Genomic DNA, 144,179 nt, shown 5'->3' on the forward strand with positions numbered 1-144,179 from the left:
AGACCATTCTCTCTATCACCAAATGTATGTTTAGCACCGTGAAGAAGAAGGTACCTGCTTCAGCTGCTGGCCCAAGTAACAAGTGAAGGTCTCGCTCCAAATGTCGCAAAGGGGGAGATTGTTGGGCTGAAGATTATTTTGAAGATTGCGTCTTTTGGGCTCGATAGTTTAGTTATTTTGTATTCCGGTTTGGGCCTGTCCAACCGAGAGCCTTTTATGTTTTATATATAAGAATATGCTTGCATGCATATTAGGTTAACGATTTTAGCGATTCATCTAGAGAATAACGATAGCATTACAGGTTTCTTTAATCGTTCTTGTAACCTACCAATCCTCTACAGTTGATGTTCTTAATCGAGCTCTTCTGAGGATTTTGTTTAAATCATTCGACACGTTTGATTCAATCTTGTTTCGTTCTTATTTTCGTGTTCTTATAATTTTATATTTACATACTTGTTCAAGATCTAATCGATCTTCATAGATTAAAGGTTATTTTAATCTCATCACTACTAGGACTTCTTCCACGAGTATCTTCAATCATCAGTTCTACTTCAACTTGGTTGGTGATGGAAATTCCAGACAATGGGACAACTTCAAGAATTACACCAATCGTTCCATCGTCCTGCCAATCAAAGGTGTACTTCAGACGTAATGTACCCCTCTAAACGTTTCGTTATTTTATTAGACATATTCTAAAGGCAAGATACCACTCTTACGATATCTTATGATAGGTGTCATTCACTATCATAAGCCTTTCATTTTCACCATTTACTCAATTCTCTACGAGTCTGGACCATAACGTTTTGTACACCCAAGCAGACATTCAGTGTACCAGGAGAGAATTTAAGATAAGAAAGCCTGATAGATGTATAAATCTCCTTATCACTCATAAACGTTTATATGCTAGTTCTAATATCGTAGTTGCACGCTTAGAATCCTACACATATAAGGTTTCCAGATCCGGTCGGCAACAGACCATAGATCCGAACAAATAATAGCATCATTATAGCTATAACACAAAACATTTAGCACATAGAAGCATTTTAGGCATCCTTCCTAAAATAAACTAGTGCTCATGTCTAAATTATGGTAGACACTCATCTCACAATCATCACTTAGCATTTTAAGTTTAAGACTAGAAATTATACAATTTCTTAGTTCGCTTAAACTAATGCTCTGATACCAACTGTGACATCCCCAATTTCACGGCCAGAAAAGACCGATTTCGTTTATGCTTTTTAAAATAAAATCAGAGTAATCATTTCATTAAAAGTGTTGCGGAATTTGTTCCCAAAGTCAAACATGATAAAAATTTATCAAAACCTTGCTTTAAGAAATATATATTTTTATTTCATAACAAAACCTCGGGATGTCATGTTCCGATACAGATCAAAAGCATAAACAAGACATTATAAGCCTTACAACAGTTATTTATAACTAATGGCCTATAATCCAAAATCACTCATCATCATCATCCGACTATGCTCGGGGTCCACTACCAGTAATCATAAAAAGCTAAGTGGGTCAGGCTTGGAAGCCTGGTGAGCATATAGGGTTTTCAACCCACAATACATAAATTTATTATGTTTAAACATCAATCAGTCAACCAAATTACCCCAATTACCCATTCCCGTTATCCTCACGTTACATCCCTAAAACAACTATCACAAGGAACCTAGCCTAAGGATTTTCATTAGGGGTGACAACATTGCTTTCCTCAACAATTTATGTCAAAGGGTGACAACATTGCTTTCTCAGCAATTTATGTCAAATAAAACAAACACCGGGGTGACAACATTGTTTTCCTTCAACAATTTATGTCAAATAGGCACGAAGTCACATTGTCGCCAAGATTTATCTAATCGGAACGACGTCACATCGTCACCAAGATTTACTCAACAGGAACTAACAACATCGATCCCCACATACTAACTTTATACAGTGATCTTACTAGATCTAGCCTAAAGAATCGATATGAACAACTAACTAACTAAACTACTTCAGAAATCCTCTAGCAGTAAACAAGGATCGATAAAGATATTGAATGAATGGACTAAGTTTAACTACGAACCTTTGTTCGTAAAAGAAAGAACCACAAGACAATTAAGTCAGGGGTAGTTATCAATGCCTAGGTTGTGGTCTGAATATCGTGAGGTATATAACCCCCAGACGCACCCTATCCAGCATCGAACTCTGCCTAGGCTGTGGTCTGAATATCGTGAGGTATATAACCCCCAGACGCACCCAATCCGGCAATGGAAACACTAACTGATGCCTAGGTTTTGGTCTGAATATCGTGAGGTATATAACCCCCAGACTCACCCCTATCCGGCATCGGAAAGGAAAACACTGACTCATGAAGCTCGTCCGATCACTTCACAAAAGAAACGAAGACTCCAAATCTCTTCAAAATAAAAGCATAAGGAAAATACTAATAAAGTACTCCCGTACGCTCCCGTACCCCGACACGTAATAGTGTCAAAAAGAAGAATTAATGGATGAACACATAGTTCAAAAACACCTAAGGAACATATAGCTCAAGAACACTTTATGAACATATAGTTCAAACATATGTACCGATTACGAGTCTACTAACGTTCCACTGGACTATCTAAAATAGTCTGTGGCCGTTGTCTATACTCTGTTAGATGACTAGATCATCTTAAACATCGATACCTCTCATCACTTTATTTTATCACACACCAACTAACTACCCATGTTCTACCCAACATATTTGTAGATAAAAATATATATACAGTTTAAAACTTGTATAGAATATCAACACAACAGTCACCTCAAATAAACAATTAATATATTTACACGTAACACGTATTTTCAGGTAAATACTTCATATCTATGTGTAAATTAAAAGTGAATATACACTCACTTGATTTGATGATAATCGGGCAGCAATTCGTTTCCTAAAACGATCGTTTTTAATAAAACCGGGAGTTTTATTAAGAAACCGGACTCTGCGAAAGGTCGGGCTTTGAAACCGAAAAGATAGATTTTCCGGGCTTCTCGGGCACTTCGTGGAGTATTCCGGGCTTTACAATCGATATCGGGGCTTTGTGGGATGTTAAGGTGAAGAAAATATGAAGAAAGGGGTGAAAATGGCAAATTTCCATAGTTACCCGGGAAGGCTCGCAGCCTTCTATTTATAGGGAAGACCTTCTGATCGGACGGCTGAGAAGGACCCACACGTCGCAGATCTGAGGGCTCGCAGGCGAAGGCTCGCATATGGTCTGCGCATGTGAGGGCTCGCTGGCAGTCTGTGATTGGTCCGAGGCGTGTGTCCGATGCGCAGGTGGTCAACAGGTGCGAGGGTCTCGATGGCACTCGCTGATTGGACCGCGGAGTCGTCTTACACGTGCGAGGCTTGGAGCTAGGCTGCACACGCGTCGCTCCTCGGATGTGCCACGGCTTCGGATGACTCAGCAGCTCGGTGACTCAGCAGGTTGGTGACTCAACAGCTCGGATGACTCAGCAGGACACGTGGCACTTTTTCAGCGAAGGTGACGTGGCAACTCGTGACTATGCGAATTTTCTCGATTTTCGCGCCAAAACTTCTAAAATCCATAACTTTCGCATACGAGCTCCGTTTTTGACGTTCTTTATATGCACGCGTAGCTAAAATTACGCTCTACAAATTCCGTTTCGAATTCGTCGGCTAATTTTGATTTAAATTTTATATTATTATTTTTAACAGACCGGGACAGGAAATCTGTTAAAAATTCATAACTTCTTCATCCGACGTCCGTTTTCGTCAGACTTTTTACCGTTGTGCTCCTAATAACGAGACCTTCAATTCTCGTTTAGGTTGTGTTGGCTAAAAACCGCTCGATCTAAAATTCGAGTTTTTAGCTGTCTACTACTAAGCTGAAACTTCGAAAAATCATAACTTCCTCATACGAAGTCAGATTTGGGTGTTCTTTTTATCGAACTTCTCGGTTTAACGAATACTATGACTTTCGTAAAGATTACTAAGGCTAAAAAGTAGTTTATCAAAAACTCACTTTTTACGACACTCGGCACCGTGCCGGTTTTGTCGCGAAACTTCGACAAGTCATAACTTCTTTGTTATAACTCGGATTTCGGCATTCCTTATATCCCCGAAATCCTTGTTTCGACCACTACAACTTTATGTAAAGATATCAGGCTTATCTCACACTTTAATTTTGACGCTTATTTTTATTTTTAATTAATTAAACCCTAATAATTAAGCATAAAACACATAATTCACATAAAATTCACATAATTCCTTTTCATTTCTTCTAAATGAGTTACAAAGGTTAACCTAGACCATTATGTCAATATTAATGTCTAGCCTAGAAACACGGGCGTTACAAAATCCATTAACTAACTCTTTTAAGTTCCTATTCTAGATTCTTAATACATGATGTGATAAGATTACATTTTAATGTTTTGTAGGATCGAAGAAAAGATAGGAAGCTTAAGGGAAGAAGTGAGCGGAATCTAATCGTGAAGAAATGGATTTCGATCACATTACTTGAAGATTAGATTCTTGAGCTACTATTTGAAGTTAGAATAAGATTGCTAAGAAATGTGTATTAACATAGTTTTTCAATTGAATTGCATTGTAAGGACAAATTTTTCCGCAATAAAATAAATTTTGATTTTATATTATTTATTTATCCTTGCAATGGCGTGTATGAAAAATTGATGTTTGAAGGTTTCTATTATTAGCAATAATGGATTTGATTCTTAATTATGTTATTTGTGGAAATTTCAAGAGTTTACCAAATAGGGAAAGTTTCTCATCGCCCAAGTTTCAATTGGACAGAAACTTGGAATCATACAACTTGGTTGCATGATGAATGAGAAATTTCATATTTAGAAATTAGACTAATTCGTTGACAAAGTGTCAAGTGCAGGACTAGGAGATCGAGTACACAAAGTTGTGTGTTGATCAAGTCCACCACAAGAGTGACAAAGATATTCGTCATGATTTACTAAAGGTTTAGTAAATATTATTATACTTATAAGATTAAGTGTAATTCTGAGTTGATTGAAAGAGTTTCAATCAATAGCAGAACGAATAAGAAGAATCAAGTAGGCAGAAAAATAAAAGTTTCTCTATTCTAAGAAGAAGGGATAGTACTTTTTTTTATGTTTTATGATAGGTCTTAATGATTAAGAACCATATCTCAATTGATCCTATAAGTGAGTCTTAGTGCAATTATATGTCTGAGAAGAGGAATCAAGAATTGAAGAAATGGTTAAATCAAAAAGTCAATCATACTTCGTTCCAAAAACAAGTCTTAGTGTTAAGATTGTGAATTGAGTGACAAGTCTTAAGAAGGTTTATAACATTCATCAAATGTGGAATTTGAAAAAGGTTTTCTTATTCTTGCAAATTTGAAATTGGAAAGTTGTGATCTCTTGGATAAGACAAAGACCAACTAGGACCAATTTTGTGAATATTTGTTTATCGAGAAATGTTTGTTTATCGAGAAATGTTTATTGAAAAAAGAATATTATATGAGTCAGTGGGAGTCTTAATGGTCTTGAAAAGTTTCAAGAACTAATCAAGAATAAACCTTATCGATCATCACTAGCACACGACTTGAGGTTTACAAACTATCGTGTTGACATTATTTTGTTTCTGTGCCATTCTAATTGAGTTAATTATGCATGTGAGTTCTATAAGTTCTCATTTAAATGCATAAAAGGCAAGCACCTTCATCAATGAAAAGTACATTGATAGGAAAGGGTGAGCTGCTTAACTACTTGGAAGACATGGTGGGCACTCGTGTTACCATAAGGCAAGAAATCAAGACTGAGAAAGTTCAGTCCATATGAGTTTGGATTTGTCGTAAACTTTGGTTTTGACAAATTCACATGGATAGGAACACATACACCATAAAATCTAAGTGTCATAAGATTCCCTCCTTCATGAAAATGACTGTGAGGAAATACTTTCACTAAGAGAGATTTTAAGAAATAGTGATTGTGAAAATTGTATTCTCGAATTCAATTATGGTAACTGTATCCCTTTCCATAATTCGAATTGTGAGATTTGGCAATTAGACTGAATTGTTTAGACACACATATGAGCTATCTAAGGCAAAGGTGTATAAGTTTAAGAAGCTTAGATAAAGGATTATCAAAGCATTAGGTATTAGAAATATGAACTTCGGAAATTCAATAAGTATTGTTTTCTGGAAGTTCAGTTGTTTTCTAAAACATGTCAAAGCTAGTGGGAGCATAAGTGTTATGCTTATATGATAATAATCATCATGATAGTGGGAGCATAAATGTTGTGCTTGTATGATTATTAAGGCAAGTATTGCAAGTTAGCAATATTAATTATAGAAAACAATAGTTATACTTTGCAAAGTCGTAAGGGTTGAAAAGTTGTTTTTGATGGGTTTTAGCCATAAGAACTTTCCTATGTGCGCATGCAAAACCCTAATGCTTGGATCTAGGTTTCTCTAATTAAACATGCTTTCAATCCAAGACTTCTATTGACAAATTAGGTATAAGAACAATACAAAATTAGATCTAGAAGTTTACCTTTGAATCTCTTGTTTGATCTTGTTGTCTTGGAGCTCTAGAGTCACAATTGTCACTCCTCTAATGGCTTACAAACACCAAGTAGCAAGGAGGATGATTTGAGAGAGAGGAGAGAGGAGGAAATCGGCCAGGGTTTCCTTGCTTTAGCAGAGGTGCCGATTTCCCTTGCCCATGGGGTCTATTTATACTTGTAAGGCTCCTAGGGTTTCACCCTTAAACCCTAATTGGATAACTTAAGCTGTAAGTAATCCTAATCCTTACCTTAGATAGCCTTGGACGAATTTGAGGCTTATCCTAGCCCTAGAAATCGTCCAAACCATATCCCATAAGGATTTACAGCCCAAAGTGTAACTATCAAACAATTGACAGTTTATACCCTCTTATTTAATTAATCTCTTTAAGTCACCAAATTAATACTAATAAATTTATGACTTATATTAATCAAATAGCAATATTATTATTCCTTATATTATTCTCATAATATATTAATAATATCTATTCTCTCATAAATCATCCTGTCAAGTTGCTATGGTGAAGGCAACCCAAAAGGACCATGCACAATCGGGTCAAATACGTGCCTAATATAGTTGCAGCCTTAGACATTATTCCAACAATCTCCCACTTGGATAAGTCTAGTAACTATATGCACAAGTACAATCCGATTTGCAATCGTAGCTCTCAAAGACACTGTCAAACTCTGATCTAATCAATCTTGTCCTTTAGATAAGGGATCGTACAGTCCTCTGTTATATATCATGCTGACAATTCTATGGAATGATTAGTCTAGCATTTTGGTTTCTCGGTCTCCGATTTATTTGACATAGAACTTAATCGAACACATCAATTCAGTTCTGACCGGGCCCGACACATAAGTCAAACCAAATCATCGAGCGGCCGAGATATCGCTTTTACCCTCTTGGGATAAAAGTCACAGATAAACTTCAACTTATATGCATTTACTTATTCATTAATCAACTATACACAACAATGTTTTTTATAACACCGAGTTACTGATGCGTTTTCGCATTATCAATGTACAACCAATTAACAAATAACAAACCATATATCTAGGTTTTAAGACTATATGATATTATCGTCTTGCGATCACCCTTTTGTGTCATATTCCATAAGGTGATTCCAGCAAGCGCGGGTTTGTTCCAATTAACAAATAACGAAAGCCTCGCAACCCCAAACCTTGACATGTGCCAACGAGGGAGCTTTCCCTGTCCACATCTCGTGAGGTGTTTTGGCAACCTTCTTAGTAGGGACTCGGTTAAGGATATGGGCGGCAGTCTCTAAGGCATACCCCCAAAAAGAGATTGATAGTGAAGCACGACTCATCATAGAGTGAACCATATCCTATAAGGTTCGATTAAGCCTTTCTGCCACACCATTCAATTGTGGTGTCCTAGGTGGCGTCAATTGTGAAACTATTCCACACTCCTTGAGATAATCGTGGAATTCAAGACTTAGGTACTCTCCTCCTCGATCGGATCGAAGCATCTTGATTTTCCTGCCCAATTGATTCTCTACTTCATTCTTGAATTCTTTGAACTTTTCAAAAGTTTCTGACTTTTGCTTGATTAAATAGATATACCCATATTTACTATAGTCATCGGTAAAAGTCATGTAGAAGCGGTTCCCATCCTTAGTGGTTGATCTAAACGGTCCACATACATCGGTATGTATTAGGTCCAATAGACCCTCACCCCTTTCGCAAGAACCAGCGAAGGGTGACTTAGTCATCTTTCCAAGCAAACAAGATTCACATGTATCATCTTCCCTAAGGTCGAATGACTCCAACACTCCATCCTTTTGGAGTTGGGCTATGCGTTTCTTGTTGACATGTCCAAGGCGACAATGCCACAAGGATGCTTTATCCATACTATTGGAAGAATCTATGTTTAAAACATCATTTCCTAAGTTATCAACAATCATAATAGTTTCATAAATTCCATTACATTGTATAGCTTCAAAATAAAAGACACCATTTAGATAAGCCAAAATAGAACCATTCTCATTATTAAAAGAAAATCTAAAACCTTGTCTAAACAAACCATGAAATGAAATGATGTTTCTAGCCATTTCTGGCGAATAGCAACAATTCTTCAAATCTAAAGATAAACCATTCCTAAGAACTAAAGAATACAGTCCAATCTTGGTCACAGGCGACGATCTTCTATTCCCCATGATTAGATTTATCCTTCCATGCTCCACGTCTCTATTTCTTCTTAGTCCTTGCACATTAGAACAAATGTGGTAACCACAACCGGTATCAAGAACCCAATAAATATCGTGAGATGAATCGTTAGATTTAATTGTGTATATACCTGCGAAAGACGGCTTGATCTTTCCTTCCTTGATGGCTTGCAGGTACTCTGGGCAGCTTTTCTTCCAATGTCCTATCTTGTGGCAGTGGTGGCACTCTGCCTCCTTTGGGTTAGGACAGGGTTTAGTAGGATCAACTTTGGTCCCACTAGAAGAGGTACCATCTCGGGCTTTAACCTTGCGATAGTTCTTAGACGAGGCCTTCCTCTTCTTTCCCTTTCCTTGTCCAATGGCCAAGACAGGAGCAGCGGGCGGATTGGGAGTTGGTGCAACAGACTTGTCCTTGAAGTTGCTCTCAGCGACCCTCAAGAGACCTTGGAGTTTACTTAGGGTGACCTCCTCTTTGTTCATGTGGTAGGTCATCCTAAATTGATTGTAGCTTGGAGGTAAAGAGTGAAGCACCATGTCGATTGCCAAGTCTTCCCTAAAGTCAACATTCAACTTGCGAAGACGGTCGACATACCTTTGCATCTTTTGCAGGTGCACGGTAAGAGACTCTCCATGACCCATCTTAGCGGAAATCATGTTAGTGAAAATCTCATAACACTCTTGTCTCGCGTTTTGATGGTATCTTTCCAATAAGTCTTGATGCATCTCGTACGGGTACATGTCCTCATAGGACTTTTGGAATTCGGAGTTCATAGTGGCTATCATGATGCAATGTACCTTCGTTGCATCACGCTCATGGGTTTCAAAAGTGGTCATTTCAGCCGGAGTAGCGATTTCAGGGTTGATTTTCTCGAGCTTCTCATCGAGGACATACTTCTTATCCTCATAGCGAGCAATAGTGCGAATGTATCTTATCCATTCGCTAAAGTTCGTCCCATCGAAAGTGACCTTTTGACAAAGGCTCATCAATGTGAAAGAACTAGCAGCAACGTTGTTTGCGTTCGACATCTACAAATAGAAAGGACAAAGATAGATTAGAATATGAATCCCTAATTATCACCCAATAAGAAAAATTAGGGCTAGGATCCAACAACAATATCCACCATAAAACATAACTTTAAGTCCTAAATGTATTGAGAATTCATAGGTTTGGATGAGATTCATTGATACTATTCAATGGCATGTTTAAATCTCAATATGCCCCTCTTGTTTGTGACTGGGATACCGAGGATCACAAAGCGGGTGTGAATTACCATGCAAATTCACATGGTGCCTTCATTGTAACGATCACTTATTCGATGTGCCGGTAAACCACACACGCTCCATCGAACTATGATAAACAATTAATCACCCTTTGCCACCTTCGCTTAGAACCAATTAGTGTGCCGGTAAACCACACACGCTCCACTAACTTCTTTGCAAGGTGCAAAGTGTAATTTCATGGGATTGCATCAATTCACTTTTCCTAAAGTAACTATGATTGGGAAATTTTTAAAAAAAATGTAGTTACTCTATATTTCTTATTATACTTTTAATGAGAGGATGAGGTTGCCCTATCCTACCCGTTCGGCTAACGACCCTCCACCAATCAAGCAAGCGGTGGGTGTGAGTGTACACCCATTAAGCGCCATTTTATAGGCCGCAACCTTATACCCACCTTATAGATCAGCTTCGTGAATGAGGTCTACTAACGGTAAGACTAGCATTTTAGTTATATATATATATATATATATATATATATATATATATATATATATATATATATATATATTAATCTTGTAATATTATATTAGTATAGGGTAGTATTTTAAACTTGTAAAATTCTAGGGTTTGAAATTTAAACTGTCTAAATTAAAACTTTTAATCACAAAACATAAATTTCAAAACTTGAGGACAAGTTTTAAACGTTTAAAACATGGAGGATCAAATAACAAATAATTTTAATTAACAATTAATTCCATAATTATCCATATTTGATTTATTTAAGATTTCTTGCAAGATAATTACCAATTTAATCAAAATAATCAATTAATTATCACATAAGGAAATTAAATATTTTATTAATTGATAAACATCTTTAATTAGATCAAGATTATAGTCATATATATCAAAAAATCGGATTATGGTTGATCTAATATAATTAAGGCAAGTTTCCATAAGATAAATATCAAAAAATCCCGAATCTGGCCCTTCCTGACGCTTGGACTCGCCGAGTGCACCAACGGACTCGCCGAGTCCATGAATCAGAATCATAAAAATCGAATTTTGCAGGTAAGATTCAAACAAACAAGCAACAATTTAATAGAAACCAATCTAGGCTCTGATACCACTGATGGGTTTTAGCCATAAGAACTTTCCTATGTGCGCATGCAAAACCCTAATGCCTGGATCTAGGTTTCTCTAATTAAACATGCTTTCAATCCAAGACTTCTATTGACTAATTAGGTATAAGAACAATACAAAATCAGATCTAGAAGTTTACCTTTGAATCTCTTGTTTGATCTTGTTGTCTTGGAGCTCTAGAGTCACAATTGTCACTCCTCTAATGGCTTACAAGCACCAACTAGCAAGGAGGATGATTTGAGAGAGAGGAGAGAGGAGGAAACCGGCCAGGGTTTCCTTGCTTTAGCAGAGGTGCCGATTTCCCTTGCCCATGGGGTCTATTTATACTTGTAAGGCTCCTAGGGTTTCACCTTTAAACCCTAATTGGATAACTTAAGCTGTAAGTAATCCTAATCCTTACCTTAGATAGCCTTGGACGAATTTGAGGCTTATCCTAGCCCTAGAAATCGTCCAAACCATATCCCATAAGGATTTACAGCCCAAAGTGTAACTATCAAACAATTGACAATTTATACCCTCTTATTTAATTAATCTCTTTAAGTCACCAAATTAATACTAATAAATTTATGACTTATATTAATCAAATAGCAATATTATTATTCCTTATATTATTCTCATAATATATTAATAATATCTATTCTCTCATAAATCATCCTGTCAAGTTGCTATGGTGAAGGCAACCTAAAAGGACCATGCACAATCGGGTCAAATACTTGCCTAATATAGTTGCAGCCTTAGACACTATTCCAATAGTTTTGATATAATTAAGGGAGATAATATTGTACTTCGTTTCAAAATCTAAAGCTTAGATTGAGAAATTTTAATAAATTTAGTCAAAGGATACATAGTGTGCTCTTAAATTTCGATTATGATTACGATATCCCTCTTCATAGTTCGAATTATAAGAACGAGACACATAAAATATTATGGCAGAAGATTGATAAAGTATCATATCTTTATGTAAGACATTATGCATCGTGTCCCATACGCTTCGGGTATAGGATTGATTGTCAGTGCTATTATATTTGACCATTCTAAAATTTTCCAAATGTCTGGCGCATTTACTGGGAAAAAGGACTAGAATCGGTTTTGACTAAAATAATTAAACAACTATCAAAGGACGATCCAAAGCTCGCTGAGGATTGGTCGCTTGTGAGTAGTTGGAAGTATGGTATTGGATGACATTATTATGAATAGGTAAGATTCTATTAAGAATGAATTGTCATATGGCAAATATGGAAATGTTTCCATATTGGGAGTTGGATATTGATAATCTATGTCTAGATTAGAAACTTTTATGCAAGAAGGATGTTCAAAGGTAACAGGGAGCCGGAGGAGTGTGACAAATGAACCAGCAAGGGTAACAGGGAACCATATTAGGACTTTTGTAATGTTTCCAACGATAAAAATGTTTAAGCCATATGTTTGTAATGAATTTGGTATGCTTGCTAAAATCACCGTCTTTCTAAAAGTAGTTAAAATACTCTCTCATTCAAATCAAACCAAAGACACTCATATATGACCTTAGGATCATTACCTGTAAGCTGTGATGACTTTGTACATACATTGTGGTTAATTATAATCAAAGTACTAAAGTCTTGAAATAAATAATTCCATCCTGACTCATATTCCATGTCTAGTAGTAGGAATTTAGTGGGGCCACCCACTCGACGATTTCACCAACATCAAATTACATACGACATGCATATACCGCTCGATCATGGAGTGACCGTCAGGGGTTATGATATCAAGTGTCATTACTAGCTATCGGAACACACCCACTACCAGTGTCAGGCACTAGGGATGAGCATCGGAACCGGGTACCCGCTTTTGGAACCGGAACCACCTCGGAACTGCCGGTTTTGGAACTGGAACCGCCTTAGGCGGTTCCGGTTCCGGTTCCGGTTCCTAAAGTTATGGAGCCGCCTTAAGCGGTTCCGGTTCCGATTCTCGTTTTTTCAGAACCGCTACCCGCTGGATACTCGCTGGAACCGGTTTATATATATATATATATATATATATATATATATATATATATATATATATATATATAATTTCATATAAAGGTGTGTTACTTAGACCAGTTTAGAATATATTGGTTCGATTTTGTCCGTCTTTGGTCCGAATTGATTTGATTTGGATCGAACTAAATTATGGTTTTGTCGAAAAAAGTTAACAAAATTAATGCGACCGGGTTACCCGCTCCCGGAACCAGAACCGCCGGTTCCGGGACTGGTTCCAAACATTTAAGAACCGCCTAGAGCGGTTCCGGTTCCGGTTCTAACTTTCTAGGAACCGCCGGTTCCGGTTCCGGTTCCAGTTCTCGCCAAATGAGGTGGGTACCCGCCTACGCTCATCCCTACCAGGCACTGTGGTATGAATCATCTACAGTAATAATAATATCGAACAAAACGGAACACACTGAAAAGAAACACAAGATACCCTATCACTCTAATGAGCACTTCTTACGAATACAACTTAACACATGTTTTACCTAAAGAGATATTGTTGTCACTATTCAATTTCGATTGGTATAGTCCTCATCTTCCCGGTTTAACGACTACGAAAGGACCCTTCACCTAACCCACCGAATATCAAAACCTTTGTCTCCCATAAACACATCCAACACGGACCTTCGGGTCATCTCTCGTTGTGAAACCCCAAAACACGAACAAGAGGAGTGTTATACTTCCCGAAACCTTATCACAAGTATTTTCAGGAGACCCTTCGGGAATGTCACGCATACAGCAGACAAGGTTCAAGCACAGAAGCATGGTACGGATACGGTTAGTCTACCACTACTACGTGTATACGCGAGGATAATGTATAATTAAGATTATGCGGACATTGGATGTGTGCTTCCGCCCTATTTCCTGTTCCATGTCTAGTTGTGGACTTAGGGCAGAGTCACCCATCCAACTGTCTTGCCAACCTTAAGTACATACGACTTATATGCGCAAGTTAATGATAGATGGACCAGGTACGAGTCCTGCCATGAACTTCGGGCCAAGGTTGCCCAGGAGGATGAGTGAATGTCCTACCATCCGAATAAGTCTAGTCATGTAAACCAAACCCACATGCTTCCTAACGATCTAAGCAATCGAGGAACACTACAGTAGGACCTATGCAGGGCTCCGAGGAAAAGTTATTACTTATGACTTAAGACAGCTAAAGACGTACAAGGTCGACTAGATAACGCATGACCTCGAACTAGGAGCGGTAGTATTCGCCCTAGAGGTCTAGAGGCACCATCTCTACGACACGAAGCATACAATCTTCACCGATCATAAGAACCTAGAAGGTACGGATGGCGGGGCATGTTATCCCATGAACCAGATCTAGACACCGAGGTTGATGGATTCAGAAAAAATCTCACGAACGAAGCACATGAAAACTCGCTACTCCCCTTCATCCAGGCTCGGACAAGATGTGTTCGGACCTCAAAAAGTACCATCAGTGGGAGAGTAGGAAAGTAGACATCGTTACACATGTGGGCAAGTATCGAACTTGTGCCAATGTCAAGAGAGAATAAAGGAAGCCTTCGCGTCTCCTATAACAACCAGTGATACCTAAAAGGAAGTGGGAGCGGCTAACCATGGGCTTCATAACCAAGCTACCCAAGGCAATGGATGGTCTCGATACCATTTAGGTAACCGTCGGCAGACTGGCCGAATCCGCACACTTCCTATTAATCAAAGAAATCGACAGGATGGAGGAATCGACTGGAATGTACATCAAAGATATTATGCGACCACGGGGTCTGTTAATATCTGTTATCTTTAACAGAGATAGTAGATTCATTTCGCGACCCTGGAAACCCTTACAGGGAACTAGGTTAGACTTGAGTATGGCCTACCAACAGCAAACCAACGGGCAGAACAAAAGGGACTGTACAAACCTCGGGCGACATGTTAATAGCTTGGGTGATTAACTTCGGTAAAGCGTGGGAATGCCCACTTACCACTTGGCGAAATCGAAATGAATGAGAGTCTCCACTTTGTAGTGGAGAGCATAAAGACACACATAGAATACACTATCATTTCAAAACAATAACTCCTTTAAATCGACTTAGCTCAACTTGCAATAAGAAATTCCAAGGTCGTCATTTAACATCAGACGAATTTGGTCCCCGCCATACCAATTTCTTGTACTACGAAAAGTTTCCCCCATCTTTTCTCTAAATTCTTGAAGTCCCGGTCAAAGTGCTAATTTCGGGACGTAATTCCCTCTAACGGGGGGATGATGTGACAACCGTCAAATTCCAGTCGAGTCAAAGTCAACTAAAGTCAACATGTCAAACCGGTCAACTCATCTAACCCTTATATGCTAGGGTTTTCATTATGTTCCTTATTAAAGATATCGCACTCTTAATTTAAAGTATCACTTAGAATTTTCATGTGTACAGGAACTCTAAACCCTAATCAGGGCAAGTGATGAAACTACTCGATAAAACATTATTCTGTAACCCCCGGGGGAATATGACAGTCATAACAAGACTTAACGGGGTTTACGGACCTTGCATTACGAAGCCGGACACTCACCAAAGTCACACATGAAAACCTCTCACAATCGTTTTCACTCTACCTCTCTCTATTTAGAAATCTCTCTAAGTATGTGAAATCTCTCCCAAATCTCTCTCTGTATGAGAAATCTCTCCAAGAATGTTAAATCTCTCCCAAATCTCTCTCTGTATGAGAAATCTCTCCAAGTATGTGAAATCTCTCCCAAATCTCTCTAAGTATGTGAAATCTCTCCCAAATCTCTCTAAGTATGTGAAATCTCTCCAAGAATGTGAAATCTCTCCTAAATCTCTCTCTGTATGAGAAATCTCTCCAAGTATGTGAAATCTCTCCCAAATCTCTCTAAGTATATGAAATCTCTCTAAGTATGTGAAATCTCTCCCAAATATCTCTAAGTATGTGAAATCACTCCTAAATCTCTTTCTGTATGAGAAATCTCTCCAAGAATGTGAAATCTCTCCCAAATCTCTCTCTGTATGAGAAATCTCTCCAAGTATGTGAAATCTCTCCCAAATCTCTCTCTGTATGAGAAATCTCTCCAAGTATGTGAAATCTCTCCCAAATCTCTCTCAACTTCTTAAAATCACTCAGGGCATCCCGACTCTTAATTTAGTCGAAAACTGCTCGAAAACGGAAGTCTATGCGAAAAATGGCCTTAAGGAGCCGAAACCCCTCATAGGGGCCGAAACTCCTCTTAGGAACCGAACCTCTTAGAGCCGAACCTCCTGAGAACCGAAACCCTCTCAACCGAAATGGACCGAGCACTCGGTCTATTTCGGTCCCCTGATCATTTTGAACCGAGACTCTGCCCTTCCCACCTTCGGCCCTAGAAGGCTTGACCTTCGGTCCGAGGACCTGACTCTCGGTCCCTTCTGATGAGCATGTCTGCGAGACCTCTCGGTTCCCATTCATCCGAGCCTCACCTTCGGTCCGAGAGGCGACCCGCGCAGCCGAACCCTCCTCTCTCGGTTTCTTCTCCTGCTCTCGGTTCCAACCTCTTAAGGAGCCGAACCTTCACATCCTCGGCCCAAATTTCGGAATTTGGCAGTTTTTGCCCGGTTTTCAATATTTTTAGCGTTTTGAGCCCGTTTTTCAAGATTTTAACGCGGGATTTTCACCCAAACTCGTATTTTAACATAATAAACCCCAAATATTCATATTTTAATTATATTTTGGGGTAAAATCCTAGCCTAAGAATAAAATCTAGTAGGTAAGATTTATGGGTGGATTGTTGACTTTGCCTTAGTGTATGACACAAGAAACCTCCCCATACCTTCATAGTACAACCCCTAGTCACTATCCACCCATACCTAGTCAATCATTGTCCTTTTCCCACTCTTTTTCAGCCATAATGTTGAACAAAAGCTGGAAAACCCTCCTCTCTCCTCACATTACTCCATTTTTCCACCAAGTGACAACTTCATTTTCTCTCACTCCCTCTCTCTAAGATTTCGAGATTCAAGACTTGTTTCCAAGCTTTTCTTCTACATTTGGTAAGTATCTTCCTCCTACACTTAGATATTCTACTATCTTTCATCCAAATCATAGATTGCTTACACAAACATCGTCATATTTGTGTTAGATCTTCAAATCTTCAAGCACCTCTCAAGTGTTCTTGAGTTGAACATTTCTTTTCTCCATCATCCATCTATTGAAATCACTCAAGGTGAGTTCATACCCCTATCTTTTCATTTTTTTCTTAAGTTTTAAGGGGGGGGGGGGAATACAAGTTAAAACACCAAGAACATAACTAAACTCATCCAACAGCTTTCATTAGAAAAGTTTAACTCCATTCACGGACTGTTTTGGACAACTTAAACATTTTAGTTTTCAAAACTGTATTAGGTGCAAGTAGTGCAGGTTTAAACCTTTAAAGTGACTACTTGCACACCTCCATACGATTTTTCTACAATGTATGGTGATTTTTACAAAACTGACTATCATCTCAAGAGCAAATCCGGACCAGTCTGTGATTATGGACTTTTTCACACAAGTTGGAGGTCATTAACAATTATAATAAAATTTATGAACAAACTAGACTCATTTCTCAAACTCTCAGAATTTATGGATTTTGATTTGGACCTTTGCTGATTTTTCTATAAATTTTATAAGAACAGTGAAAGAAAATGTTAACAACAGAAAAATGCTATCAATTTCATTTCACCTTGTAACATGTTGAGCAAGGTGTATATCATTATGTGAATATATGTTTTTGCAAATAGACGACATTTTGTCTTAGTATATAGTCATACATCAGAAAACAAATGGATTTTTACCTACAAAAGTATGGTAATTAACTAGTTGTTATATTGCATGTTGCTTCACTTTAGAAAAAGGTATATATACATATCGGTAAACAAAAGGGTTTTTACCTTCACAAATACAGTAGTTAACCATAATAAACAAAGTTATAACTATTACATTTGAACGTTTTGATAAACTATAATAGGTATGGTTTATGTTTCTATTAACACAACAAACACATTTTGGAAGGTTTTATTCCCACAGAAAAAGGTTTTACACTCACGCACACCACACGTAAACTTGTTAACTTAAATTGTGAGATATTCCTCTCAGTACTCCTAGAGTACGGGTTAAAATTCGTAGTAGTTATAACCAGAGTCTCTTGTAGGGAGAAAGTGATAGTTGTGTATAGATCTATATTGGGTTTGACACCCCACACCTTGCCGATAGCTACAATAGGACCTACAGGTCTACGGGTGACAAGTGTCATATCAGTTTTCGACGCCTGAGAAACGTCGTGGCAGGTTCATTCAGTCATAGTATGGTTATAGCGACTCACATAGGAAGTTAACAACTCATAAACTTTACGGGAATTTTTATAAATCAAAAGGGGTTTTATGTCAATTTAAAATCACTTTCTATATCAATAAGTACGGATATTACTGTACACTTTCAGTCTTGGTATTTAAGACTACACATCATTCATTACGAGGTTTTTCCTCAAATAAAAAAGGGTTTTATGCCGATTTAAACCCACTTTTATATCTTTAAGTATGGAAAATACTTGTTTATTCTCTGTCCTGGGATTTAGGACCACATAACACTTAAAAGGAAAATATTGGATTTTTCTTGGTAACACACAACACATTACAAAGAACGGTTTCCAAACTCTTTATCTAAAAGCTTATGAACTCACCAACTTAATTGTTGACACTTTTCAAAACTACTTGTATTCTCAGGAAGTCAACGAAACCAAGTAACCACAAGCTTTTGAGGATGGAACGCTACGGCGTTGAGCAACTATTTTTATATCATGTTGTGATCAATCATTGAAATATGTAATACTTGAAACCATGTAATTCTTTTCTGATTATATTTATGATTGGTTGTATTTACTTTGAGCACTATTATACTCGTTTTTGTGATACTATACATAAATTCCTCCACCGCCGGACGTTTTCGCCATCCTTGGTTTGGCGGTGTGACTGTACAATACTAGGTCCCTTAGGCCTAAAGATTTAATCTTTATCAAGCTTTGGCTAACTTCCATGCCTTAAACCCTTTGTTGAGCTTTGTTTTGGCAAACTTAGCCCTAGATGCCATGCATGGACATAAAGTTTGCAGCATTACGTAGTGTTTATGTTGGATAAGGTGTCTAATTCCATAATTATATTTGAGATGTACTTGACCCGACCTGACATGGTGCATTTGGGTTGCACTTCACCCGAGCAATTTATATGGATAATCTTTTGAGAATGGTATAAGTTATGATTTATTAATATATTATAAGTTCTAATATATTAATAAGAAATCATATTATTTAATTAGTATTGATCTAAAATTAATTTAGAATTAATTTGGTGATCAAAATTGTGACTAATTAAATATGGACTCTTGTATTTATATAGTGTGGGCTAAGTGCTTATTTAGAATGGGCTTGGCTTACATGGTAAGTCCATGGATAGTCCATGGAGCATTAACCTATGGATATCATGGAAATGAAAGGTTATGGGTAATAGGGTTTACATGGATGTAACCCTAATCCACCACACTATATAAAGGAGCCCTTGGCACTTGAAATGGAACTAGTTTTCTTGTGAGAACAAGGGTGTGCGGATTTCAAGAAGAGTTTCTACAATTCTCTCAAGTTTCCAAGGTTTGTGGTGATTTGTGACTTCCATTTGAGGCATCCACATTATTGGTGCTAGGCTCTCAAACTCCAAGCAATCAACCACTACTAAAAGGTATGTAACTCTACTAGCTTATTATTTTTTTAAATGTTCCCCATGCCATGCTAGTTAGGTTAAGAACCTTGGAAAAACAAATTTGCATGTATTATAGTAAAAAATAGATCCAAGGTTTCTAGGACTGCATGTACACCATAGGAGTGTTAGAATGCTCAAAACCCTTCAGTTTCAACCTTAGAAGGCTAGATTTAGAGTTTGGGGCTTTAGTCTCGCTAAAAAGCATCTGAATGAGAGAAAGGTCTGAAGGAACTCGACGAGTTCGTTAGGGTTTCCCATGTTATCTTGGACGCGGTGTAAACTCGACAAGTTGGTGAGACAAATCGGAGAGTTGAGTTGAACTTTCCCGAATTTTATGAGAATAAAAGGAACTCGACGAGCCGCATAAATGCACTCGAAAAGTTGGGTCAACATGACTGTTGACTTGAGCGTTGACTTCCGTTGACTTTTAGGGTTTGGTCAAGTTGTGGACTTTGGAGGCCACGGAGGGGTAAAATGGTCTTTTACCCTTTTTGAGAATTAGTAAAGGGGTTTAGGTTAACATCTTTAGAGTTGTTATAAATTGTTAATTAGGGATGATTATGATATATGTAGGAGGAGTCGTGACCGAATGTTGAGTACAAGACATACTTGCTTTGCTTACGAGGTGAGTCTTCTCACTATACTTACCTGAGTGGTAATTATTGTGCGACCAGAGGGTCTTATCCGAGTTTTTGACCAGAGGGTCTTATGTGCTTAGTGAGTTATGTGATATTACATATTCTGTCTTTGTGATTTATGTTGTATATTATTTTGTGCCTTATTGAGTTAGGACCAGAGGGTCCAAACCGAGTTGTGAGACCGGAGGGTCTTCACTGAGATACTGGACTGGAGGGTCGAACCCGAGTTGTGAGACCGAAGGGTCTTCACTGAGACACATGAACGGAGGGTCCTTATCGAGATATATCCATGAGAGGCTAATTATTTATGTATGGTATTTTAGGGGACTCACTAAGCTTTGTGCTTATAGTGTTGTGTGAAATGTGTTTCAGGTACATCTCAGGATCACGGAAAGGCACCGGCTAGAGATTATGTTTTGAGGATTCTGGGATATTGTCAAACATTTTGTTGTCTTGTGTTTTGGACAACTTATAATTTGGGTTTGAGAAATATGAAGTTGTGTTTTGTGTGGTTATAAAAATGAAAAAAAATTACTTGAAAATTTCAAAGTGTTTCAAGTTGGTATCAGAGCCTTGGTTTGAGGGATTCGGATGTACCCTCGGGTATGTCTGGATTCAAACTGAGGATTTGAGGAACTTTTCTAAAAGAAAATGATTTTCTAAATGAGTAAAATTTTTTAAGAGGAAACTAGATGAAGCAGTGTGTACAATCAACCAGAGCCCGAACAGTGATTTTCCCAAAATACCCTTACATTTTTATATTATGAGATGAGATACTTATGAAATATTAGAGCTGCATGTTAGATGATATGATAGGTATTTCAGGAATTTAGAGCTAAAGTTGCTTGATTCATGATGCTTTAGCCTAGGGGAATGTTATTGATTGATATTAGCTGCTATTTTCTCTGAGTGTGTGCTGAGTAGGGGTACATGGCAGGAATCTATTTGAGAGAGTTTTGAGTCGAGGAGTAATATGAGAGAGATACCTAGATGTGCATTTAAGGAATCTACTGAGAGACTAGTTTGATATTCGTGAGGGATAGAGTACTTGTGAATTAGGATCCTAGGAGGAGGACTTGGGGCGACTATGGGTTGGTGTAGAAGGTAGTATTGGGCCCGTACTACTGAAACCACCGGATCTATATGCGACCTAAGTAAGAATCTTATGATGCTAAGGAGAATTTAGGGGTGGGTAATTGAGTGTGCGCATAGCCAGTACCTGATGATTTTTGTTTTTGTGTTTTAGAGTGACTATGGTGATTACCCGCAACAACCCCGGGGGTGGTGGTACTAGTGACGAGGAGATCCGTAGTATCATTGCTAAGGAGGTGGCTACAGCTATCAAGGAGACCATTCCAGAGATGTTCGGGTATATTAAGACCACGTTGATTGAGACTTTTGACAAGCGTTATGCCGCTGTCATAGAGGTTGCTGCTGCTGCAGCCACCGCAGTCCTGGCAGCTGCGAGGCCACTAGGGGGTGACTTGTTGTTGTTTCGTGAGTTCAGCAACACGAAACCACCAGAGTTTGACGGGACCCAGGACTCGATTTTTTATATGAGATGGATCTCCAACATTGAGGGATGTTTCTATACGTGTTCATGCGTCGAGCACTTGCGAGTTCAGTTTGCACTGAACCAGCTTCGCTTGGGAGCGAAGGACTGGTGGAAGTTTGTGACAACTGATTTTACTCTTGTAGTCCCAGTTTTTCAGAGATGAGTACGCTCCCCGGGTAGAGAGAGAACGCTTGGCCCAGGAGTTTCTGTCTCTCAAGAAGAAGATAGAAATAGTGACAGGGATTACGAGGATGTTCCATGAGAGGGAGTTGTTGTGCCCTAAGCACGTGTCTACGGAGCAGGCACGTGTGAGCTGGTACTTGAGAATTTTGAGGAGAGATATTCGGGAGTTCATGGCGAACTTATCATATCGTACATTGGTTGAGTAACAAACCAATGCCAGGAGGAGAGAGATTGAGATGGAGATTCAGACCAGGGAGGAGGGAGAGCCTCAGGGGAGGGACAGGAGACTAGTACAAATGCAGCCGGCGACCAAGCGGGCTAAGCTCGCTGAGACGAGAGTAGGAGGCCAAAAGGGCGCATTTGTGGCAAGTACGGCAAGAGTCATGTGGGATCTTTCCGAGCAGGGATTTACAACAAATGTGGCAAGGAGGGGCATATGGCGAAGGACTACCCCAAGGGATTTTCGGTTTGCTTTCATTTCAACCAGACTGGGTACCGGAAGGCCGAGTGTCCTCAGCTCACTCAGGGATCAGCCCAGGCTTCCACTTCTGTTCCTTTGTGCATTACTGATGGCTGGTCGAGGAAGGCCGAGGCTCCGAGAGCTCGTGGGAGAGCATTCCAACTTAGGGCTGTTCACTATTTGGATAAAACCGAATTGTCCAATTGGACAATTTGGATTGGACTATTTGGTTCGGTTATTCGGATTTTTGGATTGGTTTTCAACAAAACCGAATTATTATTTTGGATTTCGGATTGGTTTTGGTTAATAAAATAAGAACCGAATAGTCCAAAAAAACCGAATAAACATTTATTATTTATTTATTTATAATATATATCTACAGTTATCTATTACTTTTGTAATTTATTTTTTCATATAGGTTCAAAACATTTCACCCGATAAAAAACATCAAAATGTATTATCTCTCAAAAGTTTTTCTATCTATAAAATATTGAGCTACAATATATTTGCTTAGTAGTTGTTTATAAATTTCAAATCACAACTAAATAATTTTTTTCACTTCTTGTGTAAAATTAGGTAATATTATAATTATATGTCGTTTTGAAATGTTTTTGGTTTTTGAAAACCGAATTATAAAAACCGATCCAACCAAATTGTAATTTGATCGAATCGGATCGGATTTAAATTTAGTTTGGACTATTCGGATCCATGTTTTGAAAACCGAAATCAATTTGGACTCGCTTGATTGGATCGGATCAAACCGATCCATCCAAACGAGTTGTTGAGGAGGTCTGCGCAACACCTAACGTTGTTGCTGGTACATATCTCCTTATCCATGTTATTTTGAGATTTGTTTATACTTATATTGTGTTTCATATAGGTACTTTTCTTGTGAATTTTGTGCCTTCCTTGGTGTTATTTGACTCGGGTGCGTGTTGATCTTTCGTGTCTTTATCCTTTAGTCATCACATTAGTGTTAGACGCGAGGTGTTGAGTCGACCACTGAGGGTTTCTATAGCCGATAAGCACACGGTTTTTGCCACTGATGTATACCAGGGATATATTTTAGAGATTTTCGATGTTGAGTTTCCGATAGATCTGGTGTCGATAGCGTTGGGTGATGCCTGTGTCATAGTGGGCATGGATTGGTTGAGTCAGTTTGGAGCCGTGATTGACTGTGAGCGTCAGATGGTGACCATACGAGATCCTAGTGGGGGAGTACTTACTGTTTATGGCTAGGGAAGTAGATCGGGATCAGCTCTCTGCTTTGCCGCCAGGCTAAGGCAGAGTCTACAGTAGGGATGTGTGGGCTTTTTAGCATATGTGATGGATACATGGGTTGCCACTAAGAGGCTGAGTTCTGTTTCTGATGTTCCCATAGTATGTGAGTTCCCGAATGTTTTCCCCAAGGAATTGTCAGGTGTGCCTCCTGAGAGACAGGTGGAGTTTCGGATCGATCTGATTCCGAGGGCGGTGCCTATTGCCAAGACACCTTATCGCCTTGCGCCACCTGAGAAGCAGGAGTTATTCTCGCAGCTCCAGGAGCTGCTAGGGAAGGGATTCATTAGACCGAGTAGCTCGCCATGAGGAGCATCGATCCTTTTTGTCAAGAAAAAAGATGGTTCACACCGGATGTGCATCGACTACCAGGAGTTGAACAAGTTAATGGTCAAGAACCGTTATCCACTACCGAGGATCGATGATTTGTTTGATCATTTGCAGGGGGCGTCTTGGTTTTCCAAGATTGATTTGAGATCGAGGTATCATCAGATGAGATTCTGCGAGAAGGATATCCAGAAGACAGCCTTTCGGACTCATTATAGGCATTACGAGTTTGTGGTGATGCCTTCCGGGCTCACCAATGCATCGACATCGTTCAGGGACCTCATGAACCGGGTGTGTAGGCCCATGTTGGATCGGTCAGTGATCATGTTCATCGATGATATTTTGGTGTACTCGAGGTCTAGGGAACAACATGAGGAGCACCTGTGGGGGATTCTTGGAGTGTTGAGGATGGAAAGGCTTTATGCCAAATTCTCCAAGTGTGATTTCTGGTTAAGAGATGTCCAGTTTTTGGGACACCTCGTTAACCAGAGTGGGATTTTGGTCGACCCGGCCAAGATTGAGATAGTTATGCGATGGGAGGTGCCGCAATCCCCATCCGAGATCAGGAGTTTTCTCGACCTAGAAGGCTACTATTGGAGGTTTATCAGATATTTCTCCAAGATCGTCGTTCCTCTCACCAAGTTGACCTAAAGGGCGTTATCTTTACTCGTGGGCCTGAACAGTAGGCATCATTCGAGACTCTTCACTAGAGATTGTGCGAAGCTCCAATGTTAGCTCTTCCGGAACGAGTAGAGGACTTTTTAGTCTACTGTGATGCATCCATATCAGGTATGGGTGCCATGTTGATGCAGAGGGGGCATGTGATAGCATATGCGTCGAGGCAGTTGAAGCCTCATGAGATGAGGTATCCCACCCTTGATTTGGAGTTGGGGACGGTGGTATTCACCCTCAAGATTTGGCGCCACTATCTCTATGGTGTCCGATGTACCATATACACAGACCATAAGAGCCTAAAGTACCTTATGGATCATATCAACCTAAATATAAGACAAAGGATGTGGATGGATGTAGTGAAAGACTAGGACTGTGAGATTTTGTATCACCCTGGCAAGACTAACATGGTAGCTGATGCCGTGAATCGTACGGCAGCGAGTGCTCCGATCTGAGATGTGTGCATAAGGATAACGGTGATGACTCCAGTCTTAGATACCATCCGAGAGGCCCAAGTGGTGGCTATGAGACCAGAGAACCGTAAGAGAGAGCGGGTGATTAGGTAGATTTATGAGTTTGAGATTGATAGTCGGGGGCTTATGACCTTCCGTGGGCGGATATAGGTTCCATATTCGGGTGGAGCTCAACGAATTTTGATGGAGGAGGCCCATAGGTCGAGATTATCAATCCATCTTGGGGCCACCAAGATGTATTTGGATTTGAAAAAGGATTATTGGTTGCCCTGTATGAAGAGATATGTGGCATGGGTAATTGAGAGATGCTTGATGTGTCGTCAGGTCAAGGCAGAGCACTAGCGTCCTCTTAGCCAGTTACAGCCTTTGGAGATTCCCATGTGGAAATGGGAACATATCTCCATGGATTTTATTACCAAGTTACCGAGGACTATGCGAGGTGTCGATGCAATATGGGTGATTGTAGATCGGTTGACGAAGAGTGCTCACTTCCTGGCTATAAGTGAGAGCTCTTCCACAGAGAAATTGGCCAAGGTCTACGTTCGAGAGGTGGTGGCACGACATGGGGTGCCAACATCGATACTGTCAGATCATGATGCACATTTTACTTCTAGGTTCTGGAAGAAATTTCATGAGGAGTTGGGCACTCGGCTACATTTCAGCACCGCATACCACCCACAGACAAACGGGTAGAGTGAGCGGACGATTCAGACGCTCGAGGACATGTTACGCGTGTGTGTTATGGATTTTGGTGGGAGTTGGGACACTTATTTGCCCTTGGCTGAGTCTTCATACAACAACAACCATTACTCCAGTATCGGTATGCCTCCCTTTGAGCTTTTATACGTGAGGAGATTCCGGACTCCCATCTGTTGGGGGGAGGCTGGGAAGAGAGTGATGGGGAGAACTCAGATAGTGCTCAATACGATAGAGCAAATCCAGCAGGTCAGACAGAGGTTACTGACGGCCCAGATTCGTTAGAAGAGTTACGTAGACTGGAGACGTTCCGAGCTAGAGTTCCAGGTCGGCGATTTTGTCCTCCTGAAGGTATCCCCATGGAAAGAGATGATCTGATTCAGGAATCGGGGCAAGCTGGGCCCTAGATACATTGGCCCATTCAGAGTGATTGCTCGAGTAGGTAAGGTTGCTTATCGGTTAGATCTTCCTGCGGAGTTAAGTCAGATCCATAACACCTTCCATGTATCCCAGCTGAGGAAGTGTGTAGTCAACGAGACGACAGTGGTCCCTTTAGAGGAAATTAAGGTTGATGATTGCCTGAACTACATTGAGAAGCCAGTAGCAATTTTGGATAAGAAGGTGAAAGTCTTGAGGAATAAAGAGGTATTATTGGTTCAGGTTCAGTGGCAGCATCGGAGGGGATCCAAGTGGACTTGGGAGCTGGAGTCCGAGATGCGTGAGCAGAACCAGAGTTGTTTCCAAAAAATGACTTTGAGGGCAAAGTCTAATTCTAATGGTCTAACACGCCGACTCCCAGGTATAAAAATTAAAGCTTATATTCACATTCTTAGACCTACTCGACGAGTTGGATGCACCAACTCATCGTGTAGAAGCGGATCAGGCCGTGTGATTTAAGAGGTCTACTCGACGAGTAGGAAATGGAAAATGAAACCCTAATTTTCAGGGTTTTACACCCTATTTAAAGGGTCATTAGCCTCCCTTACCGTCTCCCTTGAGCTCAGAAAACCCTAATCGCATCTACTCTCCATTTTTGTGTGTGAAGAAGCTTGGAAGGTGGATTTTGTGAACATAGCTTGAAGTCTAAGGAGCTTGGAGCAAGGAGAAGCTTATGGATCTGATTTCTACTTCATTTCAGCATCATCTTGAAGGTAACAAGTTGTTACCTTGACTTCTCTCTAGCTAGATCTCTTCATGCAAAGGTTTAGGGCTATTTCTAGTTTGTTGTGGACTTATTTTTGGTTTTGGGCATGATCTGAAATTGTAACTTCAGATCTGGACTCCTCTAGCCCCTTATAGTCGTAAAGTTCTAGTCTTTAGCAAGTTATGGTCTTCTTCTTACCTAAAACTTCTTCTTTAGCTTGTTCTTGGCCTTTAAAACCTTGCATGCATGTAAATTTTGTAACTTTACGTGATAACTTCACCTTAGGAAGCTATATCTACAATTTGGAGCTTTGGGGTAGCTTAAAAACGTCTGAATGAGAAATAGACTGAAGGGACTCGACGAGTTGCAGGGTCAACTCGAAGAGTCATATGAAGATTGGTCATTTTTGGTTTCTGCATGGACTCGGCGAGTCACTGAGATGAATCGATGAGTTAGTTAAGGTTTTCTCAACATTTGGACATCACATGGACTCGACGAGTGGTCTAGAAACTCGGCGAGTCAACTAGGGTTTTCACGATTTCTCTAGTTCTGGAAGAACTCAACGAGTCAGTGGGCTACACTCGACGAGTTGGGTAAACATGGACTGTTGACCTTGACCATTGACTTTGACTTTGACCAAGGGTTGACCAGTTTGACTTTTGGGGGTATTTTAGTAAATTAGAAATTTATAGAAGTGGATCACTAGTGGATGTAGGTTATTGAGTGTGGAGCTGTATTTAGAGAGTTGACATTATCATCCCGAGCTACTTGTGAGGTGAGTCTTCCTCACTATACTCAAGGGTCTAAGGCACCCAGGCCGACCCTTTTGGATTATTATCCTGATATGTTATATGCTCGAGTATCATATGATCTGTTAGATTAGTATCCTAGTAGATAGGATGTTATTATGTTATTATGATCTGTTAGATCAGTATCCTGATAGATATGAAGATATTATGTTATTATGATCTCTGTTAGATCAGTATCCTGGTAGATAGGATGTTATTATGTTGTTATGATCTGTTAGATCGGTTTGTTTGTCTATAGAATGTTATGTGATTATTTGATATATGTGCACATGTTTGATTGGTGGTTGAGGCTTATCTGCTTTGTGCGAGAGCCAATAGACTAGGGCATTCCATCTCGATGGTTGTGGGCCGTGAATATTCCATCCCGAGGATGATTGGACTCGTAATATGTGGGCATTCCAACCCGATGGTTTTGGGCCGAGGGTATACCATTCCGAGGATGACTGGACCCATAATATTTTGGCATTCCAACCCAATGGTTGAGGGCCTAGGGCATTCCAACCCGATGGTTGAATGGGCCCATAGTATGTTGTTATTATATATGTGTTACTTGTTGTGCGGGTATTTTGGGGGAACTCACTAAGCTTCAGGCTTACAGTTTTGGATTTTGTTTCAAGTACTTTAGATGATCGCGGGAAGGCGAATGCATGATCGTGCACCTCCTCACATTTTTATGATCTGGATTTCTGGGATACTCTGATGTTTAAACTATTTTGAAAACACTTTGTAATAACTTAATGGTTTTGAATGGTTGAAAAAGTTTTAAATTGGCTTGATTTTTATGGGTGTTACAAGTGGGGGAGAATTGTAACATCCCGACTCCCAGGTATAAATTTAAATTGTTTTATATTCATTTTGATAGGGAAACTCGACGAGTTGGAGGCCCCAACTCGTCGAGTAGAGACTAAGATAGTCATGTGGATTTTAGAGTCAACTCGATGAGTTGGAGGACCAAACTCGACGAGTAGGAGCTGAGCGGGAAAACCCTAATTTTCAGGGTTTGCACCCTAATTAAAGGACCTTAAGTCCTTTACCCCGCCTCCCTCATCACATTATCCCCCCTGAGAGAAACCCTAATTGAGCTATCATCCACTGTGAGAGAGAGAGTGAGGCTAAGGCCATGTTTGATATTGGTCTGACTGAGTCTAGTCAGACCTTTTTGGCTAACTCGGTCAGCTAATGTTGTTTGATAAACAAATATTACACGTCTGACTCGGAAATAAACATCTGATTAGGAAAGATCTTGGAAGCCGACTGACTGAGAAAGGGAAAAAGAATTTCAATTGTACCCGTTGCCCTAACGTATCTTACAGCGCCTCCTTTCTTCTTCTCTTCGAGCGGCTGTTTTCTTTCTCCCGTAACCAACAACCATCGTCGACCCATCCTTCATCTTCTAGCCACCGATCGAAGATCCTTCTTCATCTAATCAGGTACGTTCTGCAATTAATTTCCAATTTTATGTCTAAAGTTCCGATTTTATCTTTAAAAGTTCCGATTTTGCCATTCTTTCTCTAAAAGTTTCGATTTTTTTCTCTTGAATGTTTGATGTTCAATTGATTTTGCTCTTATATTCATACATACCTAAATTTTATACCTTTGTGAAATGCGATCATTCCAGTCAACAATTGATTTTGCACTTAAATCAATGTTTGATGTTCAATTGATTTTGCTCTTAAGATGATATGAAAAATTCTGTTATACCAAAGTAGCGGGATGTTGTTAATTGTCGACAATTTTGAAATCTGAATGCTTATAATGATGTCAGTTGTTTCTTTTTCATTGTGTAATTACAAATTGAATGATGAAATACAGAAGCGTCTCACTTCTTTTTAGATATTTGATCGACTGGAATGATCACATTTCAGGACTAGGTAATCTTTTAATTGAAGTCCCATGGGAGGTTTTGTTATGTTTGTTCCTTTGCAATAATCATAAGCAATAAGAGTCGGAATTTAAGCAATATGTCTCATAAATAAAGATCATTCTGCCCTAAAAGTTGGTATAAATCTGATAATTAATTCCAAAACTTATTGATGTTATGATTAAATATTGATCAGGTATGATAGGTTTCAAATTATGTTGTCATTGATTATATAAAACTATGGTAACCATTGAATTATTTGTAATCACATTTGGTATCTTGAAGGTTAGCTGTAGAGGTGGTTGTCAAGGTGGGTGAAGAAGATGAGGGGTGAGAGATGGTGATTTGATGATCGATCATGGCTGCTCTTGTTCAAGTCTTATTTTATTTCCAAGATATCATCAAGTATGTGATGTAATCAACAACTACTTTGTTTGTTTTTTTGAATTCTCATGCAAAATTTCTAGTTCAGATATTAGATCATTTCTTGAATTTGTTACCCCATTTTGCATAATTCCAATTAATGTGTGGAATGTCGGAAACAAATTGGTGTTTGTTGGAAATGATATTTTTGAATAATTTGTTTTGTATATTATGCAAATCGAAGAATCTCTTTTGTTTTTGGGTTAAATATTCATATGTAGTATGTGATCAATTGTGGCAGGGTAAAATGGTCATTTTTAGTAGTCAGCGCATTCAGTCAGATCTACAATCAAACAACATGGTTTCTTACTCACTCAGGATTTCTTACCCAAACAGAACTTTCCCAGTCAGAACTTTATTAGTCAGAAACTATCAAACGGGGCCTAAGAGTGTGAGTTTTGGTGCATTATTTGAAGGAGCTTGAAGAGTAGAGGGCCTGGAACGAGAATGAATATTTGGATCCGACACTTATTCAGTGGTAGCAGCCCTTTGGAGGTAAAAAGGAATTACCCTGACCACTTATTTGATAGATCTCTCAACTAGAGAGTTTATGGCCATTTCTATCTTCTTTTTGAGTCATTTAGTTGTTTGAGCATGCTTTGAAGATAAGACTTCAGATCTGGACAATACTAGGTCCCTTAGGCCTAAATATTTAATCTTTATCAAGCTTTGGCCAACTTCCATGCCTTAAACCATTTGTTGAGCTTTATTTTGGCAAACTTAGCCCTAGATGCCATACATGGACATAAAGCTTGCAGCTTTACATGATGTTTCATCCTTAGAAAGCTAGATCTAGAGTTTGGGGATTTAGTCTCGCTAAAAAGCATTTGAATTAGAGAAAGGTCTGAAGGAACTCGACGAGTTGGTGAGTCAAATCGACAAGTTGGTTAAGGTTTCCCCCGTTATCCTGGACGCGGTGTAAAATCGACGAATTTGTGAGACAACTCGGCGAGTTGAGTTGAATTTTCCCGAATTTTATGAGGACAGAAGGAACTCGAAGAGTCGCATAGATGCACTCGACGAGTTGGGTCAACATAAACTGTTGACTTGAGCGTTGACTTATGTTGACTTTTAGGGTTTGGTCAAGTTGTGGACTTTGGAGGCCATGGAGGGGTAAAATGGTATTTTACCCTTTTCTAGAATTAGTAAAGGGGGTTGGCCTAACATCTTTAGAGTTGTTGTTATAAATTGTTAATTAGGGACGATTATGATATATGTAGGCTGAGTCGTGACCAACTGTTGAGTACGAGACATACTTGATTTGCTTACGAGGTGAGTCTTCTCACTATACTTACTTGAGTGGTAATTATTGTGCGACCGGAGGGTCTTATCTGAGTTATTGACCGGAGGGTCTTATGTGCTTAGTGAGTTATGTGATATTACGTATTCTGTCTTTGTGATTTATGTTGTATATTATTTTGTGCCTTATTGAGTTAGGACCAGAGGGTCCAAACCGAGTTGTGAGACCGGAGGGTCTTCACTGCGATACTGGACTGGAGGGTCCAACCCGAGTTATGAGACCGGAGGGTCTTCACTGAGATACATGACCGGAGGGTCCTTATCGATATATAGCCATGAGAGGCTAATTATTTGTGTATGATATTTTTGGGAACTCTCTAAGCTTTGTGCTTATTGTTTTGTGTGAAATGTGTCTCAGGTACATCTCAGGATCGCGGGAAGGCACCGACATGATTGTACACACCAGCTAAAGATTATGTTTTGAGGATTCTGGGATATTGTCAAACATATTGCTCTCTTGTTTTTTACGTACCAGCAACAACATTAGGTGTTGCGCGGACCTCCTCCGCAGTTAGCTGGAAAGCTATCCCACGAGCTCTCGGAGCCTCGGCCTTACCCGGTCGGCCATCAGTAACGCGCAAAGCAGCAGGAGCGGAAGCCTGGGCTAACCCCTGAGTGAGCTGAGGACACCCGACCGTCCGGTGCCCAGTCTAGTTGCGTGAAATATGGTTATTACTAGTTAATAGAAAATTGATTTGTGGTATGTTAGTTTGAGGTACAAAACTAAGAAAAACAAATATAATCATGTTATATGTTCTTAAGAAAAAGCTATTACCACAAAGCTATAAAGACTAGGATTTTTATGAACAAAATATGGTTGTTCTAGCAAAAATGGTTATAATCTAGTTTTTACACCATTTTTGGATATAAACCAAAATACGTTATTTGGGACACATGTAGATATGTTAACTTATATGTATTTATATATTTGGTTATATATATATATATATATATATATATATATATATATATATATATATATATATATATATATATATATATATATATATATGGACGTAACAAAACATTTATAATAAACTATAACTGGTATAGTTTATGGGTCATTAACACTACTTTATCATTTTGGACGGACATATAGTTATTTAAATGTATAATTATTTTACACTATGTAACTACTATGCAAAGGTAATACTTCCATATGCAAAAGGGTTTTCAATACACCATAGGTAAACCCGTTAATACAATTTTGTGAAACATAGTCTTTAATTATATCCAAAGTCTCGGTAAGAGAGCATGACACTTGTGTATAGATCTATACGGGACTGACAATCCAGCACCTAAGCTGTTAGCTACAACTAGACCGGCAGGTCTGGGGTGACAATTGTCTAACATTTTGACGCCAGAAGAACGTCGCAGCAGGCCAACTAGTCTTAGCATGGTTGTAATAACTAACATGGGGTATTAACAATACATCTGGTTTACGGGGCTAACATACATTCAAATGGTTTTATATAATAATAAAACTACATGATACTATTTTCTAGTACAACACTAGTTACATTTTTGGTCTTAGGGTTTAAGACTTACAACTCATTTTTAAAGAAAATATTAGATTTTATGAAAGCGCATTCTATCATTTTACAAGGAGAAGTTACAGATTTTTCTCATACAAAACTCTTATAAACACACCAACTTAATTGTTAACACTTTTACAAAACTATTTGTATTCTCAGGAAATCAGTAAACAGGTAATCAAAAAGGTTTTGAGAATGGGGCGTCACGACGTCATGTTAATTATTTTGTCATATGTATTCGGTATTGAATCAAATAATGTTTTGGATACATTGTAATCTTCTTACTTATAATCATGATGGTTTTATGGCTTTGATCACTACTATTCATTAGGGGTGTTCGCGGTACGGTTTGAAACCGTGAAACCGGCCAAACTGGTCATCGGTTTGGTTTTACGGTTTGCGTTTTTATTTACGGTTTGGCTTGCAGTATTGAACTTTTCAAACCGTAATGAATGGTTTGGCTTACGGTTTTTATGATTTCAAACCGTATAAAAACCGGACCAGACCATAAGATATATATATATATATATATATATATATATATATATATATATATTCTTTTATGTGTAAGTGTATTTTATTATATTATATATTAACTTTTATATAAAATTAATAAAATTTAAAACCTAGGTTTAATTAGCCCAGATTACCAATAGTTTCTTTTGTGGACTGTAGTGTAAATGAAGCCCAACAACTGCAAGTCCACCTCTCCACCTCCAAGCAATCGTTTGATTCGTTTCCACTTGCCCTAAACCTAATCGCAAAGATGGCAAATCGCAAAACAGAGTCTCCTCTCGACTATGTTGTTCTTCTGTCTACTCTCTAGCATTACCGATGCTGACGGTATCAGCCCTCTTACCACATCTCCCCCGTCTGTAGCTGCTCCATCTAGCCGTCTACACTTCGCCTGCAGCAACTCAGCCTCTAACTCCATCAACTTAGGCTCCATCTCTCCAAACGTAGCTAAGCTTCCTTACCTGTACGAACTCGACATCAACAACAACTTATTTTCTTGAACTTTTCCAAACTCAATACTAGGTATTAACAACTTATCGTTTCTTAATATCCGGTTTAATCTATTCTTCGTCGTAAGCAGCTCCGCCTGCAGCAAGAGTCGAAGTTGTTTCCTTTCACAAAAGACGCAAGCAGGTCCCTTTCTCGTCTTTCCATTTTGAACAAATCGTTTATTTATTTATTTATTTTAATCCAAGCTCTAAGCCTCTAACTTTTGATAATCTAATTCATACTCAAATGGATACATGTTTAGATGTTTGTTTAACATCACATATTCTGATAATCAGTAATTCATTTTGTTGTTCGTTGTTCTGATATTCGAATGAAAATTTACCCCCTGTGCTTCAGTAAACAGATGCAGACAACCACCTATGAAGTTGTGAATGGAAGATATTTAAAGACATCACAAACCAAGCATGAAAACAAAACAAAGGTGCTTGTGACTAATACATTGTAAAGCTTCAAAAGAAAGTTGTGATATGTATATTAATTTAATATTATTGATTGTTAGGATACAACATCTGAGACACTTGATATAGTTGGTGCCTTCCAAAAGCTACTAAGCTAATGCTGCTAAGCGTGAGAAAAAACAAAGGTGCAAAACAACTTGATGCCCTAATGAAGGTAATTTGAAATCTAGTAATGATACAAGTTTTCAAGTTTCAAATGGTATCTAATTATCTACCTATTGTTGTATTGTTTGTTCATGATTTAACTGGAGAATGTTGGACATCTCCTTCAGATCAGGTATGACACTGTGGCTTCTTTTATTTTTTAATTTTTTTTGTTTATGTTTAATCTTATTTTGTTTATTTTAAATAATAATGCTTTTTTTTTTAATTTACCAAGAAATAAAAGAAAGATTCAGTGAGCATCTTTGGATTGATCCTGTATTAACATATAATTATTGTGAGTTCTTCTAGAGTTGCTAAATATTTTCCTAGATATATAAAAGTATAAACACAGACCTAGGGTCTATTTGGTTTAATTCAACCTTTGTAAATATTATTGGTCTTGAAGATTATATAAATAAAATTACAACTATATCATTCCATATATTTGTTGTAGTGGTTTCCAGTTGAAGAATAGAGTGCATGAGGTGTTGGTATCTCAATCAGCAAGACTCAACGTTCAGAAACCCTCGAGGGCATTATGGACAACATTTGTTCTCCAAGGAAAACTTTCATCTAATATGTTTTTTTCTAGGTTCATCTGTTTTACAAACAACAATAGTGTTTTCATATGTTTTATTATTTAAATAGTAAATATCATGTAACTTAGTCCTGTTAGGTTATTTTTATTTTTGTAAGTTTTTCTTTTCATGTACGGTGTACCAATGTAATCGTTTCATTTTACAAAATTAGTTTAATGCACTCGACTAAAATGGGCCTAAAAAGCCCAAACCGTGAAGCCAAACCGTTAGTAACAGTTTGGTTTGGTTTTAAATTTTAAATGGTTTGGATTCGGTTTTTGCTTGACAAAAACCGTTACTAAAGGTTTGGCTTCGGTTTGACCTAAAAACCGAAAAAACCGGACCGTGAACACCCCTATTATTCATTATGTTATCATACTGTACATGAAGTCATCCACCCTCAGACGTTTCCGCCATTCTGGTTTGGGGGTGTGACAATTTCTTTGGTTTAGCATTAAATCATTGAAATTACTTAGAACAAGGGCTTTATGATGGTAGAAATCATCTATAGCTTATGGATCATGACTCCCTTATGGATATGTAAGCATTGACATCCTCCAGAAATTGGGGATTCCTTCGTTCTTAAGGCTAATCAACTTTCTTAGGTTCAATTGCTTCGATTGAATCCTTGATTTTTATTAAGGTGTGTTGTGGGCTTCTCTAACCTCCATACTACCTTTGAGGAATCTTGGCATATCATGCTTCATGATTACTATAACCAATTTGGGATAAATGATAAGCTTCATATTGAATCCTAATGATAAACATACAAATGTCCATTATACTGAATTGCCTTGATTGACCAATTCTCTATAATATTTTAGCATCTCACCATCTTGCTTAATTGCAAGTATTTTAGTTCTTCAAGTCTTTTAGTTTTCAAGCAATCACACCCCCTCTTTTAGTTTAATTGTAGTTAGTTTTATTGCACTACTTCTATTAGATTGCATTAATGATTGAAGACAATCATTTTCTCGAGGATCGATACCCCTTTTTACCATTATCTTATGTTTTATTTGCAAACAAATGGTGTAATTTGCTTGGTGGACTTGACATCCCACCAGTGGACTACTTGGGCTAAGGGCCAGGGTAGCAATGGTCTTAGGCATCACATTTTCATCATCTTTTATGGGTATATACACTTTATTTGGGCAAAGTTAACAATCTTTTAACATTTAAGCCCAACTGGAAGCCTTTGGGCGTGGAAAATGAGCGACTAATGAACAAAATAAGCATGCAACATCTTCAGTTTCCTGGTAATCCATCTTTCACGCCTAAATTGAAATCGATAAGTCATGGCATAAGATGAGGAAACTGAAACAATATAGTTATATAAACACGTCATTGATATTTTTGTTCTTCTTGTCTTCTCTTTTAATTCTTATATTCGACTTTGTGATTTTTTTTCAAACTAACCATCTATCGGCAATGCTTCAGAAATTAGACTTCAATTTGATATTAGAGTTTTAAGTTCTCTTTCTTCTTCTTCTTCTTGACTTTTTGAGTTATGAATTCTCCTTCATTGCTTCTGTTTTTTATTTCAATTTGAGGTAACTATTACTGGTTTTGGATAGTCATTAGTTTCCTGAAACTATAAATTTTCTGATTTCTGATATTCTAATTGTGAAGTATAGAAGTAGTGAAACTTTTCTTACTGATCCGAGAACTGCAGTCAGCGAATATTCTTGCTGAAGTAATTTTCATTTGGGAACTGTAATATTAATAATGCTTGGAGGCTAAACGCATAAAACCATGGCATTCGACATCTCCTAAATTCCTCAGTTGAATGGTTTAATTGTGAAAATTAATAATATGACTTTGGTTGAAAGAGTAAGATATCTTCCTTGCTTATATCATTTAAGGGTGTCGGTTGCAACTTACAAGGCTTTTCTGCCCATTATGAAAGATGATAGATCTAAGAGTAAATTACATAACAAGGGCATTATTGTCTTTTCATTTGTATTCAACAAAATAAAGTAAACGGATGGGTTAAATCCTAGGGACCAAAACTGTTACCAAATAGTGTAATAGGGACCTTCCATGATCAAATCAGGATACTAAGACCAAAACTGTTATTTCATGAAAACCATAGGGACCAAGATTGTAATTTACTCTATTTGTAAAAGTTTGACTGAAATTGTGATATGGTTATAAATCATAATCAGTTGGAAAAGGCTCAAAAAAAAAATAAATAAATAAATAAAATAAAAAATCATGAACTTATCAACTTTCGATTTCCCCAACAAAATAAACAAAATAAAACATTGTTTACGCTCATCTTCACTCGGTTTCTCCTCTACCAGATAGATCATCGCCATCAACAAGAGTGATTTAAGAGACGTACGCAGAAGGAACACATCATCGATTCGTTTCTCTTTCAATCCAGAGGGGTAATGGGGTTCTCTTCAATACCACCACTAAGCAAATCTCCAAATTAAACACTTTGTGTTCATCTCTTTCCCCTCTGTCAAAAAGAAAGAAGAAAAAAACCCTAATTTAGTACCCTGAAAAACCCCTAATTTCATTCCCCGCAAAGCGAAAACCCCTTTGCTTTTCCAGATTCACCCACAAGTATATCCACATTTGATTTCTGGGTTTTTGATTTTCGAAACCAAACATGACCTCTTTGAAGCCCATTTTGTCTCACATCGATAACATCCCCTCCACTCCGGGAAAATTCAAGCCGGACAAATCATCTCTGTACTACCTTCACCACCGTTTCCGCCTCCATAGCACTGTCCCAAGAATAACATTTTGGTCGCTCGTTTTTCTGGCTTTGATCTCTTTATTCTTCTTTATGTCGCCGCCTTCCACCACCGCCCCTCGCCGCGGCCTCCGTACCACCGCTTCCTACGGCGGATCGGGTTGGGAGAATCAGGTCAAAGCATCTGCTAAAATTCGTTCGCGCAATGGTCATTCGGTACTCGTCACCGGCGCCGCCGGTTTCGTCGGTGCACACGCGTCGCTCGCTCTTAAACGCCGTGGAGATGGTGTCGTCGGACTCGACAATTTCAATTCGTACTACGACATTACCCTAAAGAAATCACGAAAATCACAACTCCTTGACCGCGCCGGCGTGTTCGTGGTTGACGGTGACATAAACGACGCAGTTCTCCTCCGTAAACTCTTCGGCCTAGTCCACTTCACTCACGTCCTCCACCTTGCGGCGCAAGCCGGTGTCAGGTACGCCATGGTAAACCCTAATTCCTATATCAAATCAAACGTCGAGGGATTTGTAAACCTCCTAGAAGTTGCGAAATCAACAAACCCTCAACCTGCAATCGTCTGGGCATCTTCTAGTTCGGTTTACGGCCTGAATTCGAAGGTACCCTTCTCTGAAAAAGACCGAACCGATCAACCGGCAAGCCTCTACGCCGCCACAAAAAAAGCCGGTGAAGAAATCGCTCATACTTACAACCATATCTACGGTCTTTCAATCACCGGGTTACGTTTCTTTACTGTATACGGACCTTGGGGTAGACCAGATATGGCGTATTTCTTCTTCACTAAAGACATCTTGAAAAGACGACCGATTTCCATATTCGAAGGGCCTGATCATGCTACTGTGGCAAGGGATTTCACGTACATTGATGATATCGTGAAGGGTTGTTTATCGGCTCTGGATACTGCAAAAAAGAGCACCGGGAGTGGAGGGAAAAAGAAGGGCGAAGCACAGTTTAGGATCATTAATTTAGGGAACACTTCTCCTGTTTCAGTGAATAAACTAGTTAGCATATTAGAGAAACTGTTGAAGGTGAAAGCTAAGAAGAAGGTGGTTTTGATGCCTAGAAATGGCGATGTGCCATTCACCCATGCAAATATCAGTTTGGCTCGGAAGGAGCTTGGATACAGACCCACCACGGATTTGGAAACAGGGCTGAAGAAATTCGTGAAATGGTATCTTGATTATCATGGTGCAAAGAAGAAGAGTGCGTGGTGAATTGAGATAAATCAGGTTTGTTTTAACTCATGAACCCTTCTTCCATTAATTTGGTTTGATGATTTGTATGCATTCAGCATTCTTTTTGAACACTTTAGTGGAAGTGGAAGTGGAAGGAAGACTTTACTGTTTAGATTGAGTTATGTGAGGTCATATGTACAGTCTGTTGACTTGGTTCCATTCAGATTTGTACGTACTTAGTGTTGGTCAGATGGATATAATCCTTATTTCCTATATCTATTATTATTTTTATTAGTTTTTAGTATTTAGTATGATGAATTGATGATCTAAATAACCTAATTAATAGGTTGGTTTTCAGGTTTATTCATCTAGCCTTACTTTTCATCATAGTGTTGCATTGCATTGCATGGTTTGTTATTGTTCTGGTTTTTTACTCGATGTCAATGATTGATTATGCAAGTAAGTTGAGTGTTTATCTTTATAAGTTGTGTATGTTGGTTTGATTGCATGTTGATTTCATGATTCATAAATTATTCGAAGCTTTGATCGATTGTTAGGTAGGTATATCAATTAGATTGTATAGTTCAACAAAGTCCAAATAAGATTAAGCTTTTCATTGTTGATAATGTATCAAAGTTTGTGTTTTCATCCCTTGGATTATTGTTTAGATTGTATCCCTCTCTCTCTCTATAATTACATTTGATCTAGAAAAACAATTATAATTAGTATTTTAGGATATGATGTAGTTGTTGATATTACATGATGCAACTAATTAAATGATAGAATAATTTGAAAAAAAGAAATTATTGGTGTTAACGAAGTTCTAGTGTCTTCATCATAGATTAGATATGTTGTGTATTGTATGATCCATCGGTGGGATTTAGGTAAGATAACTGCAATTTCTAGATAGACATTATTCTTATATAATCTTGGATTTAACGTCTTACCAAATGAATACCATATTTCAAATGGGTTATCTTTATAAAAATAAAGGAAATTAGAAACAAGTTGTTATTTTGCATAAAATTATAAATTACTTGGAATGAAAAGTAAGTTCATGAATTTTCTTTTATTTTGTCCCAATATATTTATAAAATGTAGACTAAATTACACGAATCGTCCTTGTATTGGTGTCAAAAAAAACATTCAGACTTTTTTTTCAAAAATTAACTTGGACTGTTTCTGTATAATTTTTTTTTTTCACTCGGGTCGTCATTTTTCTTTTTTTTTTCAAAAATTAACTTGGATTGTCTCTGTATAATTTTTTTTTTACTCGGGTCGTCCTTTTTGACATAAAATGACCCTTTCACCATTAATAATTTTTTTTAAAACTTTTTAATATTTATTTATCATTTTTAGATTAAAAAAAATAATACCTTACCAATCAGCCCATCCCTTCTGCTCCCCTTTCCCCTTTGTTTTCCCATTTTCCTTCTACATCATTGAAACGAGGTCTCCAGGAGAAGACCACCATCCATCGCTCCATCTCCATCTTAGATTCTACATTCGCCGCCTATGTATCACTGTCACATATCTACACACTAGTCACGAAGTTGCCGACAACCACAACCACACATCTCTTCTCTTTCTTTCTCTGCCATCATTATAGCAACCATCCTCGTCTTCATCTGCATTCGAAACCACCACCCCCTTCTTCTGCACACCACCATCACCGTCTTCTCCTTCACCCCTCGCTTAATAGAAATGGAAGACCGAATCTATTTTTTTCGCCTCTATCTCTGTTTGAAACCCTAGATCGGAGGGATGAAACGTGTAAATTTAAACTAATGAAGAATGGCATGTGCAACTTTTAACCACACAATGGACGAGTCCAAGTTAATTTTTGAAAATAAGGGTTGAAAATGCTTTTTAGCACCTTGACAGGGACGATTCTGTAATTTACTCAAACATATAATTCAAAAACAGTAACCTCACAAAGTCGCAGCGAAGCCCACACTGACACATTCCAAATGGGCTTATTTGTTATGTTTGTCGTTTATGATATTGATGGGTTTATATCACATAAAATTCAGTTTTATTTTCCCGTATAGCCAATTTAATTAGCCACATTAAACACTTTACATGTTCTATCTATAGCTTATGCATATCACCATGTGATATCAAAGTTTGTTCCATACAAATTTTATATTTTCAAAATTAAAATTTTGTTTTAAATTAAATGATAACTGTATATTGTTTTATTTTAATTGTAATCATGTTATTGGTATTAAATTATCGGTGTTTGAGTTTGAGTTTGCTCATATGATTGTTGAATTTCTTAGAGCCTCTTTTATAGTAGAGCTTATTTGTTAAGCTTTTTCATGATGCCTATTAATTAACTCATATATTCAAATAAAACTCAAAAGAATCTTCATAGTACTAAAGCATATTCATCAACTTATTATGAGACCCACCAATTATATATATATATATATATATATATATATATATATATATATATATATATATATATATATATATATATATATATATATATTTATTTATTTATTTATTTATTTATATTTTATGTTCCCTTAGGAACAGTAAAGTTCCTGAGGGTTTGACATAATTGGTCCCTCTTTTTTATTTATTTTTACATTTTTGGTTATTTTTTAGGAACGTTTTAATATTCAAAGTTTGGCCACAAAGCTTTAAGGAATTGACAACTTTGGTCCCTTTTCTAAAAACTTGTTAATTCCAACCCTTTATAGTAAACTTACCCCTTTTTTTGTCAACTTTGTCCCCTTTTTTTTTACCCATTTTGACACTTTTAGTCATTTGAATCAAATTTTTTTCAATTTTTAGGAACCTTTTAATATTCAAAGTTTGGCCACAAAACTTTAAGAAATTGATGACTTTGGTCAATTTTCTAAAAACTTGCTAATTCCAACCCCTTTAATTCTTTAGCCATTTTGACACTTTTGGTCATTGGAATCAAAATTTTTACATTTTTTTAGGAACTTTTTTAATATTCAAATTTTGGCTACAAAACTTTAAGGAATTGACTATTTTGGTCCATTTTCTAAAAATATGCTAATTCAAACTCATTTAATTCTTTAGCCATTTTAATACTTTTGGTCCTTACAGTCAAAACTTTTATATTTTTTCATAAAAGACACAAAAAACGATCTGGGACGAAGCTCAGGTTTTTCCGCTAGTTTATCATTAAATGTGAACGATTCCATCAACAGCTTTTGAATTTATTTAGAAACGACTCACACATAATATACTTATTAGGGAATAAAATAAATTTGATTTTTTTTGAAGAACTTGAACGTTCAACAAAGAGTGTCACTGTAGAATACATAAATCTTTTACCACCAAAAGTCACTAAATTTGTGTGTATGTACTTTAAAACATTTGTTAGTATTAAGGTAATATTGTGATTTACTAAATAAAAAGTTTATATACATCAATTCTATTTTCAAATCAAAATTTACAAAATTAGAAAAAAAAAAAAAACCAAATAGAAAGTTACATGTTTTTGTAATCATATTCTTGTGATGCTTATTTTTATTGGAAAATAGATAAAAATAATAGTTAAATTAATGCGATGAAAACTTAAAAAATATGAATAATTTGATCTGATGAATATAGCATATGATATTTACTATAGCTTCTACTAAGAGAAATATAGAGATGATTACGGCTTGTTATCGTTCATGTATAATTGTTCTACGAGTCAAAAGTTTGAATTTATTTTTATTGTATGGGTAAAAAGTTTCAAAAAGCATTGTAGAAAGTTTTATTTTTAAATTTTTTAGTGAATTATTTGATGGATGTCTATATAATGCGATACACTATAAGCCTTAAGGTAACTTTACACCTTTTCATGTTATATATGGATATCGTTTTCCACATGAAATGAACAAAAGAGAAAAGGTAAAAAGATGTTTTGATGGAATTATTCAATTCGACTCAATTTAACTCGTTTAAATTCACGATAACCATTTTGGCTTTTTTTTTTTTGGAAACATGTTTATATTTATTTGACTTATTATCCGTTTTAAATGATTTTCTAACATGGTCTATTATTTCATTTTGTCATGTATAAATAAAACCTAACTATCAAAATCAATATCATATGCATGGAAGAAAGGAGGAACTTTGACGACTCTAAAAAAGGTTGATTTAAATTAAATGTGCATCAATCAATCACTTATACAAAGAAAAAGATGGATATCGTCCACTTTGTCAATCATAATTACATGCGATATTTCGCAACCAAACTCAATAACTTTAGAATTCAACAACAATTTTCTATTGGTAAAATACGAAATTCTTACAAAAATTTTAAAATACTTATTATCAATTTATTAAATAGTTACTAAGTTTGAATTTTGTTTCACTTAAATACCTCAATAAGAGTTGTTAACTTCCGACTTACAAAAAGTTAATTTAAACAAAACTTTCTTTCGTTTTTTATTAAATAAAATTACCAACAAAATAATAATAAATATTTAGGTGTTTTTACATCATATACATTCCAATCGAAAAATAAAATAACAAATAATTTTATTTTGTGCCTGACATATTTAAATTCTTGATTTTTAGTTTCCCATATTTCAGTTTCTTTTATTTCAAAAAGATCTTAAAACCAAAGATACTTTATTTTAAATCAATTATAATAGTTAATCGTCTACTTTATTGTTCATGCAAGATCAAAATATCAAATAAAATGATAGTTGACAGAGGTAAAATAAGCATCTATCTCGTTTGCTGGAAAGCTTGACTTGACTATTGAAATCAACAGCAACAAATCAACTTAATTAAGATTAAAAAGAATCCGTTCTTTGAAGAAGTCCTCACTTGACAACATATGGAGATTATGTAGCAAATGTCACTAATGCGTAACACATTGGGTTGTGCAACTTTCCTTCAAGGGCGGACCTAGGGGGTCCATTGTGACATCGACATACCCTGACTTTTCCGGCCGTAGTAAGGAATTTTTCGAAATTTTTATTTTTTCTACTAGCGTGCAACCCCTGACTTTTTCGTGCAACTCCTACTGTGAAATCTAGCGTCAACCCCTGCTTTACTTGAGCAGATAGGACACTGTGCCATCAACATACATACTTGCGAAGAAAGCACCTACCATGCTGGAAGTTAACTGCCTCCAACCTCATCTCGTTCATTCACAAAAGACCTTGCCTAGCTTTACTTTCTTTTTTTTTATACCAAGAAGCCTTTTGCTTGTCCCTTTCGCACAGGATCTTGATATCCCGGCTAGAGCGCTTTGATTTCTTCTTTCCCTGGGGTTCCTTCCCTCACTTGTTACTAGCAACTCTTCCTTTACATTTGAGAACAACATATTCTTTTCACAGCGGAATAGTCGAAACGATGACCGCTCTGCATCAGCAGTTCGCGCTGAAGCATTAACATAATCGGGGTATAAGAGCTTTAAGCGGCTCTACCCTCGAGAACATATTCATAGGACCATTATCTCAGCTCATATCGGCCGTTTTAAGCCAACTAATCGGCCAAGAGTATTTCATTTGAATTGGCATTGGACTTCACATGCTGACAATGTTCCATTTACAACGTCAACCACATTTTTTTTCTCTCTTTCCACTCTTCAAAACACAGCAAATGATTACCTTTCACTTCACCTTACTTTTTTATTTTATTTTTAAATATATATATATATATAAATATTATATGTTTTTAGGGAATTAAAAACCATAAATTTTAATATATTTTTTAATAACTTTTTAGTATTATATATAATTTAATAAAAACTAAAAAAACAAAAGAAAAAAAGTTATTGGCAAATCAGATGAAAGAGAGTGAGGGACGGATACTCCATGCAAAAAAATCTTTCACCTAAAGCACACCGGAAATGTATTGGTCCTGAATATGATTTCTTGTCCTAATCACCAAACTGAAGTATCTAAAATTGGTATACCGTCGAGCTTTATCACCAAAGTATTGATCCATATCACAACTCCATTGCACGTGAGCAATAACGTACTAATCATGTTTGGGGTCACTTGCCAAGAAAAAGGAAATTGTTGTTAACCATTAGTTATGGGTTTGTTTAGTGTTTCAACAAGATATTTAACAATTAACAGTGTTTTTATTCCCTTCTAATGTAGTTTTTGATAAAATTATTTTCGTAGTTTTCAATTGATTTAAGAACAAATTACGCGAATGGTCCTTTAGGTTTTGGATTTTTCCCTAATTTAGTCCCTACGATACTTTTTTCCCTCAAATAGTACCTATGGACCATAAGTTGCACGCGTTTGGTCCCCGAGTTGGATGTCCGTCCATTCCAACGTTAAGCTGCTCCATTTGACTTGCACATGAGGGTATTTATGTCATTTTAGCCTAAAGGACCTTTTCTGAGCATATAAATTAACAACTATATCCATTAAGGCGACGAGGTTTAGTTTCAAACATTGACTTTACACTCTATCTCTTTCCCCAAGAAAACCTTTTGATCATCCCATCTTCTCCAATCGTGAGTTCTTATCGTCGTCGGTCGTTACAGTTCAACTGATTGAACGGTGTATCGAGGAAAATGGTGCTCACATTGTGGTCTTTACGTCCACGCTACACCCAACCACCTAACCTACGTAAAGAATATGGTAAGCACGGACCTTGTAATGCTAGGTTTTGACAAAATGTAATTTTTCTTTCCTCCATCATTAACATTTTATTGTTCTTGAATGTTCACAGGTTCTATTTCAAGCTTTTGCACATTCAAGATAAATCATGGAGGTTCGTTCACAAATACGGTATCTGGAAGGTCATACATAGATGGGCTTGTTGATCACTTTGATTTTGTGGACATGGATGTGTTTTCAGTCCACGAGTTAGATGATATGATGGCAGTTTTAGGGTACAATGATGGTGGTATAATGTTTTACCATTTCATGATCCCAGAGACAAACTTGGATAGTGGATTGTTACCCCTTGGCACCGATCAGGAAGTCATTTAGCTGGCAAGGTTTGTGCTTAATCATAAGGAAATTAATTTGTACATCGAGCATGGAAATACTAGAGTAGTCCCTTACTTTAAGTCCCCATTGAAGGTTCGTATTGAGGAAGTTGAAGGGAATGATTCTCCTGAAATGAATAGGGTTAGAATGAAAAGGAAATCAATTGGGTCATGTAGTAAAAAGTTGGATTTGAATGAGTCCACTGATTTGTCAAAGTTAATTGTACCCTATGAACCTGTAATCAACAAAAAATACTCAGTTGATCGAGAGAATGATACCTTTAGGGGGTAGAGTTTAAGGATAACCATGGTAAAAAAGATGTTGACACAGGGGATGAGCACCAAGCAAAAGGGGATGTTGATCCAGTGGATGATTATGAGGTAATGGGGGATGTGGACGCAGAATATGGTGGGGGAAAAAATCTACATGATGTTGAGTTTTTTGAGGATGAATACAGTGGAAGTAAGGAAAGTGTTAGTGAGGGTCCTTGGAGTGAGGGTAATATGACAGATGATGAGAGTGAGGACGAAGACTTCTTTGTGGATTTAGAAAATATTATAGATGATGTGGATGTTGATATGAAAGAATTTCATATACATGTTGATGAAGATGTTGAGTGGGTTCAAAAAAAACCACCAAAGAAGCAAGTGGTAGTGGTGTTGACTTTACTGAAGGTGAAGATTTGGAGGTCAGACCCAGAATCGTTTGAGTCACCTATTATAGATGAAGATAACAACAGAGAGAGGATGTTGAGAGACATAAGAAAGGAAAAAAGTTATTCTGAGGGTGTAGTTCATCAAAAGGCTTTCACATCAGGACAGAAGTTCAAAACAAAGAAAGATGTGAAAGAATATATAAACAAACATGCAGTAGAAACCAAAAGGGATTTACATTTTGAAAAAAATGACAAAACAAGGATTAGGGCTAAGTGTAGAAGAGTGGTCCCAGATATGAGTGGTGGGCCATGTACAAAGTCAAGGACTAGATTCAAGGACAAAACAGTAAATATGAAAGAGGGTAAATGTCCTTGGGTTGTACTGGTGTCTAGACCTTAAGAGACAGATGACTGGGTAGTGAACACCCTAGTTAGTGAACATCGGTGTGTGCAATCAAGAACCATTAAAGCTTGCAACTACAAATTCATTGCAGCAAACATTGTGAAGCAAATTGAGAGTAATCCAACCATTCCAGTCAATGCACTTCAAGAAGATCTCATTCAAAAAATCGAGATGAACATGTCAAGAATGAAGGTACATCGGGCAAAGGAATTGGCTCAGAAGCATGTTTTTGGGGATTTGCAGAAACAATATGCTATTTTGAGGGACTATGACTAGAGTTGATGGAAATAAACTCGGGTACTAATGTGAAGATCGATTGTTACAGTGAGCCAAATTTAAATTCTGATACAAGGACATTTAGGAGAATTTACATTTGTTTAGGAGCATTAAAGGAAGGATTTAAGGCTAATCTAATGGATTTCATAGGGTTGGATGGTACTTTCATGAAAGGTCCCTATCCTGGTCAAATTTTGACTGTCGTAGGGGTAGATTCCAATAATGGGATATATCCTCTTGCATATGCTCTTGTTGAGAATGAAACCACCAATTCATGGACATGGTTTTTGGAACAACTTGGTGATGATCTAGAACTTTATGATAATTCAAACTTCACTTTCATCTCAGATAGGCAGAAGGTACATATACTTCAATTTAATTTGATATTGTTGTTATTCAATCAACTAAGTATTGAAATATTTAAATAGGGTATCATTCCTACAATTGCCAAACTTTTCCCTCAAGCTGAGCATAGGTTATGTCTGAGGCATATTTATGAAAATATGAAAAGGCAGTGGAAGGATAAAGAGCTCAAAGATTTGGTGTGGGCATGTGCAATTGCTACTACTTTAAGGCATTTTGAGAAAGCATTAGAAGAGCTAAAGAAATTCAAAGTTGAAGCTCATGATTGGCTGATACAGATTCCTCCAGCTCATTGGGCAAGATCTCATTTCTCAGGTTAGTACTTCATTTTTCCTTTATGTTAACATTTACTTGTCATTGTTAGGATTTATTCTCATTTTGTATTATATGAATAAACAGGGAAGGGACATACTAACATCTTGTTGAATAACCTGTGTGAGGTTTTGAATGGAAAAATACAAGGTGGTAGGGACAAACCTATCATTTATTGTTTGGAGTATATTAGAGAGTATTTGATGAAGAGAATTTGCAATGTCCAAAGAGAGATTGATAGATGCCATGGTCCTCTCACACCAACTGCCACAAGTCTTCTTGATCAAATGAAAAGACAAGCACAAAGCACATGTGTATTTTCAATGGGGTTAAAACTCAAGTCACTACTCATTGGGGTGATAAGTTTATTGTGAATTTGGATGAAAAAACAGACACATGTAGACATTGGGAAATTACATGCATGTTATGCTCACATGCAATAAGTGCAATATGGGACAAGATTAAACATGGAGCAAAGAATGTTCCTGAGTTGGAGCATTGGGTCCACCCATGCTACTGGCTAGTTACATGGGCAGAAGTGTACAAACACAAAATTGAACCTATAAATTGTAGATTGATGTGGCCCAAATCACAATGCCCAACCAAGTTGCTTCCACCCAAACATGTTGTTCATGTATGTCTTCATATATCAATATAACTGAAGTTTTTTAAGAACAACAATTTAATCTTATGTACATTTGTAGGTAGGTAGGCCCAAAAAGAAAAGGAAGAGGGCATATGATGAACCTGCTACACAGGGGCATAAACTGTCCAAGAGGTGGACCACTGTCACATGTAGAAAATGCAACAACAAAGGGCATAATTCAAGAACTTGTAAAGGTCAAGGTGGCCCTAATGACAAAAGAACTAAAGAAACAGGAGGATAGAAGTGAGGATGGGGGTGTTGTTGAGAACCATTAGGTCTTTTGATGTAATTTGCACTTTACTTTTATGGTTATGTTAACACCTATGTTTATGTACCAAAAAATACTTACTTTGGGCTCCTTATTTTGTATGGTCATGCATGTTGACCTTGAATCATTGTACACATAGGTAAAATGTGAAACAATGTCAACTGCTGTTGTGATATACAATAGCATTTTTGTTATATTCTTGTTCTTGTCAACTAGTATTTGTGATATTCAAAGTGTTTGGTCATGCATGTTGAATTGGTGTTCTTGTCAATAACATTTGATTGCACAAAGCCATGACACAATAACCTTGTTCTGAAATTAAACCATTTGATTACAAAAGACTATAACATTAAGACAACATTAACCAGAACATAATTTACTGCAGTCAAACTCAAAAAAGACACAAACATTACATAAACCATGGTACAATTTCCTATCTTCAGACTCAAAATAAGACCATCAGTACATTAACCCTATGACTACGACACTACTTCTTGCATTCAAACACCACATTCAGAGGCAACTTCGACCATGCTTCAAGTAATGAATTGCAAAAAGACCCCAACTGAAGAGAATGATTAACTTATACATCCTAGCTTGCAGTGTAGCTTGTTGAAGAGATTCTTGGAGCTTGTTCATAGACCTGATTAACCCAAGTATCACTTCCACCGATCTAGGGCACATCGGCTCATCAAATCACCCAATCCAACCACACCTTCTCTCATTACGAAGACAAGACCAAAATCGCCTTCCAGGGTTGCGATCTGACCAGGAAGTGACGATGGCTAGATCACGATTTCCACAAGCACATATCGGCATTTTCCTCAGCTTTCTTTCTCTAACAGTAGTAGTGATCAATTAAATTAGGAGGAAGAACAAGAAGAAGTAATATAAGCGTTAATTTATATGTTCAGAAAAGGTCCTTTAGGCTAAAATGACATAAATACCCTCATGTGCAAGTCACATGGGGGCAACTTAACGTTGGAATGGACGAACATTCAACTCGGGGACCAAACTCGTGCAACTTATGGTCCATAGGTACTATTTGAGGAAAAAAAGTACCGCATGGACTAGATTAGGGAAAAATCAAAAACCTAAAGGACCATTCGCGTAATTTGTTCTTTATTTAAATATAAGGGTAAAAAAAGGGAGTTGCATGTGATTAGGTTAGTTGGTGTAGTTCACATTTCCTTTATAGTATATAATTTTGTTCATGTGACCCTAATCTAACTTCTTGCTAGGTGACACTGTGGGGAATTTTTAGTTTTATATTTTTCTCGCCGGTTAAAAAAGATATACTCTATACTAATCATGCTTCAACTATTACCATTGTCTTGAATGGTGGAAGTGCAAGTAATATTGTAACGGTGAGTACTATTTCTTTAATGTTTCATTTCTTCTAAGATTGTTTATACTAAATCTATCAAATATTTTGTAAATTTATAATCAATAAAGAAAACATATTGATGGATTAATCAATTTATGAAATAATTAAAAAAAAAAAAAACAAATTGTATATAAAGCAACTGTCTTTCCACTTAAAGGTTTTAACTTGTTTCCAAATGTGCTTACACTATGTAGTATGTGATATATTGTTGGTGGCTATTGGACCACTGAGTTCATTATGTCCGGTAAAGTTTGTTCATCAACTTTTCATTTCAAATTTGAATTTTGATCGATGCATCCAACAAAATTTTGTTTTTTTCTCTACCGTATGTATTTTAAAATTATTAGATTATTAATAGCATTCAAGATTATTTGAATTAATAAATTTACTATATACTTCCAAAAGATATCAAAACAAATTCGTGCTTCATTTGTTCAAGTATCACTACCAAATAGTGGCTTGGGTTTGGGTTTAAAGCACCACTCGAGGAGTCAAGTTGGAAAAAATATCAGTTTAAAATTTTGACTTCCATTGATAGCTACGATTCATTAATAGTAGAGAAATATTCAAAATTCTTAATGGTTTCACCACTAAATATTCGATTCTTTACTTACAATCTTACATACTTATGTTATTTGGCTAGAATATCTTTCCACCAAGAATAATGCAGTTATTATAAATGTCAGATATTCAATAAATTGACGTTTTAAAAATCGTAGGTCTAATGAATATACTATAGTACCAAATAAACTCAGAATTAATTACAAACAAAAATAATATGGACGAATAAAATAGACAAAAAATATATTATTCCTCTTTATATCTTTGTATTTGTTTCCTCCACTTATAGAGTCATTTAAAGGAATTATTAAAAGCATATTGTTGTTACGTAGCTTCTTGTGAGTTATCATGTACTGTAATATAATTTGAGAACACATGTCATGGCTCATATATGTATATATAATCCGTGTTTTGAGAAACAAAAATGAATACCTCATACGATGAGAAAATAGGTCTTCTTCTAGAAGGTTGTGTAGTCAAATATGGATCAAATAACGAAGTCAAAAGCAATTATTCCTAACTAAAGACAATCTCGGCCTAATTTGTATCAAATTATATCCATAGTTTAAAGGTTGATAGTAACATATTTTTAATTTGATCACTTAATTCAATAATTCTACAATAAAACTTTAAGATTCGTTATTTCAAATAACGTTGATTAAAAATATAACATGTAAATGAAATTTATTGGTTTTATATTGGTTTACGAAAGCGGGATGATCTTTATGATACTTTTTTAAAAATTTAAATAATTTTTAGTCATTAAATTTTTTTAAAAGTGTGTTGCTAAACACTTTTCACTTACTCTATTCTATATTAGTAAACTAGTTTATAAACCATGAGATCTACGGCTATAAAATTAATTAAACTTTCATAATAAAAATTTATAATTATTAATCATTTATTTTAAATAAATCATTTTAAATAAATTATTAATTATGAGATATATCAAATTTTTAAAGTTAATATAAATTCAAATTTAACATATAATTAGAAAATATAAATTTAAATTTTGAAATGACTTGCCTACTATATGACATATGACATATAGTAGAATGACACTTGCCAGCCAAATGAAGATTAAAATTATTCATTTATTAAAATAGAGATCAGTTATTTGTAAAATATATAAAAAAAAAGTAAAGTATCTAATAAATAGGTGATATATATATATATATATATATATATATATATATATATATATATATATATATATATATATATATATATAATATTTCATGATAAAATATTTTACTCCGCTTATAGCATAGCATTGAATTTAAAACAATGTGGTCTACAAAAGATTCCCCTTTGCATGAATATGAAAACACTTGCATCAAAAAGTTTGGCCCTGTGCTATTGAGACGTATTTTTGGACAGGAATCCTAAACTTCTTTAATCCACCTTTAGATATTAATAAAGACAAAACTGCACAAATGGTCCCCATGGTTTGCTCAAAATTGTCACTTTGGTCCAAAAAAGTTTTGACTAGCACCACAGGTCCAAAATTTTCATTTTGTTGTGAGTTTGGTCCAGTTTTCTATAAACCTTTTCATAATGACTATTTTGCCCTTATATTTTTCTTTTTCAGTTTTTTTTTATTTAAATATTTATTTTGATTAAAAGAAAAAAGAAAATTATCATTTTCTATTTTATTTTTATAATATTTTATAACAAAATAAAAAAAATGAAAATGAAATATCTCTCTCTCTCTCTGTGTGTGTGTGTGTGTGTGTGTGTTTGTGTGTCAAAATGCTTCACCCTATGATACCATTTGAAGAACCCAAACCACCACCAGTGGAGGTGACGACTGAGGAACTCCTCCTCTGAATCTGGAATCGGATCTGGTTCCCACACCACCATTCTATATATCTATTATATCTCAAATCACAATTCATACACCATCGTCGTTGATTTGCTTCACACATCACCATCACCAATTTTGTTTCAAATGCCACTTTTATGAAACCCTAGCACCGCCACCCTTCTCACTGGTCTCTTTTTCGAACATCGATGTCATCGGAAACCCTAGTGTTCATTCGATTCAGAGAAAGAGGAGAAGAGAAGAACACCCATATACAAATCGATTTTTTGGTGATGAATACCCACACACAAATCAAATTCCATAAATGAAAAAAAACACACAAACATTGTGATTTCTGTAAACTAAAACATAAAAATTGTTCCACCTAACTGAAGCTTTAAAATCCATCACAACGTCCTTCCACTGTTGTTCATCCACAGGACAAAGATCGAGATAGAAGAAAAAGAAAAGAGATACACATTTGGAGACGAAGATCGAACATATATTGAATAGATTTAGCGCTGTCAGATAACCCTTCTTCTCCGACGATATAAGATCTATGAAAGGGATGAGCTAGGGTTTTCAACAATGATTCTTCTTCTTCGTCGTCGATGTAGAATCCTTCTTCCTCGACACTAGGGTTTCATAAAGAGGTGGCGGTCCGATTGCAGGAGCAGGGAGGCGCATAACAATGGCGGTGATGGTTTTGCTGCTTCATCCTTGTTTCCAATCTATCTCCCCTCCGATCGAAGATGAAGTATGGTGGAAGATTATGAAGGCAAGCGATGGTGAAATGGTTATGTTGATGAAGGTCAGGGCTTGAAGATGGGGGTGTATTGTCGGCATTCTCAAAGAGAGAGAGAAGAAGGATCGATTGTCAAGAGGGATCGGTTTTTGAGAAAAAGGGGCACACGCATGAGAGAGAGAGAGGGTTTCTTTTTTATTTTATTTTTAATTAGAAAAACATTTAAATAAATAAAAAAACAGAAAAGGGAAATGCCAAGGGTAAATCCGTCATTTTAAATATTTTTAAATCAAATTGGACCAAAGTCGCAACAAAATGAAAACTTTGGACCTGTGGTGCTAGTCAAAACTTTTTTGGACCAAAGTGACAATTTTGAGCAAACCACAGGGACCATTTGTGCAGTTTAGTCATTAATAAATTCAATTGAATATAAATATATGATAATTAAAATTCAGTTTTACACCATGTTGTCTTTTTGTTTTTTGGTTTGAAATGGATTTTCTACTCTCTATTTGAACAACAGAAGTTGAAATATCGGGACATCCTTCCCATTCAGCGTCAGTGAATGAGACAAGAGATGAACATTAGGAGGGATAAATGTGTAGACCAAACTCCAAAGTCCCTTGAACATATATGAGAATGTGTTTTAAAGCAGTCATGTGTTCATTACGAGGATCATACATGAATAAGCATACTTGTTAGACTGCATACGTGATATCAGGTCTAGTAAACGTTAGGTATTGAAGGGCTCCTGCCAAACTCCTATAATGAGAAGGATCAACATATGGAGGACTAGATGAGGCGCTAAGCTTGAGTTTGGTATCAATAGGTGTAACAAATGGTTTGCAAGTCGACATACCGACATAGTCAATAATTTCAGTTGCATATTTCCTTTGAGATAAAAAAAAAAAAAAAGAATTTCAGTTGCATATTTCCTTTGAGATAAAAAAAGACCATGTTGATGGCGGTGGGCAACAATTCCCAAGAAATAGCTTAATGAACCCAAATCTTTCATAGCAAATTCAGAATTGAGTTGTGAGATAATAGATACCCGTAGATTATCAGATGATGTTTTCAGAATGATAAGCAAAAGGTATGCCATGCCTGCTCCATTCTTATAGATAAACAAGGAGTGCTCCGATACGCTGTCTACAAATCCCATTTTCTGAACATAATTGGCAAAGCGTGTATACCAAGCCAGTGGGGCTTGCTTGAGCCCATATAGGGAATTCTTCAATAGACATACGTAATTTGGATGTGACTTGTATCTAAACTCCAATGGTTGATGCATATAGATGGTGTCATTAAGTTCTCCATGTAAAAAACGTTTTTTTTACATATAATTGGTGAATAGACCAAGATTTGGATAAAGCAATACCCAACACAATTCTGATATTCGCAGGCTTCACCACTAGACTAAATGTTTCCCCATAATCAATGCCAACTTGTTGTGTTTTTCCATCACCTACAAGACGTGCTTTATGCCTCTCAAATGAACCATCAGAACGCTCTTTATGAGCAAAAATCCACATAGACCTGATAATATTAACATTTGGTGGTCGTGGTACAAGTTCCCACGTCTTATTTTTCATAAGAGCATTAAACTCATCTTCCATAGCATGTTTCCAATTCACATCATGAAGGGCAATAACAAGATTTTTTGGTAAAGGTGAACGAGAGACCGAAGTGGAAATATTAAAGGGAATTTTTGATTTAAAAATTCCATGTTGACTTGGTGTGACAGGTCGAGTAGACGGTGGAATTGGAGGTGTGAGAAGGATTGCCTGAGGTGAATTAGGAGGTGTAGGAGATGTTCAAACAGGTGGGGTACATGCTGGCGGAGAGTTTGTAGGCTAGAAAACACCAGGAGAAGATGAGACCATGTGTTCATCTTGATACACATATGGAGAAATGTCATCATCCTGAAATGAATAGGAATTAGATGATGTTCTATGAAGTGAAGAAAAAATGCAAATACTTATATTTAAAATATGTACCGGGAACCGGACGTTACAGGATGAGGAAGAGTTGTACATTCTCAATGCTTCCAGCTCAAATCTAACACTAATTCTTCAATCACCACTTCAGTTTCTTCTCAAATGCTCAAAATCGCCATGTCTTCTCCATATTACTCTCTCTAGATTATCTTCATTCAAAATGAAAAGGGAGAAGATTACTACTTTGTTATTTATTTGAGGATTTGACAATACCACTAAACTTTTAATTTTTTTGGTTTAACCATTGTATGACGTAGGTAACTATCTTATCTTTTATTTTACTAATTTAGCCTCTTATAAGTTAGTTATGTCAAGTCTTGGTCTAACACACAAAGTTTTTCCATGAATTACCTTAGTTTTACATATATGACCAAGTTAACTATTTATTTTATCAAATTATGGAATTTTCCTCTCAAAGTATGAAATGATATATTTTGTTGTTATTTTTATTTATCTATTTTATTATTTAGTTATTTAATTTATTTACTTATCCAAATCATAAATTACCCTTAAATTAATGATGTTACGATTGGCCTCTATAAAATTTTTTTGATAGGTTAATAATAAATGAGAATATACACACCTTCCTTATGTAGTAGTTTCTTATCCACGGATTTTTGTCGAATGACGAAAATCCGCACAAAAGAGATCAAACTTATACTTTTTGTCAAACTATGTGTATCCAAAAATAATATTGACAGATATGTATAGAAAGGTAATGTTTTCGCTTATGTTTTTGATTCGCCTCCTTATCCAATAACATACATAACCCTAAAACTCTTGTATGTGGATAGGGCTATAAACGAACACGAATGGGGGCTTGTTCATGTTTGTTCTTTTAAGTTAGTCAAATAAATGAATAAACACAAACGGATAACGAACGGGTTTTTTTTATTCATGTTCATTCATTTGACAAATTATATTGTTCATGTTCATTCGTTAATGTTTGTGAACATACTTAGCGGACATAAATGTACAAAGATTAAAATATTAAAAAAAATAATTTAACATATATAAACATAAATGAACGTTTAATATAACAATGTAATCAAACACAATTAAACATATATATGAACATAAAATAAACTTATGCATAAACATAAATGAACGTTCACGAACATAATTGAACAAACGAGACTATTGTTCATATTTGTTCAATTAACTAAACGAACAAAAATATGTGTTAATGTTCGTTCATTTATTAAATGCATGAACTTCTCGTAGAACGGTTCACAAACAATTTATTGAGTTCATTTACACTCTTATATTTAGAGAAACACACACCATGAGCAAAAAGTAAACTGTATCTAATATCCCAAATAAAATACCTCACAAAATAATGATTTCTACAAATATGTACAAGGATTTCCTTTTAAGGAAATTAAAAGAAAACATAAACAATGAATTAAAAAGGTATCAAAGCATAAATCTTTATAAAATTCACACAAAAAACACATATTCGCGTAGCTAGGGCTCATAAGTCATAGGTATATAGGATTAGGTTTTGGATTCTTTGACTTCAAATTGATAAGAATGAATGTCTCAAAAAAATAAAAATAAAGATGTGCCTGAGTGAATTAAACTACTCCATTTAAACACTCGAAATTTTAAATTAAATCACATTACCATCTTTGAACTTGCACCGATCTATCAACTTTATGCAATAGACATTTCATATATACACGTACAGAAATAAAAATATAGACAAAACTTTAAAAATGGTCCTTGTGGTTTTCGAAAATATCAAGTTTAATCCCTAAGTTCAAAAAACCTCACAAATGGTCCCTGTGGTTTCAAAACTTTTAACATTTGGTCATTCCGGCTCACTCCGTTACCATTTAGTCGTTAAATAAGGGGTATTTTTGTCATTTCACTACCCAGGGACCATTTATGAGGTTTTGTATTACTTTTTTTTAAAATAAATAAAATTTAATATGCAGGGTCCCACCTCTTTTGGGCATATTACCCACCTCTCTTCGTTACCATTTACACCGTCATCATCTTCTTCAAAAATCCAAACCCAGATCACCCATTACCCATTAGCTCCTCACCATCATCCCTCCTTCCACCCATCTCCCCTTTCTCTCTATCTATCTCATACTTCTGCATTTACAGTAGATCCGGTCACAGATTTACTGATCCGGCCGCACAACCCTAGCTGAACCCAACACCAAAACACTGCACCATGACTACTAGCTTTTATGAACTTCTTTTATAGAAGAACAACAATAGCAATACTGAGTTCCATTGTTTCCCATGTGAACCGACGGTCATCCGCCAATTTCTGAGTTGTTGATTGGTGGTGATGGTTTTACTATTGCAGTACCACCGCCGATACTGGAGGAGGAGCAACTGTCGATGGTGGCAGCGCATCCATCAGAGCAAAAGAGAGTTAAGGGCTAGATTTTAACTTCCCCTACGTTCTTCTCCCATATCAACTTCTACTGTTTGACCTGATATCGTTTCTATGAATGGAAGAGAGTGGGGGTGAGGGTTTTTCATTTTATCTATTCAATTTTGATCTTATTTTCTCAATTGCAGGTATGTTAGAGCTGCTCGATTATGTGAATTCAGAAAAAGGAGAAGATAAAGGGAAACCCATCAGCAAAGTACATCTTCGACTTGTAGCAATATTTCCTTCTGGGTTTACCGGTAACTGTCCCTGAGGATGAAGATGATTTAGTGCGTATATGTGTGTTTTTGTTTGCTTCTCACAGGGTTTTCTTTTCTACATAGCAACCATCGATTTTTAGGAATCAGTCGATTCTTACAGGAAATCAGTTCATGAAAGAAAAAAGCACAAATAATGGAAAATATTGAATCGATTCATGGCAGCTAAATGGATACTACATATCGGCGATGAGAGAGAGAGAGAGAGAGAGAGAGAGAGAGGTGGGACCCTTGCATATTAAATTATATTTATTTATTTATTTATTTTAAAAAAATATATAATACAAAACCTCATAAATGGTCTCTGGGTAGTGAAATGACAAAAATACCCCTTACTAACGGCTAAATGGTAACGGAGTGAACCGGAATGACCAAATGTTAAAAGTTTTGAAACCACAGCGACCATCTGCGAGGTTTTTTTGAGCTTAGGGATTAAACTTGATATTTTCGAAAAACACAGGGATCATTTTTGAAGTTTTGTCAAAAATATATGATTATTAACATAGAAATACAGTATAGTTGACATCACCTATACGCAACGAAAAAAGTCGTATCAGATCTAACGGTTAATCATTGACTATTGAGTATTGAGAGAAAAAAGGTCCAGCAAAAAGCACATTTTCCTTTCCTATTATTACATTACATGCCACCATCTCTCTCCTCTCCTCTGTCCATCACTCCCTCACTTTTCACAGTTCGCATTCACACTGTACTTCTTTGACAATTTTCCCTCTGTTCATCTCCAAATTCAACAACCCAATTCAAAAGAAAAAAACACCACAAAAATGCTTCGTCTTTCTCCGCTCTTTTTGGCTCTAACATTCTGTTTATACCCAATTGTGTGTTATGGAAATGTAGAAGTTAGTGTTCTTATGGAGATCAAGGCTTCTCTAGACCCAGAAAACAAGCACCTTACTTCATGGACGGAAACCGGCGACCCTTGCAGCGGTTCGTTTGTTGGTGTCGCCTGTAATCAGTATCTAAAAGTAGCTAACATCTCCTTACAAGGCAAAGGGCTCACCGGAAAAGTGCCTCCAGCGATTTCCGGTTTAAAGTGTTTGTCGGGTTTATACCTTCATTACAATTTCTTGACAGGAGAGATCCCCAGAGAGATTTCCAGTCTCAACGAGTTATCGGAGTTGTATCTTAACGTCAATAATCTCACCGGAGAAATCCCACAGGAGATTGGAAACATGATTAGTCTTCAAGGTCAGCCTGGAAATTTATTATTAATTTGTTCACAGTTTCTTTCAGGTGGAAGTTATTAATTCGAGATTTGAAATTTGAATCCAAACTCGATCATCTCAGTTATTGAGCCCATTGTTCTTTTTTCATAATTAACGTAAATTTATCTTCATTTTTCGCAGTCATCGAATTGTGTTGTAACAAGTTAAATGGAACAATACCATCGGAGTTTGGAAGCTTGAACAAGTTGAACGTCCTAGCGCTGCAACACAACCGGTTAGCCGGTCAAATCCCTCGGACCCTTGGAGATTTAACCATGTTAGAGAGGCTCGATCTTAGCTTCAACCGGCTATTCGGGACAATCCCTATAAACATAGCCAGAGCGACCAAACTAAAGTTCTTTGATATTCAGAACAACACCCTCTCAGGTTACGTTCCGACCGGTAAGCCACCGCCATGTCTTTTTCCGATCATATTTCCGGTCATATTACGCCTTCCATTTCTCAGTTTTTTGGGTCGTGTAAGTTTTAAAATCAAACTCTTTTCTTGTAGCTTTGAAGCGATTGAACAGCGGGTTTAGCTATAACAACAATAATGATCTATGTGGGTCGACGTTTTCTTCACTACGACCATGTACAGACCTCGATGCGACCATGATCAACCCGCTCGAACCGTTTACACCGACACCAAACACTACCATACCCATAAACATACCACAATCTGCTAACATCATGCCTCATTGTCAACGAACTCATTGCTCAAACTCCCCAAATCTCCGGCGGGTGGGCATCATAGCAGCCATCGTAACAGTCATCGCCGCCCTAACGGTAACCGCGTTCGTCGCCGTAATCATCCATCGGAGGCGAAAGCAAAGAATCTGGAGCAAATCCGAGACTCCCGATCATAAATTCGGCATCCAAGAATCCTCCGGGAAAAGCAGCGATTACTCCTGCGCGTGGGACCCGACACAAACATCGCCAAAAAAGTGCGGGTTTTGCGTCGAATCAAACTCGTTACAGAGCTTCAACTTGGAAGAAATTGAGTCTGCCACCCGATACTTTTCGGATGCGAATTTACTGGGGAGGAGTAAATTTTCTGCAGTTTACAAAGGGGTTTTGAGAGACAGATCGGCTGTGGCTGTGAAGTGTGTGAGTGTGACGAGTTGCAAAGCTGATGAAGCTGAGTTTACAAAAGGGCTGACGTTGTTAACCTCTTTGAAACATGAAAATCTTGCTAGGCTTCGAGGGTTTTGTTGTTCGAAAGGTAGAGGTGAATGCTTTTTAGTGTATGATTTTGCATCAAAAGGGAATTTATCAGAGTATCTCGATGTTGAAGATGGAAGAAACGCACACACCCATGTTCTTGACTGGTCCAAGAGAGTCTCCATCATCAACGGCATAGCTAAAGGTTAGCTTAATTATCCAAAAAAAAAAAAAGTTCAATTTTGGAAACCAAACCTTTTCTAATTTTGTCATCATAGTAATGATTTTTTTTAGTACTCAACAGTTTTTTTTCGTCATTTATGTCATTATGACTAGGTAACATAGGTTAACTAGTTATAATTTTGTGTCTGAAATGATATGAATGATACAAAAATAATTGTTTAAAAACTTTAGATGTCCGAAAAATACTTCCATAATTAAAATATGGCTCTGTCAAATTGGAAAAAGTTAGGTTTCTCAAATTCAACTTTTTCTAAAAAGAAATGATAAAGTGTGTACTTTTTTTTTTGGTATACTTTCTGATTATTTATGCTTTATGAAAGTAAAATCTTAATTTTTTTTACAGGTGTTGCATACCTACACAGTGACACGGATAAACCCGCGATGATTCACAGAAACATATCAATGGAAAAGATATTGATCGATCAACAATACAACCCTTTAATCACGGATGCAGGCCTATTGAAGCTTTTAGCTGATGACATTGTCTTCTCGGCTCTCAAAGTGAGTGCAGCTTTAGGTTACATGGCTCCTGAGTATATCACGACAGGAAAATTTACAGAAAAGAGTGATGTGTATGCTTTTGGGGTTGTGGTTCTTCAGATACTATCGGGTAAAAGTAATCTCACATTGTTGCTAAGAGCAGCTGCTATTGATAGAAGGTTTGATGATTTTATTGATAAGAATCTTGAGGGGAAGTTTTCAGAATCTGAAGCGGATAAGTTAATTAGGATCGCTGTGATGTGTGTTGATGAGGTTCCTGAGAATAGGCTAACAATGGAAGATGTGATTCGAGAACTAACGGTTTCTGTTTAATTAGTTGAATAATTTTTGTTTTGTTTTTGGTGAATTGTTTTCGTTTATTCAGATTGTTTGTAATTAATTACATGATCATGTGATCTTATTACTAATTTAAGCAAAAGCCATTCATTATTTCATTTAAAGTTTTAAACCCAATTAAGGACTAATGAATCTTATTTGCAAATTCTCTCACTAATGAAACTGTTACTTCACTAATAAACTGTTACTTCACTATCCTATCAATGACATATACAAAGAATCTGCCCAATTTTTATTTGTTGGAATCGATTAATGATATTGTTATCAGGAACTTGTAGAAACATATCATTATCAATGAAAGTGACTGAGCAATAGTATAAAATCGATCACACTAACTTGAACACAATATTGAATTCCATACTTCTAAAAAACCATTAAAGCAAAACCAAAGGCATAAACAAGTATTGGAAAGAAAACATACATGATGACCGACACAATGTGAAAAAGGAAGCTATCAGCCCGATTGCTTACTTTGGCAATTTTGTTAAACAAAAAATTTCAAATCGTGAATGTGCCAGATTGCCAATGTGTCACACTCACTCGATGTGAAAATGCAGGTTCGCATTAATAAAAAAGGCCATGGGCCATGCCCATGTGGGCCTTTATTAATTTGAAGCCTTCAAAAACAGGATCGACGCAAAAAGTAAGCATGGCAAAAAGGATATAACTTAGACTTAGAGAGTAGGGGAGAGGGGGTGTTACAAAGTGCTATAGCTTATTTAAAAATTAAATTTTAATACATTATAACAAATAATTTATGAGCAGATTGTATTTTTTTTTCAAGTTATTATACTTCATGGTTTGATTGAACAAAAACTTTATTATCATATTGGCTATTACGTGCGCATAAGCTTATGTAGTCGTTATTGTCGTTTATATATTATTCTCATCATCGTATGTATTGCTCTTAAGCAAGGTATCTTGTAACAATGATCCCATACGGCATACACAGGAAGGAAAGAAATGAATCCACTAGATCCTAATGACTAATGTCTACACATTATGGAAAGATTATTTATAGAAACACTGTTAATTGTGGGCTCAGCCACCAACCTCGAACCTCCACCATTAATACTTACTGGTAGTTCGTTGTATAATAGCAAAATACACCATCCTTACGCAAATAATATAACAACATTAAATAATTGACAAACCAATTTATAGAGAAGACATTATGCAATTGTATGATCAAAATGAATAAAATGGTTGTGATAAAAACTCGGGATAAAATGGTCGAATTAACCACTCAAATTTAAATTTAATTGTTGGTGCAAATTGTGTATCATCAATAAATGCGCATATAGAATTATAGATAGATGTAAGTAGCCATAAATAAACTATTCATTTGCCATGAATATGTCATACAGATTTTTCCTCAAATTGTCCCTACCAACCAAGTACCAATGGATATTGAATAGAGTTTGACATGGAAGTACATTTGATCCACCAAATAAATGCATCTTAAAATACTAGGTGTTTGCTTTTGTCAGGAAGAGTACATCGTAAATTTACTGAATATTTTTTTAAAAAAAGTTTGTGGTCATTCAGCAATAACTAAAAAATAATAGCATGGCTATTTTAGTGAATCAACCCTACTTTTACACCATTGGTTATTTAAGTTATAAGGTTTTATTAAAAACAGGATTGTGCTGATAATCAACATTACACTTTCTTGATGTCCACATTTGTATATTGAAATATTGACATTAGCCAAAGACATGAAGAGACCGAAAAATAACTCTCAAATTGAACGATTATAGCACATTCCATACATCCAATCTTGTTTGGAGAAATGACGATATACATTCTTGGACTTCTTCCAACATAACATGGCTATATAGTTAAGGTCTTTTTACAAGCTTTGAGCATTATCCCTATCCCTATAGTTATGAAAGGTAAATAGGCCAAATGCAACAAAACTAGAGGGAATTGTTAAGTTTTTTTTTTTCCCTATGCCACAAAAATGGGGCTCGTTTTATATACATCAACAGCCTCTGTGATGTAGAGTGGGCTTATCTTTAATTTTATTCATCTTCTAAAATACACAACAAAACTTCACAAAACAACAGGTATACACCCACCCACCATAACAACTCTTATTTTGTTTGTCATGTAAGGAGAAACTTTTAACTAATTTTAACAAAATGGTAAAAAGATTCTAACGAGCAGCCTGCTGATGCTCCAAAAACCACTCCCTTGGCCACCATTCAGGCCGCACAACCTCCACCTTCACATCTTCTTCTTCTTCTCCTTTGACCACTAAATTCCCTGACCCTTTAAAAGCTTCCTCAAGCCTGATTAGCCCAAGCCCACGAGACCCAACAGCAGTTGTCACCGTTCCCACTTTCTTCCCGGATTTCATGCCCATTACTTCTGAACTCGGAGCAACCTTCTGCACTACCTCTGTCATAAAAAACAAAAAAAATAGTAATTGTAATTTGTGATACTTCTTGAATTGAATCGTGACTTGTGATTTGTACCTTTTCCAGATTGATCAAGGAATCTGAGTGGAAGCAAACGCTTCCTGATAACACCACGATGATGGGATCGAGCAATGAGTTCTTGGCCTATGTAGCAGCCTTTCTCAAAGCTTATGGCGTTCAAACCAGCAAGATTGTACTCCAGCGGGATTGCCTCACCTACATAAAACATATTCAATCTCAACAATTGGCAAATTTCATACAAAAAATTATCCAGAAAGCAAAGCAAACAAAACGTGCCTTTTGGGATCTCAATCGGCCCTTCTGCAACTCCCTTCTCTAATCTCCATAAAAGGTAGTTTTCTTCTTCTGTTTCTGTATTAGCCTCCACCATAGGTGCTGCAATTGCAAATTTTTGCAAATTACGAAAAAATTATGATTGTTTGGGAGGACGCATCACATCACTTACGTGTTGTATTTGATGGAAAGATTCCCCGAAAGCCTAAGCAATCCAATCGGGGATCTTTGTGCCACTGCCAGCCGTTGCTGTTTCCCTGTGAAGATGAGCTTCCAGTTGGGTCAATAGCACCACCCCAGCCAACAGAAGCAGATTCAGGATCTTCTAAAGAGGAAGATGAAGGCTGCCTCTTATGAAGATCCACACCATATCTCTGCCAACAACACAACGACTCTCCCACATTCTCTATATCAACCTTCGACCTCAATCTATATCTACCCACAAAATTATTTAAAAAAAAACAATTCCAGAGATTGATTGATTTCGTTGAGAGCGGGAAACTTACTTCTTTAGGGTGTCCACCAATTCGTCCAACACAGAAGAATCGACATCAGCAAGCAGCTCCACCTCATCTTGTTTGGGTTCGGTTCCGGGTCTGGACCCACTCGGGTCGAGCTTCTCATCGGATCTGGGCGGCTCGTAGAGAAACATATCGTATAAAAACCTCCCTTGCGGCGTCAACATGGCGGCGTAGAGAGAGCGAGCAGAGGAAGCGGGGAGGTTAGGGGTAACCAGGCTTGATTTCTCATCACCGACGGGCTCATGAAACTTGCGGATGTCGTTTGTCAGTAAGCCTTGTAAGAACTTGATTGTGTCGGGGCCTCTGAACCGGACCACGGATCGGGTTTTAAGGAGAGAAGCCATTGGACCAACATTGTCAAGTTGGTTTGTCTGGGTCTGAGATGATGAGAAGTGATTGATTTTGAAAATCGGGGGTTTTAAGGATCGGAATTGGATTGAGGATTTCGAAAACTTCATTCTTTTTCTGGAAAGTTGTTTTTGTTTTCGCTTTCAACTAGGGTTTGCTTCGCTACTGTGGATATAGATACGGAATAAGTTAGTAGATAAAATGATCATATAAAATTAAGAATTTAGGGGCAATATTCACTGCAATATTTGATATAGATACGTCGAAGTCATGAACGTTTTGGTGTTGAATTTTCTGTACAGTTTTGCGGAATATTTTGGATGGATTGGTCGTTTTAAAGATGGATGTAAATGATTATGCTAATTCCTGTTGGTTAATGGGTCGAATTTCTTAAGTTTTTCTATGTACTTTTTAAGGTTAATAGATCAATACAACGCAAGGAAAGCTAAAACAAGGTGCTGCGTCAACTATGGGAGGTTGTGTCTATTTTTTTTTCCCTAAATCTAGTGAGATCAAACAGGAAGAAAGTATATCAAATTCTTATAATTTGGATGAAAACCTTATAAATATTGATCTAAAAATAAAATGGAGATCTTAATGAACATTTTGAAAAGAGAAGCAAAGAAGAAACAAAAACAGAATTGCCTGAAATGACTTGATGAGCCGTTGCACCCGAAGCCCGAAGGTATACAACCGCCAAAACGTGCTGCCGTTCTCCGTCGTCGGTTGGCTATCACCGTCGCATTGAAGGGAGGAGAAGTGGAGGGCTCGTATGAGTAAAAAGAAGCAGCAAATTTCTGGGTATTTCGAGCTGTGCAATTTGGGGGTTTTAGCGAGGAAGAAGAAGGTGTTTAATTTGTGGGCTTTTTGTTTGATACGTGGTGTAAATGTAATTGGGGCTTTGCTGAATACAACACGTGTAGTTATGGTCTTATGGATATTATTGTGAGATGTTGGGCTTTATTTTTTTATTTCCTTAAAGCTGTATTCATTTTAATTTTTTTATGTTTGTTATTTTTTCTAAACAGTTGAATTAATGCACGATGTCTGCAATTCTACAAACCTTCTTTTTGTGCAAAGTGGTATTCCTTTAAAAAAAAAAAAACGAATGTACAAGCTAATTATTATGGGCGTGTTTGGCATGAAACTTTTGGAAGCGTTTGGAAGCTTCTAGCTTTTACCTTTTGATAAAACGCTCTAGTTTAAACAAAAAGCTTTGTTTGGCAGTACGAGCGTTTAGCTTTTAGTTTTAACAAAACGCCCCGATTCTATACATCATGTAGCGTTTAACAAAACACTCGTGAGCTTTTGAAATCAATTTCCATAATTATCCTTAAAAATATATTTATATATTTATTTATTTTTAATCAATTGTCCTTTTATGTAATTTTATATATTTCAAAAGCTTCCGACTACTTTTTCCAAACATTCATATAACAAATAAAAGTTACAGCTTCCCGCTACTAGCTACCTGCTACACGCTACTAGCTACCTGCTAACTGCTACCCGTTTCGAGCTAACAGCTACTTTTGCCAAACACGCCCTATGTATATTAGAAGAGCAATTAAATATCCTCCTACCTTTTAATCCTATAAATCTTTCTACCCATTTAATTGATGACATGTGTCATATTAGTATCCTAAAATATCATTAAATCTCATTAAATTAGCATTAAATGTTACACATATCACCATTTTATTGGATAGTAAGATATATAGGAACAAAAAGTAGGAGAATATTTAATTTCTCATATTAGAAGCAATAGTTGTAATGATGTGTAGCCAATCCAAGGAGACCACCTACACATATACACTATGGAACACAAAAGTTAAAATTAGGATGTTTGCAAACCAAAATTTCATACAAAAATATTATTACAAGGGCGTTAAAAGGGGTAAAGTCGACAATGTATAGAGCTTAGTTTTTAATTATATATTATATATTTTTTTATTTAAAAATAAAAACTTATAATAACAAAAGGGCCCTTTTTCCTAAAACTCCCTCAAGGAAGAAACGCTGGGGATGCACTTAGTCCAGATCCAAAGCGATCCTTTCTCAAACATCCCATATCGTAAAATCTAGCGATCTATAAGGAATTTGCTGCTTTGAGTTGGACGTTTGTGACTAGTGCCTATGCAGCCTTCACTTGGTCAACGGATTAGTTGGATCTGCTGCTTCAACTCGGTCATGGACTTTTGATGATATTTAATTCCTTAAATCATATAAACTCTCATAACTTGGATCAAAGTTATGATAATATAAAAATTTTAAACAATATAATTATAAACTAGTAAAAACATCTATACTACATTGTGGGTTTGAAACAGTTTAGTGTATCAGGAAATTACAACATACAAGTTTTATGATCAAAGTTTTTTTTTTTTTTTTTGCTAATTATTGGTTGTTTTGTAAAATGTTTGAGCAAAAAGTCAAAAAAAAAAAAATTATTATTTTAAAGATTAAAACTATCAAAACAGACAAAAAAAAAAAAAGATGAGAGCAAAAGTGGATAAAAACATATGAATAAGCAAATTTAGGTAAGAAAAACAGAAAAGTGGATGAGTCAGTAATATAGTCAGAAGTTACAAATGTTGGGACAAAAAAGAAAAAAAAATACACTCTTTTAGGGACTAAAACTGTTAAAAGATACAGAGCAATGTTGAAACAAAAATTTTAAAGAAAATTACAAATATAGCAAAATATCTTAATTACTTTGTAGAAAATATTAAAAAAAAAAAAAAAAAAAAAAAAAAAAAAAAAACATATTTAGCCATCAAAATCAAAATCGCAAATGGATTAAGCTCATCTACGATTTTAACAAATTTTGTATATATTTTTTTAAAAATTTTGATTACGAAATTGATAGAGTTTAACTACGAAACAATCTTATTATATATAAAGTTTTCCAAACAAATAACAACTAAAGTGATAATTTCTTGCAAAAGTTTATATATATTAAGGTTGTTTCGTAGTTAAATCCTATCAATTCGTAATAGAAATTAAAAAATAAAAATAATAATAATAATAATAATATTTACACAAAATCGTAGTTGGACTAGAGAGGAAATTGCAGATAAACTAATTTCATCTACGATTTTAGTCTGATATGGGGGTATTTATACGGAAAAAAAATTAAAAAAAACTAAAAAAAAAACTAAAAAAAAAACATCTGCGAACGTTCTTTAGCGACTTGTACGTTCGCAAATGACTTGCTAAAATCGCAAATGGGCTTAATCCATCTGCGGTTTTGATTGCTAAATTTGTAATTTGTGTTTTTTTTTTTTTGTTATTTTCCGCGAAGTAATTAAGATATTTGGTTATATTTGTAATTTTCTCAAAATTTTATTGTTAATAAAGCCATTTGGAAATTAATTGTATATATAATTATATTCTTATGTTGTTTATCAAATTTTGGTAGGACTTTATTTTTCAGCTGTAGTGTTTCGTTTTGTAATTATATTTTAACGATGCTCATATTTAAATTGATTTCAATATTGTAGCAATAGACACGAAAGAAAAACAACTAAATAATTTGTTTCATTACCAATTTATAAATTGATACACCAAATTTAATCAAGTAATTTTTATTTATAGTGTATCTTGTTTTTAGTGTATCTTTTTTTCATAACTTAAAAATCAATTTATATTTATATATACGCTAATAATATTCTAATAAATAAAAATCATATCTTGGTACATGTTATTTGCTCATGTTCTTGTTATTTTATGGTATTTTTGAATTAAATTATATCCATAGGTCATTTTTTATTTTATTAAATTATATATAGTATTTAAATATAATAATAATAAATATAATTATAAATAATATCAATTTAATTAATACAACTTTCCTAAACCCTAAAATTTGTAAATTGAAACCAAATTATTTTCATTATTTATTTATTTAAATTATTTGTTTAATATTAAAAAGAACTCGAACTGGCGCTAACCGTTTTAAAAAGTAGAATCTCAATCACTATTGTATTTCACTAAATACTAGATGAATTATACAGGAGTAAAATCAATATATATATATATATATATATATATATATATATATATATATATATATATATATATATATATATATATATATATATATATATATAATGCATTAATAATGGGAATATGAAAAGTTTTAAGACTAATTTTGAAAACAAGAAGGTTAAATTTAGACCTTTGATTAAATTTAAATGGTTGCGGTGGTGATCCATGTGAAAACAATTTGGACCAATCACAAATATTATAAATTACATCAAACTATAAATTACACTCTCCCGATTTTCAACTTGGTAAATCTCTGCAAACACTCTCATCTAAAAACTCTAGCTAATCCCTCTTAAACTTTTGCTACTTCCATCCATATATGGCCGACGCCATTGCCGGCTACCTACACCATCTCTTCCCCGACAAACCTCCACCACCACAAAGTGTCGCCATCTTGTTACATCACCTTTAATCTGTCGATAACTTTTTCACTCTCTAAAATTCTAAGATATGAAAACCATATATTTGAAACCTTTGTCGCTGGAAATGACTTTCACCTGCTTCCAAGATCCTACATCTACATTATCATTTTTTTTTTATCTTCATCATCGTCTTTCTGCAAAAAGAAAATTGGATGAGCAACATGATTTACTTTTCTGGATCTTGAAATGTATCTATGGTTATAATACGTTTTAGTTTTGTAAATTTTGTTTGTAAATAGACGTTTTTGGTGTTTGTATCTATAAGTGGTGTTACCAAAAGACGTTACAGTGAGATGGCTTGACATGTTTCTTTCAGATATGGTTTGCGGAGAACCCCGGTGGACTGGATATGGCTTGACCGAAGCGAGATGGGTTCTAGGTGTAACAATAAACACGTTACAGCGGTGATGTTTTCAGAGTCGGAGGATGTAGAACAAGAACACATCTGACGTCAGTTATGCGAGCGATAGTGGTTGTTGCAGCGTTGATGGACTTTTAGTCGGGGGAGATGTTTTCGGATGTGGAGGAGGGGGTCGTAACTGGAGGCGGAGGCAACTCTAGGGGACCTTGTTGGAAGCGACTTTGGAGGAGAGAATGATATCAGATTTGGGGTTACAATGTCTAAGATCTAGGGTTACTATGTTTAACAGAGTATATGTATTAGTATTTGTATAAATTAACGCAGAAGTTTATAAAAATTTATAGTTTATTAAAAAAGGCATGTAGTTTAATAAAAAAAAAGGCACGTAGTTTATTAAAAAGGCATATGGATCGGGTATATTTTATTTTTAAATAATATTCTTATTTTTCTTATAAATTTAAATTTTTTTAAATTGTTAAAATTTTATATTTATTTTTTTTAATTAAATCCATATAATAAATGGGTCTCATACCTAGTACTAAATAAAACTTCATTTAAATCAAATACACGAAGTTATAATTATGTAAAGTTTTTAGTACAAACTACTTGCATATTTTTTTACTAGGTGTGAGACCCATGTATTACATGAGTTTATTTAAAAAAAATTACATATAAAATTTTAACAATTTGAAAACTTTAAATTATAAGAAAAATAAGAAATTTTTTGAATTATTAAAATTAATGAGACTTTAATGCATTAGATACATTACATATATAAACCATTTTCTAATAAATACATTACATATATATTACCTTATATATTAAATGTGGATTTTAATTTAATAAAATCAAAAATACAATAAAATGACAAGTGGAAAATAAAAAAATTTAAAATTTCTAGAAAATGTCATATGTCCAAATAAATGAGAAGATGACATGTGGCAAAGTCATTTTCATTTATTAGGATAAGATATCAAGTATACCAGACCAATCACACTACATTTTGTGAAATTATTGAAAAAATATATGTACTGATTTTTATCAAGAAAGTTATTGCATGTTTGCTAGATTAAAAGTAAAAGTGGTTTATAATTATTCATTTAAGGTTTCACAGTTCAAAAAAATTTCAATATTATTTGAAACTTTATATTGATTTATTTGACTATATCTTTTAACAAGTTAGGAACAAATAAACACATTCACAACTAAAAGATACATTATGTACTTTAATTTATCAATTTAAATATTTTTTTTGTGTAAATTATCATTACATATAATCGATGATGTCTTATATGATCTTTTCAACAATAGATTTTATTATACATAAATGTAATATATAAACTATGAAATTAAGATCACTAAAAAAAGTTAAATAATAAAAATAATAAGAAAATATGGAAAAAAAATCCTTCACACTTTTCAACACAAATCTTACTCTGTTCGATACAAGAAAAGTTGATACAGTGCTAATCTACCTAATTTTTTTACATCTTAGCTATTAAATATAACACTCAATTAAAATATTTAATTAATTAAAATCCTACTTTTATAATGAAAATAATAATTATTATTTTGCAAAACAAAATTAAGATTAGGTTTTACGATCGGGTTGTCATAAATTTTTTTTCATATATAAAAGTAGCATTGGAAATTTATTTTCCAAAATGTTTGATTATTTTTCTATAATTTTAAAATGAAAACCATTTAATATTTAAACATAGTTTATTTTAATAGTTTAAATGCGTACAACAAAGTTTTATTTTCGATTTATTATATATAATATAAAATAGTTTACCTTTTCAATTTGAAATGAAACAAATAAAATAATTGTCGTCCTCTATTAGACAAAGAGTAACAAAGGCAAATTACTATTTGTCGTCCGTCTAAAGACAATTGATCATCGAAAAAAAAAAAATCGTTAGAATGAAACAAATCAAAAGAAAACTATTTGACAACTGCCGAAATTACACTAACTTTCATTTGGAAATTAATCACCGCAATGAAACAAATCGTCGTCGTCGCATCGCGCGGGTACGCTACTAGTATATATATATATATATATATATATATATATATATATATATATATATATATATATATATATATATAATTTTAAAATAACTAATTTATCGCTATTACTTTAATCATTTTAAATTTTGATAACGTCTGATTTTTCAACCGATTATTTACAATGTAATGTGGTTTTTAGTTTTATATAGTTTGGTTAAAGTTAAATTTCGTTTTAATCATTATTTAAATTGAAAACTACATTTTACAATAATATATATATATATATATATATATATATATATATATATATATATATATTCTCAAGATTCTTATAGTTTATTTGACATTTAACATCATATTAAATTAAAAGAACTAAGTATGATATGTTGGAAATTAAAAATTAAAAATATTATAATTAAATTATAAAAACATTCAATATCTTTATAAAAAAAAATTCTAATGATTGAAGTAGAGTATTTAACTTCAACCACATGAAAAAAATACTTCAACCACATGAAAAATAAGGTCACAATAATAAAAGATATATAAATAATTTGTATTGAATACAAAATATAAATAACTATATATTTTGTTATATTTGTATTAAAAAATTTAATATCACCAAAATGTTATATAAATAAAAGTAAGTTTATGATAAATAATATATTGAAATCATTTTGTGAACTATTAACATTAACATTATTATTATGTCTTTTAAAAAAAAGCTTAAAAGATAATACAAATATGTTATATATTATAATTATTGAATTACTTAAAACAATATTATCTTTTTAGATAACAAATGATGATTTTCATAAAATCTATGTATTTTTTTTTCTTTGCTTTATTAAAGTTTATAATATATTAGCATGTTTATCATTAAACATAAATAAATAAAAAAAACAAACAAATCATATGTTTTACATTAATTTATAATAGTTAACTAATAAAAATATCAATTCTTATGGTAAAAATATAATTATTTAACTAGAATCATATTACTTAATTGATCTAATATATTAAATATTTGAAGTATAAATAAGTTAAATGACAATAATATTAATCAACACTAAGTTTAACATCATATTTAATTCGATATTTATATATTATTAGTTACAAACATTTTGGGTTCACCAAGAAATGACCCAAAATTAGATAGAACTTAGTCTATTTTAGATTTTTTCTTTTAATCGTAATCAAAGATGTTTTCTTGTCTCTCGTAATATTTCATAGATAAGCTAAAATGTCATGTTATTTTCTAATGAATAAGATTTATGAATTTACCATATTTAATTTTCTATATAAAAATTATTATTTTTTATATATCAAAATAAATTTTTGTATACATTTATGATGACTAAATTTTTAACAAAATAAATCATAAAAAACAAAAGAATTTTAGAGAAATGATAAAAAAAAATCACATTCATCCAAAACTAAATTGTTTTTTATATATGTTTGTAAGGATTAATTGACAATAACACTAACCAACACAAAATTTAACATCATATTTAATTCACTATTTAAGTATTATTAGTTACAAACCTTTTAGGCAATGTTGTAAAAATCGTTTGACGGTAATTCGGCGGTTGACTGGTGTTAAGGGATTAATCGGTCTTGGCAGGAATTAATCGGGGACCATAAATTATTAATAAAATTTTAAAATTAATTAAATATTAATATATATTAAGAAAAACAAGTACGTCAAAATTAGAAAATAAGAAAAGTTGTAATTTGGAAATTTGGAAATACAAAAATATGAACATTTTGGTATAATATTTGAAATTTTGAAATTTTGAAAATTTTGGAGTAAAAAAAGAAAGTTGGTTTTTTGAATTTTTTAAAGAAAAAGTTAAAATTTTTTGACCTTTTTTTGACTTTTTTCGACTTTTTTGACTTTTGTTGACCGATTAATCCCGCCAAGGCCGATTAATCCCGCCAAACCCGATTAATCCTAAATTTCCGATCAATGCCCTAATCATCGACGGTTGGAGAACGCCAAACGATTAACCCACGATTAATCCCGATTTCTGCAACCATGCTTTTAGGTTTTACTATTTAATAGATAAGTTGAAAACACATAGTAGTTTCTAATTAATAAGGTTTAAAATATGAATTTATTTTGAACTACATAAGTTTAAAGATAAAGAATATAATAGATTTATATTTGATTTCTTTGATTATCAATATTTTTTATGAATGTTTATGATTGCAATATTTGATTTAATTCATCAAATTCAATCATTCTTATTTGTTCTATTTGGGTAGCAATGGTTTGTAGGTTTTGAATTTTATTTATATTTAAATGTATTTTATATTTTTTATTATAATCATAATTTTTTACTACTTAAATACTTAGTTAAAAGGTTCAAACATAAGATGAATAGTAACATTAGTATATATTTTTAGTTATACATTGAATTGTTATCATACTAGATAGTGATATAACAACCAACTGGTCGTTACAAAATTCTAAATAACCAACTTCGGCAACTGATGTCTAAAATTTGGTCATTAATCTAGTTGTTGTGATTTAGTTGATATTCATAGAAAATCGTTTGATGCTTTTTTTTCTTTTTGAAATATTAAAATATGAAATGTCTATTTTGATATATAAAAAACAATTACTTTTTATATATCGAAATACATTTCTATATACATTTACCATGAACAAATTTTTAACAAAATAAATCAAAAGAAGTTTACAAAAATTATAAAAAAAAAATTAATTTATCCAAAACTTAACTGGTTTCGAACGCGCTTCGCATATATTGCTTGTCACGTCGTGGCCACCCAATGGTCACATTGTGTCACTCAATTTTCTCCAAAAATCTTCCTTTTGACTCCTTGAAACCCTAAATCGATCCATCCTGGAAGAAGGGTGTTACAAGTTCGACTCTTACCTTCCTATGATTGAGTTTTATTACAATAACAATCATAGCAGTATGTGTTTCTTCGAGCTTCTTTACGGGAGGAAGTGTCAGACACCGATATGTTGGGGAGAGGTTGGACAGAGAGTCATGGGGAGCATGAAGATAGTGCTTAAAGATGATAGAGCTTATACAGCAGGTCATACAAAGGTTGTTGGCGGCCCAGAGTTTTCAGAAGAGATATGCGAACTGGTGTTGTTCCGATTTAGAGTTTTAGGTCAGGGATATGGTAATCTTGAAGGTGTCGCCTTGGAAGGGTGTTATCTGATTCAGGAAGTAGGGCAATATGGGCCCCATATTTTATCATACCTTTTAGAATTGTGTCTTGGGTAGCCAAGGTGGGCTCCCGTTTAGACTTGCCAAAGAAGCTTAGTCAGAATTATAAGATCTTTCATGTTTCCCAATTATAGAAGTGCAAAACTGACAATACAGCGATAGTACCTTTGGATGATATTCAGGTCGATGACCACCTAAATTATATCGAGTGACCGATAACGATTATCGACAGGAAGACGAAGACCGTACGTAACAAGGCGGTGGAATTAGTGAAAGTGCAGTAGCAGCACTGGAAGGGTTCTGAGTGGACTTGGTCTACTAGGTGAGTCTTCATCATGTGAGATCTATTGTACTTTAGTTGTTGTCTACTAAGTGAGTCTTCTCAACATACTCATGGGTCAAAGGCACCAATATCGATATAATGTCCCAAAAATTCAAAGTAAAATTTTTCATTTTTATAACATCAGTTCATACAATTAATTTATTTCAAAACCATACAAGTGATTAAATCATGTAAACATCATATTAAAAATCATAAGTAGCCAATGCAGAAACTCTGGTAGATGTGGTGCGATCATGTCAAACCGTTCTCTTTTGAACTGGAAGTACCTGAAACTATAAACATAAAACTGTAAGCACACATCTTAGTGATTCTTCCCCAAAATACCCCATACTAAACATACACAACGGTTAGGAACTAAACATGGGTCTATTTCACCCCCTTCGGTATCTTTCAACTACTATTGGGTCTATTATACCACCTTCAGTATCTTTCAACCGGTACTAGATCTATTTCACCCCTACAACTAAGCATACAACCATATCATCAATATTCGCAAAGACAACAAGCACATACATGCATATTAGCAAGTGTCACAAAGACAACTATCATCCTACAAACAAAATCCAGTGGGTCGGTATTGGTTCCTTCGAACCACGAGTACAGTGAAGAGGCTCACCTGAATCACGATGCTGACTAAAACCTCACATAATGCTACACCAAACACAACCAACAGCTCTCACCGCCAAAAGATGGATACTAAACACCTCCTAACAATCCACACAAGACAAACCCTAAGTCTACCTTCTAAAAATAGAGATTGATCAAAAATCAACCCATGTCAAAAGTCAACGGTCAAAGTCAATGGCCAGAGTTAACTTTGGGCAACTACCACGTCGTGGCCTTCCTTGGCCACGTCGTGACCCTCATAAAACATACCGACAGGAAAAACCAGATCGTCACATTGTGGCACCTATGGCCACGTTGTGGGCGCTGGGTTTCTAGCAGCCTAATTGATTAAGTTGTTTACTTCAATTCCAAGAGCTCCAAAGCTCATATCTAGTCCATACTATGGTCTAAATGGATAAAGTTTAAAACTTTATCCATTAAGACACCCAAAGAGATCAAGATCTCTAACCCTAGGGCTAAATAAATCGAAAACCCATAATATCTTAACCATTAAGCCCTTAATCTGAAAAAGTCCTTAACCCAACTACTCCAGAAGGGTTTATAATACCAGATCTATCATAAAGGTGGAAGCTTTTTAGACATGTATGGCCAATACATTTATAAGATCCATTTTAGGTAAAATTTGAGTTCTAAAGGCCTAAACTTAAACAAATGACAAGAACTTCTATCAAAGACCAGATCCACAACATCTAATACTCTTTGGACTCAGGAGAGTCATAAAATTGCTAACTTTATGAGTTCCTTCCCTCCAAACTTTCTCAAACATGAGGAACATAGGATAATATTCAAGATCTAACCACCAACATGATGGGTTTTACACAAAAGAACAGTCTTATGTGCACATGCAAACCCTAATTACTTGGATCTAGGTTTATCTATTGTACATGCAATTCATCCAAGATTTGAAACCCTAGATATAGCATACATATTACAAAATTAATGTAACTAATGAGATCTAGATGATTACCTCTTCAAGAGTTGTTGATCTTTCTTCTTCCTTGAGCTTAGAGTCACAAGTGTAACTCCTCTAATGGCTTACAAACACCAACAAGCAAGAAGGTAATATTTGAGAGAGGGAGGAGGCACACAAAGTCGGATCTAGGGTTCTTAGAAAAGTAGTGGCCGAAAATTTCATGCATAAGGTCCTATTTATAATGTGGGCAGCTAGGGTTTCAGTCAAAACCCTAATGGACAACTTAAACCCTAAGCAGCCCATGGAACCTTCTGGAATACAGACCATGGACGAAAATATGATGGGCTCCCATCATAATTTCGTTCACCCCTTAATCCATTACGTTTCCCATCCCAAAATACAACTATCAAACATTTGACAGTTTAAGTCCCCTTTATTTAATTAATCTCTTTTAGTCACCAAATTAATTCCTAATTAATGTATGACTAATATTAATTAAATAATATGATTTCTCTTTTAATATATTATTCTTATAATATATTAATAAACCATAATATCTTCTCTCTCCATAAATCACCCTGTCAAGTTGCTATGGTGAAGGCAACCCAAAAGGACCATGCACTACCGGGTCAAGTACTTACCAAATATAGTTATGGGCTTAGACACTAATCCAACACAACAGACATAAAAGCAAGGAACTTGGACACTTACAAAGTTCAAGAGACAATATAAGGTGACGATAATGTTGATTCCTTGCAAGCTCCACCAAAAGATCACCTTCTTTTTCTTCTTCTTCTTCTTCTTCTTCTTCTTCTTCTTCTTCTTCTTTTCTTCCTCAAGCTAAGAAAGCTCCAAAAAGCTCAAGAATCAAACTAGGAATGAACACTAAGGTTTTCTAAGGTGACAGGGGGTTTGGAGGCTGATAATGAACCCTAAAATGGGGTTAGAGGGGTTTAAATATGAAGCAAACTCTAAAAGAATCATGGGCTTGGGCCAGAACAGCTACCATGTCGTGGCCTTCTTGGCCATGTCGTGGTGGTCCAAATAAAACACGCGATTCATTTAGTCATCGCCATATAGTGGGCATCCTTGCGCCACGTCGTGGCACAGAGTTTCCTCTAAAACTTCATATTTGGTGGTTGATAAAATAAAGCTTAACCAATCTAGAACATGGGTGTTACAGTCGGCCTACTGATTTGTATATGTAGGATGTATGTGCTTATGTGATTGTCGTTGGTTTGATTATATGTCGTATGCATGGATCCGATCTAGGCTCAGAGTCATTACGGACTCGGGGTTGACACAAACCTGATGGAGCTGATCTGGGCTCGCAGTCATTATGGATTCGGGGTTGATATGAACCCGATACAACTCTGTGTAGTTATATTTGTTGTATATGGTATTTTGGGGGAACTCATTAAGCTTTTTGCATATAGTTGTTAATTATAGTGTTTCAGGTACTTCAGAGGATCGCGGGAAGATGAAGGATTAATTGTACACATCCACCTGCAGTTTTATGAGTTTGTATGTTTTGATACTCTGATATTTTGGGATGATTGTGTTTGATACTTATATTTTGTTGACTTGATTTTTTTGGAAACAATGATTTTGCCTTATTTAAAAATGAAGAGTTTGTTTTGAAAAATGGGATGTTACATATACAGAGTTTGTCACCCGTTTTTGAAAAATTCTTAATCGTATTCATAAATGATATTTTGATATACTCAAGAAATCGAGAAGAACATCGAGAACATTTACGAAATTTTTTGGAGATGTTGCATGAAGAGAGATTATTTGCTAAATTCTATAAATGTGAATTATGGGTCCGAGAAGTCCAATTTTTGGGACACATTATTAGAAAAAAACAACGTACAGTTGGATCCTACGAAGATTTAGGCGGTAAAGAAATGGGATCCTCCAAAAAAATCCATCATAATTCCATAGTTTTCTTGGATTGACAGGTTATTATCAACTATTCGTAGAAAGCTTTTTCTCGATTGCAACATCATTGACAAAGATGACAAGGAAAAATGAGAAGTTTTTTTGGATAGATGCTTAGCAACATGCATTCCAAGGATTAAAAGAGACTTTGTGTCAAGCTCTAATATTATATTTACCATAGGGAGAAGATGAGTTTGTTGTTTATAGTGATGTTTCTCAGCTTAGTCTTGGATGTGTTTTAATGTAGGGACATCAAGTAATTTCTTACGCATCAAGATAATTAAAACCAATCGACCAGTCGTATCACATTAAAGATTTAGAACTTGTTGCAGTAGTTTGTTCATTAAAGATTTGATGACTCTATTTATATGGGGTAGAGTTTTTTTGATTTATACAAACCATAAAAGCTTGAAGCATTTGCTATCAAAAAGAGTTAAATATGTGACAAAGAAGGTGGATGAGGTTAGCTAAAGATTATGATTATGAGATTCATTATCATCCGAGAAGAGTGAATATGGTTGTTAACCACTGAATCAAAAGGAGAAAACAATGCAAATTACTTCCGCACGAATGGGAATCGTTAGATGATTACCATATGTGATTAGAGAAAATTAAAAAGAGGATGAAAACCCAGAGAATTTGAAACAAAAAGAAATGGTTAATTATATTAACCAACTAATTGAGAGCTCCTAAGGAATAAAAACGTTCATGGGGTGCGTATGGAATTCGAGACATGACGAGACGTGAAAACTATTACTTTTTTAGGACGCCCACTATGCGCGATATACAGTACATCCAGGTAGTACAAAAATGTACCAAAATTTGAAGACGATGTACTGGTGGCCTGGGATGAAAAGAGATGTTGGAAGATATGTTGAGAATTGTTTGACTTGTTTACAAGTGAAAACAAATCACCAGAAACCGGGAGGAGAAATCCAATCGTTGCTTATTCATCTAAGGAAGTGGGATGAGATTACCATGGACTTTGTCACAAAGCTACCACGAACTTCACGAGGATATGATTCTATATGGGTTGTGGTTGATTCTTTAACCGAATCTGCTCAATTTATACCCATAAAAGAAAGCTTTTCAGTTGATCGACTAGTTGACGTTTACATTAAAGAAGTGGTTAAAGTTCACGGTGTACTGATTTCTATAGTTACTGATCGAGACAATCGATTTCCATCTCGATTTTGGAAAAGTTTCCAGGAAAAAATGGGTTCTAAAATATTAATGAGCAATGTTTATCACCCACAAACTGATAACAAAGTGAGAGGACGATACAAATACTTGAAAATATGTTACGGGCTTATGTGATCGATTGCGGTGGCAGCTAGACTAAACAACTACCGTTAGTGGAGTTTGTGTACAATATTACTTATCATTCTGGTATTCAAATGTCACCATTTGAAGCGTTATACGAGACGTTGTGTAAAATCCCAACTTGCTGGACTGAGGCCGGAGAAAACCGTTAGCAAAACTTGAGATTGTCGAAGAAAGCGACACCAAAATCATAGAAATCAGAGAGCGCATGAGAATTTCTTAGCTTCGCCAACAAGAATATGCAAATAAGAGACAAAAATAGTTTGAGTTTAAATTTGGCGATATGGTGATGCTGAAAGTGTCTCTATGGAAAGGTATAATTCGTTTTGGTAAAAAAAAGAAAGTTAATTCCTCGATATATTAGACCTTTCCAAATTTTATAGAGATTAGGGAAAGTTTCATATTGATTAGACTTATCGCAAGAGTTAAGAGGCATTCACAATTTTTTTTCATATTTCTTGTTTGATAAAAACCTTGTTTGATAAGACACAATTTGTACATGTGTCATGGATCGAGGTAGATTAAAGGCTGAGATATCTAAAGCAACCTGAAAAGATTCTCGATCACAAGATAAAGAAGTTGTGAAATAAATAAGTAGTGTTGGTGAAAGTACAATGGCGTCGTCACAAAGGCTCCGATGTGACGTAGGAACTTGAAATTGTGTTTAGAGAAAAATATCCTTACCTTTTCTAATTGATTTGAGAATGAAATGATAGATTTCTGGTATGAAATCTTTTGAAGGGGAGGATAGCATGTAATACATGTTTTGTAAACTTGTATTTTATGCATGAGTATGACTATAATTGAAGTATTATATGTTTTTCCGTGGTTAAAAAATGAGTACTATAGTGTAAAAGTACAAGTAATATCAATTATGATCAAATATGCAGAAAAACACATTTTGTCAAAGCCACGACATGGCCTTGCAACAGTGATTAGAGTTACATAAAATGAATAGTAACAACAACATACTGCCATGACATGGAGGAGTATAGCCATGACATGGAGGAAAGTAGAATGCCATTTATTTTTAACAGATCGATTAATGTCATGAAATAGAAGTGTTATAAAAGATACGACACGACATGGCATGTAATATGTCACAGCATGGCTACTAGAACAATTTAAAAGAAATAGAGGACCTGTAAACAGATCATTTCGATAAAAAAAACTCTCAAAAACACACACCAAGGTGCGTTTTCATCTAGGGGTGAGCATCAGAACAGGGTACCTGCTTTCGGAACCAGAACCGCCTCAGAACTGTCGGTTCTGGAACTGGAACCGCTTAAGTGGTTCCGGTTCTGGTTCCCATTTTTTCAGAACCGGTACCCGCTGGGTACCCGTTGGAACCGGTTGATATATATATATATATATATATATATATATATATATATATATATATATATATATATATATATTCTTTAATCTATGCTTTATGTACTATAAAGTTTATTACTTTAGATTAAAACGTAATATATAATGTTAAATGTTGTTTATTTTGAATATGTAGGTTTTATATCTAAAATGAACACTACAGTGATATGATTAAGGTGCTTACAAATTGATTCAAAATATACTATGTTGTACAACTATATACATTACGTGGGATCAAAAAATGGTTAAATTTTATGATAAATAATTGTAATACTTAATTTATATGGTTTGTGTCTTTTATTTAGTCTTTAAGAGCTAACTTTGTTATTTTTTATTACAAATAATATTAAAACTTTGGTGACCAGGTACCCGGAACCGGAACCGGTCCCAGCGGTTCCGGTTCCGGTTCCGTGTAATTTGGTCGGGTGCCCGATTGTGCTCACCCCTACTTTCACCTATCTAAGCCCTAGGAGACCAATTTTGATGAGGGTTACAGATTAAATATTTAATTTAGTGGATTAAGGTAAGAATTACTACTTCTAACACATCAAATTCTGATTTAGCGCAAGATTATGAGGGTTATGATGAAACCCTAGGTGAAGGGTATGAACTTGAATGATGAAATTGAGTTACTAAAGTTGAGTTTTAATTGAAAATAGTCCAATTATAAACACTAAATTAGATGTAATTAACAATGGAAGCTTTTTTTTGTTTGAATAAAATAAAACCTTTTTATACTTACCAAGAATCATTTTGCAAGAACTTAGAAAGATTAAAAAAAAATCAAAGAAGAAGAAAGTAATACAACCTTTGAAGACTTTAGTTCCTTTTGGCAATTAGGAAGATGATGAAGATAACTTTAAGCTCTAAATTAAGATCTCTACAATGTATCCACCAATCAAGATTTACACCACCAAAATATGATAGTAAACACTTGTTAAAATTTTGTTATTAAGATTTAAGACATATACCAAAATATATCTAAATAAAAGCAACTTTATAGACCAAGAACAAACAACAAAGTGTAAGACGTGGAGAAGGGAGAAAGCCTTTATGGATTCGGCAATGTAGAGAGAAAAAGGGATGAAGTCTTCCAAAAAACCTAGCTCATACACTTGCTCTTGATCTTCCTTTTATATGTCATCTTATGTATAAAAAAATACGAGACCATAAAACATAAAGCAAAAGTGAAAGCATATGTGTGATATCCTCAATTTCACGGCCAGAAAAGACCGATTTGTTTATGCTTGTTTTTAAAATCAGAGTAATCTTTTAAAGAAAACGGTTGCGGAATTCATTCCCAAAATAAAATATGATAAGAATTTATCAAAGCATTTCTTTAAAGAAATGTATTGTAACACCCAAAGTTTGGAAGGCCAAGAAAGTAAAGAAAACCCTAATTTTAAGGGGTGACTCGGCGAGTCCAAGGAGGAACTCGGCGAGTCCGAGCGGGATCCGGGTCGAGGAGTAAGTGACCGACTCGGCGAGTCGGCCAAGGAGACTCGGCGAGTCTAGTCTGTGCGAGGAAAACCCTAAATCCGGGACTTGGAGCCTATTTAAACGTCTCATTCTCTCTCTTAGGGTTCCTTTACTACCTCTCTCACCCAGAATACGAACCCTAAGTCTCCATTGTTGTGCATTCAAGCTTCCAAGCCATTTTGAGTGATTTGAAGGAAGAAGAAGAATGGGAAATCACTGAAGCTTCAAGGATTGGCCTTAGATCTGAAGATTGGGGAAACTTTCTGAGTTATTGAAGGTATTAAGTCGTTTCCCTCCTTTAGATCTATTATGGTTCTGAGTTTTGGGGGGGGGGGGGGCTTTTTAGCCATGATTAGCTATCCATTTGAGTTAGAAGCCAGATCTGAAGTTGCTACTTCAGATCTAAGCATATTATGGTCTTGAGTAGCATAAAGTATCTGTCCTTGAGTTGATTATGGAGCCTCTTTGCCTTAAACCCTAGTTTATGGTGTATTTTGCCTAGATCTCCTTCTCTACACGTAAAGTTTGCAACTTTACGTGAGGAGTAGGCTTGGGAAGGGTAGATCTACAGTTTGGAGTCCATGCATGACTCAAAAGTCCTCTGCATGTATGGAGATCTGAATGGACTCGGCGAGTAGCATGAAGATTTGGAGGAACTCGACGAGTGGGATGAACAGCTCGTCGAGTCAGATGAAGTTGGGCAGGAACTCGGGGAGTTGGAAGAACAACTCGGCGAGTTTGTTGAAGATTGTCTTGGACTCGGCGAGTCTGTTCTTAGGCTCGGAGAGTCAGGTCGTGAAACCTCAAACCCTTCGAGTTGAGTCTCGAATCAGTGAGTCGAGTGGAGACTCGGTGAGTTGGACAGGTCAGGACTCGGAAATTGGTAGACTCGGCGAGTCATGGACTGACTCGGCGAGTCGAGTCGCGAATGGGAGGACTCTGGACATATGAACTCGGCGAGTAGGGTTGACCTGGAAGGTTGACTTTGACCAGGACTTTGACTTTGACCAGAGTTGACTTGGTTGTCTTTTGGGGGTCAGTTAGACTCAGTGTTGCATTGATATTGGTAGCTCGGGGAGCGAGTGGAGCAGGAGTTCAGAGAGTTACCGGGAAGCAGCTAGTGGGTTCATCAGCAAGTTCAGCCAGTGCAGGTGAGTTACCTTCCAGTAGCGGTGGGTCTACGGCCACAATGTCGGCCCACCATTAGGATTGTATGATAGATGTTTGTCTCTGTGATATTCATCTAGGTTTGCTACTACCTGTGATATGTTATTGTGCTAGTATGATATGATGCTATGTGCTAGTGACAGTAGGGGGAGATAGTCCCCCAGAACACCGGTCGATAGGGCCGAAGGGGAGGTCATGCCCAACCATGCTAGATAGTTTATAAGATATATGTGTTATGTGGTAGTAGTAGGGGGTGAAATAGTCCCCAGTATCCGGTCGAGAGGACCGAAGGGGAGACCAGCACCCAGATATGCTAGTCAGCATCCAGTCGAGAGGACCGAATAGGAGGCAAGCTCCCAGATATACTGGTCAGTATCCGGTCAAGAGGACCGAAGGGGAGGCCATCTCCCAGATATACTAGACAGTATCCGGTCGAGAGGACCGAAGGGGTAGGTCAGGAACCCAGATATGCCTGACAATATTTGTATGTTATGTGATTGTATGGTATGTGGTTGGGTGGGGAACTCACTAAGCTTCGTGCTTATGGTTTTCAGTTTTGGTTTCAGGTACTTCCGGTAGCGGAGGGAAGAGCTCGGGGTGATCGCATGGCACACACCATAGATTAGACAGCCTGGGAATGTTTTACTCTGATAACGAACATGTGTTTTGGAAACTAATACTTTGATTATGTTTGGATTGATGATTTTGCTTTAAGTAATGTTTTATTAAAAGAAAACTTTTAGTCTTGAATTTTGGGACGTTACAAGTTGGTATTAGAGCCTTGGTTTGAGGGATTCGGGCATACTCTCGGGTCTGCCTGAACTTAAACTAGGGGGTCAGATAAAAAGTTTTCAAAATGAAAGGACAGTTTTGTAAAAAGAATTTTGAGAACGAAAAACAGTTTTAGAAAAGCAAAAAGAATTCAGAAAGAAAAGAACTTTGAAAAGAGAAATGAGGTGTGGTGCATGCAATCAACCGAGCTCAAGTAAGTACCCCAAAATACCCATACAAGTTTATGTTATGATTATCAGTTAATAGAACAGCATGCTAGATTATGACTAAGGATCTAGGGATGATGCCTTATGTGCCTGTTACATGTGCTTTTAAGCTGCATGATAGTGCTGATTAGACAGTAGTTGGATAGCCTGTTTAGGTTATGCCTGAGTCTATGAGTTTGTATGAGTCTATGAGTTTGTTTTACATGCTAGTTCAAATTCTTGCAATGTGGATATGATTGCTTGAGTATGTTATGGTTAGATCTTCCCTTGTCTGAATGCTGCTTGCTTTGTGCATTGTGGGATTCTGAGTGATGGGAGTTAGACATTAGGTGGATACGACACGTCACATGTGATCAGGGTTGAATAATTTCAGAGTGCTGGATTTGGTCCTATTGCGCAGCTCTTGTTTGATTCCAACCGTTGTAGGGACGAGTCTTTTACTTGAAGGATTATCTGAGCCTCGTCACATGTGATGGTATCCAGGTGATGGCTAATTGGCATCACAAGGAGACCTTCAGCAACTGAGGACTAGTTTGAGTTGAGTCAGAGGTTTCCCTAGGGTAAGCCTAGGATGAGATAGTGTTGGGAGCAGTAGTAGTGGATAAGGGACCTGGTGGAGTCGAAGCAATTCCTGAGGAAAGTACGGATAGATGTGGAAGGTAGTATGGGCCCATACTACTGAAAGCAGAGGATCTATACTCAATTCGGGAAAGGCCGAGACAAGACCGGGAACCTGGTAGGGTGTGTTTGGTCTCGCATCAGTGATCAGTATTCTGATAGTGGTTGTGATATATTTGGAGCATGGTGACGTTGCGAGAGAGACCAGCGGGCGGATCAGGCGCCGGAGACGGATCATGCTCGGGTTTAGGGGCCGAGCAGCTCGAGGAGCGAATGAGGTAGTTGATAACCGCCGAGGTTACGCGCAGTATTCTAGATTAGACTCCTGTGATCTTTGGCACGGTCAAGGAGGGTATATTGGAGATTTTGGATGAGAGGCTGGGAGCCTTCCGTACTGAGATGATGGCATTGATGGGAGCGCATACCTTGACATTTCAGGAGTTCAGGGCTTGCGGGGCACCAGATTATCATGGGGATGGGGACCCCATCGCTAGCAGCAGATGGTTGGCTAATGTTGCCAACGCGTTCCGTACGAGCCGGTGTCCTGAGGAGGACAAGGTCAGACCTGCTTCGTGTCTTCTAAAGGGCAGAGCGAGGGATTGGTGGGAGGAGATTGGTCATGCTCTGGGGGATGATGTCGCGTTGGACGCGATGACTTGGAGCGATTTCTCGGCCAGGTTCAGGGTGGAGTTTTCGCCAATTATTGAGGTGCAGCAGTTGGCACGGGAGTTTCAGGATTTAACGCAGACCACTGAGACTCTGGCGGAGATGACCGCCAAGTTCTGGGAGAGGGCTCTTCTTGTACCGCAGTATGTCGCAGATGAGGAGATGAAGAAGGCCTGATATCACGAGATGTTGAGGGATGATATCAGGGAGTTCGTGAGCAGGTCCGGCTGTAAGACGCTGGAAGATATGATTTCTCGGGCCAGGGAGAGGGAAATTGATTTGGAGCAGATCCGGAAGAGGAAGCCGGATGAGGTTCAGGTAGCCGCGAGTTCGGGCAAAAGGCCCAAGGGATCGGATTCGAGATCGAGGGATTATCAGGACCGCAACCGATGCAGGAAGTGTGGCAGGGCACGGGGGCGCGTGTAGGAGTGGTAGAGACGTTGAGTCTGGCTGCTTCAAGTGTGGTCGGACTAGTCATTTTAGCAAGGATTGCACTGCTACCACGACACATGGATCATACTTGATACGTTTTCACTGCAATCAGCGGGGCCACAAGAAGGCCCAGTGCCCCAGTTTGTCTTCAGCAGGACGGGTGATGGCACCTGCCCCTGCAACTTTGAGGGTCACAGACGGCCATCAGGGCCGTGCAGAGGCGCCTGCGGTAGGAGGCATGGATTTTCAGGTGACTACCTTGGAGGCGCGAGCAGCATTGGACGTTGCAGGTATGCGATTTCTGTTTTCAGTTCTTTTATTCGTGCATGATTATATTGTTATGGTTCTGCATCATTATCGGTATGAGTATTTTATTTTTGTGCGGCTTGCTTGTGATTGAGTTATATGCCATCTGCATACCTTGGATATTTGAATGATAGTTAAGGGATGTGCTCTATTGGGGAAGGTTGCTTAGGATGCAGTAACTGTAGTATGCCTGGGAGGGACGTGGTATGTCTCGCTAATTCGGAGCCATATGATTTTAGAATTGGAGTGGTTAGATCCCTAGATATGGTAAGCTTGAGGCTCCTCAGCAGGTTGTTTATGGAATGATAGCGAGGATGGGGATTTCTTTTCGAGCATTGAGCAGCAAGGGTTAAGCAGGATCGAAGTGGGGGAGAATCCTTCGAGTGGGCAAAGGTAAGGGCACGCAAATCTAGAATGAGTGTGCGACCTCCGATAAGGAAAAAGAAGTGGTACAACGTTTGATGGATTGAGGATTTCAGGGTTAGGAGTTTGAGAAACTCCCCCTCAGCCATTGTGTGTATTGGTGATGGTTAGTATGTGGTTGGGAATTCAGGTTGGAGGATCGCCTGTAGGACTCGAGTGAGTCAGAAGGAGGATCTTGAGAACTGATAGCATGGGGTGCTTTCGCACTAGCAGTCAGAAGTGGAAAGTGTTGTAAGACTACGAGGCAGCCGTAGCATTCACTAGCAGTCAGAAGTGGAAAGCATTGTAAGACTACGGGGCAGTCGTAGCATTCACTAGCAGTCAGTAGTGGAAAGTGTTGTAAGACTACGAGGCAGCCGTAGCATTCACTAGCAGTCAGTGGTGGGAAGTGTTGTCAAACTACAGGGCAGCCATAACATTCACTAGCTGACGGTGATAGAAGGTGATGTAAGACTGCGGGAAAGCCGTAGCATTCCATAGTAGCTTCATTGGCGGAGTTGGGGTGAGGCCCTTATCTCCTAGTGATCAGTTAGGGATTAGGATTGGGAAGTGGATGAGGATGATAGGGAGTTTTCCTGTATAGCCCTAGAGAGGTGTGACCTTGGGAGAGGCTGCTCCAGGATATAGTTGGGTGAGACCCGTGGGCGAGGCCCGTATGAGAATAGCAGTATAGGTGAGACCTGAGAGCAGGCTTGCTCAGTAGTATGGTTGGGTGAGACCTGTGGGCGAGGCCCGAGCAAGAATGGCTAGACAAGTAGGACTAGAGGGATAGAGGCGGGTGAGACCCGTGGGTGAGGCCCGTGAGTTTTAGCAGCACAGGTGGGACCTGGTCGGGACCTTAGTGTCAAAATAGGGGATCGGGGATCCCAGGATTGTAGTGCCTGAATGGCAGAATAGATTGAGCAGTTCATTGGTGCCTTTATGATGCAGATATGGTATGAGTTATGTGTTCCGGACAATGGTCCAATGCAGTATGCAGTATATGTGTTCATGCTAGTTGACATGTTATGATATGCGATGATTCAGTGAGTTCCGGACTTTGGTCCAAGGCAGTTAGTTCGCTGGGAGCGACTAGTAGTTGTGTGGGGACTAGCGACCGGGGGAAGCCGGTAGTCCATATATGGGTAGGACGGTAGGGACCAGGGTGGTCTCAGTCATCCGGAAGGAAGATGAGGAATGGAAGAATTTCCAGTCAGTAGCAGTGCGAGTATGCAACGTATGGTGGAATTCAGTTAGTTGATCGAGGGGTGCTCGACACCAAATTATAGTAGAAAGAAATTCCCAAGGGATACTGGCAATAATGACCCGTACTGGAGGTAGCGGGAGTAATGGATTGGTGAAGATAAGATCTTCATAGTGACAGAGGGAATAGTTGGTTATGGAGCATTGCCTTGGGGAGGCAAGGAAATCGCGCAAGGAAAGAAGGGGTGAACCCCTATGATAGGGAAGTTGCGTTTCCAGAATGTTCAGGATCAGGGGTGACCCGAGATGATTATCCGCAAGGATTTGTTAGTCGGAATGACCGAGCAGAAGGCCAACGAAGGTAGGCAGCTGGTGTTGGAATAATTGGTGGGGTATTGGAGGCAGATCGCAGGCGGCTGGCCATAGCAAAATTCAAGGACGAAATTTAGTTTAAGTGGGGGAGAGCTGTAACACCCAAAGTTTGGAAGGCCAAGAAAGGAAAGAAAACCCTAATTTTAAGGTGCGACTCGGCGAGTCCAAAGAGGAACTCGGCGAGTCCGAGCGGGATCCGGGTTGAGGAGTAAGTGACCGACTCGGCGAGTCGGCCAAGGAGACTCGGCGAGTTTGGTATGTGCGAGGAAAACCCTAAATCCGGGACTTGGAGCCTATTTAAACGTCTCATTCTCTCCCTTAGGGTTCCTTTACTGCCTCTCTCACCCAGAATACGAACCCTAAGTCTCCATTGTTGTGTATTCAAGCTTCCAAGCCATTTTGAGTGATTTGAAGGAAGAAGAAGAAGGGGAAATCATTGAAGTTTCAAGCATTGGCATTAGATCTGAAGATTGGGGAAACTTTCCGAGTTATTGAAGGTATTAAGTCGTTTCCCTCCTTTAGATCTATTACGGTTCTGAGTTTTTTTTTTTTTTTTTGGGGGGGGGGGGGTCTTTTTAGCCATGATTAGCTATCCATTTGAGTTAGAAGCCAGATCTGAAGTTGCTACTTCGGATCGAAGCATATTATGGTATTGTGTAGCATAAAGTATCTGTCCTTGAGTAGATTATGGAGCCTCTTTGCCTTAAACCCTAGTTTATAGTGTATTTTTCCTAGATCTCCTTCTCTACACGTAAAGTTTGCAACTTTACGTGAGGAATAGGCTTGGGAAGGGTAGATCTATAGTTTGGATTCCATGCATGACTCAAAAGTCCTCTGCATGTATGGAGATCTGAATGGACTCGGCGAGTCTTTTGAGTGGACTCGGCGAGTAGCATGAAGATTTGGAGGAACTCGACGAGTGGGATGAACAGCTCATCGAGTCAGATGAAGTTGGGCAGGAACTCGGCGAGTTTGTTGAAGATTGTCTTGGACTCGGCGAGTCTGTTCTTGGACTCAGCGAGTCAGGTCGCGAAACCCCAAACCCTTCGAGTTGAGACTCGAATCAGTGAGTCGAGTGGAGACTCGGTGAGTTGGACAGGTCAGGACTCGGAAATGGGTAGACTCGGCGAGTCATGGACTGACTCAGGGAGTCGAGTCGCGAATGGAAGGACTCTGAACATATGAACTCGGCGAGTCAGTAGGGTGACTCGGCGAGTAGGGTTGACCTGGAAGGTTGACTTTGACCAAGACTTTGACTTTGACCATAGTTGACTTGGTTGTCTTTCGGGGGTCAGTTAGACTCAGTGTTGCATTGATATTGGTAGCTCGGGGAGCGAGTGCAGCAGGAGTTCAGAGAGTTGTCGGGCAGCAGCTAGTGAGTTCATCAACAAGTTCAGCCAGTGCAGGTGAGTTACCTTCCAGTAGCGGTAGGTCTACGGCCACAATGCCGGCCCACCAGTAGGATTGTATGATAGATGTTTGTCTCTGTGATATTCATCTAGGTTTGCTACTACCTGTGATATGTTATTGTGCTAGTATGATATGATGCTATGTGCTAGTGACAGTAGGGGGAGATAGTCCCCCAGAACACCGGTCGATAGGGCCGAAGGGGCGGTCATGCCCAACCATGCTAGATAGTTTATGAGATATATGTGTTATATGGTAGTAGTAGGGGTGAAATAGTCCCCAGTATCCGGTCGAGAGGACCGAAGGGGAGACCAGCACCCAGATATGCTAGTCAGCATCCGGTCGAGAGGACCGAAGGGGAGGCAAGCTCCCAAATATAGTGGTCAGTATCCGGTCGAGAGGACCGAAGGGGAGGCCAGCTCCCAGATTTACTAGACAGTATCCGGTCGAGAGGAGCGAAGGGGTAGGTCGGGCACCCAGATATGCTTGACAATATTTGTATGTTATGTGATTGTATGGTATGTGATAGGATGGGGAACTCACTAAGCTTCGTGCTTTTGGTTTTCAGTTTTGGTTTCAGGTACTTCCAGTAGCGGAGGGAAGAGCTCGGGGTGATCGTATGGCACACACCATAGATTAGACAGCCTGGGAATGTTTTACTCTAATAACGAACATGTGTTTTGGAAACTAATACTCTGATTATGTTTGGATTGATGATTTTGCTTTAAGTAATGTTTTATTAAAAGAAAATTTTTAGTCTTGAATTTTGGGATGTTACATGTATTTTCATTTTATAACAAAATCTCGGGATGTCATGTTCAATACATAACAAAAGCATAAACAGAACAAAAACAGACCTTACAACAGTTATTCATAACTACTGGCCTATAATCCAAAATCTCTCGTTATGTCAGCCAACTTATGCTCTCGTACCATAACCTGTAATACAAAGAAAACTGAGAGGGTCAGGCTTGGGAGCCTGGTGATCATATAGGGTTTTCAACCCACAATAATATAATTATTATATTTAATTATCAAACAATCAATCCAATTACCCACCCCCATTATCTCCATTTATTTCTTAAAGATTTATCCTAAGAACCGATTACCCTTCTCCCATTCATTCCTAAGGATTTCCTTAAGGAACTGGCACAAGGTCTAGTGCTTTCAAGGTTCTTAGATTACCTCTGGTGAGCACGTAGTTGACAATAATTAATGAACACCTAGTTCAAGAGCACCTAAGGAACACTCAGTTGCAATATTAGCCAATGAACACCTAGTTCACAAACACTTAATGAACACTTAGTTCAAATATCCCTGATGAACACTAAGTTCAAATATCTAATGAACACTTAGTTTGAATATCCCTGGTGAACCCAATCACCTAAGGAACACAGAGTACGAAAGTTCTTATTTCAAACAATGTGATAATAAAGTATATCTCGATCCTGGAAAACCACTAATATTATAAACACATATAAATCGTATTTCTAAAACAATATATCTCATCCCGTCGATCCCCACATACTAACCCTATACAATGATCTTACGAGATCTAGCCAAAGGAATCGATATGAACAACGAACTGAAGAAGCTGCTTCGGAAATTCCCTGACAGCAAACGAGGATCAATAAAGACATCAAATGAGGGGAATGGAATAAGTTTCACCACGAACCTTCGTTTGTAAAAGAAAGAACCACAAGACATTTTAAGTCAGGGGTATTTATCTAGATAACAATGCCTAGGCGTGGTCCGACTATCATGAGGTATTATACCCCCAGACTCTACCTATCCTAACATCGAACTTTGCCTAGCAGTGGCCTGAATACATGAGTTATTTCACCCCCAGATGCACCCTATCCAACAATATAACACCATACATACCTAGAAGTGGTCTATTACCGACACACTTTATCAGGCAGTTTACGAAGTTCCCTTAGTTACTTCGTGAAAGAAAAAGCTGACATATGAAGCTCGGTCGATCACTTCATAAAAGAAACGCTGACTCCAAAGCTCTCTCAAAATAAAAGTATGGGGAAATACTACTAGAGTACTCCCGTACGCTCCCGTAGCCGACACACAAAATTGTCAAAAGACTTTGTACATGATAGTACTTCTGGCACATTATAGTACTCTGGTATGCGAAAGACTCGTACCCGAGAACATAATAGTACCCTGGCACAAGAATCACCCAAGATTCAAAGCTTTGAAAAGGACTTCGTACATAAAATGTACTTCTGTACGTAGGACGTACTCCACCAATCATCAATCTCACCCTACACGTACTCTTAACAAGAGACTACCTAAAGTCCAATCTTAATTGAACTAAACATCCCTATTTAAGTCTTAACCCATCACTAGGCAAGCCTACAATGCCTATAATCAATTTTTGATACTATCCCCGTTTAGGCAACGCCAACTAGTGTATACTTAACACAAGGTTTTAAGTAATAATATCATATATACACATCTTAACACATATTGAACCATATCTGATTCGCACGTTGTATATTATCAAATATATCTAACACGTATTTTGGACAATAACAAATACTTCACATACATATTTAAAACAAGAGACTACCTAAAGTCCAATCTTAATTGAACTAAACATCCCTATTTAAGTCTTAACCCATCACTAGGCAAGCCTACAATGCATATAATCAATTTTTGATACTATCCCCGTTTAGGCAACGCCAACTAGTGTATACTTAACACAAAGTTTTAAGTAATAATATCATATATACACATCTTAACACATAATGAACCATATCTGATTCGCACGTTGTATATCATCAAATATATCTAACACGTATTTTGGACAAAAACAAATACTTCACATACATATGTATATTTCATACTTTAATCAATACTCTTATTAAAATCACGTTCCTAAAAGGGACTATACACATGATACCTTATCGAATGAACACGTATTTCAAAAATACATAATCCGTACTCCCGGATCTTAAATTTGCCTCATTACCTAATCCATATTCCCGGATCTAAAGCTAACCTCTTGATCTGATCCATACTCTCGGATCTAAAACTAACCTCTTGATCTGATCCATACTCTCGGATCTAAAACTAACCTCCTGATCTGATCCATACATCCAGATCTAAAACAAGTTTATCTCTTTATCCTTTTATCTCATGGTCCAACTCATCTTTTATCACATACCAACAATCTTATCTACCCATGTTCTACCCAACATATTTGTAGATAAAAAATACATATACGGTTTAACTCATTAAAACCTATATAATTCATCCATTCCACAATCATCTCAAATAAACAACAATATATACACACATTGCACGTATTTCATAGCAAATACTTAATATTTATGTGTTAGAAGAAAGTGACTATACACTCACTTGATTAGAAGATGAACGGGCAGCACTACGGCTTGTAGAAGTACCATTCCTCGGTGAAACTGTGATCTCTTCACACACCGGACTTCTTGCGGGCAGAGCTTCGGCTCAGAAACTCTTTTCTTCTTGGGATCTTTAGAACTTCGGGACTTGATTCGGGTCTCGGGATGATATCGGGGCTTCCGCGGGGGGGGGGGGGGGGGGGGGGTTAAAATAGGGCTTAGAGAGAGTATCAGGAGTGAGAGAGGAGAGACGGAGCAACCAAAATCGGCTGACCCTTGATTTCTATTTATAGGGTGAAATTTCTGCACTCACGTCGTGAGTTTTAAGTGTTCACGTCATGAGCACAGTAGGTCACTGCGTTCGTCACTCATCCACTTGCTCTAGAGGCTCCAGAAGGCGTCAGAAGTCAGTTCACGTCGTCAACCCTGACAGTTTTGGGGTTTTGCGCCCGATCTTCAGAAATTCATAACTTTCGCATACGAACTCCGTTTTCGACGTTCTTTATACCGACGCGAAGGTGAGATTATGCTCTACAACTCTCGTTTAGACTCTGTTGGCTAATTTTGACTTTAATTTTAATATATTATTAATATATTATTTTTAGTAGGCCGGGACAGGAAAACTCCGTTCGAAATTCATAACTCCTTCATCTGAACTCCGTTTTCGTCTGTCTTTTTATCGTTGGACTACTATTGATGAGATATTCAATTCTCATTTATAAAGTTTTGGCTAAATATTACACGACCTCAATCTCGAGTTTCGGGCTGCATACTATTAATGCTGAAACTTCGAAAAATCATAACTTCCTCATACGAAGTCAGATTTAGACGTTCTTTTTATGTACGCTCTCGGTTTAACGTATTCTACGACTTTCATTTAGATCGCTAAGTCCAAATATAACTCTAACATAAATTCACTATTTACGTCGCGCTGTGTCGTGCCGGTTCTGTCGCAAAATTTCGATAGGTCATAACTTCTTCGTTATAACTCGGATTTCGGCGTTCTTTATATGTACGGAATATCCTTGTAACATATACTACAAATTAGTTAAGATTACTCCTTATAAATAATCTTCCAGCAAAAAGTCATTTTTGATGCTTATCGTCTCTAAATTGACTAGCCCGAATCTACGTGCGTTACAATATCTCTTACAAGCATTGAACATTTATTAAACAATAATAAAAACAATCATATGCCTTGTCCCCCTATGATGAGTGAAAGAGACAAAACTCAATTACTCAATACTTTCTCTTTAAGTTTTTAGTTACATTCCAAGTATATAGTTACTTAAAGTGACCAAATCTTTTTACATAACTTAAATAATCATATAATATCATATCATCATATCATATCATATCATACTATATTATAAAGGAAACATTTTTCCTTTCACCACATTCATTTAAAACTCTCATGCATTTTTTGTTTCACCACATTCATTTGAAACTCCAATGACTTTTCAATTTCTTTCTACTAATAATTATAAGTTGGTTAATAAGGTTAAATAAATAACAAATTTAAAGTGTAATCATATATAAATTAAATTTCAATATTAAAATAATATATTTACTTATACTTATAAAGTTATATATATATATATATATATATATATATATATATATATATATATATATTAGTTTTAATATAGTAGTATTAGATGTAAATCATTATCATTTTAAAGATACAATTTTGGAACAATTTGTTTAAAGTACTTAAATTATTAATTTAAATATACCATTACAAGGTCAACTTAAATATAAATTTTAGTTTAACTTAAACAACCCAAAAAATATTTTATAAATATTTAAAATTGATAAATTGTAGTGTCTTTCTAATAATGATTATAAGTTGGTTAATAAAATTAAATAAATATCAAACCTAAAGTGTAATCATAAATAAACTAAATTTTAATTTTAAAATAATGTCCTTACTTCTACTTATAAAGTTATGTATTTAACTTTTAATATATTATACTTAATTTATTAGATTTAAAATGTTGTTGTATATAAGCTACAACTTTTGAACAATTTGGACAAAATACTTAAATTATTAGTTTAAATATAACATTACCATATCAACTTAAATATAAATTTCAGTTCCACTTAAAAAACCAAAGAATATTTTGTAAATAGTTAAAAGTGATAAATGCAAAAACTAAATTATAATCTCAATTTAACTAAAATATTTTCTAAAGATATTTTTATAATCGTTAAAAGTTTTCAAATAAGTAACTTAAAATAACTTACAATAACAACAGTTAAAAATAAGTCTATATAAATGATTATATTTTTACCTTTAAAATAAAAAAACAATGTTCATTGTTCTAAAAAATTACTACCTACGTCTCAAATTAATTGTCCACATTTGACTTTTGAAGTCTTTATTCATCAACTTTGACCTTAAATATTTTTCTTTTTGATAGATAATACTTGATGCAAAATATATGAATGAATTGTATTTTAAATGTCTTTTCATTGTTATAAGTTTCTTCATGTATTATATAACACGAATAAAAATATTTGAGGTCAAATTTAAAGAAAAAAGACTTCAAAAGTCAAAAGTAGACAATTAATTTGGGACAGAGGGAGTATAATGATTGAAATTAAAATATTAAGCAAATAAATTTTAAAAAAATCAATTAACAATAACAACTATAAATAACATTAAACCATATATTATATTTAATTTTAGAAAAAACATCATAAATGGTCCCTGTGGTTACCCAAAATCTGAAGTTTAGTCACCGTGGTTTAAAAACCTCATAGATGGTCCATGTGTTTTCAAAACTTTTGATGATTGGTCCTTATTGCTAACTCCGTTAACTTTTGTCCGTTAATTGAGGGGAATTTTCGTCATTTCACACCACAGGGACCATTTATGATCTTTTTAGTTATTTTTTTTAAAGAAAAAACTAAATATAATTTAAAAAAAAAAAAAAGAAAAAACTAAACATCATTGCTTCCCCAAAATTGAGCCTGTTCATTCCCAAACCCAAGGCAAATACCCTTCGAATCGATCAACCCCAAAATCAGACTTCGTTTCTTCAAGCAATAACTCAAAATCGTTATCATAATCCAAACAACTACCAGGAACACTTCGTACAACATCATTCCTAGTCGACTATCTGCAAACAATTTCCATTGAACCATGGCTTCGTTCGTTTTCAAGAAATTCGACCCATAGATTCCATCGATTCCAAATCAGTAAACCACAACAACATCAACATCGTTTGCCAAGAATCGATTTCACAACCTTCGTTCTTAACCTTTGTCTCATGTCGACTCCAATATCGATCAGATAACGAAGCCATAGCAGCCAAACCAAATCATCTATCAATGATACGAACAATCGATTACCTTTCTTCAATCAATCATTCTCTGACTTTCGTTTTTCATCCATCCAAACCATCGAAATTAGAGCCAGATCGATTTTACTTCTCAGTCGATAACAATCAACAAACTTCGAATAGCTAGCAAACCTTCGATTATCACTCATCATTCAAAATCAAAATCCAGCCAACATACTAAACAAGTGATCAATTCGTGATTCAAGTAACGAAGCACATCCCTTTGATTTTTCGTTTTTAGAAAAAAAAATCATTAACAAGGCTGTCGACTCCCCCGATTTACCAAATGCGAACAAATCACCAGTCAAACGAATTCACATGCACCTCACTTCATTATCAGTTCTCATTTCTCAATACATAGTATAATCAAAATCATTCGCCCTTATAACTCCATCTCCAATTGATTTCGACCCTCAACCCGTTGAAATCGCCTCTAACTTGATATCAGATGTGCAAGAACGAAATCAATCAAACTAATTTTGACTTCAAAAAATCAACTACAAATCGATTTCTTCAAAGCGTTTGATTCACCGCGAATGTCTTGGTGGCCGGAAGAACAACTCCACCTCCGGTAGGGAGTTCTTGGTCGTAAATGAAGAAGGCGGAGGGGGTGGAGTTTGTAGAGAGAGAGAGAGAGGCTTTTTTATTTTTTTAATTATAAAAACTATTAAATAAGTATTAAACTATTGAATAAGTATTAAACCATTCTTTAATGATATTTAGTTTTTTCTTTTTTTTTTTAAGAACTGAAAAGATCATAAATGGTTGTTGTGGTGTGAAATGACGGAAATGCCCCTCAATTAACGAACAAAAGTTAACGGAGTTAGCAATAAGGACCAATCGTCAAAAGTTTTGAAAATACATGGACCATCTATGAGGTTTTTAGGCCATGGGGACTAAACTTCAGATTTTGGGTAACCATAGGGACCATTTATGATGTTTTTTCTTAATTTTATTTATGTGTAACTCGCAGGTTGAAGTCATTCAAACGATCGATTAAACTACAATGTTAAAATCTCATATTATATTTCTATTTATAAAATTATTATTTTAACTTTTTAACATATTATAGTTAACTTATTAGTTTAAATATGTTGTCGTATGGGAGCAATTATCAATTTAAAGTCACAACATTTGTATAATTTATGAGCTGATGCAAAATAGTTAAATTATTAATTTTAATATAATATCAAACAATTAAGTTAAATCAAATTTTCAATTATAAACTTGAAAAAAATCGAAAGATTGTTTTATAAATAGTTAAAGATTATAAATTATAGTGTTAAACCTAAATTGTAATCCTAAATTAACAAAAAAAAAACATCAAACTATTTTTTATAATCATTAACAATTTTCAAATAATTAGCTTAAAAATAACTTACAATAAGAATGGTTAAAAGTAATATTATATAAAAAAACTATAATATTTTCTTTAAAAACAAAAACAATGTTTTTTGTTTTAAATAACTACAATCATAGAAACTAACAATATTCATCAAATAAATTTTAAAATCATTAAAATTCTGAAACCAAATTAAAATAATTAAAAGTTTAGAAATACGTTATTTTAAATAACTTACTACAACAATAGTTAAAAGTAAAATTATATACGAAAATTATATTGTTGTCTTTAAAAACAAAAATAATGTTTGATATTTTAAATAATTACAATGATAGAAGTTAAAATCTAAAGTAAATAAACTTTTTAAAATTAATTAATCGTAACAACAAGTATAAATATCATTAAATCATATATTATATTTAATTTTATTCATAAGTAACCTACATGTAGACGTCATTAAGACATTTAGGATTATACAATTTTCAAAGATATCTAAATTATCATATAATTCAAAACAAACAATGTTAATACCAACTTATTATAAGATTTATTATATAAAAGCTAATAACAATGTAATTGATATATTTAAAAAACATATATTTGTAAAAATTTCAAATATATTGTTGTATTCTATGCAACGCGCGAGTATTCGCCTAGTGATATATATATATATATATATATATATATATATATATATATATATATATATATATATATATATATTACTAGTTTTGTTATCTTTATTTTTATTTACTAGAAATAATAATTCCTAATATACTGGTAAAATATTATTTCCTAAAATAATGTTTTTCCAATTAAACACAAGTGTTGATATTAATTAATAATCAAAATTATACTAATAAATAATAACTTAGTGGTAATTTGCTTTAACTTATGACCCTATAGGATCATATGTTATTAGAAATATCGTTCTATAATGACTCTTGGGCATACAAAATATTTCAAGTAACTCATGTTATATCACTTAATTACAACTTATTCTAATGATTATGAATAATAGGTGAGAAGTATGAAGTAGAAACTTAATCCATGATATTAAGAGCTTATAGATGAACAATATGAATAAATAAATTAATTTATTAAGTGGTAAAATACGATGTACCTAATCTTCATAATTGATAAGCTAAACTCTCTAAAGAGTATTGGATATTTTATATGTGAAAGGATTGTGCAAAATTGATATGATGATATGATTTATAAAAGATAAATGGTTTATATGAGTTAAGCCATGAATATAACTTGATCAATGATGTTTATGAATTATTTTTGTGAATAGGAAATCAAGCGAACATGCTAATCAAGGAAGTTCTAGGTTTGGACTATCATCCAAATATGCCATAAAAAGGTGAGTAATTCTTGATCAAATTGTGAGTTAAATGCTAATAAAGGAATTTTATTTAATTGATTATTGAATTATTTAGATAAATTATATATATTGTTTATATATGTATCAATTATATATATATGTGTGAAATAGAAATTGGTTGCGTAACATTCTGATAATGAGGTATTTCCAATTTAAACCCTAAGTATGAAGATTTATTGTATTATAGCCCTTGTGTATGAAAAATGTTGCAAAATGGACCATAGTGGCATTTTTTTAATATTTTGCCCAAGGTCACGTATGCTGGGTGTACCTAGCATACGCAGGGCATAGGTGCATGACACTCAAACCCTAATATTTAGGTTTTGGACCATATATAAACATCATTACCTCTTCATTTCTCATTCCCTCACCAGCCTTCAACCCTCATTTCGTCCATTGAAACCCTAATATCCTGTGTGCGTGTTCCTTTGAGCTTGAAAGTGTGTGTTTGTGGTGTCTTTGAAGCAAGGAGAAGAGAGAAGCACAAACTTGGAATATCAAGACCACATAGATACAGATACACCTCACCTACAAGATTCATTTTGAGGTATAAAGTTCTAAACTTAATGATCATATCACTAGATCTTTCTTATGTTTAAGTTTATGCTTACTAGCCCCATATTATCGGTTCCTTTATGTATGAGCTACCCTAGACCCAATGAGTTGTCCTTATGGACATTTTAGGGAAGCTTGAGTAATAAAAATGTGATCTTGGACCTTCCTTTCACTCCATCCAAGTGTTGAGGTGTCTTAATGGATTAAGAAGTTGGGGTTTTAACTCTTGGCCATTTGCTAGCCATTCAACACCATAAAATTGGAAACTTTATGGTGAAGGACATTATTTTAGGGTCAGATATGAGAAATGGACGAAAAAGCTTAAAGGAATAAGTTATTAATAAAAGGATTAATGGAAGGCTTAATATGATGGGCGTACACATTGGTACGCTGAGCGTACTAGATCAACCTTGCGTTTTTGGTCGAGGACTGAGTACTCCCCGTGTTCTGGTTGAGTACGCCCAACGTACTCAGCTGTGTTGACCAAAGTTTGACTTTTGACGTTTTTTGACTTTGACCAAATTTGACCCAATGGTATTTTAGGTAATTTGAGTGGTATTGGAGATTGGTCATTATTTGGTGTTTAGGTGACTAGTCGAGTTGTCATTCAAAGTTGTGTTCTGCCAGAGATCTTTTCAGACTAAGAGGTGTTTCGGGTCGAAGGTGCCAAGGTCGGCCCATTGATTGATAACTCATTCCATACTATTGTTAATATGTTAAGCGTATGGTAGACTTGTATGATTATATTATAACTGCTAATAAGTGTTAGACTAGTAGGCCTGTAGGACCGCTTGTTATTATTGGAAGTATAATTATCTGTTTGCTGAGTATACTTGGTGTTTATTATATGTTGACATGTTATATGGGTTGAGACTACTGCTTTGTGTTGTCAATCAACAGACCGGGGCATTCCAACAGGGAGGTTGTAGGTCGGCGCATTCCAACTGGGAGGTTGTGGGCCAGGGTAATCCAACTAGGAGGTTGTGAACCCAGCATGATAATCTATGTATTTTATATGTTGTGTGAAGGTACTTTGGGACAACTTACTAAGCTTTGGCTTACAGTTTTAGTTATTGTTTCAGGTACTTCTGATGATCGTGAGAAAGCAAAGGTGTGATCGTGCACATCTTACTGTTTTGTGTATTGGGTCTTGGGAAAACTCTGATTATATTACCTTTTGAATCAATTGTTCTTTTGTTATACAATGATGGTTTATGGGTGTTTTAAAAGTTTTAAAATTTTATGATTTTTGAGATGTTATAGGTTGAGTACAAGAAATGTTCATAATGAATCCATAAGATGTGATTAGATTACATTATGCACGAGATTACTAAAAGAATTACCCATATTAAGATCATAAAATATACACGATGGAATTATGAGAAGTAATTAGATGATGTTATAGGATTGTAACATCCGGTTTCAAGAAGCTTCCTATTTCGGTAAATATGGACATTAATGGATCAAGTTAGGGCCCTGGACTTCAAATGATTTGGGTTTTGGACCCAATTGGGTGTATGAAGGTTGTGTTATCCAAGCTTTCGGTTTACATTTTGGGAGTAAAGTGATGCTTGAGGCCTTTTATTGAATTAAGGACACTAGTTCGGAGGGTTTTGAGTTAAAAGATATTAGATGGGATGATAATGTTTTTTCATTACCTTTCCGAGCATATAAAGAACACCGAAATCATATTTGGGATGCGAGAGTGATGACCATTAGAAGTTAGGAAGGTTTTGGGTTTAGGATAGTACGTTGGTCGTACAGGGTGTACGTTGGGCATACTAGTCTTTAATGATCGTGGAGGTTCACCCTGGTACGCTAGGTGTGCCAGGAGTACGTTGAGCATACGCAAGTCAGAAAAAACCCTAATATTTGGGTCTTGGACCCTATTTAAATACATTAACTTATTGCAAACCCTTCTTACCTTTATCCTCCATCGTCTCCAACCCTAAATTCGAAACCCTAGCCCTATTTGTGAGATCCTTGAGCTTTTGAGTGTTTTGGTCCATCTTGGAGAAGAAGGATCTCATTAGAGAAGTGTTGGTTGTCTTAGAGATTTTAAATCCATACCTTGTTCACCTTGACCTTTCTTCTGGAGGTATAAAGCTATTGGGTTTTATAGATTACAATAACTATGCGCTTGTGGAATTTCATTTAATGATTAAGGGCACATGCAACCTAAAGGATATATGTCTTTAACGTTTTGAATGTAACATGCCATGAAAAACAGAATACCTAGAACCCTAATGACTTCCTAGTATAAACAAATTACAAGAAATAAGGTTACATACCTTTGACTTGTTATAGTAAACAAATCACTTGAAACTCCTTATAAAAAACTTTGGAAAGCGAGCACCAAAAATCTTGTGCTTATAATGGATCACACCTAAAACACTAGAAACCCTAGAATGAAGAGGAGAGAGAGAGAGAGAGAAAAGAGACTAAGAATTTTTGTTCACATGCTTCTTATAAGGAGACATACGAAAACTCTATCCCAAGAGGTCTTTATATAGCTGTTGGATATCCCTAACCCTAAGAAACCCTAGATAATGATAATCCATAAATAGGTAATTATCTAGTTTCCTAATTATCCATTTGGATCATTCTAGATTGCCCAAATAGGGTATCAAAACCGTCCAATCATGTAGGTTTCTAGAATCTCTCTTGCTCAACTATAGAACAATTACAAAACAACCCTTATACAATTAATTAATTCCAATTGATCCCAATTTAATTCTAATAAATTATTAATTAATTCTAATTTATTTCAACCCAATTATTTAAATATTGATCTCATTAAGCCATGCAAAGTCATAAAGTCAGGAACTTTATGACTTAAGACATCCCTTGGAATCATATCTGGAAGTTAGATGTTTATCTTAAGCTATTAAGAGCTTAGAATGATAAATGGGGCTTCAGCATGCAGTACGCCTGACGTACTGGGGTGGTATGCGAGGAATACTTACTAGAATGGATTTTGGGCCATTTTGGGCCTTAGGTCTTTTAGGTGTTGGGTTGGAAATCGTTGGGTCAAGTATGTGAAGGGTAAATGGTATTTTACCCCTTAGCATAATGGAGTATGATTGGACCTTGGATTAAGGGTGATTGCCTTAATTATTGTTTAGGGATGGTTTTGGATATGTTCAGTGTCAGGAGCCCGGTAGCAGCAACACATGTGTGATTCTATTATCTCTGGTTTGAGGTGAGTCTCCTCATTGTACTTGTAGGTCGAAGGCACTAATATCGGCCTACTGGAATGTGTTAGGTAGAATGTTAGCTGTCTTTGTGACTCTTACATTGTATATTGGGTTGGGCCCATGGAGATGAATGTAGAGCTAGGCCTAATTGCATAAGAGAGCTTGTCCCATTGTATGTTGGGCTAGACCCATTGTATGACGAGCTATGTGACATCCCCAATTTTACGGCCAGAAAAGACCAGTTTAATTTATGCTTTTAAAATAATTTCAGAGTAATCATTTGATTGAAAGTGTTGCGGAATTTGTTCACAGAAAAACGTGATAAATATGTTATCAAATCATTTCCGAAGAAATGTATTTTATTCACTTAAACCATTGGGATGTCATTGTCAATACAAAAACATAAGCATAAACAAAACTTACATTCATTTACACTAGTGATCTACTTCTCTTTTAATCTCTCAGTGTAAAGCAACTTCGTATCGATACCTGTGATACAATTAAACTGAGTGGGTCAGGCTTGGGAGCCTGGTGAGCATATAGGGTTTTCACCCCACAATAAATAAATTTATTATGCTTAAACATCAAACAATCAAACCAATCCCCATTATGTTATTCATTTCCTAAGGTTTTACCCTAAGAATCAACTATCACTCATTCCTAATAATTCATCCTAAGGAATAGGCGCGAAGTCCATCGCTGACCAAGGTTTATATTACAAGTACTAACAACGTCGATCCCCACATACTGATCCTATACAGTGATCTTACTAGATCTAGCCTAAAGGATCGATATGAACAACCAACTAACGAAATTGCTTCGGAAATTTCCTAGCAGCAAACGAGGATCGAAGAAGACATCAAATGAATGGAATAAGTTTAACCACGAACCTTTGTTCGTAAAAGAAAGAACCACCAGAAAATTAAGTCAGGGGTAATTATTAATGCCTAGGCTGTGGTCTGAATATCATGAGGTATATAACCCCCAGACGCACCCTATCCGACAATGGAAACGCTGACTAATGCCTAGGCTGTGGTCTGAATATCGTGAGGTATATAACCGCCAGACTCACTCCTAGACAGCATCGAGAATGGAAACACTGACTAATGCCTAGGCTGTGGTCTGAATATCGTGAGGTATATAACACCCAGACTCACTGCTATCCAACATCGAGAATGGAAACACCGACTAATGCCTAGGCTGTGGTCTGAACCCCCAGACTCACTCCTATCCGGCATCGAGAATGGAAACACTAACTCATGAAGCTCGTCCGATCACTTCATAAAAGAAACAAAGACTCCAAAGCTCTTCAACATAAAGGTACATGGAAAATACTAATAAAGTACTCCCGTACGCTCCCATACCCCGACACGTAATAATGTCAAAAAGAAGAACTAACGGATGAACACATAGTTCGAAAAAACCTAATGAACATATACTTCAAGAACACCTTATGAACATATAGTTCAAACATACCTACCGATTACAAGTGTGCTAACGTTCCACTGGACTATCTAAAATAGTCTGTGGCCGTTGTCTATACTCTGCTAGATGACTAGATCATCTTAAACATCGATACCTCTCATCACCTTTATTTCATCACACATCATCTAATTCATCTACCCATGTTTTACCCAACATATTTGTAGATAAAATACATATACAGTTTAAAACTTGTATAAAACATCTATTCAATAGTCACCTTAATTAAACAATTAATATAATTACACATATCATGTATTTTAAAGAAAATACTTCATATATATGTGTAAGGTGAAAGTGACTATACACTCACTTGATTTAACGATAACCGGGCAACACTTAGTTGCCTAAAACGATCGTTTCGAATAAATCTGGGAGTTTTATTGAGAAACCGGGCTTTGCGAAGGTTGGGCTTCGAAACCGAAAAGATAAATTTTTTGGGCTTCTCGGTCACTTCGTGGCGTATTCCGGGGGTTATAATTGATATCGGGGCTTTGGGGGATGTTAAAATGAAAGAAATATGGGTTTAGGGGCTAAAAGTGACAAGCTTCCAAAATATACCCGGGAGGTCTCGCACCCTCCTATTTATAGGGGTCGAGGCTTCTGATACAAGGGCTGAGAAGCCTCCACGCATCGACAGATCCGAAGGCTCGCAGGTGGCTTGCACGTGGGCTGCGCATGCGAGGGGCTCGGTGGCATCTTCTTATTGGACCAGAGTCTAGGTCCGAGACTTCGGACGTGGCACTCCATGCGAGACTAGGACACGCCATAAGGAACACGTGTCGGATGTGCGAGGGACGAGACTTCGGTTGAATCAGGAAGCGACACGCCTCGCCAGCTGGCCTCGGGTGACTCAGCAATTCGGATACGTGGCGCGCTACGAGCGAAGGTGACATGGCATTTCCGGGTGAAGCTCATCCATGCGAAATTTCTCGAATTTTGTGCCAAAATCTTCTAAAATTCATAAATTTTGCATACGAGCTCCGTTTTTTACGTTCTTTATATGCACCAGTAGGTAAAATTACGCTCTACAACTTTCGTTTAGACTTCGTAGGCTAATTTTGACTTTAATTTTTATATTATTATTGTTAACTGACTGAGACATGAAATCCGTTAAAAATTCATATCTTCTTCATCCGACGTCCGTTTTTGTCAGACTTTTTACCGTTGTGCTACTATTGACGAGACCTTCGATTCTCATTTAGGTCGTGTCAGCTAAAAATCACTCAATCTAAAATTTGAGTTTTTAGTTGTCTACTACTAAGCTGAAACTTCGAAAAATCATAACTTCCTCATACAAAGTCAGATTTGGGCGTTCTTTTTATACATTCCCTCGGTTTAATGAACACTACGACTTTCGTTTTGATCACTAAGGCCAAAAAGTTGTTTATCAAAAACTCAATTTTTACGACATTCGGCCCCGTGCCGGTTTTGTCGCGAAACCTCGACAGGTCATAACTTCTTCGTTATAACTCGGATTTTGGTATTCTTTATATATCTGTAATCCTTGTCATACCCAATACAAGTTTCTTAATAGATATCGACTTTATCTAATATTTATTTTTGACGCTCATTTTTATTCTTATTTAATCAACTCCTAGTAATTAAGCATAAAACACATAATTTTCACATAATTCCCTTTCATTTCTTCAAAATGAGTTACAAAGGTTAACCTAGACTATCATGTCAATATTAATGCCTAGCCTAGAAACACGGGCGTTACAAGGTAGGCCCAAATGTATGTTGGACTGGGCCAATTGTTTAGGAAGAGCTAGGCCCATTATTATGGGTTGGGCCCAATGTTCAGGATAGGCCCAATAATATGTACGATTATTGGTATTTTAGATACCTCATTAAACTTTGTGTTTATAGTTTTATGGCAATAGTTTCAGGTACTTATGGTTCGAAAGGGAAGGGTCACGCGTACCACGTAACATCCCCTAAGTTTTATTTCACGTGGCTATTTATGATTTTTACTCTGATGTATAAATGATATATCCATTTTGACTGGTTTTGGAACAACTCGTTTGAATGGTTTATTTTTTTAAAAATAAAAAAATTTCCATGGATTTTTGGGGTGTTACAAGGATAGAGTTACTCAATGAGATTGATGAGGAGGAATATGATATTTATATATTATACCCATGAGAGATAAGTGGGTTCACTTGCATGAGGACTAGTATCATAATAAAGATGATATGCTAAATTGTGTTGAGTTGAGTTTTATGATTTGTTGATTATTACTTAATAAGATTGCTACAATGTTCATGAGTACTTAGAAATGAGGATTTTAAGTATTGGATAAACCCATGCTCAAAGAATTACTTGATAACTATGAGACGATAAATCTTATATTCTTAAAACGAAGATATATGAGTTGTAATTTACAAATCGGTTGTGCATTGGTATTGCGAAAACGCATAAGTAACGCGATGTCATAAAACGTAGTATCATGCATGATTTGGTGAGTAAAAGATACAAGCTACGAGTCAAAGTTTATTCGTTCCTTTTGCGCTAATGGGATTGTTAGGTGCATTTCATGTACCCATTTTGAAGCTTTATTTCATAAAAGTACATTGCATATAGGCTTAAAGTCATGCATTTTGCATGTTTTTCGGGATTTTTCATGAGGCAATTTCATTCAAATACTTTTGTGATATTTCAGGGACTTTTGGAGGTAGGATATTGTTGGAGGAGGTAAATAAAAGTTGCGGACAAAATTTCAGGACTTGCGGAGCACCGTGGAGCAAGATATCAAAGAAATGAAGATTTTGGCTTTACAGAGATTTACACGGTCGTGTAAATGCAAGCCTTGCGTTTACGCGGGCCGGGTAAACGTAGATTTCTGTGCAGTATATTTTTGCATTTACGCGGGCCGTGTAAATGACAGTGTTAATTTACGCGGGCCGTGTAAACGTAAACGTGGGCTTTAAAGCAGTTTTTCACCATTCTTAAAAGAGGGAACTGACTTTTTACTTAGGGGGGTCGACTTTTGGAGTGGAGAAGGCGAATTTCTTGAAGATTTTGAAGTTGATTAACACTTGGGAACATTTGATTTCATTTTGTAAGAACTTTAATTTCATTTTCTAGATTTGTGATCTTGTTCTAGTCATGAGTGGCTAGAACCCTAGATTCTCCAAATTTATGTCTTGACTTCTAGTTATGATTTCAATCATATGACTTGATGTTTTCTTTCAAATTTCTATCTAGTGAATTTGATTTTGTTTCAATCGAATGTTTGATTCTAATTGTGATTCTTATTGGCCATTTGAATTAGGGTTAGGTCATTCAAGTTATCTCTTTTACAAAATCCGTAATTGTTTTGTGAAATTGAACAAGTAACAAGCATTAAATTGATCTCTATTGAATGAATTTAGTGTAAATCTTATTCATACATTTTTACACTCCCGAGCTTATGAGGAGTATTGGGTGTTGTTGGGAACATTCACATAAAGCTTCATGCAATCTTATAATCTAATTCTAAGAGCTTGTTTAGATTAGGTTAATAAGGTTAGGGTTAGTCAAAGAGCTTGTTTTGGTTAATTCATGTGGTGAATGGGGAGTGTTAGAGCTTATTAGCACTTTCAAGTACCAACTTAGATAGAATTGAACGAATATTGTGTCATCTTTAAGTCACATTGCTAAGTTGTCATACATGAAGTTGGAGTCCTTACAAAATCTGAATCTAATTCACTCATATAGCTGATTGTGTGTGTTTTTAGTTTGTTTGTTTAGTCATTGCACTCTAACCCCCCCCCCCCCCCCCCCTTTTTTTTTTTTTACTGTTGGTGACCATAGTACCTTGTGCAAAGAGGTATAGACTAATTATCCCGTGTCTCTGTGGATCGACCCTGCTTGCATTGTACTACCTTTTAATGAAATATAGTGGGATTCTTTTGGAGTATATCGTACCCCTTTATTTGTTGGGTTTGACAAGCTCAACAAGGACAAACGATATCTTTGGGCCCCTCGATGATTTGATGTTGACATTTGAAGTGCTTGGTTGAGCCCATACTGAATTGATGTGTTCAATTAGTAGTCTGGATTCAGTCGTCATAAATCGGGAAATCGAGTAACAGAATTTTGGACAATGAGATTGATTTGAATCCATGTCTCGTATCCATATGATATCTGGAAGAACAAAGGAATATTTGATCGCTTATCTAGAGGACAAATATCTAATCGGATCAGAGTTCGGCAGTTGCTTTGGAAAGCACCATTTGCTGTTTAATTTAGAAATTATACATGTAATTTAGTTCTAGATTTATCGAAGTGGGAGATTGTTGGATTAGGTGTCTAAGCCAAAAACTAAATTAATATAATCTTGAATTATTAGCAAAGTCCTTTTGGATTGCCCTCAAACCTAGTAATGGACTGGAATGCTTTTTAGAGAGAGAGAGACCGGTTTATTAATTTCTTATATAGTTAATAAATTAATTAGACATCAAAATAAATGATTTATTAATATATTATGAGAATAATATATTAATTAAAAATAATATTATTTAATTAAGAATTAATCAGAAATTAATTAGAATTAATTGGATTAATTAAAAGTGGAATGACTAAAGGTGAGAATGTTCAAAAGTTGAACATTGACCAATTCTAGAACCTCCCTAGGAGGGGGGACGAATTCTAGATGGTCTTTAGGGGTTTTCTTGGGCAATAAGGAAGCATAGGAGTGTCACACCCCTGAACCAGACGGCGAAAACGCCAGAGGGCTTGCGTAACTTAAATTGAATATCACCACAATGATTACACATGAATCATAACATAAAACATCACCATGCATCAATACATTACAACTGACATTGTTCACATCAAGTACATTGTTTAATCATTACATATCCATAATATAAATTGTTTGATAATTTTTCCAAAAGCGTAACATCCTAACATACTCGGTGTTACTCCTCGACTTACCTGTTACCTGTGAATACAAGTTATTTTGAAAACGGTCAACATATGAAATGTTGGTGAGTTCATAAGCATGGTTGTTTTGAAAATGTTTGTATAGTTTATAAAACGCAGAAAATCCGATATTTTCTGAGAAAGACAATTGTTCATACCAAAGTGTGAAGAACCATCGGTTTATGCATGAATGATTTCAAAGCATATATAAATGAAAAGTTTTGCATTATAGTTATTGAAAAATACAAATGAATGATGTTGATTTCCTCGAAAAACCCGGTGTTTTCCGGTGAAGAAAAAAATAATATTGTTTCAAATTGTTATACCATCACGACGAATGATTTTGAATTTTCCCTAATTACTCAGATAGTGTTAGATTTGTTTAATTTTGAGTCGTTATAACCATACATGATAATGACTAGTTCGTCTGTCTTGGCATTCTAACGAACGCCAAAATTGATCTTAAGATTTTATCACCCTAGACTGGCCGAGTCTAACTGTAGCGAACAGCTGAGGTGTGGGGGATTCACCCCCGTATAGATCTATACACAAACTCTCGCTTTCCTTCCAGGAGACTTTGATTATAACTATAGACTACAGACGACCCATAGAGGTGCCGCCCGCTATTACTCACTAAATCTAACATGAATTTGATTACCATTGATTAACGACTTGCATATGTTTACTGAATTGAAGGTAGGCTTAATAAATGAGAAGAAGAGGATTACAAGGTCCTACTAATCCCACGTATTATTTATGGCTATTGGGTATACGAATGACACGTTGGCCCATTTCGCATTTGATTTACTCGGACCTTACTAGGAATGTCAATGGTCCACTAAGGCCCAATAGCACTTAAAAGCCATTGAGGGTCCCTTAAATATGAAATTGGGTCATAGAAGGCCCAATAACATTTATTATTATCCCTTGGGCCCAAAAATCATGTTAATGGGTCACAAAGGCCCAACAAGCATGATTCGAACTTTCAAGCCCAAAGATTTGAATGTTTACTTGTTTTAGGTATAGTATAATTGTTGGAAAGTTTGATTGGGTAATTGTTAAATTCGCACCGGAACAAGGCCGGTCAGTTATTTATAACGATGTTTGAAATTATACGTATTTTCATCTTTCCATTTTTATGATTTGCTGTTTAATATTTTTACTTTTAACTCAAATATCTTAAAAATAAAATAATTGACTCAAAAAAATATTGGTTTGAACCCTTTCAGCCCTTCTTTGGCAAAATTGACAATTTTAGTCCTTTATAAAAAAAAAAGACATTTGGGCCCTTAAATCATTTTCTTGACATTCTTGATCCCTAGACTTGTTTAGATGATGTTTTTGGTTCAAAATTTACTCTTTGGCAGTTTCATCCCCTCCAGAAAAGAATCTTTCAGTTTAAGCCCAAACTTTTCGCAATTTTTACAATTTTGGCCCAAAATCCAAAAAGTTTACAATTTTGATCCTTGTTTGGAAAATACATCATTTTAACCCCAGAATTTGTTTTATTCACCCTTTTACCCCTTGTTTTGAGAAGTTTATCATTTCAACCCCTTGAAAGTTGTAAATTTTGCAAGTTTTGGCTCATTGGGCCGAAAAGCCCAAAATTTGGCCCATTAAGCCATAAATTTCATTTCCAACCTTTAAAAGAGTATGATATTCATAAAAACACTTATTTTTACTGTTTTGACTCTTTTAATCCTTGAGGAAACCGTGAATAGCAATTTTTCAACACAACTTTTGTTTGTTTGACAATTTTAGCCCAAAAGTGAGTTTTATGTTGCAATATGTATACTTAAATCTTAGAGGGTAATTTTTCTTGACTTGTCTTAGTATAATATATCTTAGATCATGTTTATCTTCCTATTAAAGCCATAGATCTCGAATTTCTATTCTTTTTGTTACACATTTACCACATAAACACATGAAATCACACATAACATACACATACACATGGATCTACACATTTTACTTGTATTCTCCCCCATAAAACATATGAAAACCGAAAATAGAGGGGTATGAACTCACCTTGAGGTTTGGATTTGGTTTTGATGAAGATTTGAGAAAAGATTTCGGCCTAACAAGCTTCTTTAGAAGTCTTTGAGCTAGATTGCTTCTAAGGAGTATGATCATGAATTTGAATGAATTAAAAGATGATTTTGATGAGGTATAGAAGTTAAACTTTGGATTTAAGTAAAAACTTACCAAAGATTTGTGTTATGAGTGAAATATCTTCTTGGCATGCAAGCAAGTCTCGAAATTTTGAAGGAAGAACGGGGATGTTCTTGAGAGAATTTATAGTGTTGGAATGGAGTTTGGTATGTGTGTGTGTGCTACTACCATCGGCCGAGAGGGATAAAGAGAGTGGAGAGGATTTCCAAGTGGGTTATTACATGATGGATTAGCATCATAATCTAGATACATGAGGTGTAATTTGTATGGAAATCCCATGTGTAAAAATGAGGTGTCAACCCATTTCCATGCAAAATTTCTCTTTTTTTTATACACATGGGCTGAAATGGGCCTAGTGGGAGATGGTATGAATGAGTTTTGGCCCACTTCTAACCTAGGTTCAAAATTATGAGGTTCTTAGAAAGGTTTTCGGCCTATTGGGCTCCTTTGGATGGTTCATGGCCCAATTTAGCATAAAGGGATGAATTTGAGTCCATTAAAGCTAATTTAATTCTTTTATGGCCCAATAAGGCCCATTATAGGTAAACTAATCCATTTTAGATCCATTATGGCCCAAAATGTTAAGTTTCATGAAAGTGGGTCCAATTAGGGCCTATTTAAGAGCTCTAAGCCCATAATAGTCAAATTGGAACCTTATTGGCCCATTAGGCCCAATAAGGAAATCCTAGTCCATAATGAACTTAAACCGGGATTTCTAGGGTTTCCAATTCTTTGTTGACTATTTGAAGTGCTTGTATAGAGTGTTTGATGGGGATTTTGGTGTTATTGAATAAGCATCATAAATGCTTTCACATTTTTGGTTCACAAATGTTATCATTGTTGTTGTTACAAAGCATCAAAATTCTTAGTTGTGACAAGGAGTCCTTAGGGAGCAAGGAAAGAGGATATGACTTATCTAAGGAAACGTGCCTTATTCTAGTTCCCTTAGTCACCTATATAAACCCTCCTAAGGGTTTATAAATTAGTCCAACCCTTCTATAAGAGTAAGAACCAAAAATTCTCATTCCGTCTCCTCTCTCCTCTTTAGTCTCCAACTTGTTAGGGTTTGGATGTGAGTCATTAGAGGCACGAGACTTCTGTTACTTGCTTTCTAAATACCAACAAGGAAGGATTACTAGTTTATTTGTTATAAAAAACTAAGGTAAGTATTTTCTTACAACCCTTTAGTAATTTCGAAAATAGCAACATACTTTTAGGGTTCTTAATACTCAATAGTTCTTTGCAAATCATAGTAAGAACATAGATCCTTTTAGGGTGCATGTGAACTTAGGGTTTATGTTTTTCTACCAAAAATTAGTTTTTGTAACATCTAAAACCCACCAATATCGTGATAAGGTTTAAGTTTTAGTTTTCAATTTGGTATAGCAAATTTTCATGTTCAATATGGTCATCATATTGCAGGATTTTTTAGCTTATTTGAGATTTGTTATGATATTCAACTAAAAACTTCTCTTTTGAATCCTTAATAAAAATCTATAGTAAATAAAATGTTATTTCATGGTATTATTTTTTCCAACGTACTAAATTCTAAAGGTGTATGGTGTTATAATATGATTATGTGTTGCTAGTTAATTGAAACACATAATCAACAAAAGCAAGTTTTTGACACAAATATCCATTAGCAAGTTTTTGACACAAATATCCATTAGCAAAATGCACATACATATCTTTCCATATCATATTGACAATAACACATATCTCTCTTTATCTAAAAAAATTTAATATTATAGAACAAGAAGGAAAGTAAGATTGTTGATTAGACTACATCCTAAGAATATTAACTAAAATATTACTACCATGGATACTTATTTTATCAAATTCAATTCTCTTACTTGGTTGTTTAGTATGATGTCAACAATAATTGCAACTTTATCTCTGTCTATATCATCATTTTCCTTACCTTTGTCTTAGGCCAACAAAATAGGGTTGGGAAAATTCATGAAATAACTAAAAATGGGGTGTGTTTGAAAAACATGCCCAAAAAATGAGGGTCTATGGGGAAATCTTTTTGGCTATGTGAAACCAGAACTTCTCTGAGGAATTGGACACATATGCAAAAAGAAAAAAAAAACTAACTTCTGAAGTGACGGTTCCACAGAGATGGTCTCTACGGAATTGATATGTCTTCTGCAGAAATGTTTCCCCCGTTGCAGAGTTGAAAAAACATTAATTGATTTAGAAATTGAAAAAAATCATTTTCTGGATTTTTTTTTAAAATACCATATTTTCGTAGAGGTATTGCAGATCCACAGAGCATCCCTCTGCAGATCTGTTCTATCTTTTGAGGAATTGATCTTTGCTGAAAATCTTTGTTTTTTGATGAAATTTTCCATAACACATTTCAAATTACTCGTTTGATAGCCATACGTTAAAATATTGATTCAATTTAACCATTTAAACTAAAAAACTACGATAGAAAACATTTCCTAATTCGCAATGACTTTTTTTGATATTTTATTTATGTTTTTTTACGAATTTACCCGTGCCACATTAATTCTTCAAAGCTTATATACTTCCACATAGCTAAAAAGATTTCCTCAAAGACCCTTTCTAGGGAAAACTTGGTCATTTCGTGAAACTTCAATTTCGTTTGTCATAGTTTTCAAACACACCTTATTTTTTTGTTATTTCATGAATTTTTTCAATAGGATTTGTGGCAGACCTTGTAAGTTGGAGTTGTGGTTCACAGTTCATTATATGAACTTAGAACTATTTATTTACTTAATTTTATCCGTATTCTTTTATGTATTGAACCATTTTTTGATAGAGGTTTATGTGTGTAAGGCCTTTGATTTATATTTTATTATTGATAGTTTATTATATGCTTTGCTTTTGATTATTTTACTTGTATTATGTGTTGCTATAGGTTCATTGAACGGAATAACTGAGACTACAACTATGCTAGACCACTTAATCACATCAATTCAGCTAAGTAATCCCTTCTTGATTCCTCAATCCTACTAGCTAAATCACTTTTTTAATTGAAACCACAACTAGGTTATATCACCCATTATACTCGGGTTTTATAACTCATATATTTGTGTTCTACTCCTGCACCGAATTAGATGAAAGGCAGCAAAATAGTGACTCAGCCGAGTGATTTGTGTACCACACCTATTGTACTTTGTGGGTGATTGGGTTGCTTCGAGACAATCCCTAGCTAACGTTGTGGAAAATTATGAACACAAAATAGGAGCTTCGACTAGCTCCACAACATTGTCAAAGTCTATAGGCCTTAATGGAGTGCAATTTCACTCTATAACACTCAAAATCTCATACGGATGGTAACAATTAATGTTCATAAAAACAAAAACAATTGCAAGTCTAGAAGTGATAGTAGGATCTTCACAATTGTGATTCTTTATTAAAGGTAATGCTAATGGTAGATTGCGTATGAAATTACAAAAGAATGATATTCCTTTAACTAGAGACATAAATCGATATAGTGAAATTGGTAACTCAGTATGAAAGGAATCGATGTAAAGAATATCTAAAAGTTTTAATTACACGAATTGATGCCCAAGAAGTAAACAAATGATAGCATATCATCTCTTTAAATATATATGGTGTACACGGTATTATGAATAGGTGTTGGGTTAAAAAATACTATTTGTGTGGAACACCGTATTAGTTTTTTGGGTGTGCAATTAAGAAAATTTAATGACTAAATTAGACTTATTCAAAGTAAAGATTGTGCAGGGAAACATCCAGTGGCAATAGTGCTCGGGGTGTTCTTTCTGTATGGGACCCGACAATTTTTGTTGGGTTTAATCATTAATGTGTATAGATAAAATGTTATTATTTTTGAAGTTGATGGCTTAGATGATACATATATACACAACGTTATTTTTTTGCTCTCGTAAAAAACTGAATATTACATTCTACAACTAAGATAATAGTCTAAGATTACATTGTTAGTATATTAGCTCATAGATTATAAGAATTTAACAGTTATCCCACTTTTTTTATGAATTGATGATGAAATATTATAAATTAATAATAAGATCATTTGGTCAAGATGCTCCGTGTGGCCAGTCTTCTCGAAACAGAGGAATCCAAGGTTAGACACTTTTCAACCAAGAAACACAAATCTTGAATTCCCATTCTTCAATTTCACTTTTGCTTTATAACATTCTAAGATTTCGATCAAAGTTTACTTTTGTTTTATTCTTGAATTACGTGAAAGTAATCTAGAAAAAATATACGTGGATATTTAATAAACAATCATTCACTTAACCAATTCGGTAAAATGTTAGATTTTTATAATCAATTCTTTTACAAAAGGAATTGATTATCAAACCCATTAAAACTAACAAATGAAGTTACATTTTATACTTCATGATTTAAATAATTTATGTTGTCCATAAATAAAACTGGATCATATAATTAAATCAAAGTAAACCAATTGGTTTGCTTGTATCATTCTTACATCTACTTATCCATATGAACCGAACAAATATAAGTTTATTAAAAATAAATGGGACTCTGCCTACATGTGCGCTTACGTACTATGGGTTATGTTGGTGTGGGCAAGATGCCTACACTCAAAATTTAAGCTAATGTCAATTTTCCAAATACTCCTTCCGTCCCAAAATCATAGTTCATCTTTCCTTTTTGGTTTGTCCCAAAATAATAGTCAACTTCTAAAAATAAATAACATTTTTACCAAAATACTCCCTTATTATTACTTAACCAACTAAGCATTTATTGAAACATTAAATGCAAAGTAAGGACAAAACTGTCATTTTGGTATATAAAGTTAGTGGTAATTAATGTTTTTTTTCTTAATCTGTGTGGTATTTGTCTGTGGACAATAATATTGGGACGGAGAGAATATACACTTTTATGGGGGAACGTAAGATTTCACAGTAGATGTGTCACAGAAAATTTTAGTAGTTTCATGATACTAAAAATATTCAATTTTTTTTTAAAATGCATCCGGAAAAACCAAACGTTGTTGATACCATTATGGGCATCATAGTAAAACCGCGAGTGTACACTTTGTATAAAAAGCTTTCAATTAATTTATTATACAAAAATGATATAAATAATAACCACTTATTTTACTTGATTTATATATTTAAAAATATATAGTTTCATTGTTATGTGTTTATTTTCGCTTAGATTCGTTTTAGATGCAACACTGGGCCAAGAAACTATCGTTGTCCTAAATGCTCCACAAAATGTTTTTGAATAACGCGGATGCAGTCAAATCAGTGGTCAAACATAACACTCGTTTTAATAAATAATTTTTTGTATATAGAAATAAATAATTTTGAACTTTAAATAAATAATTTTTTCAGTGATTTTAGTTATCTTTTAAATAGTTCTTTTCTATAAATCTAATTAATTTATCCACATTTATATAAAATCTTTTATAAAATCTTCTTTTCTAATTAGTCTAATTTTAAACATAAATTATATTTTAATACGAACATATAAATATAACTATATCAATTCTTTATCTGTATACGGAAAATATGAAAAATTCTTATATAATAGTTACAAAAATAAAATAAAAAGAACGAAAATATTATATTATCATTATAAAATTTATATTTTATGGATGAGATGTTATTAAATATTTAATAGAAAAAAAAAATTAAATAGTATAAAAGTTAGAACTAAAGTATAAGTAAAGATAAAATGAAATATGATTAAAATGTAAGGGGTTAAATGTACAATGAATGAAAATGATTGACCCTAAATATAATTGAATGGTCAAAATAAAAAAACAAAAACGATATTTAATCCGACGTATTAAGTGGTCAATAAACTATAAAAAAAAATTGTCATCAAAAGTCTAAGGGATTACATGTACAAATTATGAAAGCATAAGAACATATCGACCACTAGAAATAGAAAAATAAAAAAGGATATATAGTCTAATAGTATAAGTGGTCAATAAGAAAAAAAAAATCTAAAACATTAATTTATAAAAAAAATTGCCATTGAACATGCATTAAGAACCACCAAGTTAATAGAGTTGTGTGTGCATATAGTTTTAATGTGTTGGTTTAGAGTTGTAGGTGATAGTTTTTCGACGGTGGGAGGAGGAGAGGCGGACATAAGTGGTTTTCCGCCATCGGTACGGTGAAGGGGCTAAGATGGTGGTAGAGTGTCTTTTAGCGTTTTCTACGGTTAGAAGGTTTAAAAAAAGACTATAGGAGGGGTTGTGAAATGGAACATTTTAATTTGTTTTATTAACAAAATAAAAACTAATAATAAAACCAAATTAAAAAAAGGGCACAAGGGTCATTCACATGAACGAGAAACACAATAAAAAAAAATATGTTAGAGATTGTTCGAGTGAAAAAAAAAAAAAAAAAAAAAAAAAAAAAAAAAAAAAAAAAAAGAGAGAGAGAAAGAAAAAGAAAAAAAAAACTAAAGGACCAAATGTTCAATTTCACCAAACTACAAAAACAATTTCAGTAATTTTACCTATAATTTATTGTAAATAAATTTTATAAATATCTAATACGCGATTGTCAAAGTATTGTAAAAAAATATAATAAACACTCATTTATGTTTTATGTTTGTTGAAGATATTTTGGAACAAAATATTTTCCTATCTCATCACTCTGAAATATAAATAGCAAAGAAAGCAACAATTTCTCATTTGACACACATACCCACACACCAAACCCTGAAAGACAAAAAGAAAGGAAAAAGAAGTTGATCGGAATAAGATGAAACTTGTTTGGTCGCCGGAGATTGCAGCAAAAGCTTTTATGGACACCGTTAAATCCGTAAGCCCTCTCATAATTCATCCAATTCTGGGTGTTTCTGCAAATTAAAATTGAGTCTCTGTTGGATTGTATTGAATAGTTTCTTTTCTGTTTCTGATCTGCTGTCATTTTTCTTTAAAAAGTGTGAACTTTTCGAAGGATCAAGCGTGGCGGAGCTAATATCGGCGATGGCCGCCGGTTGGAACGCTAAGCTCATCGTCGAAACATGGTCTCGTGGGGATGTGACAACAACGAGCATTGGCCTGGCAGTAGCAAGTACTCACACGTGCGGCAGACATGTATGCATAGTTCCCGATGAAGATTCGAAATCGGAGTACACCGCCGCCATGGAAAAAGCTGGAATGTCACCGGAAGTTGTTGTTGGGGAGCCGGAGGAGGCGGTAAAAGGGATGACGATCGATTTCTTGGTGGTGGATTCCCGTAAAAATAACTTCATCCGGATAATAAAGGAGGCGAAATTCGGCCACCGTGGGGCGGTGCTGGTTTGCAAGAACGCTAGCTTGACGACGGCGTCGGATTTCCGGTTGCGTAGCTTGTTTGATGGTGGATCACGGCGGATTGTGAGGTCGGTTTTCTTGCCGGTGGGAAAGGGGTTAGATATCGCTCACGTGGCGGCGGGTGAATCCGGGTCGGGTTCGGATAAAGTAAAGAAGAGCAGGTGGTTCAGGCGGGTCGATAGGCAATCTGGTGAAGAGTTTATGATCCGAAAGTAGTTTCTTTCAAACTTTCAAAAGAAAAAAAAAATCTCTTTTTTCATTGATTTAATATGATAGTTTTCAGTCGGAATTTTGTAAATATGACTAGCAATAACAACTACTTTGGTGTTTCTGCTTCAAACCCATATACTTGTTTATTTAATAAACTTGTTTTATTTATAAAATAATCATTCAAACATATAATTTGATAAAAAAATATATTTCCTTATAATTAAAATTTTGACTTTAAAGGATATAAAACGTGTCAGCAATTATTTTCAAGAAAAGAATACCATATCTTTTATGATATCTCATCGGCATAGAAGCGTTTTCGTTTAAAGTTACTTGTTTCCAAATTAACTAATAGTGTGAAAGAACATATAATGAAGATGAAGATATTTTATTTTTTCTTTGATTCAATTAATATTTAAGTATTTTATTACATCAATTGTTACAATTATCATATACCGACCAGAGGAGTATTTAATTGGTGGATCTTATGGTTGACTTTTGTAATGCCATCAATACTGAAATGAATGCAAAGGTTTTCTTGCAATTTAAGTTAAACAAGATACTTCGGGTTTTTAAAAGTTCATGAATATTAAAAAAAAAGGGGTTGGTTAAGCAATATACACATACGCACTTATTTAATTATGAGTAAATTACAGAAATGGTATTTGTGCTTTAGTTAGATAACTTAGATTACGTAGTTTTGATTTTGATTTTTAAGTTTAAAAATTGATAGGTATGTAGTTTATGAATATCATAGTATTAGTCATTGTTTCATATAAAAAAAGACTAACTTACCTTTCTTTTTTTTTTTTTTTTAATTTTTTAATATTATTATTATTATTATTATATAATAATAATAAATTGTTAAAAGAAAATGAAAAGAAAAAAGGAATGGTAAATTAGTCTTTTTATATGAAGCAAGGACCAAAATTGCAATATTCATAACCTATCGATTTTTAAATTTAGGGATTAAAACTACGAAACTGACCAAAACACAGGGGCCATTTCTATAATTTACTCTTTAATTATTCTTGTTGGTCGGAATTACATTATTTTAAAAAATATATATAAATAGTTAAGCATAAATTGATTTTTAATAAAAGATATCCATAAAATGTCTATTTAAAAACATCAGAGTTTTAATTCTCTTACAAATAGAAAAAGCCAAGAAAAATCATATGATAATACAAACAAGAAGACAAATATAAATGAGCCCTTGTGGATGGAAACTATCTAATTGATTATGATATAAATTGGTTGATTAAAATGGCAAGTGGAAGGTATTATAAATAAATCATATTTGGGTGCAATTAAGGTCGGTATATAACTATATATATATATATATATATATATATATATATATATATATATATATATATATATATATATATATATTACGGTTATCAATTGCGTCCTTCTCAAGATAAGCAACCAAATTTTCTCTTCTAATAAATTTATTAACACTCACTATTTATTAATTATTTTATTTATATGTTTATATGACCGTAACCATATATATTATATCACATCTAATCCAAAATGTCATTATTATATTACATCTAATCCAAAATGCCATTCTTAAATACTAATATCCTAAGCTTATATCGCATCTAATCCAAAATGTAATTCTTAAATATTAGGGTAAATTATACGAATGGTCCCTATGGTTTGGGTCAATTTGCACAGTTGGTCAACAATTTTTTTTGACTTTGACCATCCCTATTGTTTCTTTTTGTTGCGCATTTAGTCTCCGGCGACTTAGAAAGACAATTATATCCTTTTGATTTTATTTTTACTTTTCTTTTTGTTATTTATTATTTTTTATGATAAAAGATAATGTAAAATTGGGCCCACCACACCCCTTATCTCTTTAAATTCTTTTTTTCTTACCGAATTCTTCGTTACCCTCTTGCCCCACCAGAACCCTTTGACCGCCTTCTCACACACCCATTTCTTCTAATACATCACCAAATGCCTGAAACACACACTTCATCCACCGATTTGCTCATTCGTTCTAAACACACACTTCCCCCGTAGATTTCCTCGAAGGTAATGTGATAAGCGATGAACAATAATCCTCTTCCACATTGCAGCGATGTTGACAGGTGGGTTGTGGTGATGGAAGCCTTGCTGACGACAGAAGAGAGAAAAGAGAAAGATGCATCTTCGGTTTGATTTAGTGGGTTCTTCAAAGACAAAATAGAGAGAGACAAAATAAGGTAAAGGGTACGATAAAAATCCATATTACAGTGGAAGATGCATTTAGGTTTTAGATCGATTTAAGATTTGCAAAAATCAAGATAAAATTTCAGGCTCAACATTAGTTTATTTTTTTCTCGCTCTATCTCTTGTTTTGCCGGAGAATGGCATGAGATCCACCGCCATTCTGCCGAAGTCCACCACCACCGCCGCTCCACCGCCCACCACACTCCTCACCTTAAACCTCAATCTGCCCTCTTTCACCGTCTGATTCCACCCACGATATCCGATCTAAATCCACCATCTTCGACTCCATATGTTGTGGGTAAACCACTTTAATTGCTATGTTTTGTTCCTTCCAGAGAATCTCAAAAATTGCAACCCCAATTTAAGTTTTCGTTTGGGATACTCAAATGAGATCAGACAAGTAAGCAAGGAGGTATGATTTGAGGTAGTTACAACTGCTTCACTTTTAGTTTAAGAATTCCTTCATGTTGTTAGCGTACATTTTGATTTAAGGATTTTTAATTAGGTTTGATTTCATCCCCGACTAATTGTATTGATTTTTTTTCTAATCTTGATAGATTGGAGAAGATGAAGCAAGAGAAGATTGATGGGTTGCTTTGATATTTGATTCTGATTTTGGGTGTTTTTGTTAGTAGACTATGTTTGTGTTTTTGTTAGTAGACTGTATTTAACCGATTATATATGGTTTCTTTTTGTAATTAGATCCATCGATTTTATGTTTACTTGTTCATGAATTGTTCTCGTAAGATAAATGACTGATGAGTTGCAGGTAAAATGAATGAATTGATGAGTTGAAACCTTGGAGGGAAGATTGTTTTACCGGAGAAGGATTGAGTGGTCCGGTGAGGTATTTCCGACAAGGATATATGAAGGAGTTGGGAAGGAAGTAGTTGTGGGACCCATCTCTTTCTAATAATAAATATTAATAATTAATAATGAAAAATAAAAAAAGAAATGGAAAAGGGTAGTATAGTCTTTTCAAGTATGTAAGCGCTCAACAAAAAGAAACAATAGAAACGGTCCGAGTTAAAAAAAGTTTTTTAAGAACCAAACATGCAGATTCCCCCAAACCACAAGGACCATAAGTGTAATTTATCCTAAGTACTAATATCATAATATCATAAGCAAGGACCTACTTATTATTTATTTATTTCATAAACTCTTAACTATGAAGAAGATTTAAATTCATAAAATACTAATAAATTATATATTTTCATGTCTAAATGAACAAAAAAAGAGAAAAATGATATTCAGTTTACAAGCCAACTTCCAATAATATACAATTTTATTTCAAAAAAACCTCACTTAACCTTGACTTTTTTCGAATGACCAAAAGGTAAAAAACGTTTTTCTAGTGTGGTATCTTATATGACTATATATAAAACAACGAAAACAATTTGTAAGATACTTGGTATCTGACGACTTTTCTATTTTGAGATGGTAAAGGTCGTTTACTTGTGTATATATGCGAAAGATATTATTGGGAAAAAATTGGAACACAGGGTTTATCATTTCAACGAGACTAAAGATTGTGTTTATGATCTCTGTGGGGTTAGGTGTTGGAGGTTTTAATCATCAAATGACAAACCCACTTCTCGAAAAGGATAAATGTTATATGTAAGATTAGATAAAGAAGTGTAATAGTGACACAATTTTAATAATGGGATGATGGTATAATAGAGATTAAGAGATTGTCGTATGCTTCTTCTTTTTTCACGTTTAATAAACCATGAGTGTTATATGAGATATATTGTAACATCCAGTCTCGAGAGGTTTTTTATTTCGGATTTTGGCTTAGCCACAATGTGGTGATGAAGGAACCACGACATGGCATTATCTATTGGAGGAACGCACTATTGCGAAGCGCCACATCGTGGCAAGGTCTTGTCCACGACGTGGTGGCTGTTTTGGTCCAAAACCCTAGATTTTTGGGTTTGTGCCCTATTTAAAGGCACCAACTCCTAGGGATGCCTCATTTGACAACCTCCACCCTTTGAGAATCTATCCCACCCAAACCCTAGCCTCCATATGTGTGTTTTGAGTGTGTGAAGCCACTTTTGTGAAGGTTGAAAGAAGAAGGAGCTTTTCTTGGTGTTTGTGTGCTTGGTTCCAGCCTAGATCTTGCATCTTCATCACATTTATGGTCTTTTGGAGATATAAAGTCTTCAACTTGATCATTATCTCTCTAGAACTTGTTCTAGGTCATTTTATGAGATTTTTGGTCCAAATCTTCTTGCTCTTGGAGTTTTAAGTGACCCCAAAACCTTGGAGTGCTCCATTTAGTTTCTGGACCATGCTTGTGGTTAGAAAAATGACTTGCATAGCCTAGTTTAGTGTTCATGTCGTTGGTGCAATCATTAAGAGCTTAGATTTGGAGATCTTAGCTTATTAGGATTTCTTAATGAATAAAGTTGGAAACTTTATCCATCAAGACCTTGAGAAGATTCAGATATGAGTTTTGTAGCTCATGGGATTAACGGTTAAGAGCTTAATCCATTAAGCCGTGAGAGTCCAGTTCACACGACGTAGCAATCTGTTTGCCACGACATGGTGGTTAGTGTCACCGCGACTGTCTTGTTGCAAAGCTGTCACGACGTGGCCTATGGATGGCCACGACGTAGAGGTCAGCTGGAGCTGACTCTGACTGTTGACTTTGACCATTGACTTTTTGACAAAGTTGCCTTTTGGTGAACTTGAGGGTTTTAGGGTGTAGATAAAGAGGGTACTTATATATTGTTGTTTAGGCGACTCGTAGTACCTATCTTCGCTGTCTAATAGCCATTGTTTTTATTTGCTATTTGCAATGTGAGTCTTCTCACTGTATTACCTATGTCATAATTGTGTGCATACTAGACTAGTTGAGTCTTATTTGTTGATTTTTGTGATGTATATTATTAATTTGTTGATAACTCCAAGACTGTTGACAGTACGCAGGGGTTCTAATAACCCATAGGGTTGCTGATAACCCATAGGGATTCTATGGGCCTATAGGATTGTTGATAGTCTTAGGGTTATTGATAACCCATAGTTGTTTATTATGTTGTGATGTATGTGATATTTTGGGGAACTCACTAAGCTTCGTGCTTATAGTTATGGATTTAAATGTGTTTCAAGTACTTCAGATGATCGTGGAAAGGTGAAGGTTTGACTGTATACACACATCGGTAGTTTTTGTGATTTCACATTTTTATGATACTCTGATTTTTGGGATGATTGTATTTGATACTTATGGATTTTCATGACTTGGTTTTATGAACTTGACGTTTTTACCTAAGTTAAAAATGGAAAACATTGGTTGTGAAAAATGGGATGTTATGAGTTGGTATCAAAGCCCTAGTCTAAGGGATTTGGATGAACACTCGTGTGATACTAGGAACTGTCTGATAGAGTTTCCTGATTTTGTGATGCCTTGTAGCCTAGGAGATTGCTTGTCATACATTGCTGGGAGTTGAAATTAATATCATTAATTTTTATGTGTATATTATATAGTTGTACATAATTAGGATTTTTTAGCCCTATAATACATGGTTTAAACTTACTTCATGTTCCTTGTTTGGTTGTGGACTTGGGATCGAATCATCTATTCGATCTTGAATTATGTATGATTGGTATATACAAAGCAATTGGCGAGATTAACGAAGATTGCTAGCGGTGTGGGGACGTGGTCGGGGAGGAACCTAGGATGCGTACCTTGGAGTTTAGATGTAGCTCCTTGGAGCATGTAGGTGTGCGTGTGTGGTACACCTAGAGTGATGGTTTGTGACTTAGAACCTTGGGATTCGCTGCTCGAATACTGCTTTCTTTGAGCTATGTGAAACCTATACTGATGTTAATTAACTATTAAGCGCATACGTTATGTTGCATGCCATAAAGATTAAATAGTTTTAGAATGCTTGATTTGGCTCTATTGCACAACTCTTGTTTGAGTCAAACTGTTGTAGTGCAAGATCTTTAATTCGAAGGACCGTTTAATTTTTGTTACATGTGATTGTATTTGTAAGATAGATAGTTGACATTGGTAGAAGTTTCTTCCGCAACTGATAGCAGGGTGGGGTGGAAATTCCTAGTGACCTAAGATAAGTATTAGAATGTGTTGGTGTGGGCACTTATGTAAGAGAGATCCTAAAAGGATAATCTAGGAAGATTAGTGGTGTGTACTCGCTCGAGTGCGATTATGTATGATTAGAACGGTTAGTGGTAGTCTCGAGTAGTGACTTGGGAACCTTGAGACAATTCTTAGGATGAATAGTGTAACATCCATTTCCAGGTAATGCTTTTTCCCAAGTTAATTATTTTAATTTTTATTTGTGAGGGTTTTGGGTGGGCCACGACGTGGTGGCTAAGGCCCCACAACATGGAAATTGTCCGATTAATGATCGCAGAGTTGGAAGTACCACGGCGTGGCAGTCATTTTTGGTGCAAAACCTAGATCTTTGGGTTTGTACCCTATTTAAGGGCACTAGTTTCTAGGTCTATCTCATCTGGCAGCCTCCATCCTCTGAAATCGACCCCTACCTAAACCCTAGCCAATTTGTGTGTATTTTGAGTGTTTGAAGCCATTTTTATGAAGCTTCAAGGAAAGAGAAGCTCATGTTGTGGTCTGTTAGCTTGGTTCCAGCTTAGATCCAATATATTCACCTCATTTCAAACCTTGTGGAGGTATAAAGTCGTAATATTGCTCTTTGTTTCTCTAGATCTTATTCTAGGTCTTTTTATGAGCTTTTTTGTTCCAATCTTCTTATCCTTGGAGTTTGAGTGTAATCTAGGGCCTTTGTATGCATATTTTGGCTTCTAGACCATGGTGTTGGTTGGAAAGTGGTCTTGCATGAATCATTTAGGTGTTTATGCCTTTGGTGCAATCATTAAGAACGTTGGAGTAGAAATCTTGACTTATTGGTGTGTCTTAATGGATAAAGTTGGAAACTTTATCCATCAAGACCTTACAGAGATTCAAATCTTAGCTTTGGATCTAACTTTATCCATTAAGACCTTACAGAGATTCAAATCTCAACTTTAGATCTCTTGAGATTAGGAGTTAAGAGCTTAATTCAATAAGTTGTCCTTGTTCAGTTTACACAGCGTGACGACTTGCTTGCCACGACATGGAGATTGGTCTGGTTGCAACTATGTTGTCTGGATTCTGCCACGACATGGTAGCATGTCTGCCACTCCATGGAAAATGGATTTTGATCAGGACTAAGTTGAATGACCACGACGTGGAAGACAGTTAGAGTTGACTTTGACCGTTAACCTTAATCCTTGACTTTTTGACATGGTTGATGTTTAGTAAAATGGCTAGTTTTATAAGGTAGACCAAGAGTTTACCTTGTATGATTCATTAGGAGGTGTATAGAATCAACTTTCTAGTTGTGTGAGCCTTTTAGGTGTTGACTGTGTTTGTGAGGCCAGTCTTCTCATTATGCTATGTTAGATGATGTCTTTGTGACTCTTACATGTATGTTGGACGGGGCCCGTTTGTATGTTGCACAGGGCCTGTTATGTATGATGGGCAGGGCCCAATATGTATGATGGTCGGGGCCTAATATATCATGTACGGGGCCTAATATATCTTGGGCGGAGCCCGTATGGTTATGTGGTATTTTGGGGAACTCACTAAGCTTTGTGCTTATGGTTTTGTGGTTTAAATGTTTCAAGTATTTCTGGTTCCAAAGGGAAGGGCCCAAAATCGCACAAAATCCCCTAGAATTTATTATGAAATATCTATCTAGTTCACTATGATGTTTGAGAACACTTTATACATTGATTGGTTTTGAAACAAATGATTGTATTGTTTTTGGGTGTTTTAAAAATGAAAATTTTACTAGTATTTTTGGGTCGTTACAAGTTGGTATCAGAGCCTTGGTTTGAGAGATTCGAGCACACTCTCGGGTGCGTCTGAACTTAAACCGAGGAATTGATAAATCTTTTTAAAAGAAAACAATTTCCTTAAAAAAATTACAAAGAAAGGGGATAGATGCGTGCAATCGATCGAGCTTAAGTAAGTGATTCCCAAAATACTCATACATGAATGTTATGTTTTAGTATGCTATTATGTGAGTTGCATGCTAGTATAGGGCTAAGGATCTACTTAGGGTTTCATGATATAATGCTTGATAGGAGAGATTCCTTTATATGTATGTTATGTGGATAAGTGCTTTAGAGTTTATGATGATACTGACAATTGTTTGATGAATGCACTAGGGTAGTATATAGCTATAGACTAAATATCCTTAGAATGTTTGATCTAGCCCTATTGCATGTTCTAGTTTGATGAAGGCCTTATGCTAGTGACATTCATTCGAACGTCTATTTTATTGCAATTATGTATAACCTACATTCATTAGGTGATCGTCGGTGTCAGCAGAGACTCTTTCAGTGCGCATGGAGAATGGAATCCTAGGAAGGCCTAAGAAGTATCTTAGTATGATTGTATATGTTGTTTAGCAAGAGGACCTATGAGTGTAGTCATAGAAGAGTGACTTAGGGGATTCATGATGATTCTTGAGGAAAGTATAGATAAGTGTGGAAGGTAGCATGACCTCCTACTACTAAAGAATCAAATAAATTTTTGGAAATTCTAAGGAGATTATTGAGTGAGGAGTTTATGATTATGTGTTGACTGACCTCCTACTACTGGTTCAGGTTCAGGCTCTGGTGCTGAACTTATTAATGTTGGTCTGCAGGAGGTTATCGTGTCTGAGATTACATGAGGTATCCTTGAGGAGAACCATGTTATCTTTGTGTCGATCAAGGAAGAGATTATTGAGCCGATGGAGGAGAGATTAGGGGTCTTCCGTGCAAATATGGCTGCTAGCCAGTACGGGACCCGAACTCCCACTTTTCGTGTAACGTCCCACAAAAAAGACCCGATTTTTTTCATTTTTAAATTAATAAAACAGTAAATCATATCATTTTCATAAAACCAAGGTAATCAAAGTTTTATCAATACATCATCATTATCAAAGTAAATCACAGAATGCGGAATCGAGTGGTGTGTGCTCTACAATCATCCCGACCTCTTCCTTTTGAAAACAGAAGTACATGAAACATAAATTGAAAACTGTAAGCACAAAGCTTAGTGAGTTCCACAAAATACCACATAGCATACGTACATAGAATAAGACATAATGTGCCCCATCCTGTCATCTGGCCCCACTCGGTATACAGATCTGTCTGTCATCGGTCCGCACCTAGTAAATATATAAAACATATAATCATATAATCATATAATCATACAAACACATGCGGAAATCACAAAGATAATAACATAAAATACAATCATTGGGCCTCGCCTATTGAGTATAACGGGCCCCGCCCACATAAAAATCATAAACGCATAACCATATACTATCATACATAATAAAACTTTGGGCCCTGGCCAGTAAGCATACAAGCACATACACATGCAAGAATCAAAAAGACATCTAGCACCCTACATAATAAACTATTGGCCGACATTGGTGCCTTCGACCCGCCAAACATAGTAAGGAAACTCACCTCACACAACCAAATATCGCATATAGAATATATGGCTACTGGCCCATTAAAATCCCCTCGCTATCAATCACAAAATAATCATCCAATCAAAATCGGATCCTGACCTACACTGAGAGTCCAAACTAGGGTAAAGACCTTTTTACCCTTTCCATAACTTGGCCCAATCCAAATGACGAAAGGCCTAAATTCCATAATAAACACTCAAAGCCCAATATGGCCCAATTTTCCAAATTGGGCCCAAATCCCTTTCATGGGCCTACAACCAAGGAGTCCAATAAAATTCCAACAACCTAAGAAGAGAATTTTGATGGCCCAATAAGTCCGAAGACATTACAAACCCAGCCTAGCCCAACATCGAGAAGCCCTTATGTCCGAAGCCCAACTTGCCGAGTATGTTGGGCGTACTCAGCACGTACGTGCTGCGTACTCACTTTAGGGCTTGTACGACCAATGTACTCACCCATTTTGGCCAACCTTCACTTTTCCATCTCTTAATCGATTACGATCCCACCCAAATTCAGATCTGACTTCCTTAAGATGGTTTATCACGTAAAGTTTCCAACTTTATGTGCATGCATGGCTTAATGAGGCTCTTAGAGCTCAAAAGAGCTAAATAAATGACTTAATGCATGCATGAGACCATAAACACCATAAAGTGTGCAAGTTTAAGCTTGAGGAACTCTCCAAACATCCAGATCTACAAGATTTAGCTTCTAAAACGACACTAACCCATCATGACCAATCAAATAGGGAGAAAGAAGCATTAAACCATAACATGAAGAGATCTAAGCATACAAGATCAAGGTATGAACTTTATACCTTAAAAGTCATCAAAAGGTTGAGTTAAATATGGATCTCTAGGCTTCCTTCCAATGAATGGGTCTTCCAACTTCTTCTTCTAACACTTCAAGGAGTACAAACCACCAAAAATCAAGAACAAGGCTCAAAAAACACCCAAAGATGCTATTAGGGTTTGAGATTAGGGCTTTAGGATAGTGGAGGATGATAAAGAGACTAGCCCTAGGAACTTAAGGAGCTTAAATAGGGTGCAACACCCCAAAACTAGGGTTTCATTAAGCCCCTCGTATACCCAGCGTACCCCTCATACGCCAAGTGTATGAGGCCTCGGATCCGCAATCACCCCTCCTTAGTACGCTAAGCGTACCATGTGGTACGACCTGCGTACTAGCTTCTCAGCCAGTACGCTAAGTGTACCTAATGGTACTGTTAGGCGTGTCAAACCCAACAAATAAGGGGGTACAATATACTCCAAAACAAAACTACTATATTGCACTAAAAGGTAGTACAAGTCAAGTAGGGTCGATCCACAGAGAAACGGGACAATCAGTCTATACTAAATGTCAGATTCTTCCACATTTTTGGATGCATATGTTTTGTGATCAACAACAAAGATCACCTTAAAAAATTTGCACCCAAGTCAGATGAAGGCATTTTTCTTGGCTACCCAACCAATAAAGTAGCCTATCGGGTTCTCATCAGACGCACAAGATTGATAGTCGAAAGCTTCAACGTTAAATTCGATAACTATTATGTGCGCAACATTGCTCCTTCAACTGAAACAAAGTTCATCCTGGAAAGTGATATCCCAGTCTCTTCGGGCCCCCTTAACATATTTGAAGTTAACTATGATGACCTATTTGACCCAGTAGAGACGGCTCATTTATCTGAAATTCTTGTGTCTCTGGTAGCTCAACAGCAACACACAGAAGTATCTGGACCATCCTTGTCTGAAGATTTGTCGAACGGAACTTCCACCTCGCCGATTGAGGGGGAAAGAATAACTTCGGTTCAAATCACAATCGTCGAGGTTCTAGTTATTGAAGATACAGCTCCGGTATCCTCCCGCACACTCTGACGATGAAGAAATAGAGAACATTAACACAAGAACTGACTCAAGAATCATCACTCAGTCATCAATCCAGGGGGAACCATCCTTGGTTCAAAAGGAACTTCCATCCGCAAACCAAAGAGAATCTCGATCAAATACGGATCAACTCCCTACAGTCCAAGACAATTCTACGGGTTGCTCTCAAGTCGAGGGGGAACTACTTTCCCCAACCGAAAATGTTCAGTTTTTGAAGATATTCCCTCTACCGCAACCGCTGATCACCAACAATCCCGCCTTTGTATTTGGACAAAGGATCACTCACCCATCCGTAGGTGTACAAACACGATCTTCTAGTGATCTAGCAGACCACTGCCATTACGCAGCCTTCATGTCAACAGTCGAGCCCCGTTCCATCAAGGAAGCTCTCATGGAGCCTGACAGGATCACCGCAATGCAAGAAGAGCTAGCTGAGTTTGAAAGAAACAAGGTGTGGAAGTTGGTACTGAAGCCGAAAGGACACACAATCATTAGTACTAGATGGGTTTACAAGAACAAGCTTGATGAATCCGGTGCGGTGGTAAGGAACAAAGAAAGACTTGTTGCTAAGGGGTACAGTCAATTGGAAGGCGTTGACTACGACGAAACCTATTCCCCTGTGGCTCGAATGGAAGCCGTACACATCTTCTTGGCATATGCGGCACACAAGAACATCAAGGCTCATCAGATGGATGTAAAAAGTGCCTTTCTCAATGATGAACTAAAGGAGGAGGTTTACTTGCAACAATCTCCGAGCTTCGAAATTCAAGTATTTTCTAACCATCGGTACAAGCTTGAAAGGCGGTTTACGGTCTCAAGCAAGCTCTAAGGGCATGGTATGACACTCTTTTTGACTTTCTTGTCATGTCCGAGTATAAAAGAGGTGTGATAGATCCTAATTTATTTAGAAGGGATGGTAACCACTTAATGCTTATCCAAATATATGTGGATGATATCATATTTGGTTCAACAGACCATAAAATGGTGAATGATTTCGCAAAGCTCATGAAAAACACATTCCAAATGACCATGAATAGAGAGATCAATTTCTATCTAGGACTTCAAGTAAAAGAAGTCCTTTAAGGGATTTTCATCGATCAAGAAAAAAACACATCTGAGTTACTCAAGAAATACTCAATTGACAATTGCTCCTCAGCCAAAGTTCCAATGGCCTTCGGATACAAGATCTCTGCGGATCCTACCGGAGAGTCAGTTGATCATAAAACTTATCGAGGAATGATTGGGTCATTGATGTACCTAACCGCAAGTAGACCGAACATTGTCTTTTCCACAAGCTTATGTGCTCAATACCAAGCCAACCCTAAAGTATCACATCTGACCGCAGTCAACCAAATCATCAGATACCTCAAGGGAAGCAAAGCTCTAGGCCTCTGGTATCCTGCAGGAAATGATTTCAGCCTTCAAGCATTCACCGATGCGGATCATGCCAGTTGTAGACTAGATCGAAAAAGTACTTCCGGTGGCTGCCAATTTCTAGGAGGAAGATTAGTCAGCTGGTCCTCAAGGAAGAAAAATTGCATCTTGTTGTCTACCGCAGAGGCAGAATATGTTGCCACAACCAGTTGTTGTTCTCAGGTTCTTTGGATGAAGACACAACTGATGGACTATGGGTACAGGATGTTGCAGGTACCGATTTATTGTGACTCAGAGAGTGTCGTTGTAATTTCTCACAATCCAATCCAACACTCTAAGATGAAGCATATTGAATTATGGTACCATTTCATCAAAGACCACATAATTAAAGGTAACATCGAACTAATTTTTGTTCCCACACACGAGGAAATAGTTGATGTTTTCACTAACACACTTGATGCCACTAAATTGAATAGCTTTCTAGAAATGTTAGGAATGATGAATCCTGACCCGCAATTCCTCTTGAATTGATAGCTACCACAGTCTTGTGAAGAACTTGTCTTTTTTTTTTCTTTTCAAAACTCTTTAAGCATTTTCTTCACTGCGGTTCTAGAATAATATATTCATCATATATGTACCGCAATCACATGTGATCTATATATTCTTCAGGTCCTTAATTCCTTTTATTTCTAACTGTTTGATCAAGTGTTTCCTCAGCTCAAGATACCGCAGCCATCAATGTCTCAACCGTAGTTTCACTTAACAGCCTTCCACTGCAGTCATCAGAATCCATACGCATTCACATTAAATGATCACTTCATAAATTCCATGAACTTTGTGTGCTATTTAATGTTCTTCATTTAATAAAAATTCTCCATTAAATAAAAAAAACATTCATGTTGTAGCATACAACGTTTCAGTTGCTTTCAAAAATCATTTTTCTGTGTCAGACCTATTTTGGGCTATAAAAAAAATAAATCTTTTTTCCCATAAAAGAAATCTTTTAAGAAATATTTTACCTTAAACTGTCACATCTCTTAGCCCCCAAGCTGTCTAATCCGTTTCAAATTCCCCCTTTATTCAACGGATTAATGACCCCTCACCACATGTTCCTCTAACGTGTGATAATGGGCCTGACAGTCATTAAATGCCCCATTTTTTAAAATAAATATTTAATTTTATGTGTGGCTGATAATGGTTAAAACCCAAGGGATTTTACCATTAACAGCTGTAAATAAGGTATATCGAAATCTTTTGAAATCCGGTGTTATATAACACTCTTTTCCCTCCCAAGAAAGCTTTATGCTTTCTGAACCCTTACAACGATCTTTCTCTCCTTCATCTTCTTGCTCGCTGGTTTTCTGCAAGTTCTAAAAACCTTTTTCAAAATGGGGAAATCTGGTATCTCCAAAAAGCAATCTTAAGCTTTTGGATCTGCTCGACCAACTGGTTTTGAATCAACAATTAGAAATCAATCCCTGACGATAGCCTCTAGTAATTTCAGGTATGTGTTTGAAGATCATCCGTCATACAATGAGGCGATTTGTTTAATGATCAAGTACCTATCATCTCACCCACTGTTTGCTGCGTTCAACTCCTTCACTGATGTCGTTCCCCTATCCATTTTGTTCAAATGTGCATTCTCCGCTTTTTGCCCAAGCAATAACCCTCAAGAAAGTTCACTTGACCCTGATCGATGATTCTTTAGTGATCCTGACTAAAGCCAAGTTTCTGGAAGCAATTAACCTTCGAGTTCTTCCTTCAACCAGAATTTACTCACCAAGCATCAATGATATAACTTCAACCCTATACCAGATGGGTTATCAGAGGAAACTGAAGGGAATTGGGGAATTCAAGAAAAAACCAACTCCCTACGGTATGACAATATGTTTGTCACTTTGTCATCCGGAGTCTCTCTGGCAGACCCGGAGGCACATACATGAGACTCAAACAGCTTGAACTTGTATGGAGCATTTTCACAGGCAATGTAGTCAACTACGGCCAAATTCTCTAGGATGACTTCCTACAATATGTTCCTAAGGAAAATCCTCGAGAAGACCCAACTAAACTCACTTTTGCATGCTTCTGGTCTCTCTGCATCTTGGATCTTCACAAAAATGCGAAACTTGACATGTATGTTGACATCAATCTCTTTGCTACCCGCGATTTAAAAAGGTACACTCTCTCCAAAGATCAATCAATTTTTCGACCTCTTGGGAGATTACATGGCCACGTTCTAAAGACTATTGGACTTGAAACTCGAGAAGTCACAGATCATATTGAGGCTATGGATGGTGTTGACCCATACCACTCCTCCCCACTATTGGATTAGTGTCTAAGTCCATAACTATTTTGGTATGTACTTGACCCGATGGTGCATGGTCCTTTTGGCTTGCCTTCACCAAAGCAACTTGATAGGATGAATTATGGAGAGAAAGGATTACATATGATTTATTAATATATTATGAGAATAATATATTAAAGGAGAAATCATATTGTTTAATTAATATTAGGCAAGAATTAATAAGAATTAAGTTTGTGACTAAAAGAAATTAATTAAACTTAAGGGACTGGAATTGTAATTATAAGATAATTGCAATTTGGGCTATGGATTGCCTTATATTAAGGAGTGGACGAATTCTATGGGGAAACCCATTAGAAATCGTCCAAGGCCTTTAAGAAAAGGAGTCCATGGGTTGCTTGGGGCTTATGCATTCAAATTAGGGTTTCCTTGTTAGATAACCCTAATAGCTTCACTATATATAGAACCCTTAAGGCTCAAAAACGTAGGGAACTTCTCTTCTAGGGTTAGTACACGTTTTGGGCAGCCTCCATCCTCTCTCCTCTTCATCCTCTTGCTCTTGGTGTTTGTGAACCATTAGAGGAGTGACATTTGTGACTCTAAACTTTCTAAAGTCAATACAAGGAGGAATTGGATTGTTATTGCTACATAACAATCAAGGTAATATCTTAAACCCATTCTTATGTTAATATGATTACTTGTATGCTAGAATTAGGGTTTATAGTCTTGGATAACTTGCATGTACAATAGAGAAACCTAGATCCAAGCATTAGGGTTTGTATGAGCACATAGGATGTTCTTATAGCTAAAACCCATCAGTGGTATCAGAGACTAGATTGGTTTCTATTGTATTGATGCCTTGTATGTTGAAAAAATTCGATTTTTGTGATTCTGCATGATGGAATCGGCGAGTCCCACTGCGGACTCGGCGAGTTGCTCCCTACTCGACGAGTCCATGGGGGTACTCGGCGAGTTCGAGCGTCAGATGGAGCTATTTTCGGGATTTCTTGCTGTTTATCTTTGAGATACTTGCCTTTATCATATTAGATCAATATAAATCCGATTTTATGATATATATGAGTATATTCTTGATCTAATTGAAGATATTTATAAATTAATAAAATATTTGTTTCCTTATGTGATAATTGATTAATTATTTCGATTAAATTGGTAAATTGTTTTGCAAGAAATCATTAAATAAATCAAATATGGATAATTATGTGATTAAATGTTAATTAAGATTATTTGTTATTTGATCCTTGTGTTATGAAAAGTTTCATATTTTCCCCTTTAGGTTTTATAGTTTAAATTTGAACTCAAAAGTTTAGTTTTGAAATTTAAATAGTTGAAACCCTAATGTTTTGAAATGTTCAAAACTTGCCCTCAAGTTTTGGAATTTAAATTTTGATTAAAAGTTTAATTTTGATGTGTATTTAAATTCTAAACCCTAATGTTTTGAAATGTTTCAAAACTTGTCCTCAAGTTTTGGAATTTAAAAGTTGATTAAAGGTTTAATTTAGGAATGTTAAATTCTAAAACCCTAATATTGTTTTGAAAAAGTTCAAATCACACCCTTATGGTTTTATTAATTAATTGAGGTGTATATTTAAAAGAGGTTTAATAAATTCATAAAAGTTTTGGTTTACAATTTAATTGAATTAAAAGTATAATTGTTAAATTAGACCACCTAGTATTTTAAAAAGTATTAAATACACCCTATACTATATATAAGATTAAAAGCCTAACATTATATATATGTATGAGTAAAAGTCAGTCTTACCATTAGTAGGCCTCATTCACGAAGCTGGTCTATGAGGGGTGTTTAAGGAAATTGCCTATAAAATGGCGATTGAATGGGTATCCACTCTTACCCACCGCTCTCTTGACTAGTGGAGGGTCGTTAGCTGAACGGGTAGGATAGGAAGAAACCTTCCATTATAAATATAATGAAGTACAAAAGTAACTAAATGTTTTACAAATTCCCAATCTTAGTTACTTAGGCAAAAGTGAATTGATGCAATTCCATGAAATTACACTTTGTGCCCTTGCGAAGACGTTAGTGGAGCGTGTGTGGTTAACCGGCACACTAAATGGTTCTAAGCAAAGGTAGCAAAGGGTGACTCAATGTTTGTCATAGTTCGGTGGAGCGTGTGTGGTTTACCGGCACATCGAATAGGTGACTGTAACATGTGAGGGCACCATGTAAGTTTACATGGTTATTCACACCCGCTTTGTGATCCTCGGCATCCCAGTCACAAACTAGAGGGGCATATCGAGATTTAAACATGCCATTGAAATGTTCAATGAATCTCAAAGGATCTAGGAGTTTTCATAGATTTAAAACTTAATTTTTTTTCGTTTTTCATGGTGGAAATTAGTGAATCGTCATTCACTTACCTTCAAATATTCTGCAACTAAATTATGGCATCCCTTTTCTAGGTTGTAGCGTATTGTGTTGGGTCCTAGCCTTAGTATCTCATTTGGGTGATTTAATAAGGACTCGATCAATAAACTATCTTGAATTCGTTTTCTCCCGTATTGTAGATGTCAAAGTTTGACAACTATGGTCTTCCCAAATCCCGTGGAACAAGCATTCTGCATAAAGATGATATTCCACGATTCGATCGAGGAACAAGAGATCATACTTCTCTTCCTCCACCTCCTCCAGTTATTCTCCCTAACTCACAAGTTCGAAGGCTTGAAAAGTTTAAGCTCACTCAAGCCCTTTTGGCAAGAAAACATAAAGAAGGAGAGTCGGTGTGTGCACACGTCCTAGGGATGAATTCACACATTGATAAGTTAAGAATGTTGGGATCCGTTGTCTGTGAGGAGATGGCTGTTGATTGGGTTCTTCAGTCACTTCCTAACTCATATAGTGAGTTCGTAAGAGAGTACTATATGATGAACTGCGACGTGAACCTTATAGATCTCACCTATATACTTATTGCCGCTGAATCAGCAATGGTTTGGCGCAATAGAAAAGCAAAGTTGATTGGTGAATCTGCCTTCAAGACCTCTATGGATATAGACAATGGCAATGAAAGACATGCTATGATCGAAAAGTTTGATCATAAGAAAAAGGCAATGTCTGAAGTAGTTCCATGTGTTGTTCCAAAAGAGTCAATTTGCTTTTATTTCCAAGAGAAGGGGCATTGGAGACGAAGCTGCCCAATTTACCTAAGAGATTTAAGAGATGGGAGAGTCAAAACGCATGGCTCTAGTTTAGGTAAAATCCGTTGACTAACTCTTTTAAGCTCCTATCCTAGATTCTTAATACATAATGTGATAAGATTACAATTGATGTTTTGTAGGATCGATGAAAATAGAGGAAGCTTAAGGGAAGAAGTGAGCAGAATCTAACCGTGAAGGAATGGATTTCGATCGCATTACTTGAAGATTAGATTCTTGAGCTACTACTTGGAGGTAGAATAAGATTGCTAAGAAAGATGTATTAGCATAGTTTTTCAATGAATTGCATTGTAAGGACAAATTTTTCCGCAATAAAATAAATTTTGATTTTAAATTTTATTTATTTATCCTTACAATGGCGTGTATGAAAAATTGATGTTAAAATGTTTCTATAATGGATTTGATTCTTAATTATGTTGTTTGTGGAAATGTCGAGAATTTACCAAATAGGGAGAGTTTCTCATTGCCCAAGCTTCAATTGGACAGAAACTTGGAATCATGCAACTTGGTTGCACCATGAATGAGAAATTTCATATTTGGAAATTAGACAAATTCATTGACAAAGTGTCAAGTGAAGGACTAGGAGATCGAGTACACAAAGTTGCGTGTTGATCAAGTCCACCACAAGAATAATAAAGATATTCGTCATGATTTACTAAAAGTTTAGTAAATGTGATTATACTTACAAGATTAAGTGTAATTCTGAATTGATTAAAGGGTTTAGATCAATAGCAGTACGGATAAGAAGAATCAAGTAGGAAGAAAGATAAAAGTTTCTCTATTCTAAGAAGAAGGGAGAGTACCTTTTATGCTCTATGATAGGTCTTAATGATTAAGAACCATATCTTAATGGATCCTCTAAGTGAGTCTTAGTACAATTGTATGTCTAAGAAGAGGAATCAAGAATTGAAGAAATGGTTAAATCAAGAAGTCAATCATACTTCGTTCCAAAACAAGTCTTAGAGTTAAGATTGTGAAATTGAGTGATAAGTGTTAAGAAGGTTTATAACATTTATCAAATGTGGAAAGTTGTGATGTCTTGGATAAGACAAAGACCAACTAGGACCAATTTGTGAAGTGTTTTAATAAAAACTACACTAACTCTTGAATATTTGTTTGTCAAGAAATGTTTATTGACAAGAGAATCTTATATGTCAAGGAGTCAGTGGGAGTCTTAATGGTCTTGAAAGGTTTCAAGAACAAATCAAAATAGACCTTATCGATCATCACTAGCACACGAGTTGAGGTTTACAACTTATCGTGTTGACATTATTTTGTTTCTGTGCCGTTCCAATTAAGTTATTATGCATGTGAGTTCTATGAGTTCTCATTTGAATGCATAAAAGGCAAGGACCTTGATCAATGAAAAGTACATTGATAGGAAAAGGTGAGCTGCTTAACTACTTGGAAGACATGCTGGGCAGCTGTGTTACCATAAGGCAAAGAAATCAATATTAAGAAAGTTCGGTCCATATGAGTTTGAATTTGTCGTAAACTTTGGTTTTAACAAATTCACATGGATAAGAACACATACACCATTAAAATCTAAGTGTCATAAGATTCCCTCCTTCATGAAAATGACTGTGAGGAAATGCTTTCACTAAGAGAGATTTTAAAAGGATAGTGATTGTGAAAATTGTACTCTTGAATTCGATTATGGTTACGGTATCCCTTTCCATAATTTGAATTGTGAGATTTGGCAATTAGTCTAAATTGTTTAGAGACACATATGAGCTATCTAAGGGAAAGGTGTATAAGCTTAGATAAAGGATTATCAAAGCATTAAGTATTAGAAACATGAACTTAAGAAATTCAATAAGTATTGTTTTTCTGGAAGTTAAGCTGGGTTCTGAATACATGTCAAAGCTAGTGGGAGCATAAGTGTTATGTTTATAATAATCATCATGATAGTGGGAGCATAAATGTTATGATTGTATGATTATTAAGACAAGTATTGCAAGTTAGCAATATTAACTATCGAAAAACAAGAGTTACACCTTGCAAAGTCGTAAGAGTTGTAATGTTGTTTTACTATAATTAAGGGAGATAATATTATGCTTCATTTCAAATCTAAAGGCTTAGGTTGTGGAATGTTAATAATTTAGTCAAGGAAACATAGTGCGTTCTTAAAAATCCGATTATGATTACGCCATTACAAAAGGATCGTTGCATAAAATGTTAGAATCTAACATATTCCATAAGTGGCAAGAATTTGATATTCTTTCACTTGTGAAAAGGATTCGGAGTTGTGAAATGAGTATGATTGGAAATGTGTTCATTTGATCTATTTCACAAAGTAAGAACCATTGGTAAACATTGTGTGCATGCTAGGAGCATGGGACAAGTGTAGTAATAATTCAAGTAAGAAGTTGATTACCCAAAACAACAAATAATGAGTAATCGATATGGTGATAAATAAAATGTTTTTTATTTATACTCAAAGGTTTGAGGCCATATGGGATTAGTATTATCCTTGTGTTTCACTTTGCATGTTTTGACTTCCTGAATAATTTAATTGGTTTAGAACAGTCAAATTATTCGAACAGGCCACATTCGTTCATATGTTGGAAGTAGGTATGAATGAAGACTGTCGTGAATTGGTGTGTGGATTGTCTAAAAGGTATTAGACATAAGCAAATGTTTGCTGCAACGTTCATGAGTGCTTATGAATATGATTTGAGCATTGGATTAAACCCACGCTCACTTGGATCACTCCATGAATTGTATCACGAGTGAATGGTGAGACGATAACATCTTATATTCTTGAAACCGAGATGTGTGAGTTGTATCTTGCAAATCGGTTGCACATTGATAATATGTAAACGAACCAATAACTTGGTGTCATAAAACATATTGTTGTGTGTGATTCGGTGAGTGAGTGCAAGCGAGCATTGAATCAAAGTTTATCCGTTCCTTTTATCCAAAGTAGGATAAAAGCGATATCTTTGGGCCCTCAATGATTTAGTGATGACAAACGTAAATGCTCGGTCGGGCTAGGGCTAATTTGATTTGTTCAATTAGTTAGTCGTCATAAATCGGAAGTCGAGAAATAGTACATAGAGAATGATTAGAAATCATGTCTCATACGATATCTAGAATGGAGGAATATATGATCCCTTATCTAAAGGACACGCGTATCTGATAGGATCAGAGTTGACAACGGCTTTGGAAAGCTACGATTGCAGATCAGGATCTGAAGTCATACGCATAATAGTTATTAGACTTATCCAAGTGGGAGACTGTTGGATTAGTGTCTAAGTCCATAACTATTTTGGTATGTACTTGACCCGATGGTGCATGGTCCTTTTAGGTTGCCTTCACCAAAGCAACTTGATAGGATGGATTATGGAGAGAAAGGATTACATATGATTTATTAATATATTATGAGAATAATATATTAAAGGAGAAATCATATTGTTTAATTAATATTAGTCAATAATTAATAAGAATTAAGTTTGTGACTAAAAGAGATTAATTAAACTTAAGGGACTGGAATTGTAATTATAGGATAATTGCAATTTGGGCTATGGATTGCCTTATATTAAGGAGTGGACGAATTCTATGGGGAAACCCATTAGAAATCGTCCAAGGCCCTTAAGAAAAGGAGTCCATGGATTGCTTAGGGCTTAAGCATCCAAATTAGGGTTTCCTTGTTAGATAACCCTAATAGCTTCACTATATATAAAACCCTTAAGGCTAAAAAACGTGGGGAACTTCTCTTCTAGGGTTAGTACACGTTTTGGGCAGCCTCCATCCTCTCTCCTCTTCATCCTCTTGCTCTTGGTGTTTGTGAACCATTAGATGAGTGACATTTGTGACTCTAAGCTTTCTAAAGTCAATACAAGGAGGAATTGGATTGTTATTGCTACATAACAATCAAGGTAATATCTTAAACCCATTCTTATGTTAATATGATTACTTGTATGCTAGAATTAAGGTTTATAGTCTTGGATAACTTGCATGTACAATAGAGAAACCTAGATCCAAGCATTAGGGTTTGTATGAGCACATAGGATGTTCTTATAACTAAAAACCATCACCCACCTCATCCCACTCCGGCTGTTGTTGTTCCTACCAAATACCAAGGTCCCTTTAGTACCGCAGTTCCCACTTCAACCTCAGTTCCTCATATTGAAGATCCATCTAGTCAACCAAAACCCAAACGCCGAAAGCAAATAGTGTTCTCCAAGAAGGCTCCCCACAACATAGTCAGGAAGGGTGAAAAACCTTCCAAGAAACGCAAAAACAGGGTTGTTGAATCCTCAGTTGAAACTCCTCATTCTCCATCAGAAACTCATAATGAACCAGTTAATGTTGACGAATCCACTAGTGATGAATCAGAAGATCTCTTCAGACGCAAGAAGCTCAAGTTTATCCCCCAACCATAGCCAAATGCGTGATCGGACTAATACCGAAGTCTCTCAAAAGACTCCGGTAGTCCTTGGAGCCCCCGCTGGCTTATTCGCTTCTACCCTCTCCAGTTACTCAGATGCAGCGAAAGCATCTGTTTCAATTGAACATGGAGATACCACCTAAGTTGGATCCCAAGAGGATCCCATTAGTTCGAATCTCCCTAAGTTCTCCTGGGCAGGTCACCTTCACTACTTTGACCCAGAGGAGTTGCGCTCCATCCTTCTTTCAATAACCCATACACTACAAACACATAACCAACTGCAGGGTAATTCTTCCGCCCTTGCCATAACCGAACCGAGGCCACACTTGACTACGGGTCAAGGAGACCAAGGAACTTCGGCAAGTCCTACTCCGTTACCACTACACTTAAGTGGTTTAGGTGTGTTGAGCACAATGGTGCCAGGATCCACGAATCGGGGGACACCCCGGTGCGTACACTAGGATTTGACGGTTACGGTTCAGATGATTCCCGGACTCGGTTTCAACCAAGCACTGAGTCTGAAATCAAGAAATATGAAGCTTTCCGTAGGGCATTCCAGGCACGTAATTCTCAACAAACAAAGGAACAACATCAGAAGGAACAAGAAATTCAGACCGTAGCCAAATACTGGGCAGATGCTTTCAACAACGCTAAGACTACTCATGACCTTCTCCAGATTCAAGAATGGATGTACAGAATGGAAGCTACGGTGCAATAAGCTTAAACTCTTCATGGTGATGCCGGTCCATCTCAGCCTCCAAATGCTGAAAAACATGACTCCAACGCTGATGGCACTGTAATTGAGATCAGTTCAAGTCTGATGTTTGGACTTGATGATCTAGATGTTGATGAAACCGATCAGCCTGCTCATTCAGATGACTTTGTAATGATTTTTGATGAAGAAGAAGAGTCAAGTGGCTCCCAACATTCCACCTCAAAGCCTAAATAAAAAAAGGAAAAGAAGAAGTTGGCAGTATCTCGAAAGGAATTTCTCTCCCTACAGTCTAAAGTCGACCAGATTCTGTCCGCAGTCACAACTACTCAACCGCAACAGTCAGAAAT

The 144,179-nt window shown here is 35.9% G+C and overlaps 4 protein-coding genes, 1 long non-coding RNA gene and 1 pseudogene across 6 annotated transcripts; 4 read left to right on the plus strand and 2 right to left on the minus strand.

Moving 5' to 3' along the window:
- The first annotated feature begins 37,646 nt into the window (after nt 1-37,646).
- LOC145091362 (UDP-glucuronate 4-epimerase 3 pseudogene) lies at nt 37,647-39,669 on the plus strand (annotated as a pseudogene).
- An 8,049-nt stretch (nt 39,670-47,718) lies between these two features.
- LOC145094981 (uncharacterized) lies at nt 47,719-49,143 on the plus strand. The gene is made up of 5 exons (XM_079032930.1): nt 47,719-47,940; nt 48,010-48,259; nt 48,344-48,529; nt 48,649-48,890; nt 48,961-49,143. The coding sequence occupies exons 1-5, from the start codon at nt 47,719-47,721 to the stop codon at nt 49,141-49,143; spliced, it is 1,083 nt and encodes a 360-aa protein (XP_078889056.1).
- Nucleotides 49,144-58,965: 9,822 nt separating this feature from the next.
- LOC145091363 (uncharacterized) lies at nt 58,966-61,899 on the plus strand. The gene is made up of 4 exons (XM_079029060.1): nt 58,966-59,543; nt 59,702-59,962; nt 60,072-60,926; nt 61,308-61,899. Exons 1-4 carry the CDS (start codon nt 59,120-59,122, stop codon nt 61,775-61,777), a joined length of 2,010 nt encoding a protein of 669 aa, XP_078885186.1. The 5' UTR covers nt 58,966-59,119; the 3' UTR covers nt 61,778-61,899.
- Nucleotides 61,900-63,798: 1,899 nt separating this feature from the next.
- Nucleotides 63,799-66,253, minus strand: LOC145091364 (Glycine cleavage T-protein family). 2 transcript variants are annotated; one of them, XM_079029062.1, is made up of 6 exons: nt 66,033-66,253; nt 65,025-65,552; nt 64,691-64,947; nt 64,522-64,620; nt 64,282-64,440; nt 63,799-64,204 (listed from the first exon to the last, which is right to left on the minus strand). In XM_079029062.1, the coding sequence occupies exons 2-6, from the start codon at nt 65,495-65,497 to the stop codon at nt 63,960-63,962; spliced, it is 1,233 nt and encodes a 410-aa protein (XP_078885188.1). In that variant the 5' UTR covers nt 65,498-65,552; nt 66,033-66,253; the 3' UTR covers nt 63,799-63,959. The 2 variants fall into 2 exon arrangements, with proteins under 2 accessions (XP_078885188.1, XP_078885187.1); XM_079029061.1 differs by having other exon boundaries at nt 64,691-64,953; nt 66,033-66,251.
- Nucleotides 66,254-69,611: 3,358 nt separating this feature from the next.
- On the minus strand, nt 69,612-70,249 carry LOC145094241 (uncharacterized). Its single transcript, XR_013703236.1, has 2 exons — nt 70,131-70,249; nt 69,612-69,990 (listed from the first exon to the last, which is right to left on the minus strand). It is a non-coding gene; the product is annotated as an uncharacterized LOC145094241 (long non-coding RNA).
- Nucleotides 70,250-119,378: 49,129 nt separating this feature from the next.
- LOC145091365 (uncharacterized) lies at nt 119,379-120,381 on the plus strand. Its single transcript, XM_079029063.1, has 2 exons — nt 119,379-119,544; nt 119,667-120,381. The coding sequence occupies exons 1-2, from the start codon at nt 119,485-119,487 to the stop codon at nt 120,255-120,257; spliced, it is 651 nt and encodes a 216-aa protein (XP_078885189.1). The 5' UTR covers nt 119,379-119,484; the 3' UTR covers nt 120,258-120,381.
- The last annotated feature ends 23,798 nt before the right edge of the window (nt 120,382-144,179 follow it).

The sequence above is a fragment of the Lactuca serriola genome, chromosome 3 (genome assembly GCF_051521515.1).
Source record: "Lactuca serriola cultivar US96UC23 chromosome 3, Lser_US96UC23_V15, whole genome shotgun sequence".
NCBI lineage: Eukaryota > Viridiplantae > Streptophyta > Magnoliopsida > Asterales > Asteraceae > Lactuca > Lactuca serriola.

What these genes read in the sequence shown, in the direction of transcription:
- LOC145094981 (XM_079032930.1), top strand. Translation starts at nt 47,719, where the DNA reads ATGGATTTCATAGGGTTGGATGGTACTTTCATGAAAGGTCCCTATCCT. An exon ending in GGCAAGATCTCATTTCTCAG is followed by an intron (nt 48,260 to 48,343) that starts GTTAGTACTTCA and finishes ATGAATAAACAG; the next exon opens with GGAAGGGACATACTAACATC. An exon ending in TCTCACACCAACTGCCACAA is followed by an intron (nt 48,530 to 48,648) that starts GTCTTCTTGATC and finishes ATGAAAAAACAG; the next exon opens with ACACATGTAGACATTGGGAA.
- LOC145091363 (XM_079029060.1), top strand. Translation starts at nt 59,120, where the DNA reads ATGCTTCGTCTTTCTCCGCTCTTTTTGGCTCTAACATTCTGTTTATAC. An exon ending in AAACATGATTAGTCTTCAAG is followed by an intron (nt 59,544 to 59,701) that starts GTCAGCCTGGAA and finishes CATTTTTCGCAG; the next exon opens with TCATCGAATTGTGTTGTAAC. An exon ending in CTCAGGTTACGTTCCGACCG is followed by an intron (nt 59,963 to 60,071) that starts GTAAGCCACCGC and finishes CTTTTCTTGTAG; the next exon opens with CTTTGAAGCGATTGAACAGC.
- LOC145091364 (XM_079029061.1), bottom strand. Translation starts at nt 65,497, where the DNA reads ATGAAGTTTTCGAAATCCTCAATCCAATTCCGATCCTTAAAACCCCCG. An exon ending in CTTTCCATCAAATACAACAC is followed by an intron (nt 64,621 to 64,690) that starts GTAAGTGATGTG and finishes TTGCAATTGCAG; the next exon opens with CACCTATGGTGGAGGCTAAT. An exon ending in CCTTGATCAATCTGGAAAAG is followed by an intron (nt 64,205 to 64,281) that starts GTACAAATCACA and finishes TTTTTATGACAG; the next exon opens with AGGTAGTGCAGAAGGTTGCT.
- LOC145091365 (XM_079029063.1), top strand. Translation starts at nt 119,485, where the DNA reads ATGAAACTTGTTTGGTCGCCGGAGATTGCAGCAAAAGCTTTTATGGAC. An exon ending in TTATGGACACCGTTAAATCC is followed by an intron (nt 119,545 to 119,666) that starts GTAAGCCCTCTC and finishes TTCTTTAAAAAG; the next exon opens with TGTGAACTTTTCGAAGGATC.